Source organism: Dermacentor variabilis, chromosome 7 (genome assembly GCF_050947875.1).
Source record: "Dermacentor variabilis isolate Ectoservices chromosome 7, ASM5094787v1, whole genome shotgun sequence".
In the NCBI taxonomy this organism is placed as follows: domain Eukaryota; kingdom Metazoa; phylum Arthropoda; class Arachnida; order Ixodida; family Ixodidae; genus Dermacentor; species Dermacentor variabilis.
The window spans coordinates 112,413,282-112,557,460 of NC_134574.1; the positions used below are offsets into that span (position 1 = coordinate 112,413,282).

The 144,179-nt window shown below is 44.0% G+C and overlaps 1 protein-coding gene and 1 long non-coding RNA gene across 5 annotated transcripts; one reads left to right on the top strand and one right to left on the bottom strand.

The window, feature by feature from the left end:
- Positions 1–11,923: 11,923 nt before the first annotated feature.
- LOC142587024 (uncharacterized) lies at positions 11,924–51,894 on the bottom strand. The gene is made up of 3 exons (XR_012829333.1): positions 51,800–51,894; positions 20,423–20,464; positions 11,924–12,065 (listed from the first exon to the last, which is right to left on the bottom strand). It is a non-coding gene; the product is annotated as an uncharacterized LOC142587024 (long non-coding RNA).
- Positions 51,895–52,104: 210 nt separating this feature from the next.
- Positions 52,105–85,625, top strand: LOC142587025 (uncharacterized). 4 transcript variants are annotated; one of them, XM_075697908.1, is made up of 5 exons: positions 52,105–52,272; positions 66,582–66,724; positions 66,790–66,873; positions 82,127–82,168; positions 85,420–85,625. In XM_075697908.1, exons 1-5 carry the CDS (start codon positions 52,205–52,207, stop codon positions 85,578–85,580), a joined length of 498 nt encoding a protein of 165 aa, XP_075554023.1. In that variant the 5' UTR covers positions 52,105–52,204; the 3' UTR covers positions 85,581–85,625. The 4 variants fall into 4 exon arrangements, with proteins under 4 accessions (XP_075554023.1, XP_075554024.1, XP_075554025.1 ...); XM_075697910.1 differs by lacking the exon at positions 52,105–52,272 and adding an exon at positions 62,218–62,255; XM_075697911.1 differs by lacking the exon at positions 52,105–52,272 and adding an exon at positions 62,218–62,255 and having other exon boundaries at positions 66,582–66,602.
- Positions 85,626–144,179: the final 58,554 nt, after the last annotated feature.

Here is a 144,179-nt window from a genome sequence, read left to right on the forward strand (position 1 = left end):
GTAGTGCAACACGATAAACGAGCTAGGCCTCAAAACGAAATCGAGGTATGAAATGTTCGACAAAGTTTAAGCGCTACAGGGATCAAGTAATATGTTACTCATAAATAACCATCCAAAGTTCCCTAAAGCGTCAATGAGAAAAGAAAACACATAGTTCAAAAAATTATGCAGACCCCACGCACTGGCGGGGTTTAGGTGAAGGAAGCTTCCCGTGCTGGATGCTTTGGTTGACGATAATTAGTGGTGATGAAATAGACTTCTTACTCTGCGCTAACCCTGACATCATACACGATGTGGGCGTGCTTGGCCAGGTGCGCTGCAGTGACCACAGGATGGTAAGAACTCGAATTAGCCTAGACCTGAGGAGCGAACGGAAGAAACTGGTACATAAGAAGCCGATCGATGAGTTAGCGGTAAGAGAGAAAATAAAGGAATTCCATCCAGATCAAGCTACAGAACAGGTATTCGGCTTTAACTCAGGGAGAGGACCTTAGTGTTGAAGCAATGAACGACAAATTTATGGGCATCATTAGGAGTGTGCAATGGAAGTCGGTGGTAACTCCGTTAGGCAGGATACCAGGAAACTATCGCAAGAGACGAAAGATGTGATCAAGAAATGCCAATGTATGAAAGCCTCTAACCCCACAGCTAGAATAGAACTGACAGAACTTTTGAAGTTAATCAACAAGCGTAAGACATCTGACATAAGGAAGTATAATATGGATAGAATTGAACATGCTCTCAGGAACGGAGGAAGCCTAAAAGGAGTGAAGAAGAAACTAAGAATTGGCAAGAATCAGATGTATGCTTTAAAAGACAAAGCCCACAATATGATTACTAATTTGGATGAGATGATGATGGATGGATGGATGAAGTGGCTGACGTGTTCTATAGAAATTTATACAGTACCAGTGGCATCCACGACGATAATGGAAGAGTAAATAGTCTAGAGGAATTCGAAATTCCACAGGTAACGGCGGAAGAAGTAAAGAAAGCCTTGGGAGATATGCAAAGGGGGAAGGCAGCTGGGGAGGATCAGGTAACAGCAGATTTGTTGAAGGATGGTAGGCAGATTGTTTTAGGGAAACTGGCCGCCCTGTACACGCAATGCCTCATGACCTCGAGTGTACCGGAATCTTGGAAGAACGCTAACATAATCTTTATCCATAAGAAAGGGGACGCCAACGACTTGCAAAATTATAGACCAATCACCTTACTGTCAGTTGCCTACAAACTATTTACTAAGGTAATCGCAAATAAAATCAGGGACACCTTAGACTTCTGTCAAGCAAAGGACTAGGCAGGATTCCATAAAGGCTACTCAACAATAGACCGTATTCACACTATCAATCAGGTGATAGAGAAATATGCGGAATATAACGAACCCTTATATATAGCTTTCACTGATTACGATAAAGCGTTTGATGCTGTCGAAACCTCAGCAGTCATGGATGGATTACTTAATTAGGGTGTAGGCAAGCCGTATGTAAAAATACTGAAAGATATATATAGCGGCTCCACAGCCACCGTAGTCCTCCATAAATAAAGCAACAAAACCCCAAAAAAGAAAGGCGTGAGGCAGGGATATACGATCTCTCCAATGCTATTCACAGCCTGTTTACAGGAGGTATTCAGAGACCTGGATTGGGAAGAATTGGGGATAAAAGGTAATGAATACCTTAGCAACTTGCGATTCGCTGGTGATATTGCCTTGCTAAGTAACTCTGGTGACAAATTGCCATGCATGCTCACTGACCTGGAGACGCAAAGCAGAAGAGTAGGTCTAAAATTTATTCTGCAGAAAACTAAAGTAATGTTTAACAGACTCGGAAGACAGCAGCAATTTACAATAGGTAGCGGCGCACTCGATGTGGTAAGGGAATACTTCTACTTAGGGCAGGTAGTGTAGGCGGATCCGGTTCATGAGACGTAAATAATCAGAAGAATAAAATTGGTCTGGGGTACGTTTGGCAGGCATTCTAAGATCATGAACAGCAGGTTGACATTATCCCTCAAGAGAAAATTGTATACTAGCTGTGTCTTATCAGTGCTCACCTACGGGGTAGAAACCTGGAGGCTCACGAAAAGGGTTCTACTCAAATTGAGGACGACGCAACGAGCTATGGAAAGAAGAATGATAGGTGTAACGTTAAGAGATAAGAAAAGAGCAGATTGGATGAGGGAACAAACGCGAGTAAATGACATCTTAGTTGAAATCAAGAACAAGAATTGGGCATGGGCAGGACATGTAAAGAGGAGGCAAGATAACCGATGGTCATTAAGGGTTACGGACTGGATTCCAAGGGAAGGGAAGCCTAGCAGGGGGCGGCAGAAACTTAGGTGGCCGGATGAGATGAAGAAGTTTGCAGGGACGACATGGTCACAATTAGTACATGACCGGGGTTGTTGGAGAAGTATGGGAGAGGCCTTTGTCCTGCAGTGGGCGTAACCAGGCTGATGATGATGATGATGATGAGGATGAGTGGTTATGTTTACGGTTAAAGCTTAATTTCTTCAACGTTTAGGCTAACACGAGAGTTGTGAGTAGGTGTCAAACGTTACCTTGCGTACACCACCGCTTTTGTCTGTGTTGTACTCAGAACACGTGGGGAGAGGTGTTTCCTTGAGCCGCTGTTCTTGACCATATTTTATAACCTCTGGGAGGGTTCAGCGTTGTCAGTGCCTCACCTGGCGCATTGCATTTTGGCAGAAGTGTTAAACTTGAATTGGATTATTGGGCTGTACCTTCCAAAACCACACTAGGGTTATGAGGCATGCCATAGCGGCGGACTCCGGAATAATTTTTACACCCTGATGTCCGTTAACGTGTCCCAAAACCTAGGTGCACGCGCATTTCCTATTTCGAACCCGTCGAAATGCGGCTGTCGCCATTGGAACCACGATCTCTAGCAATGCCATAGGTGCAAAGCTCGTGCGGCGGGCACAGAAGTGTTGATTTGATGGTCTACCGTTTCCCTAGTGTCTTCGGGAAGCTGCGGTACGCTTTAATTATTGCGGCTCTGCTTCTGCTCGCCCTGCATAACTTGACCGCTTGACATATTTCCGTGGCGTCTGTTTCTCAGAAAGAGCATCAACGAACTGTACCGTACCTTGAACTTAAGCTTATCCTAAGTCCCCGCAACCGGTGTCATATAGTGGTGGGGTTAACTTGCTTTCTCACGTCGCCTTCGCCCTCTCTTGTATGGGGAGTGCCTCTTTTGCTTTCCTCTCCCTTTAATCTTCTACTCTCTATAGTACTATCTGCGTCCCCTCTTGCCTCGCATGCATCATAGTAGAAAGTGAAGCACCTGCAGTTTCTGCAATGCTTCTGAGGGGAGTCACGGATAATTACAACTGTGAAGCAGCTAATATGGTGACGGCCAGGGAGCTCCAGAGTGTGTTGTGCACGTTCGACGCCGTGAGGTGAAAACGAGCTTCTCCCGTTACCCTTGCTCGCATAGTCGCGCGTGTCGTCTATATGCACGCTCTGAATTATGCCCGCTGCAGGACAAAGGCCTCCTGAAGAACTCTTAAAGACGGGGCAAAGGTGGCGTAAACATTGCAGATTGCTCGCCTGTGATGTAGACCAGTACGTCTACTGGATACTTCTACGGCTTTGCGCACAACGTTCAAACCATTGTTTTCACTTCGGTCAATGACTACGTAATTACGATGAAGTTTCGTGTGGCACTTAAGAACGAACGACGCCGTTCATCGAACATTAGGGGGTAACCCCCGTATTAAGAAATGCAACTTAAGTCAAAGCCCATGCTTGACTTGATTTAGACGACACCTGGCGTTAACGTGCCCAAAGACACACACTGCGTTTCCTTCGGTGCGTTCACGATAGGAGTCTCTTAGATCAAATCAAGCATGGGCTTTAACTGAAGTTGCATTTCTAAATACGGGGGTCAATCACTCAAATACAAGCTTGCGCGTACACTTACTAGTAATTGCCGTTTTTGCCTTGCCATATTTAGATATCCTCAGGGAACAGGAAACCTATAGTAAAACGTGTAAACTAGAGGCGGAGGAAGCACACGTAAAGCCCTGTAGTTGGCTCCTGCTCACCGCTATATAAAAAACGAAAGCTTATAATGTCTCTTAGACATTTCTCCTAACGTTGCTGTCTTTTTAGAGGCGGTTGAGATGGTGAACCTATGGTGGAACTAGCAAATCCTTTATTTATTATTTATTATTCGCATATTATTTGTCGGAAGCATGTTGGAAGTTATGTTACCACAACACTTTGACTGTGTTTCGCAATAAAACTTTTGTTAAAACTTACGGCTATATTAAAAAAAAATTATAGGTTAGTCTCATGGATAGACGACTTTCTCTACTCCCGGAAACAGTGTGCATCAATAGAAGATGTCTGCTCGGCACCTGTAACAGTGGGGTCAGGCGTTCCACAAGGGTAGACCCTGGGTCGCTATTTTTCTTGGCATTTGTTAATGACACAGTTAATGAAGCATCCATCTAAATTCAGGTATCTGCAGGTAACTGCTTAATTTATGACAGGATTGATAACTGTCACGATCAGCTCCAATTCAATCAAGCTCTTCATCTCATAGAAGAATGATGAGAGACCTTGCAAGTGTGAATTACCCCGGAAAACATTTCTTGTGAGAATCACTAGAAAGTTCTTACAATTATATTTTACCTACTGTTTAAATTGTAATTTATTATCTGAAGTAAAACATTATAACTATTCGGATGTCACATTTACCTGGGATTTTCGGTGCAATGAGCGTATTTGTTACATCAACAAAAAAGCAATAACCATACTTGGGGAGTTAAGAGGAACACTGCGACAGGCGCCACAAGTCATTAAACTGATGGCAAATAAAACATTTATCCGACCAATCATAGAATATGCGTCATTAGTCTGGGACCCGCACACGCAATAAATCGGTCATATTTGGTTCCATTAACTACCGCAGCCATGCCTCTGCCAGTCCTTTGGTGAAAAATGCTGAACTGGATTCGTCACAGTCTCGGCGCCTTGCTGATCGGTTACAGTTCCTGTATCTAGTCAATAACAATAATATAGGAATGATAAAGGATGATTTTATTAAATCCGTGACTAAACGAACGACGCCCTCTAACCACTCCAAGAAACTGTTAGAATTTCATTGTCGAACCGATATATTAAAATTCATTCTTTCCGCGAACGGTGCCAGAATGGAACATGCTTCCAGATTAGGTTCTGGAACGCTCGTCTTCGGCTGCTTTCGTTTCAGCCCTGATGGCTCATCTATCAACAACTTATTTAGACAGAAGACACTAGTTCGTTTCTTTTTTTCTTTTCGTCTATATCTAAACATTACGTGTGCTGCCTTGCATGCGTATGGTTTACCTTTTGTGTTTTTCGATGTGACTTAAGGCCTGTATTTGTACACGAAACCAGGCCTGGCCCACACACACACACACTCACACACACACACACACACGCACATAAATATATAGATAGATAGATAGATAGATAGATAGATAGATAGATAGATAGATAGATAGATAGATAGATAGATAGATAGATAGATAGATAGATAGATAGATAGATAGATAGTGTTTAATTTGGCTCCTACGACAACGCTCTGGGTCACCGCCCGATGCTTGCGTCAACGGTAACGTAAATTTAAGGCCAGAAGGTCAGAATCAAACAGATTGGAACTGCTTTACGTTACGAGGTCCCAGTGGATAACGTTGTTTATATATGTATCCAAACAAATATATCTGGCAGGCAAACCCGACCAGTGCCAAAGCCAAGGGAAGTGGCAAAGAAACATCGCATTGGCCCTAGCTGAACACCTTCGGTTTGAATGTGTTACAAACATAATGGCTACGAAAAAATTTAAAGCTCGCACCAAACTGTGTACTGTCAACTTCAGTATCGCTAAGCAGCCTGTGTAATAGTGTTCGTTAGAGTGACTTTATCTGTCGGAGGTTCAGGCGCTCAGAAATGCAAGCCGAGAGAGGCATGCTGTAAGTGTTGTAGTGGACAAAGTGCCTCGAGAAGCCAGTCGCGCGCAGACTTCGCATAGATTTGCGGGCTTCTTTGAAGCTCGAAAAAACACTTTAATGTAGCACTTATTGAGCAACAGAAAGCTGTATCGGGGGCTTTTCACGTGGCTATACAGTTTTCTCCAGGACACTTTTCTTCTTGTTATAATATTTTAGAAGTTGAATAATTATTTAGAAGTAATTAACCAATTAGGCAGAATGAAAAATAGCTTGAGTATCTCCAAGCGATGGCAAACACGCTTAACTAAGTTCTGTTAAGCTGCGTTGTATTTGCATATTTTTAAACTGTGGCTAAACTTACCCGAGACATCCTGTATATATGTTGCAGTGACAAATACGGGCACCAGCAGAAGACAAAGAAGAAGACCTTGGTCGTTGCTAGTGCTCGCGCTAGGTCCGCGCGGCCATTGGCTGTTTTGAACATTCATACAAAACGCAGAACGCATCTGACCCTAAACGTGTACTACCAATTGGTGGAGCGTGTTGGTTTCATTTTTCATCCTGCACCTCCGTACCTGGACTATAGCACCAGCCTCGGCAATGCCTGCCGACGAGCCACAGCAACGTGTTACCGCACCACCACTGGTCGCCTGCTCCGGTGTGCTAAGACAGAGAGACCCTGTTATTTTCAACGGCACCGGATAGAGTGACGCCGAGGACTGGATCAATTCGTATGAGCGGGTAAGCGCCCACAATTGTGTGCAATGACGGCGAGGAACTCAGCAGCGTCAAGATTTACGTGGCGGGTGGGGCTCAGCTGTGGTTCTGCTACCACGAAGCTCATATTGCCAACTGGTCATCGTTTAAAACGAGCCGAGCGGAAGTCTACGGCCTAACCGCTGTTCTCAACCTCTGCGCTGAACACGGCCCTTGCGCGCCCAGCAACCCGCCGAGAAATTTGCGTACTACATTGAGGATATAGCCGGCCTCTGCCGTCACATCAACCCTGCTTTGCCCGAAGCTGATAAAATTAGACACATCGTGAAGGGGATCGAGGACGATGCCATCCAGGTGCTCATTGCCAAAAATTCGCGAACAATCACGGACGTCGTTCAGAGCTGGCAGAGCTACGACGACTTGCGCAAACAGCGCATTTCTACATGCCTTCCGAGCTCTGAGGTGGCCGACATGTGAGCAGTAAATGGAGGCGCCGTTCGTGCTGACACCACAATGCTAATGCAGCATATACAACAGTTTGTCCGATGAGTGACACGACAAGGGGCCCTCGCTCTCTACGTAAATAACAGCGAATATCAAAGGTGCTTCTTTGCAAGCTCTCAATAGATGTGCCGCTGTGTCTGTTCTTAGTGAATAACGGTGCCGCCAGATAAAAAAAAATAACGATTTCAATTTGCGAAGTCTCCCTGCACACCGCAACCACGCACCGCATCAAGCTCTAGTGGGATGTACAGCTCGCCTTGTCATTCAGGAGATTTTGTACGTAGTCGAACAAGTCGTTTTTCCACCACGTTGATATGACGTTATTTTGGGTTGGTAGTTTCTTGCTAGTAACTACGCTGTTGTTGACTGTGCGCTTGCCGAACTTCATCTTCGCCGATGTGTAACGCCTCGTCTGACAACCCACCTTATACTCGAGTGGTCATCGCCAAGGACACTGAAATACCTCCTTTGTCTTCTGTTTTTGTGGCACTTGCATGTGGCTATGCTCCCCCTTCCACAGCCTCTCGCAAACATTCACCTCTCGCAAAAACTTCCTCCTCCGTTTTGCAGTTTTCCCAGTCGAAAACGCGTGCAGCAAGATTTGTCCCAAATCGGCTTTCTTGACCAGCCACCCTATCCGTGGTGAATGTATATGTCTACCTGACGATATTTATTCCGTCTGCTCTGCTCAACTGCCTGACGACGCGTCAATGCTTCTCGCCAACAGCATTACTCCTGTTACTACAACCAGTTGGTCGTCCTAAGAGGCCTTCATTCCGTCAATTGATTCCAAACTCCTGCCTGCCCCGTATACCCGAATTTGTAGCTCCTCAACCAGTTTCGGATGTCGTTAATCATAAGCAATCTTTCTTGCGTCGTACATCCGCCATCGTTCACCACATTGACGCCAGCATCCATGAGCCCCGACGCCATTGTCCATACCGAATTTCTCACGCTAAACACCGGGCCGTTGACGAACAAGTGAACGACATGCTTCATCGTGGGGCTACGAAGCCCTCAAACAGCCCTTGGGCCTCGCCAGTTGTGATTGTGAAGAAAAAGGATGGTAGAATGATATTTGGCGTTGATTATAGGCGCCTTTACGTGATCCAGCGAAAAGATGTTTATCCGCTCCCCACAATCGGTGACAATCTCGACTGCTTGCAAGGAGCACAGTTCGTTTCCTTTTTGGACCTTCGATCTGGGTACTGACCGGTCCTTATCAATGAAACTCACCGTCCCAAGGCTACGTTTGTAACTCTCGACGGTCTATATGAGCTTAACGTCATACCATTTGGTCTTTCTAATGCGCCTGCCACCTTCCAGCATCTCATGGACAATTTTCTTAGAGGCCTCAACTGACACACGTGTCTTTGAAACCTGGACGACGTAGACATGTTTTCGAAGGGCTTTGTCTCTTATCTGACCCGCCTCACAAGCGTGCTGCCTTGCCTTTCGGACGCTGGACTGCCAGTTAATTTGAAAAAGTACCCCTTTGCTGCCCCTGGGCTTAGCCTTTTAGGCCATGTTGTCAGCAAGGACGGCGTCCTTCCTGACCCTGCAGAGCTTCGTGCCGTTGGCGAGTTCCCTATGCCGTTTACGCAGAGAGAACTCCGCAGCTTTATGGACCTGTGTTCATAATTTCACCGATTCGTGCGTATTTTTGAGTCCATAATTGCCCCCTTAACGCATCTGCCTGCCCACAGCCAAAGCATCTCGGCATGGCCTACCACTTGCCGAAGACCCGTTCCCCACAATACGCCATCTTCTGATATCCCCACCTATTCTACGCCGGTTTGACCTGGACGTTCTTACAGAAATTTACACTGACGCCAGTGGAGTAGGCTTCGGCGCTTTTCTCGCCCAGCGTAAATCCCGCTTCGAAGAGTACTTCGTCTCTTACGCCAGCCGCACTCCCATCAAAGGGGAAAACTATTCGTTCCCGGAAAAATAATGTCTTACAATAGTTTCGCAATCACCAAACTACGACCTTAGGTATACGGCTGTCCAGTAGACGTCGTGACTGATCGCTATAACAAAGAAAGCATGTTTTAGATAAGTTGTAGATTTTGATTATTCGCGATTCCCTTCAAATACATCTTAAGTGTTCTCGCGCGTGCGCATTGACATAATCAGTGTCTCTTTTTTCGTGCCACTCTCCCCATGGCTATATATTCAGCCACCTTCGACTTCAATCAACAGTTGCAAGTAGCTCCTTGTCCTGTCTTTTTTTTTCCTTATTTGTGTGTCCTTACCGTTGGCGCTTCAATTTTTGAAAGCTATGCACCAACTAGCCCCACAACGTGTTTTAATGAATGTGGTGCTCTGTCTGTCCCCAGGTACGATTCTTCATCTGTTACATTCGCCGACATGCCAGCAGAGCAACTCCGGGTTCCTCGGATAGCCTCTCTTCTAGGTTATTTATCTCAACCATCACCACGCAGCAGCGACCATTTGCTTCGAGTCACTGCTTGCCATTTTGCCAGCGGTGAAAGGCTGCTGTACCGCTGCTTCTACCAACGACATGGCCGTAAATGGTTGCTAGTGATTTCTCGCCATCTACGTACCGACATATGTACCTCTTTTCATGCGGAAGCACAATGCGTCCATGCCGACGTAGATACTACTGATAAGGAATGTACCACTTCGTTCGACACTACGTCCACTCGCGCTTCAAGTGCCAACGCCGCAAGAACCCACCTCAGAAGATAACTAGGCCGCTTTAACCGCCGCCTTATCGCTGCTGGCCTTTGAACAGTATGGGTATTAATTTGTGCGGCCCTCTACCGTACACTCCAGATGGCTACCGCTGGGTAATTGGTGATATAAATAAATAAATAAATATATATATATATATATATATATATATATATATATATATATATAGCATTTCTTTAGTTCAACTAACAAGTGCAATTATTATCCTTATGCTGTTCTTGGCGTATTTCATTTTTGGCGCCTTATGCATATGCCTAATCGAAGTTGGCCTCTCGGTTTCCCATATTCTCGTTCATTACATACTGATGGTCTCGAATACGGCGGCATTGATGGCTTCAGGTAGCATTTTTGGGTTGATTGACCAGCTGCATTCACCCAAAAAGTTCATGTACACGTGACGGGTGCCACGAAAGGAGGTTGCATCCACGCCGTCAAGGCATTGTGAGTGGTGCCACTGGCTAACAATTCCAGGGTTATTTCTTGTAGCGAAATATATTCAGCACAAAATGGATTAGAAAACGGTGGCGCGGTAGCTCAATTGGTAACAGCATCACACTGGTAATCCGAAGACGTGGATTTGTATCCCACCAGCGGCCAGTTGTTTCTCCATCAACTTCGGTTTTCATTAATTTATCATTTACTTAACAGAATAAGTACAATTTTCCCAATGATGTCCTGTGTTTATGTTTGCTGAGTTCTTATAATTGTGTGTGTATATATATATATATATATATATATATATATATATATATATATATATATATATATATATATATATATATATATATATATAGTGTGCAAATAAAGAGCGAAAGCATAGATGCTAAGCAGATCACTCTAAACCATATCAAATTCAGAAACTATGAATGAACTGCAGAGTTACGGTGCGGACTATCATGGTCCCTGAAATGCGCTTTAACCCAGAAAAGACAGCGAGTGGCATCGTGAACATTTCTTCACTACGACTGAAGTAACTGTGCCGTCATCATTGTGTTCTGTGATAAAAAATCAGGCATCGGCGAAATTAAATGTTTCATCAACGAATCGAAGGCGATGCGCATGATAAAAGCTGTGTGTTCGCATTACTGCAAAAAAAATATTTTCTATTTTTGTTGATTCATAATTTCTTCTGCTAAGATCTATGCGTAGACTAACCTACACCGGATAAAAGAGAAACACATCGACACACACAAATCAGCACACACGCTGCTTCGCGCTGTTCTGTGTGCGCTATTTCCAAGGTCCTTAATATAACCTACGAAAAAGCCTGAAGTAATGTCATGCTTTACTACGTTCTTGGAGCGTATTTACTGATTTAATCATTGTATGAAAAACATCTGGATAAGCAACCGAAGAACTCTAGTTAAGAGCTCCATGGGTGGTGCAAAGTTCTCAGTCCAACGTTCTACGGTAACTGGGAAAAAAACATAACTTAGGGAGAGGAGTATGATACATCCGTCTACCGTAATTGATTAGATTTCACCGTGATCTCTTCTTACAATGAATGGAAGCAGCAATGACTTCAATCCCGCCAGGTGCCATTTCCAAGGGCACTATGATGCATCATAGGTACTATTTCTGTTTGAAAGTCGCTCGTATACATATTTGAATGATCGCCAAGAATCATAAGGATATTATAGAAGGTTGTCTGTTGATGATTTCGAATCACCATCGAGTATTTCGTTCAGATTGATGGATTGTGTAATGTGTTTTTCCTATGCGTAAACGATACTATTTGTGCAACGTGTGTGGCGAAATGGTTTCTTGGGTGACATTTTAACAAGAGAACATGATAACTATTTTGCTTGCTGAATACTGTTCAAGTTTATTTTCGTCTAGTACAATGTTATTAAAATATTTTCATTTTTCTTGTGGAGTCATGAATTTTGTGTAAGGAATTTACAGTAATTGACAAAGAGATCCAGGAGAAACATGCAAAAATATTTTGCAGAGATAAAAGACTGTAACAGAACTTCATTTCTTTAAATTTCCATATGCTCTTTTTAAAGGGCCACGGTTTTTCAGCTATTACATTTCACAAAGTGTTATTCTCTGTCCCGTTTGCTTGCTTATCTCTTGCATTTTCTGCCAGCATATACTCGAGTTGACTGTCCTGTCCGTCCAAGACCGGAGCTCTAAGAATGAGGTCTGTTCACGTCTCTCTGGAAATAAAGTACAACGCAGCGAAAATTACGCATATTAACAATTAAAAGAACGTCTCTCAATCCAATAAGTTGGTACTGGTAATATATTTTTAGTTAAAGCGCATAATAATTGTACAGGCTGTATAAAACGAAAAAAAATTTATGGGGTTTTACGTGCCAAAATCACTTTCTGATTATGAGGCATGCCGTAGTGGAGGGCTCCGGAAATTTCGACCACCTGTCGTTCTTTAACGTGCACCTAAATTTAAGTAGACGGGTGTTTTCGCATTTCGCCCCCACCGAAATCTGTATAAAAAATTGAAATATTCAAGTTGCACAAGTGTCTAGCCAAAGTGCATATTGCTTGAGCAAAAATGCGAAGAATTTGATCAGTGATTCATAATACTTCTACCACTATTATTTACAGCAAAGAACTTTCTTTGTGCTCACGGGTTCTTCGATTGCAATAGGCAAACGTACGAGTGTCCAAAACTGAAATAAATTAAGGAAACTCGCATCTCGAGTTTGGAGTTGTTTTCACAGGTTTTATTTTGTGTGCGAGTGTTGGAGAAGCCGTAACGACCGAACTAGAAAAGTCATAAGCTGGTGATCAATTGGCGCGTTGTAATGGGTAAAAATTGTATATGCAGTTTTTGCCAGGCATTGAATCTTCTGGCCATTTTCAAAGCACTGCCAGTCCAGAAATTTTGTGTATGTGAACATTTTCTAAAGCGTAAGAGTTTTCTTGCATATCTCCATGTGTTTGTGAATTTCGCACAAAAACCGGCAAAAACATATAGTTCTTAATGTAAATGAGAAGTGTGCTTTTGAGAGCTCAACGAGCCAAGTGCTAAATTTAGAATTTTTATGACATCGTGCAGCGACTTATTCTTTCATTACGAAATGTGGATATACGCCTGGTACCGTAAGTATTATGCAACAAATCATTTCCTACAAAGTACTGTTTGCTGGGCATTGCATTGTCTGAATGTAGAGAAGGAAAAAAAAACAGCATGACCAGTTTTCATACACGCATCTTTTTTTTTTGTCAAACGCCTTGTGTTTACGTATTTCGTGAATACGAAGCAGCTGCTTCGTTTACTTCACGAAAATTGCTTAAAAGTGGCTGTGCTGGCCCGGAAGAAAAATAAAACACGGGGTTGAATTTGCATGATCTATTATTTTTTTTATTTTGTACTACAGTTGCGCTACTCCTTTGTATGCTTTGATTCCCTGTTTTCACTGCAAATGTGCGAAGACCAATATTCAGATCAGTTCACGTTGGTGTGTTTCTGTCATTCGTGTGCAACCTCGGATGTATTTAATAACCTCGCCTCTTTGGACGTTAATTGCGCGAGGAATACCGTTGTGAGCTGTTTGCGTTGCAGTATTTCTCTCATTCATTTGGCCCACTCGATGGAATGGGATGATCCGACTGAATTCGACTTCGAGTGCGCGTGGCATAGCCTTGTCACACGTTCACATTGTCCTACGTTAGGAACACAAATCTGAAAAAATTCCTTCCGTAATATTGTTTACCTTACCCGTTTGCATGCCTAGATTGTAAGTGATAACTGCACTTCCCTCGATGCCTACAGTATGAGAAATACCGATTTGTCTTTTTTATGTAGTGTGGTTTCTATGTTTCCCTTAAATCGGACAAATAAATTGTAGGTGATGTTTGCACAATAGTCACGGTTAGAATATAAGTAAGATCGCTCTGACGTGTTGATAGCGCAATGCTGTTGCTTTCTTTTCTCACAGAAATGATGGATTCAATATATCATTGCAAAATTACGCGTACAAACCCTTCCCCCTCCACTCATTGTAAAAATGCCCAAAAAAGCAAAACACAAGGCTCGTCGCACGGGTAATGGCATAAATTGCGTCTTCCGTTTCTGTGCGCAGTCGAGTGCGAAATTCTAGAGACCACGGCAGCGACGACTAAACTGTATCGCTGTGCCTTCTGGCGGCGGCACGGCCAAGTTCAAAAGCGCGCACGGCCGACGCACGCCCTTTTTTACCTCCCAGGCTGCTTGCTCGCTCGCTTCAACGGCACGCGCACCGACACGCGCGAGAGAGTGCAAGGTGCCGCTTCTGCAGTCGCCGTGGAAGCGTCCGAGCGATGATATTGTGACGAAAATACTTAATGTGTATTAGCAGGGCTCTGAGCGTGCTGCATTCTACGCCTTTCTTCTAGACGGTCCTCAGGGCAAAAAACCATGCTTCGCCTCAGTTGCTTTCAAACGCAATTATGTGATCCTTCGGAGAATTCACGCACGATGGAATTATATGGGATACTCAGGTCAAATGCAATGCGCCTAGACAAATGCGTGAAACCACCGGATATGGAGTAGCTGTAGTGCAGATCCAGTAAACAGAACTCTTAATAAACGCCGTGTATTGATTCTTGGAATGAAAAAAAAAGATCACAAAGATGAGAGGTAGGTGAAAGTTTTGAATACCTGATCAGGCTTCCATGTGCCGCAATTACTTGCCGCACTCAGTCGCAAAAGTTGCCACTAAGACATCTTTCTTGGCAATACCGTGCTTTTCGCTGACGTTGTTATGTAAAATAGTCTAGCGAATTCTCTATAAGCACATTTGACTTAAAAATGCTTGAATAATTTGAAATTCTATGTGAAAACAGAAATAAACTTTAGGACTTCCTCGTTCGACTCAATAGCTTGGGGCCTTCCGGGTTGCGGCAAACAGCGTGTCTAGCGTTGCCCAGCTCGGTAGCTGAGTCGGACGGTGGCCCTTAATTCTTGCAAATAAACGATGCATTGCATTGAAGTCAGCCAGGTAGATCGCACATTCCGTAGAAACGCGTGTGCTTTCAAAGCAAGCGCCGCAGAAATGGATTTTCGGCACTGATTTGTTTGGTTTCGTTGTCTTTTGTACGGAGTTATGATAAACGCTAGCTCTGAACAGATGTTGCTATGGCAGAGCTTAACACCTGCACAGGCTAGCTATAGCTATTTGGCGATTTCGTTTGACGAAACGGTAGAAGAATCAGACCTTCAAAAACCGTTTCACCTTCTTCCAGATATATTGCCACGCACTCGAATCAACGAAACTAGAGCCATACTTGATTTAACCATCCAAAGCGTTTCGCAAAGCGTCATCTGCTGGATGCTAGAAAGGTCAAGAAATGCGGTGAGCCGTGGTATTCAAGCACGCCAAAAAAAAAGGTGAATCGCAGATGACGTAGCGGAAGGCCTACGTGTACGGAAGGCCAGGACGACAGACAAATTATTGACACCGTACTAGCTGAAGCATGTATATCAGCAAAATGCATGAGTCACCCTGCAGCTGAACATATCTCTTTGACCATTTGGAGAAGCCTTTCTGAAGCAGAGTTTATGAACTGCGTCGAAGACCAGATGGGACACCGCAGGATAGGAAAAGTAGTCTGAGACTATACATTGAGCGGCCTGTAAAAACATGAACCTGAGCTCAATGACAAATAGTCGCGTTCACGGATGAGTTGGCATGCTCTAGCCGCTGGGACCGAAAACGGCGAGTTTGGCATTCGATTAAGAATAGGTGAAAAAATTTCCGGTTTCTTTCTTTTTTTAGAGTGCTCGTCTTATCGAAATTTTCGCTCTTGAACGTGTAGGTATATTTACAGGTATATTTACGTGCACGTTAATAAAGTGCAGGTTGTTAAAAGTTGTCGCGAGTGGCCAACTAAGGCGTGACTCATTATCACATTGTGTTTGGGCTGGAGAAACACGAGCGTTTAATAATTTTATATGTTATCTGCACCGCTGCGGTCTTTCATGCGCGCCGGAAAAGTCGGAGCTCCTGATCCTCAAAAAGAGGACAAGAGGGCGGCCTCCGCAGGAGACACCTGACCCAACGTTGACACTAAATGGAGTCAACATACCCAAGGTGGACACACTCTGTATTCTGGGCCTCACTCTCCAGAAGGACGGTGCCGGTCTCGCCGCCATTAAAAAACTGCAAGCGACAGTTACCCAAGTCGCGAACTTGGTGCGAAGAGTGACAAACAGAAAGCACGGCCTGAAAGAGCAGGACACAATCAGATTAATACAAGCCCTGGTAATCAGCAGAGTCACTTACGGCACCCGTACCTGGGTCTCAAGAACAGCGAGAGAGACAAATTGAACACCCTAATACGAAAGACCTACAAGCTGGCACTGGGGCTTCCACCGACGACGTCGACGGAGAAGCTACTCAGCCTGGGCATCCACAATACTTGGGAGGAACTAGTAGAGGCCCACTAGACGAGCCAGATAGAGCGACTCAAGCTCACCAGCACGGGTAGGGACACGCTAATAAGACTGGGCGACCCAGTAGAATATGAGTCCAGAAAACAGCGGGTTCCTCTACCCCTGAGGGAGAAGATCACGGTGGCCAGCATCCCGAGAAACATGCACCCTGAATACCACCGAGAAAGGAGGCGAGCGAGAGTGAAAGCTCTCCGTAAGGCCTACGAAGGACCAAAACAAGGAGAAGTCCGATACACTGACGCGGCGAAGTACAAGAACAGAGCGGCCCACGCTATCAGCGTGATCAACGGCCAAGGACAAGAGGTAGCAGCGGCCAGACATCAAGCACTCCAGACATCGACTGCACGGAAGAAACGGCGATAGCCCTGGCGGCCACTACGGGCCAGCGAGAGGAAGATATAATCACGATCATCACCGACTCACAAACGGCATGTAGAAATTACCAAAAGGGCCGCATTTCCAAACAAGCCCTGAGCATCCTCGAAAAGCGAGACAATTTTCCAGAGGTGTACATTGTCTGGGCCCCGGGACACGAGTCCCTGGCGGGTAATGTAGCGGCTAATGCCGCTGCCCGAGATCACATTCTCCGGGCTATCCCACCAGGTTCACGAGCACCGGTAGACCAAGATAGCGTCCCGAAAAGATACGCCGATATCCTGAGCCACTACAGACTGGGTAGAAGGATCTATCCACCCCCGCATCCCCAGCTGACAAGAGAAGCGGCGGTGATCTTCCGAAAACTACCGACCGGCACATTCCCGCACGGCGCCCTGCTACACGCAATGTACCCTACAACCTATACTCACAAATGCGCCTTCTGCTCTACGCTTAATACCCTCTACCACATCGTATGGGAATGTGAACAAAATCCATCGACACCGCACATCACCGGACCAACCGTCGAGCAGTGGGAGGCCCAACTGATAAGCTCGAGCCCTGAAGACCAGCATCGCCTGGTGAGCAGGGCCAAGCTATCAGCTCAAGCCCACGGCATCTTGCACTAGGGACGCCGCCCACCTCGGACGATTTTACCGTCGGCTCATTTCAACTAATAAAGCTTATTCCTCCTCCTTATATAACATACGTTAACTGCACTTCCTTATGCCCTCGGTCAAAATTTGAGCCTTGAGACACCTTTGTCTAAGTTATTCTCGTATATCGCTCCAATTATTCAGCAGGAATAACAGTTTATTTGGATAGGTTTTTTATGAACTGAATCGAAGACGCGTCATCGAGTTTTAGAACTTTTCAGACTGTCCGTGGTGACCTCGAATTACTCACCATTACTCTATGCAGCTTCAAGGGAACAGGAATCCATTTGAACTGGTTTGTTTATAAAAGCTGTCCTTGGTCTGTGACTTTCTTCCCTCGTCAGGTTTTCACCTCTGATCACGCAGAGGATCAGTGACAGCGGAGGAAGCACGTCATTGTACGGGCCGTAATATACTCAGATGAACTGGGTCCACTGTTCCTCATCTACGGGAAGTTCACAGCGTCGACTCGCTCCTGCACTATACAGTAGGAATTGCTTCCATATGTACTTAATGGTGTATTCAACGATGGGTGTTGCCTGTTTCAATATAACAAGAGTACTACTTATCCTGATCGCTGTTTAAGTTCCCAGCTCGATGACCAGGCAGTTCGCATGCCGGAGCGGCCACCTGTCGGAACGGACCTTATTTGCACCGAAAATGTCTGGGATTTCTCCAAACGCCTACTTGCGTCTCGCAACCTAAGAAGTGCGGAAAAAGACACCTTGTGATCAGCCGTGTGTGTGGAGTGAGAAGTGCTTTCTTCCGATGCCCCCATCTATGGTGGAAGTAACTGCATCAGGTGGGTATCCAATCAAATACTGAAAGCACTGACCCACCTAACACCTTCGTCAACTATCTCTTTTTCTTGTTCTGAGAGAAAAATTTACTGCGCTTATTGTGAGTTCTCTTCACTAGATCTTCAATCCAGCTACTGGATATTCGGTGTTTTCCTGCATGTGTCTGGGCAAATTATATTTGGACCCAGTATCACAAATAACTGCATCACGCGTAAGCTTCACGATGTATCACATATTTTAATTTCAGAGAAAGTGACGCAAAACAAGTTTTTGGCTCTGCTAATGGGCTAGAAAGAAGGCCAAGAGAGCAGCGCGCTGAGAGCCCTGCAAGTAAAGGTGAAGTACTTTCGTCACAACATCATCGCTAGGGAGCTTCCACGGCTACAGCAGAAGTGGCACCTTGCACTCTCTGCCGCTTTGTGGTGGACGCGTGGTTGAAGAAATCGACCGCGCAGGCTGGTAAGTAAAATAGAACGTGCGTGCGCAATACGCGATCTCGAACTTAGGCGCGCAGCCGTCAGAAGGCACAGCGATGCAGTGTAGTCGCTGCTTGCGTGGTGCCTAGAATTTTGCGTTCGACTGTAGATACTTCATTACCCTTGATGGTATCACTTAGTGACCATCAAATCCAGGATGGATGATACCGTATAAAAAGGCGAATACATACTTCGAGCTTGGGGATGTGACATTCCCATTTACTTCTGTTGGAGAATAGTGACACTCTTCTAGAGTAAATCACCTCGAAAATGTTCCCATTAAGAATGCCAGAACCCCTCCTCCGCTGTACGTGTACTGCGGTAAAACACGCGCATCATCCGCTGTGTACCGAGAGCATGACAGAACAATGTGTAAGACAATTTTCAGACACCTCCCTACGGATTCTTTTGGGGAAGCGTCTCTTCAGCTGGAATTTAATGATCACCTCATGCCACCTTCATTGATGAGAGACTCGCAAGGCCAGAGTGCGCCACCCAAATAGCCGCGAGATGTCCTGATTTCGACGTCTGGCCCAATCTTCTTCAAATTCAAATCCGTGCAATCTCACACAGTTACGATTTAGAAGGGCGCAAAACGGGTTTTGTTGCCCGGAGAATATTTCAGAAGCGTCCACACTGTCCACTAAAAGTAGTTATCGATTTCATGACATGAGCGGGCCGCTGGTGCCCACCCCGTGGTCCTCGTAGTTGTCTTCCTCATCTGTTATTTAACACACTCCGCTGGGCCAGAGGAGGAAAGTAAGTTTTAAAGGGTATTGTTTCTGCAAAGGGCGGAGGCAGCTCTATGGTGCTGGGTATTCTGACGTTAAAAACACGCACGATGAGATCTGTACAATTTATTCAGTTACTCGCCACACCAATTTTCTATGTTTGCGAAGCGTTATCTTCCTGAATACGCACAACGTCGCCTTTGCTTCTTCAAAGTTTTTTATGCTTCTCATGAGTGAACGCTTCCAAGTGTGAGGAAATTTTCACGAAGTCATTGCTTAGAAGATAGTGTCACTATAAGCTTCATCTTGACGTAAAAACTGAGAAGGTCAATATATTTCTGCTCTTCATGTAGAGCTTTATCTTTAGACAGGGGACGACAAACTAACAAAAATATGGCGTTGTTAAAATGTCTCGCTCTTTAGAACAGTTAATCACAGGCTCGCTTGTTTTCTCAGCGGTCACCTATAAATAAGATAAGGGCTCAGTTGCTGCACGTCTATGTCTACTTTACAAATCATTACCCAAGTGAATCATTAGCTAATCTTCAAACTGATAAGAAGCCGCTCCCTTAAGCCACATAACAACGAAGATCTCTCGTCAAAAATATTTCCGAATGATGCCGGGGCTCGAGCAATAGATGAACAAACTTTTTCAGCGCAAATAATGAAGAAAGAATTTTGGTATTCAAAACTGAACATGCACGAAAACACAAATGCACAACAATTCAGACTAGCTTGCGATAAAGTGACAGCGGTCAGTCGAGTAAGGAGAAAGAAAAGTATAGCAACTCATTACTTAAACATTCGGGTAACAGTAGAGTAACATTATGTATTATAAACTTATTTCTTAAGCCCCCTTAAAATTTTACACCATACCAGATCGTTAGACGCCCTCGTTCTGACGTTTATTAGCTCTTTTTGGACAGCAGGTTCTCGGCTACTGGTCTGAACGAACAATACATTACATATCCTCCTCGCAATCCTAGTATATTTAAATTTAAAGACGTAAGAGGTCGTCAAGTTCTAAATCTTGACAGCGCTATGGCAGTCCAATGTGCATTAGGTTGTGACAACATACCTTCTTTGGGTAGCCTGTAGTCCGGAACTAATCTGGCCTCCCCTTTGGAAAAAATATAAAGAGTTATCGGTTTAAACATGTACGTATCGAGACCTTCTTAAATCATCAAATATAATCCAGCTTCACAAGGCTGGTGATAAACACTACAGTTTCATCTCCATCGTAGGTATAAAAAATATCTATTAGGAATGTATTAGTACAACAAATAACGTATTTCCTACAACACCAAAGTAACCTCAAACCCTGTGAGCATGGTTATAGACAGGTCAGTACAACTGACACAGCCGACCTTTCCCTATCTGAACTGGACTACCACTTAAATGAATTTAGAAGAGTTGTTGCCATATTCTCTCAGATAAAAAAAGCCTTTGACATTGTAAACCACAGCATATTATTGAATAAACTAGAATGCTGCGGCCTTCCTGGAATATGCCCAGAATTCTTTAAAAATTATCTTGAAAATCGTAAACAGACTGTGGAAATAGCTGTCACTCAATACAACTTTTTTTTTTAAACAACAGTAGGTATACCTCAAAGCTCAGTTCATCGACAAATATATTTGTCACAGTATATTAAGGAGCTTTCTTGCGTCGTAAAAATACTTTTTAATATTTGTTTATGTTGACGAGACAGCTTTCATATGACACTAAGAATCTCCGAACGAAACATTTATTTTTAGGAATTCAAAGCTTGATGTCCACAAGTTGTTCTCTTCAAGCGAACTAACGTTAAACAGACGGAAAGCAAGTAGGTTGTTTTAAATTCACCGTGAAAAATTATGGGTCGACACTCGTGGACAGTTACAATCAGTGAATGAGCACTAGAACGAGCAAATTTTAGAAAATGGCTTGGTGTTCTACTTGACAAAACTTTGAACTGGAAATCTCATTTTGACGAAGCTTGCGAGGAACTTAGTGCAGCTTGTTTTTTCTTGTACGAATGCCGAGACACATTTGGCATGCCGACATTACGAATAACTTATTGCAGTATATTTTATAGATATTTAAATTACTGTTAAGTTACCTTGGGTCGCACATACCGCGGCTATATATAAACAGTTATACTGCTCGAAAAAATAGCGATACACTTTATGACTAATTCAGACTATACTGCACATACTGTACCACTCTTCCGAAGCCTAAATAACATGACGTTCACCACTCTGATTAAAAAACTGCACTAAGGGCTCATTCTGCAATTAGCACCAACTATCCAGTCTCCACATGAATTTTTTATGCTTCCGCTACGAAAGTTGTAACAAAGTAAAAGGTAACTACCTCCCCAAGCAAAAAAAAAATATATGGTGAGAGAAAAGTTAACCTAATGCCATCGCCGTATGGAACAACCTTCCATTAGAACTAGAAATCGTACCAATCTCTCCGTAATATATTAACTGCCAAAAAACATTTTTTCAATGCAAGTAACCATTTTGAAATGACTACCATGTATAGTTAAAATAAATAAATAATGAGATTTGCAGCGACACGCCTATGAAAAGGAGTTGCCCTGGCAGCTCCTTTTCTGTGTATCCTCTGCAATCCTCTGTCACCGAAGTTCGTATTTCCCACATCGTCGAAGCCACATGCCGGGCCAGGTTTTACGACGTCTGTGTCCGGAAAGGGTCATACCCTCGAGATGTTTGTGTGCTGTTTGGTTTGGTGAAGCCGTCCTGGTGACACCTCAAGAGGCTTTGCAAACTCTTGAAGTCGGACCTTTGGGGCCATGTCCGACTGCTGCAAGACTGGCTGCGTGTGGTATGCCACCACCGTGATCCGGAATGGCTAGCGAGCAGTAAGTTGCGTGAGTAGCGCTTGTCCTTGTCCGTCTTCCTTGTGTCCGTGGTTTTATTCGCGGTAAGCTACTACTTCAAATATGGACGACCAACTAGCCCAACAGTCAACTCTTATACGAATCCCGATGCTGCTCGTCTTGCACATAGTCGCCTAAAAGTACTATTTGAAGGCTTCGGAAGTAATGTCAACCACATTATCAATGAGAAATACTCGAACTACTTCACACGTAAACATCACACCGTGCACTTTAACACAACTCCATCGTTTCGGAAAAACTGGTCAGCAATATCAATGCCCGTAACCTAGAAGCGGTGGAAGTCACCCGCATGGTCCCTGGTCGCCTAGCCGCAGCTTTGAGGCTGAAACATGCCCGAATCCGGCATTTTCACTGCTTGTCCGTCACCGCTTGTCGTGCCCTTGAGATGGAGAACATGGCGCGAAGCTGCGTTAAGCTGTAATCAGCATCACCATGCTGAATCGCTCGATGCGCTAGCAAAATGCTCAGTGAATGCCGTGCAGTAGCAAAATCCAGTCTGAATGATGCAGTACACTTACATTTTGTGTAGGTAACGTTGAATAAAGCGCAGAATCCAGAATCCTTCCATCCGAAAACACCAAACTCTCCTAGGCGCGCTTTAACAAGGATCTACTCGTGTGTTGTCGTAGGCTCCCAACGGCCATAGATGTCTATTCGGAAAACTAATAAACATTCACGAGTAGTTAGGAGACGAATGAATAAATAAGGCAATGCCAGATAATTCTTAACACTAAAGGAAGCCGTGTGGACAGGAAGTGTCATTGTCACAGTGTATACAAAGCTAACGAAATTTGACGGGGATGCTGATTTATTTATTTGCGCTGGTGGTTACAATAATACGGAGTCTTCCACTACGGTGCGCCTTGTGTTCCGAGCTCGTGAATTCACGGAAGTATGTTTAAATATACACGTATTTATTATTGTATAAACACAGCACCACAACAAATACCAATAGGCTGTGTTCGCACAAATATAAAACAGTACAACGCAGCGGGTATATATCGGAAAGAGAATTAGGCACTATTAAATACGTAGATTCCAGCAAGTACAAATCACTACCTAACGTGTAGTACCAACTGATACAACAAAAACAAACACTTCTGCACTTTCGAAAAAAAATGACACCCGACCGTCGCGAGCCTAGACACCATTACATGTACAGAAGCCAGAGAAAATATCAATACCTCATAGAAATCACAATTGGACCTGCAGTATTGAACATTTCGCAACCTTCAAAAAGGAGGAATGAAAACAAGAACCTAGAGAAATGTTGACAATGAAGTGTGATTCCTCGCCGGCGCGTTCAGATTAAGAAACAGCTAGCAACGGCTTCTATGTGATTTCGTGTTGAACGAGGCCTTGTTTGAAGCCCCGTTCATGAATAATATGTGTTGCATTTATTCGTTATGTAGTTGAAATAAATCATCAGAGAGGTACCAAATTAAGCTGCTGAACGTTCATTCCGTCTTAAGGATCGACATTTTTTACGCCATGTAATTATTCTCGCATGCTACAGATTCTGAGAAACAATAGAATGGGAGAAATGGCGACTACAGGTGTAGGTGAGACCGGATTATTTCGGAAAAAAGATATGGATTTTCGTTAATTTGCATGTCCCGCATACTTCTTCCTTGAATTCATGTTCGTGATCGATACGTGTCGATAGGTAACAGAACAACACATATAGTTGACACCGGTAAATCAAAGCATCGTTATGCGCAGCTTCAATGTTTCGAAATGTAACCTTGTTCTGGCCAGTCTTGACCTTAACTTGACATTATTTTCGGATTATTTAGAACATGTCGTACTACCATATATTTTACGTTTTTAATTTTAACTTTATTGACAGTGGAGAAGGGGTCCCATATCGGCAAGGCATAACGTAAATTAGACCTAACCGGTGATTTTTATAGCAGGGTTTCTGTAACTTGTAATAACGCACGCGTATTACGTGTTACAAAACATCAAGTTTTATAAAGTTTAGCTAATATTCGCACAGTGTAACAATGAGTCGATAAGAAGGGGTCTAAGAACAAAGCTTAGATGAGTTAATTAAAGACATTCTTGATCATAGTAAAGCTGTATTTATACTCAAACATACGCAGCCCCTTTTGCTTTAACGCTATCATACAAACAGGTCCTTCGGATATGATTAATTTGCAATTTAAACACTATGTAATTATTATCGGGGAATGTCTTTGTCATTCACTACAAAAATTGAAGCAGTATTTCTCCAGGCAAAGAATTTCGTAAAACTGATATTTCCTGCCGCGACTCCGCGTAGCGCATGAGAAGTGAGGGAGTGGCGTTTACACTGAAAGTTAGGAAGCTTGAAAGCACCACCAACAGTAACGTCACCATCGTCATTATCAGCAGCCTATTTTCATGCCACTGCAGGACAAAGGCCTCCTAGAGAACTTTTTGGATGGAAAAAAGGTGGCGTAAGTGTATGCGGTTAGCTCGCCCATTATGTAGAGTAGCAGATCGATTTTATGCTTCTCCAACTTTACGCACAATGTTCAAACCGCTGTGTTCACTTCGTCCAACGACAAAAAATTACCACGAAGTTTCGTGCGGCGACGAAAAGTTGAACTCGTGCGCCACTTGAAGAATGAACTACGCCATGTCTTCGAACATTAGGGGTCCCGCTGCTTGAACTGGGAGGTATCTATATAAGGAGCAGGTTATCGGCGTTTCCTTGCTGACGTGGTTCTTCGCATGGTTGTCGACTACTAGCTGATATCCGCTGATAGCATGCGTTCTTTTGACAACATGTCCTAGCAAGCAGGATATAGCAGGACGGCCACACAAGGATTCAGAAAACTCCACTTTTCAATACTGTCCTCCCAGTCTGCTCTACCTGAAGACGAAAGTCACGTGTTGCCATTTAAACGACCCCGCACCGTAACCGGTAGCTATATCGTCGTGCTTTCACTAGATGGCAGCGTCAGCAACGCGTCGCTTGCATGAATGGGCAATACAGAGAACAAAACTATTCCCCAAGCCAAGCGACAGTTGTTTTTTTTTACATTATCTAAGTTAACATAGTGTGTATACTGCCTACAATATACACGTTAATTCGAAGAGCTTATGTCTCTTGGGGCAACGTAAATTTGCAAGGAATATGACTGCTGCCTTTCCCACCAATAAAAGTAGATGTAAGCATAAAATGGCAGCCGCAATGCAAATTGGTTGGAGATGATACCAGCCCCAATATATTAAAATGGGTGTAGTACGTGTTTGCAACGGCACACCCTACCACAGTACACCGCACCACGTCATACTGTGCACTGGTCCGTGATAGCCGATCTAGAAGAAGAAAACCGGCTGAATGCCCCACGACATATACCAAAAGATGCCAGGGAGAATGAGCGCACTGCCCCACTAGAAGAATAATAAATTGACTCCTGGGGTTTTACGTGCCAAACCCAAAAATTGAATACAGGGCACAACTTACTTGGCGACCCCAGATAAATTATAATGACCAGGAGATCTTTATTCTGCCCTGAACGCACGGGACACTGCCGTTTTGCATTACGCCTCCATCGAAACGCGGCCGCCGCGGTCGGCATTTGACCCCACGACCTCATGCTCAGTAGCGCAGCACAATAACTGCTAAGCTACTACAGCACGCAGAAGTTCCTGAAAGAGGCGCCACGTAGCGTGTCGCCATCTCTCGAGGCGACACGAAACCCGCGCCGTGAAACTCACGGACTGCAGGCCTTCAGGTCGCAGTACAAGAAGGTGACGATGAAGTGTATAGGTGCCCTGTATCTGCCTTTTGAACGGAGCCATCAGAAATGACAAGTGCAACTTCAGTGAACTTAAAGAGACAGCTTCAATGGTATTGTGAACAAACATTAGGAAGAGCTAGGAAGCAATATTTTTTAACTTGTGTGGACAACAAACAGAGTATCTAATGCGGGCCATTACAATGGGTTGGAGGCCAGAGACCGCATTTTCTTAAGTTTTGACTGGTAGCCCGAATGTTCGCATTTGAGTGCCTCGATAATGGCCTGGACTATTGGCTCAAGGTCGCTTGAAGGTCATCGACAATGGAAGTTTAAAGCTTTTCGTGCTTAAAGATTTTGCAGTGAAGAGTAGCAGAATCGAAAATTTCTGCATGGCACACGAGTGGTCTCGCTGCAGTCTTACCAAATGTTGCGTACAACTATAAATAACATAAACCTGAAATGTTTCCCACTCACGCACTTTATTATGCCTCCGGTTATACATAACATGTAATCTGAACCAATCACTCGTATTATTTTTTATGACACGTCAGATTATTGATTGTGTACCGTAAAAGGCTCCGACACCGCTCGCACAGCCAGAAAAAGGACTTTCTTTTCATGTTCGGCTTCCATTCCCCTAAAAGGGTTCAGTAGAAAATTATGGTGCAAGAATGTTCACTTCATAGGTTGTAAACTTTTACAAGAAATGATTTCGTCCTTTAATGTTTCATCTTTTTAGTATAAGTCAACTTCAGGCGGTTGTTAGTATCTGTGAAGCCATTCGAGCGGCCTCGTTCATTTTCTTGATGCGATGGGACACACCATGTATATATGGGATCGCAATGGTCTTGATTAAGTAATCAACCGCTTTGCGCTGTTTCTCGGAGGAACGAACCTCTTCCAATAAAACTTCTGTCAAGGATGACAGCAGTGGTTCAGGGTAGCCACTAGCTTTAGGCCACTGGACTTGATTGGAGAAGCTGCAGGATATCCAGTGGTGCAAGAGCGAGCGCTGGCATTTATTAGGGCACCTAGGGTGATGGGGTGCTTTCCTACTCTTGAATGATTGGATATGTAGGCGAGAAAATGTTTTTTGGAAAGCGGGGCATACATACGACATGCGTGCCCCTCCTGGACGTGTAGTTTAAGGTCAAGGAAGCGGATATGGCCTTTTTCAGGCCATTCTCTTGTGGACGTCACACCTAGATAGTTGCTCCTGAATTTTTAAAACACCTGGTCGAACAAGGTTGTTGCTTCATTAGGGTGGACAGAATAGATCAGCAGAAAATTGTCAACGTAGTGAAGTACCTTCACGGGAATTGTTGTGCTAAGTTGTTCCTGGAGGAGTGCACCAACAATAAATGCACATTGCACCAACAATAAATAACTTATTTTGGGCGCAATGCGAGAGCCTATGCATATCCCGTTCTTTTGCACATAGAACGTTTCATTATGCAGGGTGACAGTGAATCTGAGGTAAACGTGCAGTAGGTCCAGGACATTGGCGACGTTGGTGCCAACTGCGTTCTGGAACCCGAACTTCCCCCGTCATTTCTATGCCTTCCTGCACAACGGCGAACAGGTCATGCTGAGGCAGGGAATAGTATAGGTCCTTGATGTCTACCGATAAAGCCTGTGCTAATTTGATGCTTGACTCTTTTAGGAACTTTCTACCTCTGTCGAGTTGCATACTAAAAACGGGTCATCTATGGGAACCTTCCTGAGACCTTCCAAAAGGGGCCAAAAGGGTAGGGGCCAGCAAGCTACGCTAATTGTAGGACTATGTGTTTGCATAAGGCTTTACCGCAGCTTAGGAAGATACCATGGTGTTCACGCTCCCGAATTACATGAATACTCAAGTGTGGGTCCTTCTAGATTTCCTCATGACTGACTCTGAGGCCCGCTGCTCCTTCGAAGCAGTCAAAGAGGCGCTCATTGGGCACTTCATGCATTCGGTCAACAAAGTATACCAGTCTAGCCGGCCCCAGCACCACACGCATAATGGCCAGTGAACGCTGCTAACCTTCCGCAAATCACTGCAAAATATAGCAAAAAAGTGCAAATAATGATCACTAGCAGTCGTTCCACATCTCATACGCGACCAGATGATTACGGGTTTGCTGGACACTCGCTGGTCGGACCAGCTTTGTTATAACAGAAAACTGATGCTTCAAGTGGCGCTGGCTAAAGCTACTCAGTACGGGCCCGCAGGAAACGAGTAAAATATGCAGAACGGAAACTGGCAGCCGGGCTTCCTCTATGTCGACGCCATGGCGTATAAAAGCGAAATGATAGCGGCCTTGCAGTTTCGGGTAGCTTCTGGATACAGTGAGAGCAAGCACCGCGAGTAGCCTTGAAACAGACTGCAAGGTTCGTGCGGTTGCTACAGTTACGAACATAAGTCATGCTGCATGCGATCCGATTGAAGAGCGACCTCTAACCTAAGTGTAAAGCGGTAACATCACGCATCATCGGCCAGTTTCTTGGTAGTTGTTGTCAACTCCATTGGCATCGGATCTGATACTGTCAAGGTCACTGCTATCTCAAATATTGAACCTCCAGGAGATGTTACAGATGTGAAACGTTTCTTGGGGAAGTTTAACCATGCTGGACGGTTTTTGCCAAATTGTTCCGCCACCACCGTGCATCTATAATTCTTTTCAACGGGGATACCCTTTGGACATGGGATGCTGCTCGAGCAAGGGTTATTTCTCAGAGAAAAGTGGTTGCCTGAAGCTCATGCATGGCCAGCTGCAACCGAGAATCTCGACGTTCCTTTATTTCATTTCTTAAGCACAAGTAATTTCTTCTATGCTGTTCTTGGTGTCAGAGCTTGTTGGCTTTATATGATGTGACTAATAAAAATCCGGCCTCTAGTTTAACTCCCTATATTCTCGCTTATCACATAACGAGAGTCTTGAATCCGGCAATATTAATGCACTCAGGTATCATGTGTGGATGAATTGACTGGTTGCCTTCACCCAAAAAGTTCATGTTCTCGTGACGCCTGTGGTAGAAAGGATGTTGCACATCCGCCGCCAGGGTCTGTGAGTGGAGGCACTGGCTAACGCTCCCAGGGTTCCACAATTAAACATGAATACCCAAGAAAGTGGTCTGTCAATTTATAAAGCATTACACGCGAAATGCGAAGGTTGTGTGATCGTTCCCCACCTGCACCAAGTTGCTTTCTCATCCATTTTCATTTCCATCACGTTATCATTTCTTTATTTCGTTTAATAGGCACAAGTAATTTCCCTTATGTTGTCCTTGGCCTCAGGGTTTGTTGGCTTCTTATGATATGAGTAATAAAATTCGGGCCACTCGGTTAATCCGCTTTCCTCTGGTTTAGCGGAATACCAAGCGACACTTCATGGTTGGTGATGACATTGACCTTATGGATAGCTTCTAGGACGCTATTCCGAATGTTCATTAGCATGATATAAAACACAACCACGTCCTTCAATGTTATTAGTCACGTTTGGCCCTTCAGCTCTGGGAGCACATGATCTATCATTCGCTGAACTCTAGAGGGAGTTGAACAGATGTGGAATGACAGCAATTTCATTTCGTATACTCCGTTAGCAGTCACGAGTGTAGCTTTGACACCCTAGCGGAAGTCCATTTCGAAAAACTATTGGAACGTTCATCCTCGCCCGCCTATGGTTCCAGTAATAGACACTATTTTATAATATTAATTTTGCTTTCACCGCCAAGTCATTGTGAAGATATCGATTTCAAGTATAATAAATATTGTGAGTGGCAAAAGATGTTGTTCACATTTTCGTACAGGTGGCACATAAACGGGTATACTGATTTGTTTGCTTTCCCACGCACCGAATTGACGATATCATGAATAAAACTGGAGGATCAATCTTTTTCTCTCTGATCAATCTCTGTAAAGGATAGTGGTAGGTGCCACTTCAAGAATACTACAAGCAGTGCATTTCTTTATAGCACTTTTCAATGTGTACGGTTACCACCGCTTGCCGTTCGGTTCGAGGAATTCTGGACCTTGGTATCAAAAGATATTGAATGGCATTCTCGTTGAGTTACTAGGAAAGTTTCTGAACGTATACATTGACGACATAATCATATACCGACCTACGCGAGAAGAACATCAAAAACGCCTGTAAAGCGTGTTAGAAACCCGCATCAAGACAAACAAGGAAATTAAAGAAAAGAATAGGCAATTTTTTCATAAGTATGTTGTTTCTGGTTAAGGGAGTTTTACAATAAAACTCAAACTCACTCTCCATAGGACCTAATATCGGTCCGTGTTTTCCTTTGACTCGTTGGTCATATCCATGCGTTTATTAGGGGATTACGCTGTAAAGACGCGACGCCTGAATAAGCTGACGAAAGAGGATATGCTCTTTGGGTTGAGTGCAGGCTCCCGCAAGCCGTATGTGTACATTCACGCATTTTTAGAGAGATCCATCTTAACCGCTTCCTTCCATATTTTTCTATTCCTGTTCTTGTCTTTTCCCTCCTCTTCTTCTTCACCGGAACATCACGAGGCTTAGTGCTAGCAGAGATACGCAATAATTTTAAAGTAGTCGTGATAACTATAATTTTCATTTTTTACAGGGTGGAACAAAGTCAAGATTTTCTGGTATCTACACAATGATAAAGGCCAGCAAACAGCAAGAACTTCTAAAATCACTACGTCACCTGGCACTGAAAGGAAAAACTGAAGTAGCAACAGTGAGACGCGTCGTACCCTATCATTTCAGGAAGGAAGAGAACCTAAGTCCGCGAGGATGTAATGTTTAGGCGAATGAGAAGAGGACCAAAGAGACAAGAACAATAAAGGGAGGAAGAGAAGGAAGCAGTCAAGATGGATCCCTGCCGATAAATGAGTGCATTTGAACTCGTACTTTGGAGGAATATCTACATCCAGACTTGGGCGTCTGATCAAATAGTATGACACTTAGGATAACACATTGCATTATTGTGCCGCCGTCAATCTTTCACATGTGCATCGTTAGCCGCTGACGTCACAATCCCCATGGAATCACAGATGTGAGGAACCACATATATCCCTCCCAATTTCCTTTCGTGCCATCAAGTGAACTTTCTGAAGAACAAGCTGTCTGTTTTTCATTCTATAATTAATACCTATCCCTAGTTGTTTGCTTACATATTCCATTTTGCTGCCTTTGACGAGGGCGAAAAAATAACAACTGTAGAAAAGCTGTTATGCGGATTATGTTGTCACAGGAAGTGTAGTGAATGATGACAATTCAAGGCTTAAGACCAACATAAGCACCTCATGCACCGTAATATTTTGCGGACCGGTGTATATTGTGTTTCCTCGATAGAAATGTAAGAACGTCACACATTCCATTACTCGTGTACTTCATGCGAGAATGATCAGCACCTCGCGAAGGCTAAGCTGAAGGCTCCAGTCATATATTCAATATATATTTACCATACGACATTTTCTGGACACACATTAGCAGGGTGAAACTACAGATAGATATTGCTTCTACATGGTATCTGCTGCCGCTTTTGCAGGGCAGCTAAATACATTAATCTACTATTCTGCCTTTAAAACGATACATTAGACAGCATGAATGTGCGCTCGACGTCAACGCACTGCTCTACACGTGGCGACATCGGCTGTGACAAAATTCATATGCGTCTTTGTACATCGCCTCCTACGGCAACCAATTCAGCGCCAGCAGTTTAAAAGAGCTTAATGCGTAGGCATCCTTTGACATGGTCCCCAACCCTGCCACGCGAAAGCTGTAAGGCCTCGTGTATAGATCAATGCACACCGCAGCTTCGCGCGAAACACGAAGCAAATCGTTAGATAGGTATATGAAGTAAGGATAGCAGTTTTATCAGCTCACTGTAATCGTATGATTATTCGTATAATCGTATGTTTACTCACTGTAATAATTTACTCACTGTAATCGTATAATGCGTCAGCACAACTGAACGAAGACGAAGAAAGATACAGGCTCACAGAGACAACAATGTCTCTGTGTATCACTTTCTACGCTGTCGGTCAGTCTCCCGCAAATATTCTAGAATGGCGTCAAACCAACTATCCCACCAACGTGTTTTATCTAAATTAACGTATACGATGTCATGCGCACCCAGATAAAAACACATCTCGCTCTATGAGCGCGGAACCTCGCTGTCGACAATCTGCTATGACGAATTCCGGCAGCAGTAGCAATCCATTGACCTTCGTGCATTTGTCGCTGATATGTTATGATAGTGCACACGTAGATGATGGAAGGTTTTAAACCATAATTTACCGTTTAAATAAAAAAAATAAAGATAACGAATACCCATACACATACAGAAGGCTCCTCATAAATGCATTTCAAAGCTTATCATAGGAGGCCGCCAATTTGAAGTTTGGAGATGGGAGAAGTTGAAATCTTGTAGTGGGCAAGTTTACTTTGTGAGTGGTCCAACTCAAATGTGGAGTTGGGCAAACTCGAATTTGGTAGTCGGCCAACTTGAAATTTGGGGTGAGCGTACATAAATTTGCAGGAGAGCCAACTTAAATTTGGCTGTGAGCCAATTTGATGTATTGGGGAAGCCCACTTTTTACCTTTACGTTACTGAATGTCCTTCGAGTTGTGAACATCTCGCGGGAAAGCGAGCACGATGACAAATTTTACGCGCTTTCATTGGCCCTCAACGAGGCACAGTCCGTTTGCCTTCGAGAGCTTGTGTTGACAAAGAACCGGCACATAACACAGGCTCGCGAGAGCGAGAGCGGTGCTTACATGGCATCGCAGTGATGCACTCTCCCCTCATCCAACACCTCATTCGTTACTGGGCACCTGGAGTTTCCTTTCTACAACTCTGCTCCACCGAGGCGCACTCACAATGGACGTTCAAGCTCAATCGGTAAGTTTCCATTGAAAGGGACGGATGCAGCGAGAAAATCTGGCAACTATTTACTAAGTTATAACCCTTCTTTTCCGACTGAAAGGTCATGGGTAGGAGCGAATAAGCGAAGAAAAGTAAGTAACCAAAAGAAAGCGAAACCGAAGTCACAGCCAAGCCAAAGAATGCAGGTGCATAGCTAGGCGATTCTCGGAATTGCTGTCGTTTTTTGTCGTGACAGGGTCTCTGCATTCTTGACAGCTTTCTAACACTTCGACATTTCGGGCCCGACACAGTAGCACAGCCAGGCAGCAATCGTCATACACGTGCGTACTTAAATAAAACGAGGCACCCAAACGAATGCACTATTTTAATACAATCTTTCTGCCACAGAGCTTTATTTAAATGCAAATAAAGATTCTCAAATGCTCAAACACAAATTTTTCACGGAGCTGTATGACTCAGTTAACGATTACTTGACAAATGTTCCACAATACTATTGAAAATTGCTTAATACAATGGAATATCTCTCGAAAGTACAAAATACGTGGCTAAAGTGACCTGATGGCGTGGGCCTGAGATTGTATGTATTGTGTGGTAAAAGGTAAAGCCTAAGCAAAAGTAAACACTTCAACTAACAGCGAAAACGTGGTGCCGTCGCTCTTTTTAGGGCAGTACAGGCTTGCTTGACCCTTGTGCATACAAAACCATTCATTCTGGCGCAATTGGGATGGTGTCGGAGTGTGGAGAACTAAGCTGACCTCTAATCTGTCGGAAAGCGCAAACATCACTCTCTTATGCCCTTCACGCTCCAAGGGCCAAGTTAGTGGCCAGCAAGCTACGCCAATTGAGGAATATGTGTTTGTTTAGGGCGTTACCGCAGCTTACTAAGATACTATGGTCTGCACGCTCCCGTATTACATGAATACTCAAGCGTGCGCCATTCTTGCTTCCCGCATGATCGACACCGAGGCCTGCTACCCCTTCGAAGCAGTCGAAGAGGTGCTTACGGGCCAATTCATATATCCGGCCGACTAAGTATACGAGTCTAGCCGGTCCCAATATGATACGCAGATTACTTTTGAACAAGAATACCTTCCAGACATGGGATACTGCTCGAGCAAGGGTTATCTCACAGAAGAAAGTGGTTGCGTCAAGCTCATGCTGCTGGTTATGAAGGGCAGCTAAATATATTTATCTAATATTCTTCCTTTCAAGAAGATGCATTAGATAGCAAGAATGTGCGCTCGACGTCAACGACCGTGGGCGATTCATGTGGACGTCAGCAGCAGTGACAAAATTCCCATGCGTCTTTGTACATCACCTCCTACTGCAAAGAAATCAGCTGCAGAATTTGAAATAGCTTAATGCGTAAGCACCCTTCAACAAGCTCCGCAGCCTTACGAGACGAAAGCTCTGAGGCCTTGTATCTAGACAAATAAACATTGCAGTTTCGCCTGAAAGGCGAAGCACCGATTGTGATAGCAAAGTATTAGCTATACGAAGTAAGTATAGCAGTTTTATCAGCTGTATGCACTGGTAAACATTTGCTTACTAACTAAAATCCTGTAGTGGGCCAGTTTAATATTTGAGGGGACCAACCTAAATATGGAGTTCGGCAAACTTCAATATCGGAATCGGCCAACATGATATTCCGGGGGAACCTACACATTTTGGAGCTGGGCCAACCTGAAATTTGGGTGCGGGCCAACTTGAGCGTTTGGTGTGGCCAAGTGTTTACTTTTACATTGCGAAGTGTCCTTTCCTTTATGAACACCACACGGGAATAGGAGCACGTTGACACACTTGACGCATTTTCATTGGGCCTTAGCAAGGCAGCATAAAAATGTGCCTGCATGAATAGAGCTCAAAGCATCATATGAATAAAACTAAAAGAAACTGCCAATTTCAGCTTTTTCTATAGATCTGAAGTAATCGACTGCGTTGTCAGGATTATTTAATTGTGGTCGTCACCATCTTGTTTCCTTGTTGGTACATCGAATATTTACTGTCAAATATAGTCCGACCACTAAGAAAACAACGGTAATAGGTGGCTGAAACATGAGGTGATCTATGGAGAGCTACATGATCCCAGTAAGTAAAAATAGGAAAAAATATATCATTCCGCTCAGTATCGCGAAAGCCTATAATTTTGACAGCAATATATTTGCTTTAAAACATACGTGCTGCTGTTATTTTTTTACGCGCTACCACGTTCATTTCCGCATGAAATAATATCCAGCATTTAAATAAGAGTGACCTTATGAAATAGGATGATATTTATGATTAAGACAGAAAAGACAAATATACATGCAATAAGGCGCAGTTTAAAGCCTCGCTAAGCTGGCACGAAGAACTGTGTGGTTTAAAATATTGGGAATGCGCCGGCTTGTACAAGGTAGGTATGTAGCTCCATGCATCAGCTGGATGTTCTGTAAAGAAAAATTTTGTTTGTGTGCATATACAGCCCTGATCTGAAGGACACTTGAGCGCTATGATCGCGCAAGCTTCAAAGTTCACGTAAGGAAATCACGCTACAAAATCCCACAAGCTACAGGTTCTTCTTATCATTGGGTGTTCCCAGAAGAAACGATTTTCAAGAAAGTATAGCATTTGTATTGAGTAGTATTCAGATCTTCATTCAGGGTAGCAAAGTAAGCAAATACACTATTTGTTGATAACTTACAATGTCTTATACAGAAAAAATCAGTTCAACAGAACAAATATCGCTTTAATTACTGCCAATCCGAAGTTTAGAGCTGTGATCCTCTATTGGTAATCTAAATGTGTGCTTTTTGTGGAAACAGATATCCACTGCCATGTTCATCCACAAGTAGTAAATATGTAGAACAAATGTGAGGTTCTAGCTGATACTACTTGCGATATACAAAAATGAACCAAGCCCAACCCCCAAAGAGGGACAGGGGTCCCGATAACGTAAAACTATACCAATATGTTCTTATTCCAATCTCCTGACGTCAAATTTGCGTAACCACGGACGCAAGCACCGGGTGGTCACCCGCAGGTTTGTCTCAACAGACCAATCAAAAGCTCTCCTCGTTCATAGGAGGCCAATTTTGTTATCATGAAAAACGAATAACATTGCCTACAATGAGCGGCTTGTCTTATCTAATTGGCTGACGAGAGGCGAGGAGCACGCTCAAGTGGAGGGAGATTCAATGGGGCCGAGCCACTGCACTGAAAATCAATAACCGGGTGAAGAGGGTACTTCCGACGTCTGCAGTTCGTCCGCTATCCCTTACTCAGCTTGCGGTGGCAGGTCGAAAATCGTGGTGGCATGCAACGGAAGCTTAAGAATGACGCGAGAACAGATCCTCGGCAAGTAATAGTTGGCAGAATGAGGTCGCAAACGTGCCGAAAGGGCTCGAAAACGTTACGCGGCCGCGCAGAAAGCTTCATTATACGCAAATAAACCCATGCTGTCCGGTAGGTGCGAGTAGCCAGTGCGTGAACGAGCGGCGGCAGCCATCTTCTATTCCTTTCGAAATGGGGCAGCCTGCGGTTATTCAGAAGAAAATTCTGTTTTGTTCAGTATATTAATGCATCTTTAACGGGCACACGTCACTTTGGCGCGGTGACTTTTTGCGGCTCTGTGACGTCGAGAGACAGACAGATGAATTAGGTGCAGCCGCAGATGTTTAGACCAATAGCCGAGGTCTAATGGCGAAAAGGCTTCGAATCAGAAATAACTATTATTTTGTTCAGTCAAATCATGCATAATTAGTGCGTACACGTCATATCAGATGGGGAGCTATTACGTCGCGGCACGGACACGGGGGTTGTCAAAAAAAGCTTTGACCAATCGTGGAGGGCTGATTGCAGAATTTGAATAGAAAAGTTTGGAATAGTTTTATGTTGTATCGCCCCAGGTTATCACATTACCTGTTGTATGACACTAAGTGGTAGTAACAAAACGAAGTCTGTTTATTTTTGTGATAAATATACGCAGAAAGATGAGGTACAACCAGTGGCAAAAGTGTGGGCGCTGCAGAGAAAATTCTATGGCTGACCATTGTGTGAAAGTAATCTTCAATGTGAATACAAACACACATAGCATGTTCCAGTGAGCCCAAGTAGAGTATTTCAGCTTTGTGAAATGCAGAAAGAAGTAAACGTTGTGCCAGCGAACCAGAAGAGCTCCTAATACCCACCTCTGATCACCTTCTAAGCAATTGGTGCAAGCCAACATACAGCTTGTATCTCTACAACTCTTTGCTTGTGCAATGGGGCTATCATTACATCAACCATATTTGCAAAAGCGCCAACATATTAGCATGCTTTATGAGATGGCAGAGGAGCAGTACTATGCTTACTGGAAGTGACATAAATGGCAAAAATGTTCCAGCTCAAAAAAAAATTTTAATTTTATCAACACTGACTGATAAGTAACTCAGAAAGTTGGTGTGTTTTCATGTTTACCGTTTGAGTATTAGACAAGGGACAGAACAGAGACCACAGGACACAAAAGCTAGCTATATAAGATTTAGGTTGCTGCAAGGATTTAAAAATATCTTTACACTGCATGTGTACTTTTACCGCATAGTTCTTTCAATAAGACAGCGCAAGTTGCAGCACAAATGCGCAAAAGCATAACAGTATTTGCATAAAAATTGAATAAATATGCACGGAGTAATTTATATTCTACGTCATCTAGAGAGTATTCCTCTTTGCCGTACAGTCTTGGTGTGGTACTCGTCATTGATTTTGTTGGTCAATCAGTTGCCGCAGGTGAATAAAACAGATGAAGCATCTAAATCCGGCGTGCAGCATCAGTCTTGTCAATGCATCATCAAGTGGGACAAGTATACTTGTCCCTTGAGTGAATTATGGTGCTACATGTTGGGGCATCAGCCAGTCTGGTCCATGCACATTTGATCAACTATGCATATGATCAAATGAATAGAATGGACAGAGAGAAATTGATTGGTACCTATAACTAAGCAAGCCTCCCTTGCCGGTGTGCCTTTCTCAAGTCACTTGTGGACTGTTATGCACACATATTACCAGCAAAACATATTGCAGGCAAAGTTTGCTTCGGTACAGATATCAGCAAATTGGTCTAGTGTTTGTCAGAGACAGTTTACTGTATTCCTTTCACACGTGGTGTAATGCACACTGGGCAGATTGACCGGTAACTAAATATGTGCCAAAGAAATCGCTATACTACATTAGAAAGACCAGTAAGCTCACCTGACTTGGTTGTGTATTGGCACAATGAGACTTCAGGGCGGATAAACATTTTCCATCTGTTTTCACCCAAGGTGAAAAATTTACGAGAGAAATCAGTGAGGCGTACCAGATAAATAATATGTAGGAGTCAGCCCCATTATCAATACATGAAGAAAGGCATATTTTCGAGATGAATAAAAACAAATTAGTCTGCACCTTTTTACTACTTTTACAATAGATACCGTTTTTCGTGACTTCAGAGAATGCGGTACAAATATTGCGGGTGTATAACGCGGTATAATCCGACATCTTGACACAAAAGTTTTACATTGGTTTGTGATGAAAAGTTTGTTGTGCTGCAAGAATCAATACTGGATGAAGGGGAATGCGGCATCGTTGTGCTAGAAGAAAGTGATTTTTCGCTCACTTTCTATTCCGCGAAACTCCTACAAGACATGGTGGACGGTCAGCCGCTCAGCACAGCTACGTCATTTCTCAATTAAAGTTCTGCGGTTCTGCAATTGTAAATGTGAATTACAAAAAACCGTGAATGTGCTAAAGCAAATATGTGAATAATTTGTTCCCTGCTAAATTTTTGTCACGAGAATTTCGCTATAAATTTATTTGTTGCTTTGTTTACGAGAATTATACTTTTGTTAATCAGCTGCTTGTGCTTTATCATATACAATTTATAACGGTTCCAAAGCTAGTTCTTCTGATTGTTCAGTCTTATTTATGAGACGGAGTATCCACGAGCCACAATTGCAATTTTGTTTGTGTACGTGTATATTATTTATCTAAAATTTAAATATTTATATTAATTTATATTTTATATGAATATTGCCATTTACAATATACTTATATATATATATATATATATATATATATATTGTTACGCCCACAAAAGGCGTTACTTGAAGCCGGGAAGAGTTAGAAGCGATGACCTTGATCAGCTGAGCGCCTGTCGAGATTCAGCCAGGCAGCCACACGTCGTCTTCTTCGTTCACCACTCTTCGGTGCCCCCGCATACTGTTTGTTGAGGCGTGAACCCACTATGCACCTAAGAGCGTCACATTTCCCTCCGCGCAGACGAAGCCCGCCGGGCAAGTCAAACAGGCTGTCGAGAAATAAAGGGCTTTAAACGGGCGACATGCGAAAGTTCAGTCTTTGCTGACCGTCGGCCATTTGATGTGAGACGTGCTATGCGGTAGGTTAATTCGCTGATGCGCTCCGTAATAACATAGGGTCCAACATAGTGGGCCAGCAGTTTTTCACATAGTCCACGTTTCCTGGTTGGTTTCCAGAGCAACACTAAATCCCCAGGGTCATATATCACGTGTCGGCGTCGGCGGTCGCAGCGTGCCTTCGAGCGGTCTTGTGAAACAAGAGTGCGTAAAGAAGCAAGTCGTCGGGCTTCTTCAGCAAGACAGACTGTCTCTGATATACAAAGATTATCGTGGCTGGAAAACGGGAAGATAGTGTCTAGTGTATAACGAGGCGGACGAGCGTAAAGAAGAAAGAAGGGACTGTTGCCCGTAACTTCATGCTTTGAGGTGTTAAATGCGTACGTAATGAAAGGGAGCACGCTGTCCCAGTTCTTGTGATCTGACTCGACATACATGGACAGCATGTTAGTAAGAGTTCTGTTCGTGCGTTCCGTAAGGCCATTTGTTTGGGGATGATACGGGGTGGAATGGCGAAACCTTGAAGCACATAGACGAAGCATCTCTTCGACCACGTCTGCAGTGAACTGCCGCCCACGATCGCTGATGATGACTCTGGGAGGTCCATGTCGGAGAATGACAAAACGCAGTAGAAAAATACACACTTCGGTTGCAGTAGCCGATGGTATTGCAGCTGTCTCACAGTAGCGTGTCAAGTGATCGGCACACACGATAATCCAGCGATTCCCATCGGATGAACGCGGGAAAGGACCGAGGAGGTCGATGCCAACTTGCTCAAAGGGAGTGCTGGGGCGTGGCACTGGATGGAGTTGACCAGGAGGAGCACTCGTCGGACGCTTATAACGTTGACACTCGCTGCAGCTGGACACATACTGGGCGGCCGTCTGGCGCATTTTAGGCCAGTAGAACCTTTCTTGAAGGCGGTAGAGAGTTCGCGCAGAACCCGAATGTCCAGATGTTGGATCGTCATGCATAGCGCGCAAGACGGAGACACGGAGACTCTCCGGGACCACCAGAAGATACCGTGGGCCTGTAGTAGAATAGTTCTTTTTGTAAAGAACCCCATCACGAACACAGAAACGAGTGGATGGTGCTGATTGCCTTGCAGTAATGAGCAGTGGTTCTAAAGTTCTGTCTTTTTGTTGCTCGACCTTGAAGATATTTATATCAGGAAATCCCGGCTCCAGTGATGCGATATAGCAGTCGAAGTTGTCCGCGTCGCAGTCCGTCGTTGGAAGCGGCATGCGCGAGAGGCAGTCAGCGTCGGCGTGTCGGTGGCCGCTTTTATAAGAAACGGTAAAGTTATATTCCTGTAAACGGAGTGTCCAACGCGCAAGCCGGCCCGACGGATCACGGAGATTAACCAGCCAGCAGAGAGAATGATGGTCTGTCACCACAGTGAAGGGGCGCCCTTCACTGTGGGGAAGGGCGCCCCTTCAAATTCAAGCTGAGTGACAGAATCCCAACGGTTGTAGCGGCTCACCCTTGCGTAGTGCATCAGCCACTCGTCGACGTCTTCGCCCACTTTTCCCGCCAACGAGCGTGGTTCCCTGTAGTGCCGCAAAAGTCCAACTGGCGCTGACCTTTGAGACGGTGAAACTAGAGCTGGCATTTGTCCACCTCCGTCCTGAGCCATAGGGAAGGTCGTTGGCAAGAGACCGGCAAGACGACGGCTCCGGCGAAGTTCTGGATGTTGCGACTCCGTGGTCCGTTCTGTCGTACCCCGCAACTCCACCACTCTGTTACGCCCACAACAGGCGTTACTTTGAAGCCGGGAAGAGTTAGAAGCGATGACCTTGATCAGCTGAGCGCCTGTAGAGATTCAGCCAGGCAGCCACACGTCGTCTTCTTCGTTCACCACTCTTCGGTACCCCCGCATACTGTTTGTTGAGGCGTGAGCCCACTCTGCTCCTAAGAGCGTCACATTATATATATATATATATATATATATATATATATATATATATATATATATATATATCCTTCATATAATATCATACTGTTATTCTTTAGTGCTATGCTGCCTTGTGTTTAGTGCTGTTGCAATTTTAAGTGTCAGCGGCCTTGTGTTTGCTTCACCGAAGAAAAGCAACTCTACGAGTTCAGAGACCTTTCATCGACGTGGTCTGTGAGGCTGTGGCGCTTACCTTATTTGTGGAAAGGGACGGCGATTTTTTAGATATCATTTGTTGAAAATAGTTCATCTCTCAGGAGTGCTGTGACGTACCTATTCTTCGTGCGTCTCTTCTGGTTATATTATTTAGACATGGTAAAATCGTTTACTGACGTTCAGAATTGAGATTCCGCTGTTACAACAGTAAAGAATGGTCGAGGAGAAAGGTTAAATTAGATAATCATTGGTAGCACTCCTAGCAGGCATCGGCTACAGACGCCTTGACGAGTGAACGCTGACGCCAAATTTGTGATAGAAGTATTTGATACGTCCGAACTTCTTATCAAAATTTTGGACTTGCGTTCGTAAATGTTTTGAGTGCAACTTTGCTGCTGTAACAAATTCCCATAAACATATCAAGGTATACATCTCATCGCTAACACTTTGGAAAAACAGAGAAAGGAACAAGCTGAATTACTTGTTTTATTAGCAAACTAACAATTCCCAAATTGTTTCGCATGCAAAATATCCGTTTCCTTGTAACGATGAAATAGGGCGTTGTTATAGGGTCCTATAGATTGGTTGATAAATATGATGATTCCCTTAGCTCCTGATACAGCACTGGTTTCTTCATTTAGATGCGATACGTACAATGCAATACAATATGCGATGCAATGTATATGCAATGCAGTACAATACAATTCACAATAATATGCAATATAATGTAACTGCTCTTAGATCACACCTATTGTTGCACACTTACACAGAAATCCACATATTTATGCCACATAGCTGCTTGTTCGAACGCAATGTCTGCTCTCATACTGCCCTCACACAACATCCTGAACCATATAGGCGAAAAATAAGACTCCGTCGAACGACCACGAATTGAACGGAATGCAACTGATTATTTAAAGCAAGAAATCACAAACGTGGGGAGACACATTCGAACCCGTGCTCGTGACACTACTCAGGAATAGTGGGCATATTTCGATTGAATTATTGACCCAACCAAGGTCGATGCAACCTAAAAACATAAGGAGAAGATGGATTTTGCTCTCCTTACTAGGCTTAGCGTGCCCAATGATGATGATCCGAGTTTACTGCCGGAAGGACCAGAAGTGTGCAAAGAGTGCCAAGGCTCTGATAATAGACTGTCATCGTTACAGTATGATTGTACAACAAGTGTTTGAAACACGGCTGTATAGATGTCTCAATATTCTTTGGAATGTACGCAAATGTATTCGTAATAAAACTAGGCAAGGACACAATACATATATTATGCAGAAACAATGTACCACGAAAACGTTATGTACTAAAATATGTCGCTACAAGTATACTTACTGCTTCACCAGGGCCCTTGAGCACAATAGGTGCCATGCAGGTCGCTATCTTCGCCGCATCAGCATCTCTTGAGAAAAATTTGTATAAATATCTGTTTATATAAATATTTGTTTAGTTTTCCCTCAAGCTCTTTAATTGAGTCATGTGCAAACTCGAGGCTTTTAACTAAGCCTTGCTTTTCACTCTTTAGTTCTCGAATTTCATTTCGCATTTCCCGCTCTATCCTTTCATGTAATAGCTTGATTTCAGCTTTGGTTTCTTCTTTGAACTTTGCGAAATCAGCTTTGAAATCCTCTTTCATTTTTGCCACTTCCTTGCCAGTCATTTTAGAACTTGTGTCCCCTCCCCCTACAGCCAAAGAAACACACTCAATAAGTTGGCGAACAAAATAGCAAAAGTTGGCGAAAACATTTGGCAGCAGCGACAAGCGACTAATAGCAACGCGTATAATGAAATGGGTTCTTTGCACTAACCTGCGATGAAGGCAAGACGAGATTAGGGTGCTTCCGACGCGCTCGTCGCTACTGCCAAATGCCACAAAAGTCGACGAAGGTGCCTCTTTTGTAAGTGTGAAAGGTCACGTGGGAGCCAAAGTAGCAGGTCACTGCGCAGCCGACGGTGGCGCCTTCCTGAACCAGGTGGGTCCAGCGTAGTCCGTGTTTTCACAGCGGAAGGCTACAGGATGAATCAAGGCTGGCGCCCAGTGCGGCTGCGTGGGTGTTCCCTGCGATGAAGGCAAGACGAGATTAGGGTGCTTCCGACGCGCTCGTCGCTACTGCCAAAATCGCATGTGACGAGCGAAGATTTGTTGTGCTGCAAGAAACAATGTTGGATGAGAGGATGAAGTGCTTTTTTCGTTTAGTTTCTGTTTCGTTTACATATATATATATATATATATATATATATATATATATATATATATATATATATATATATAATCACAATTTTAAGCTTGAGTGCTATGGTGCCTTGTGTTTAGTGCTCTTGAAATGTTAAGTGTCAGTGGCCATCTGTTTGCTTCACCGAGGCAATGCAACTCTATGAGTGTCGGCACCTTTCATCGATGTTGCTTGTAAAGCTGTGGCACTTAAGTTATTGGTGGGAAGTGACAACGGCTTTTCAGATATCATTCGTTGAAGATTTTTCAAATCTCAGAGTTGTCGTGACGTACGTTTTCTTCTCGCGTGTGTTTCGGTTCTTTCATTTCGACACGGGAAAATGAGTTGCCGACGTTCAAAGTTGCGATTCTGCCGTTCCAACAGCAAAAAACGGTCGAGAAGGAGTGATGTCATGGCGAATCGTTGGTATCACTGCTAGCAGGCATCGGCATTTTCAAACCCTTCGATTACAAGAGCTTCTAATGTTTGGATGACAAGTATTAACATTCCCGTAGCTCCTCATAAATCACTGGCTGCTTTAATCAGTTGTGATACATACCATGCGGTACATTCACAGAAAGTGACTGCTCCCAGATCAAACCTATTGCTGCACGAGAACACAGAAATACACAAACCTATGTCACATACCAGCATGTCCGAAGGCAATATCTACGCTCATAAAACGTCCTCAAGTATTTAGGCGGAGTATCTCTGTCCAACTTCGAGTAATTGATCGGAATGCAACTAAATAATTTAAAGCAAGGAATCACAGAAGTGGGGAGACACATTCAAACCCCTGCTCCTGACACTACTCAAGAAACAGTGTGGAGGCATGTGCTATAGAGGCCGCTACATTCGCCGCATCAGCCTGAGGAAATGTGGTGCAGATGTTGTGGGCTTATAACGCAGAATAAATTGACATCTTGAAAAATAGGTATAACACTGGTTTGTGATAAAAATTGGTTCTAATCCAAGAGACAATACCGGAAGAAGGGAAAAGCGCCATTGGTATGCTATAGGTGTGTGCTTTTTTCCGTTCAGCTTCTGCTCGCCAACACTCAGTTGTCACCTCTCACCACACCTATAAGATTTCTACATTAGAGTTCTAAAGTTCTACTTTTGTATATATGTATACGAACAGTGTAAATATGCTAATACATATATGTGAATAATCTGTTTTATAAGGAATCTTTTTCACGATAATTTTACTATGGATTTATTTATTTCTGTAATCGTTAGCATTATACAATTGTTAATCTAGTGCCTCTACTTTAACATGCGCAATTTATAAGTGTTCTAACTGAAGTGCTAACTGTAGCCCAAATTCGGATTTGGTTTCGTTAAGTAAAACTTTTATTTCATGACATTATATAGGTAATATTATTGATATATTGCATAAAATTAGTTTATATATATATATATATATATATATATATATATATATATATATATATATATATATATATATATATATATATATATATATATATATTAGTTATGCCAATTTTACCTTCATTCCTATGCTGCCTTGTATTTAGTGCCCTTTAAATGTTAAGTATCATTGGACATGCGCTTGATTCAGCGAGGGGAAGGAACTCTATCAGATTACAGACTTACAAATATAGCTGTCGTCAATGTTGTTTTCAATGGTCTGGCTCTTACATAGTTGGTAGAAAATGACAGCAATTTTTGAGATATCGTTTATTCAATATATTCCGATTCTCAGCGGTGTTCTGACATACTTTTTCTTCGTGCGTTCTTTATTTCGACATGAAAAAATAAACAACTCACGTTCAAAGTTTACATTCTGCTGTTCCAACAGCAAAGGAAGGTCAAGAAGGAATGTTGTCATGACGATTCGTCGGTAGCCCTGCTGCGAAGCTTCGGCCATAGACGCCTTGATGAGTCAACACTTGCGACAGATATATGATAGAAATATTTGATACTTCTGAACTTGTGATCAAATTTCAGACTTGCGTTCGTAAAAACTTTGAATGAATTTTTTGTGCTGTAATACATTAGAGGTAATGACGTATTTTCTTGGGAGCATAATCAGTTCAAGGTACTCATCGCATGGCTACCGCTTTGGATAAGGAGAGAAAAAACGAGCAGAAATATTTTTTAATAACAAACGCAGAATGTGCAAGCTTTCCGCTTAGAAAATTTCTTCCGTTTCACTGGAAAGATGAAGCTAGTGTACTTTGCCAATATTCTAATATTTGGTTGATAAATATCAATGTGTCCTTGGCTCCTGATACAGCACTGGCTTTTAAGGTAGCTGATATACGTTACAAGCAGTATATGCAATAAAACTCGCTGCACCCAGGGCAAAGCTATTGCTACACAAGGACACAGACATCCACAAACTTATGCCGCATAGCAGTATGTCGGAACGTAGTATCTATCTACCGAAACACCCTCAGCTATAAATTTACAAGATATGACGCGGTCGAAAGGCATCTAATTGACCAGAAACCAACTAAATAATTTAAAGCAAGGTATCGCACAAGTGGAAAGACACATTCCCATCCCTGCTCCTGACAGTACTAATGAAAGTGTGCGCATATTTCTACTGGCTTACTGACCCAACAAAATGTATACAACCTAAAAACAATAGCGCAAGACGGATTTTCTCTCCTTACCAGACTTAGTGTGCCCTGAAAGTATCACTGCAGTTTATTGGGGGAAGGACCAGAAGAGGCCAAGGAGTGCCAAGGCTACGAGTATAGACTGCCATTGGCAAATGAATAATTATCAGCAAGACGTGGATAAAACACGCCTGTATAGGGACCTAAGCATATTATTTGGAAAGTGTGTAAGTGTATTCGTAATAAAGATATACGATGACACTTGACATAAGCTAAAGAGAAACGATGTACTACGAAGAGGTCATCTGCTAAAATAGGTCGTTAGGTGTGTCACCACTGCCTCAACAAGGCCCTTACGCGGTACAAGGGCCCGGATGCATGTGCCATATAGTTTGCAACTGTAGCAGTATCAGCATCTGGTGAGAAGATAAGTTTAAAATATCGTGGGCTTATAACGCGCAATAAATGGACGTCTTAGAAAATGTAACAGTTATTTGTGATCGAAAATTGGTTCTGCTCTAAGAAACAATACAGAATGAAAGGGATAGTGGCATCAGTGTGCTAGAAGAAAGTTGCTTTGATTCGTTCAGCTTCTGCTTCCCGACACTCCACTACGACGTGGAGAACGGTCAGCTTCTCACCACACCTACATTTCTACATTAAAGTTCTAAATTTGTAAGTTTTAATATGGATTTTACAACATTGTAAAGTGGGTAAAGCAAATATGTGGATAATTTTTTCAATGCTGAATTTTACTTACGAAAATTCATTGCAGATTTATTTAGTGCTGCAATTACAAGCATTATACTTTCGTTAGCTCTCACAGTCTATCCCCTATCAATGTCTTAGTTGCCATTCTGAGAATATACTGATATTTTGAAGCTTCAAAATATTTTCACCATCTGGTAACGTCTTCACCAAAACAACCACACTACTTCATCAGAGGGCGCCGCTATACTGTGTTAATAGGAAAAAATTGACTCATCATCGCGGCCCTACGAAAGCGGATGTCCAACTAAGCTGTTGAAAGCATCACTACAACTCCTGAAGCGGTGCATGGATTGCTTAATTGCTCAATTGCTCCTGTAGCGCATTATCCAGCCAGATGAGAATGTGAAAGTGCGGATTTCGGCTTCGCTGGAATTCCACGGCAACACGACCAGCGGCAGCACTCCGCCGCTGGTCGTGTTTTCCCTTTACCGCTTCCTGTATTCGTGCTGCTCTGGGAGTCCTAACCATGCGCTGCCTAACCACAGCAGGACTGCAACAGCGCTCAAATGGGTTGCTAGGCTAGGTTTTTTGTATGTGAAAGGCTAGTGACGTCACTGTCCGCATTACGAGGTGCCGTGGCCGCGGCAAGTTCAGCAAGTAATGTTTACATGGAATCGTATGCGGGAAGGGCTAGGTGCTTGGCATTGTTGGCAAGAACACCTGATTGACAAATATGTGGCTTAGATGCTTGTTTTGTTGTTGTTTATTATTTAAAAAATGCTCTGCTTTGTGTTGTATACGTGATAGGGAAGAATGCAGGCACTTTTCGGAAAAGTCTCATCAACTAGAGGTTCAGATCTACACTGTAAAATAATTATTGGAGGAGGTGCGGCTTGTTCTATATCGTGTTTCAGATCTTACAATTGAAGGCTATTGAACCAAGTGACAGTGTCCTGTTCAGTGACCTGTGCGTGCGCTCGATGCATATGCCATCGTCATCATCTGTCTATTTTATGTCCTCTGCAGGACGAAGGCCTCTACCTGCTATCTCCAATTATCCTTCCCTGCGCCAACAGATTCCAACTACCTCCGACGAATTTCCTACTTTCAGCGCTCCACATAGTGTTCTGCCGTTTTTGACTGCGTTTCCCTTCTCTTGGCACCCATTGTGTGACCCTTATGGTCCACCGGTTATCTAACCTGCGCATTACATGACCTGCACAGCTCCAATTTTTTCTCTTGATATCAATTAGAATATCGGCTATACCGGTTTGCTCTCTGATTTAAAGCACTCTCTCTTTCTCTCTTGGCGTTATGCCTAGCATTCTTTGTTCCATCACTCTTTGCGCGGTCCTTCCCTTGATCTCAAGCTTCTTTGTCAATCTCCAAGTATCTGCCCCTCATGTCAGCATTGGTAAAATGCACTGATTGTACACCTTCCTTTTCAATGATAACGGTCCGCTTCCAGTCTGGACCTGATAATGTCTGCCGTATGGGATCCAACCCATTTTTATTCTTCTATAAATTTCCTTCTCAGGATCAGGATCTTGAGCATAGAGAACATCATGATCATGGTATTTGCCATGCTGTACCCCTCTTTCTAGAAAACAAGAATATGCTATTCGCGCAGTCACAGAAAGTAATTGTAAGTAATTTTAACACGAGGTATAGAAAGTTATACTCCTTTATTCTAACACGATACGAGATAGAAAATATGTATTCCAAATTTATAACCTGTCTCAGAAATGCGCTTGCTAATCTTTACATTTTCGTTAAGCAGAATAAACCAACATTAAATCTGCGAATATGCGCACGAATGATGCCCTTTGGGTTAATGGTAGGGCAAAGACTCAAGCACATACACGTGTTTACCTATTACGAATTTTCGCAACGACAAAACAAATAAAAAAAGCAATAAGACTGTTGAAGCTCCCGAAATGATAACTGAAGACGTCTTATTGCTAGCGAAAGCAAAAATGAACAACAAATGCATCGAAAAATGATGAAGCACTTGACCTCCATGGCGTTCGAAAATCGTTTCTTAGCCTTCGGAACATTTGTGCGCTTGTAGCGATTCACGAAAGGGACAATAAATACGCTCTGTAAAGCTAGTGGAAAAAGCACAGTCAGGTTTACAGGCTTAAGTCATGGCGCATTATCTGAAAACTTTAGTGCTTGCGCTGAGCCTTATTGGTCTGTCTATGGGACGAGGTACTCGTCAAACGGTAAGGCCACATAATCTTAGGAACTCTTGCATGCTCGCGATGGATCATCAATAAACTTTAAATCATTTAACTTTATAATGCTAAAGGCCAATGTGCATAATTTGGTAGCAACGACAGTTTCTATCAAAATTACCAGCATAGGTTACCGCAGAACTTCCATTTATATTGTCAAAATATGGGTAATAACCCCGGCTTATTTTCTAGCCACGTCCGTGGATCATCGAATGAGTTTATCTACATTGTATACGATGTGATGATTGCGTTAAGCAATAATTACCACAGAATTACTTTCATGTCTGCGTGATGTCCCGAAAATGCTCATTGCCTTCTTCCAATCAGTGATTGACTGTTCTTTCCAAGAGTTAACGCAAACGTTGAACTATGGAATTCGCAAATTGCGAGTAATCCGTGGTTTTATTAACGAAAGCATGATGCATAAATGGAAACGTAGTCACGGGATGACACAATAGTGGTGATATGTCTTCAGAGATTCACGGTAACGTCTATGACAATTTTAGGTTCTCCCATTTAACTAAACGGACTCATGCATGCGATACTGGCTTTAAATAAATGAGTACCAAAGCCACTGCATTTCATCACACACAAGACGCATGAAATTTACATGGGCAAACGATGCTCTTACTTTTTGTCTTAATAAATGTAGGTAATTTTCCCAAGATTTACTCTTATTACTCTTATAACTACTATTATAAGTAGGTTTTCTGCTCCTGAGGCGAACATCCCTAAAATAACGTATTTGTTGACAATAAAAACAGGAAACCGTAAGAGTGCGCAGAAAAGTGCAACGTTTAAAAGGAACGCTGTTTTATATGTGCTACCAATCATTTCTATGTATAACATGCACGAAATAACGTAGACAGTTATTCACGCTACCAAACTTTTGTAATGCATTAAATAGACAAAGTGACGGCGCATCTGGTTTACTGTGCAAGTAGCCAAATATTTAGTAAGCAAATATTATTTTCTTATGTGGCTCTGGTACCGAGGCTTACTTTTGTACAACTGGTTAATTGCGTCTTGAACGTCTTCGAAACGTCAATTTGTTATTTTGAAATTCAGAAGACAAGCGCAAATTTACCCATATATGCCACTTGTACTAGACGCTCCTTGCATTTATGAGTGCAATATGCACCTTTTTTTATAGGTATGGACGAAATTTAGTCGGTCACTCAGTTACGCTGATGTTTAGTTTTTATAGCTGCAAGCACAAAAATTTAAACCAGACTGCACTGTTTTGGTGCGATGCTCATTGTCATTAGTCAGACTCGCGTAATTGAGACGTGCCAATATTTTTTTTGATTAGCCTTTGCCTATAATGTCGGTGGCGCAAAAGCAAAACGAAAAAACGTAGCCGCAATTGCTACTATGAAGGTACAACACCGCAGAGCATAAAAAAATAACAAATGCCAAGTGCTTGAGGTAGCGTTAGCAAGCCTGTGAGAAAATGACGATTCCAGCTATGCGCATAAAGTTGTGCAACAGTCTCGAAGAACAGTCCCGTAGAATACGTCATGTTTTCTACAATATATAGTTATATAGCAAAATTTTCTTACCACCTTGTGAATTTTAGTACTGTCGGAGCGTAAAACCGTTAGATAAAAAGAATCTAGTTGTTAAGCCGCACTGTATTTTATGACGTCTGTTCCCTCTAACAAGGAAGTCAACAAGAGCGAAAAGTTCTACCTTGCTTCCATGAAACTGCGATGCAGACGTACCAGCAAAGCCGAAATACACAATTTCGACAGTAAGAATACAATTTTCTGCCATAGCAGTCTATACAGGTGTACGTTTATTCCAATCTTATTGCGGCGGAAATGCAAATTCAAAGTGCTGGTCGAGGCTTCTGCAACCTATTGCACTGCTTGCTGGAATGAAGGCTTCAGCAGAGTGGGAGCCCCTGCAACTGGTTACCAGTTTACTAGAAAACAGCGCTTCCCGCGACTTCACCTTAGAAAGAGTGCCGCGCCTGCTGGAGCGTGTTTATAACCGAAGCTTTGTTTGACTCATATATATGTATGGAAATTAGAAATTAAATGATGAACAATTCATTCGTCAAAATATTGCTATAATGAATTAGCGATGTTATAGTACTTTTGGCACATTCCAGGAGACGAGTATCTATGTGTCTAAGAATTTTTGTGTCGGTTTTCCCGTCCACCTCGGCTATGGGTTAGTGGTTGAATTGGAAGTGCATCTGGCTGCTGCACCGAGGGAAGATTTTAAATCAGTCGTCCACCAAATACAATTTGAGACAATTTTGGAAAATATCTACGCACATGCGGCTCTTCAAGGAACCTCTTTGATGTCTAGGTTGGCCACTGTAGATGTCAGACTGGGGAGGAGCCGCTTTTCGAAGCAACTCCTTGATGCCTACTTAGGTCACCGCCAGTGGCGTGCATTCCGCACGAGAAAAACGCAGACGCGTACGCCCCAGAGATGCAAATCAGTCTCGGCGAAGGCACGCTTAGCGTGGCGGCGTACCTTGCCCCACCCGAGAATTTCTGTAATGGAGTCATAAGAGCAGTCGACGCAGAAATCAGCAAGGCTGAACTTAGAGCGATAATTGTAAATCAACGGAATCCAGGTTCTTTGGAGGGCAGGCGGATCAAGAACAACACCACAGTGGTGGTGCTGCTTTTCGAGGGCATAAGGGTGCCCAACCACGTGGCATGCGGAGCGATCATATTTCGGTACATGCTCTACATACGCCATACGGAAGTCTGCTATGGGTGTAGAGGACTGGGAGATCGGGTTGACGTGTGTCCCAACACGGGAAGCAAGTGGTGTCGCAGCTGCGGGAAACTATCGCCGGCGAAAGATCACCAGTGCTATCAGAAATACATGTTGTGCCGTGGCCGCACCCAACAGCGGCGAAGGAGCGCAGGGACAAATTTCAAGTTCCCTATATCGTAGCAGCGGAGCCGACGCGCCGAGCAGCTGCAGCTGGCGACCGACGTCAACACGGTGGGTGGCAGGAGACGCTCGCGTACGCCAGTTCTGCGGGAGCGCAGCACCGAGAGAAGCCGCTCTTGCACGCCAGCTGCGCGGAAGCGCGGCCCAATCAGCCGCCGCTCTCGATGAAGAGGGCGCTTGGTGTCCAACGTGGGGATCCATGAGGAGACTACCTGGGCGGATCGTCTCAAAGGGAAGCGGATGGAGGAGCTACAGAGACCCACGGAGGTAACGCGGCCGGCTTCGCCAGAGCCCGGTAGTGGGTCGCACGTGGGCGAATTACTTAAGAAAGTTACGCAGCTTAGAGAGAAGCTACCCCGACTCAAAGCCTTCAAGGCAAAGCTAAGCCCAGGGAAATAGAGGCGAGCGACCAGACACCACAGGTAGTCGAACATATACACCGCGTGGGACTCACTAAAGCAAACCGTAAGGCCCTCTGTGTAACGACGAGAGCGTATCGGAAACGTCTCAGGGAGAGGCTCAACAAAGAAGACATTAGAGGAACTACTCAGGATAAGTAAATAAAATCAGGAAAGTATCAACTTTTTCTACAAAGAGTAACGGTACTGAAAGAAAAGCCGGCGATTAGGGCCATAGCCAATGTCCGAGGGCAAAGCAAGGCAGTCTTTCACTCCGACATTGCTTCGGGTGTGGAGCAAAACATGTTAATGTAGCATGATGGCGGGCGATCATAAACAGCTGGAAATATGGCAGTGGAACTGCGCTAGTTTTCAAAGGCTCCGCTACGGCAATTTTTGGCGAATGAGGCTGAAAAATCCCAGATTTCAGGTATTACAGGAGACATTATTTAACGACCCTACACTCTGGGGCTTTAACAGTGTGTCGATCAGGAACGAGTTAAGCAGAGGACTAGCCCCGATGATAAAAAAATTCCAGCCTTTATTGAACATCTAATCCTATCTGGACGGGGTGAAATGGAGACCCTTTTCGTGGAGGTTATGCCGCACGGGCGTCTTAAGCAGAGCGTCTTTGTGCTTAGTGTTTATAGCCCACCGTCAGACCAGAGACAGACGTTTAACTCCCTGCTTAGAAAGGTGACGTCGATTGCCAAACACTCTCTCCTCATAGTTGCCGGGGGCTTTAACGCCCCTCATACTCCATGGGGCTACGTCAGAGGGACTGTAAAAGGAGAGAACCTGGCGAGGATCTTGGATGATCTCGCGTTTACGGCAATCACAAACCCAGGCTTCCCCACTACGCAGGGCACGTCAGTGGCGCGAACACAGCGCCTGATTCGGCGTGTGTAAGGAACGTAGGTCACGTCATCATCATCATCACCATCATCAGCCTGGTTACACCCACTGCAGGGCAAAGGCCTCTTCCATACTTCTCCAACTACCCTGGTCATGTACTGATTGTGGCCGTGTTGTCCCTGCAAGCTTTTGAATCTCATCCACCCACCTAACTTTCTGCCACCCCCTGCTATATACGCTTCCCTTCCCTTGGAATCCAGTCCGTAACCCTTAATGACCGTCAGTTATCTACCGTCCTCATTGTATTTCCTGCCCATGCCCATTTCTTTTTCTTGATTTCAACTCAGATGTCATCAACTCTTGTTTGTTCCCTCCCCCAATCTGCTCTTTTCTTATCCCTTAAGGTTACACCCATCATTATTCTTTCCATAGCTCGTTGCGTCGTTCTCAATTCAAGTATAACCCTTTTCGTAAGCCTCCAGGCTTCTGCTCTATACGTGAGTACTGGTAATACATAGCTTTTATACCTTTTCTCTTGAGGGACAATGACAACCTGCTGTTCATGATCTGAGAATGCCTGTCAAAGGCACCCCAGCCCATTTTTATTCTTCTGATTATTACAATCTCATGATCTGGATCCGCAGTCACTAACCGTCCTAAGTGGCTGTATTTCCTTACAACTTCCAGTGCCTCGCTACCTATTCTAAACTGTTGTTCTCTTCCGAGACTGATAAACACTGATTTAATTTTCTGCAGATTAATATTTAGAGCCCCCCTCTGCTTTGCTTCTCAAGGTCCGTGAACATGCATTGCAATTGGCCCCTGAGTTACTAAGCAATACCATATCATCAGCAAATCGTACGCTACGAAGGTATTCTCCATTAACTGTTATCCCCAATTCTTCCCAATCCAGGTCTCATAATACCTTCTGTAAACACGCTGAGGGTAGCATTGGAGCGATCGTATCTCCTTGCCTGACGCCTTTTTTTATTGGGATGTTGTTGCTTTCTTTATGGACGACTACGGTGGCTGTGGAGCCGGTATAGATATCTTTCAGTATTTTAACATACGGCTCGTCTGCACCCTGATTCCGTAATGCCTCCATGACTGCCTAGGTTTCGCCTGAATCAAACGCGTTCTCGTAATCAATGAAAGCTATATATATGGGTTGGTTATATTCCCCACATTTCTCTATCACATGCATGATTGTGGGAATATGGTCTATTGTTGAGTAGCCTTTACGGAATCCTACCTGGTCCTTTGGTTGACAGAAGTCTAAGGCGTTCCTGATTCTATTTTCGATTACCTTAGCAAATACTTTGTGGGCAGCGGACAATAAGCTCACCGGTTTATAATTTTTCAAGTCTTTGGCATCCCCTTTCTTATGGATTAGGATTATGTTAGTGTTCTTCCAAGATTCTGGTACGCTCGACGTCATGAAGCATTGCGTATACAGGGTGGCCAGTTTTTCGAGACCAATCTGCCCACCAATCTTCAACAAATCTGCTGTTACCTGATCCTCCCCAAGTGCCTTCCTCCTTTGCATATCTCCCAAGGCTTTCTTTTACTTCTTCCGGCGTAACTTGTGGGATTTCAAATTCCTCTAGACTATTCTCTCTTCCATTATCGTCGTGGGTGCCACTGGTACTGTATAAATCTCTATAGAACTCCTCAGCCACTTGAACTATCCCATCCGTATTAGTAATGATATTTCCGGCTTTTTCTCTTTACGCATACATCTGATTCTTGCCTATTCCTAGTTAGTAGGAAACGTAATGTGCCCAATAAGCAGGAGAAACTCGGCAGTGACCACTTCGTAGCGGCTGTAACATTAAGGGTGGACGCCCGACCGGCCAGGGTATTTAGGGTCATGGACAGGTAGGAGTTGAAGAAACTTTGGAAGGGGCGAGCGAGTACGTTTTCCTCGTATGGCGAGGCTATCGACTCCCTTATGCAGGACGTATTGAGGGCTCCTAAGGTGGTACAAACGGAAGCGGAAGTCCTAAAAATAGACCCGCACATAGCGCACCTGTTTTAGGCCAAATCCTCAATTATGATGAGGCGCAAAACAAAAATGCTAAATAGCCGGCCTAATAGAGAGATCGAGAGATATTGCGCGGAGCTCAATGGGCTACAATGGGACGAAGTCTGCGCGGCAGTAGACGGGCTCATGCGCTTAGGAGGGAAGTGGAACCTCCTCAAGCACCTCCTGGTTGACGCGCAGACTAAGTGGAATCAAAGGCAAAAACTTAGTAAAGTCATACGAAGGCACAAACAGGAGGGAGGTACTGAACAGTCGCTTTTGAATGTGGTCGTGGATATATACCTTCCCATGGGGCCAACGAAGGCAGAGGATTGTCCGCCGATAAGATTTCAAGCAGGCTATTACGAAACCTGGAGGCTAAGGCAGTGGAAACTGGATGATAAGGCAGGAGGTCAACAGGGTATGGCAGATAGGACAGGTGCCCGACGGATGGAGGCCGGCTAAGTGATACCCATTCCTAAAGCTCGAAAACCCCTTCCTTTCGATAACATGAGACCAATGTCACTAAAATCGTACACAGGCAAGGTAGCGGAGCGCGCGATTTCGAACAAGGTTTCCGGGTACGTAGAGCGCAGGCACCTCTTCCCACATACTATAGTTGGCTTTCGGTCCGGCCTATCGACGCAGGAGGTTGTGCTAATGTTGAAGAAGCAAATCTTCGATAGCAGCACCCGGTACGTGAGAGGGATTGTCGGTCTGGATATAACTAAAGCGTTCGATACTTCGTTACCTCGATACATACTGTAGGCCACGGCAGGGATAGGCCTGGGAGTCAAATTCGAGGTCTATGTCAGGTCCTTTCTCATGGAACCGCTACTATTCAGGCGGGGCCGATTAGGTCGAGCGTGTAGGAACTGGGGGCTCGGTGTACCACGCAGGGATCAGTCATCTCACGAATGCTCTCCAATATAGTCATGGAGGGTTTTCAGACAGGCTTTTCAGAAGAGCTTCGGCAAGCAATATCGACTCGGAATGCGCAATTGCATAGACGAGATCATAAAGGCGCCGGTCACTGCCCAGGTGATTGGGCTATCGTCGCCCAAAGCTGGCAGGCGAATTGTTGACGAGGTTTACATGGCTCTTAGGATACTGGAGGACCGGCGCATAACAATCACACTGGAACGAGGGCGACGTACCTAGTGAAGCCCTTTCCGCGAAACGTCCATCCACAAAATAACGAGGGTAGACGTAAAGCACGTGCAAGAGCCACATTGAAGAAAGTTAGGGACGACAGAGGCTCTGCGTTCTTTGTCGATGCGGTGTAGTACGGGAACAGGAAAATGTTCGCGTTGTCGGTTGCAGACGGGAGCGAGGTTGCTTCGCTCCTCCGCCTCGGTAAGAGCGGCCTCCCGAGTATAGCAGAGCAAATTGTTGTTGCACGGCCTTGTGTGAGCCAGAGCGTTCCCAGATTTATACCAACTCGAGAGACGCAATCAGAGCCTCCAAATCGGGTAATCTCGCTCGAGAGGCGGCCTCTATTCTAGAGAGAAGGGCTTGCCCCGGTTTTCTTTGAAGCAGATGGCTCCCCGCACACATGGGGACGAACGTTCTCGAGGGCTTCCCAAACGTCAACAAGCTGGCCCACGACCATGCACGAGAACTCACGCGCCGCAACGGTCTGGAGGCACCGGTTGGGAAGGAAGGGACTATGAAGAACGATCCATTTCTCATATTTAATGAAATTACTTAACATTACCAACTTGGTAGGAGAGTTTATCCTCTTCCTCACCCGAAGCTCAGTACAGGTCAGTCAGCTACTCTCAGAATGTGGCCCACGGGATCTTTCCCGTCGTGGGGATTACTCAGTAGGATATACTCGGATGTGGATCCTAGTTGCCCGACTGCAGTGAAACCTTTTGCTCTATTGCTCACATGCTCTGGCGATGTCCCGCGTTGCCTAACATCCTTCTCTCGAGCGAAACCGAATGGGAGGAGGCCAACAAAAGCACAGTATTCCGAAAGCAAGCCCAGGCTATACAAAGGGCCCGAGAAAAGGGCGGATCGTCACGGCGTTCTGTCCTCTACGTTGGCGCAGCCAGCGGCTACCATGGCCTCCTGTTTGGGGTCCTGACAGTAGCTCCTCCAGATCAAATAAAGCATGTTGTCTGTCTATTCTTTTCTGTGACATGACGGCACCAATGAACCACCACATTGCTTCGTCTTATCGGACCTCGCTGCATGCTTTGCCAACTTATGTTCGTCAACTTGTCTGACAGTGTGTTGATTTAGCTTGTCTCGTTGTATGGTCCGATGTACGACTTTGAAAAAGTCAGTGCACTTTTGGCGCCATTGCTTCATACCAAAGAGACGTTCATTTGAGGGATCGCCAGCGGTTTGTGTCCTCGCGAATAAAAGTCACAGCAAAAATATAAATAAAAACGTAGTTACCTTTGCTGGCTTTAGTATCTTGACGTGGATGTTAGACACTACGGAGGAGGTTTTGAGCAGCTGTTGTAGGCGTTAGTCCCTTGTAGCCCGTCCCCTGCCCCCTGGCTACGCCTCTGGTCACCGGATATGCTCCAGTAGGTGGGGGCAACTGTAAATGAACGTCTTAATGCCATCTCTGGTAGTTAGGTATATGCCTGTGGAAATGTGCCGTTCTACTATGGCGAAAATGAATCTTTCAATTCCTCCAATGCTGTTGGCATCAAACCTACGTCACAAGCGTAGCTCAAGCAAAGCAATACGGCGCATTAGTGGACTGTGCCAGAAATGCAATAGCTATGTGCTGCTTCGCAAAGAACGTCTTTCACGGCAACGCTTTAGCGAGCTGCGCATTGAATGCACTATGTGCCGCCCTTCAATGAATCTTTCGCCAAATCGGGTCATTGAGCATGTGTCACAGAGTGTGCCGCGAGTGAGGGCACAATGCTCAGTGTTTGCAGCCACCGGCCTCGAACCCTTCTCCTTTTGCACGCCACGCACGAGCTTCCCGCCAGTGCTACCTCATGGCGCACCGTATCCAATGAGAAGTGCGAGAGAGGACCCCGGTTAGCATATGACGCATCTCTCAACATTCGCATGCACCTGCGCGCCATACCTTTCGGACGCCACGTGCATGCTGCGTGGCAGTAATGCTAGATGGCCTCAACAGCGTTTGCGGAATCCTTCTGCGCTCCAGCCCTCAAAGGAAAATGGGTATGACAGTTGCCATACGATCTGCGGCTATATTGATCAAACACTAAACGCATCACTGTTGACAGCCATCATCAGATTAATTCGGTCCATTTTTTTTTATTTCGCACAAAATTTTCGTCGACTACCTTAACGTTTACTTCTGAAACCAATTACAATAAGACATACTTGGGTACGGAATTCAAGCGTTCAGTTGCCCAATTTAGGCAGGAAGTGATAAAAAAGCACCTCCTATTCTGCTTCCTTCCCTGATGTTTTTTGGTGCCCGGAGTAGAATAGCGGTGGTGGCGTAGTTTATTGTTCAAGGCATAATTTATATTCCAGAAGGTTTTCTTTAAAAAAACACCTTGTCTGGTATAGGCATAACATAGTCCCAGTAGCGTAGGCAATTTTTTTTGCGTAGAAAGAAGGCGCCCTTTTGGTAATGCACCAGGCCCGTATATATGAATATCTGAGAGTCTTATCGATAATCACCATTATGATAGATGTCGTTAGCGATATATGGGTGATTCATGCAAGACATAATAGAATTAAGTAGCTCGCTAGTACATGCAACAAATAAAAGTCTAAGCAGAAAAAAATGAAAGGCAGTGGAGTGAGTTCAATACACTACAATACTTCCAGTATTAGCTATGGTGTCATTCCAATAGTCGCTTTCCAGCGTCGGTAGCAGCTGTCGCCCGGAATGACCATAGATAGGCCCAGTTTCTGCGGGGATCAAACCTGTGACCACAACATGCGAGCCAGCTACTCTGCCACTGACCAGCCAACGCTGTTTTATCAACATGGTGTTTATTACAATGAATGAAATCATTTATGTACACAAACCATTTACAGTAATATGAGCACCAGGTGGTCGTAAGCAATCACGCCTGCGCTAGCTGGGAAAACAGTGCCCTATAAACACGTCCTAGCGGGCGAGGAAATACGCGACGGGACATGCGCGTCGGGTAGAGTTGACACGTGCACATTTTTCATTGTAGTTGCCGTGTCTGTGCGTGACCAGCGTATGAAAGAATGGTTATTGTCGGATACGGTCCTGTTTATAAAGGGGCTATACAAAGCGCGACATGAGCAGTAGGTGCCATCAAGGGGCATGTGTGCATGATGAAGCACCTAGTTGCATCTTCCTTACTTCCTTTTTGTCGAAGAGAAATTAATATTTACAAAACACAAAAGAATGTTAGAAGTTGTATTCAAGTATCCAGGCACTATCACTGCTTTCTTTGTGGCAGAGGATAGCGGTGTGGTGCTTTTTCGACGCGGTTACTCCTAGTAAGGGCGTCTGGTTGTAGCAGCGCCGTGTCTGGGTCAGACTGCGAAAGCGGTTCAGCAGAATCAGTCGTAGGGTCGACCACCAGTCACATTTCTGTGGAATTCAGGTGCTCCCTGGTGCGCCTCAGCTGTTGTCCGCTCTCTGTGAGTGGACTGTACGACCATGGTGGGCCTGTAGGGCCAATGACCACAGCTGCGGTCCATGTTCTGCGTGTGGTGTCGCATACAGACAATGGAGAACCACTGCCAAGCGCTGGCTCAGGCTTGGCAGTCCGGTTGTAACAGATTCGTTGCTATTCCTTTATATCTCAAAGACAGTTGGGAAGGGACTCAGGTGGCGCATTCGGATGCTCAAGGTGCTGAGGGAGCACTGGCAGTGGAGTTCGGGTTTGACGTCCCATCAAGCCCTGAGCAGGCGACTTTAGTTCTACACCCCTTGGCATATTTCTCCATTCAAGTAGAGCTTTGTAGAAATGAAACGTTGCAAAAGGGGCATTATTTCGCAACTTTTTCACCTCTTGAACTACACGCTCCACCATGCCGTTACGGCGAGGACAATATGGGCTTGATGTTATGCGGACGATTTCTAGCTGGGCCGCAAAAGAGCGGAAGGAAGCACTGTTGAAAGGCGGTCCATTATCACCGCACAGATTTGTCGGAATCCCATGAGTAGCGAAAACAAGCAAGCCGGCGTTGTTTACGGCTTCTGCGGTTGATTGACGTAACTTTTGAATCTCGAAAAAGAACGAGTAGAAATCAACGAGGATTAGGTACGTCTGAACATCGCGGTAAAATATATCAAGCCCCAGGACTTGCAATGGCAGACTTGGTATCTCGTGGCTCCGCATAGGCAGCCTAGTGTTTCTACGCTAGTACTTTCGGCAGGCTGTACATGACTGGACTAGAGCTGTAATGTCCGCGTTCATTCCGGGCCAGAACGTTACCTCTCTCTGGATCTCTCTGTGGGCGGCGTGTAGCAAACGGATAACCTCCGGTCGCTTGGCTGTATCAATGACAATCTTGTTGCTCCTGATAGTACAAAGGCGGGCTCCAATAAAAATTACTGAATTTGCATTTGCGGATACTCACAAAACCGAGCAAGATGATGCGCTTTTATTCGAGCCGAAGGATTAGTTAGTTAGGACATTTTGCTTGCGGATTTAAAAAAATAAGCATAACTGGGACTTTCAGTGCGGTCACACAACATTTAAGAGAACGGTAAGTATTTCTGCGCTTGCTGTAACGCAGGATATCAACTGTAAATACGGTCCGCAATGCTTGGGAACAACGCACAGTAAAGTTTAAAGTGTGATTATGGCTCATTTTATGAACACTAGCGATTGTGCTGAACCTCATTGTTCTTTGTATTGGGGGCGGACATAACAAGACCAGGCCCACTACGACAACGATGGTAAGGCCATGGCCATATTAGAGCCTTGAATCAGCAGCAATGCTGAAACTACAACAGGGTAATATATACCACCCATTTATATATTTGCGTTTCGTTGACGCTCATGGCAGGTTTTAGCGACGTAACACAATGTAGCCTATATTTTAACACAAACCATCATTTTAGAATATCAATCATTGAATAACTTTTGTGTTGGTTGACTGGCCACCTTCCTTAAGCCACTCGGATCTTTTGCAGGACGCGCACTATTAGGTGAGCGTTGCGTTTTGCATAATATATAGCGTAATTTCTTTTCTCTGCCCGTCATGTACACACAATGCGCATTCTGGTCGCCACTTTACACTTGGCTATAAAATTTACACAAAAACGCTACCTATTTTCGCCGCATAATGTTGCCTAACATTCCGCTTATAATCGAAGGTGTTAGACCCTACTTACGAACAAAAAACGGGATCGTTCAATATTCTGCACAGCGCATACTGATTTCTAATATAATAATAATAATATAATATAATATATAATAATTTCTGTCAAGAATATAATATTGTATTTCCTTGCAACCAAGCATGCAGATGTGATAAATGACTTTCTGTAATTCGTACTTCTATCCCAACTTCGAAACATTTACGCAAGATACACGGGAAGAAAATATCAAATAGCTCACAGAAAAATCTGTCGATAGCGTACCACTCTCATTTGCGCAAGTTGGAAAAATGTTTATTGGACGAAACGTTTAAAATCTAAACATCAATTTATTTTACGCGAGACTAATTTGCATGAGCTGGCGCGGGGAAGCGGAGTACTCGATGGTATGTACTGTACATGCTAGAACACCAAAAGAAGCAGCCGTACTCTAATTTCGATGTTCTCTCTATGTCGAACCACAAGAACTGAATGTGGCGAGAGATTCAAATGATATCAGCAACTTTCGGGTATGTGTGATCTTCGAGAAATTAACTGCAAGTCATATCGTGGAAGGTAAAATTGCCGCAAACGGACCGTTTTTCGGAAATATACACACTAAATGTGCTATTAAAGAACTGGTGGGTGAAGTTATCATTTATCAAGTCTTGTCATTTGTCATTTCTATATCCAGGCAAAACCGAAGCAACCGCTCCCTGATATTACCCTGGTAAGTCCATTAAAGCTAGTCATCTGGAGCTATCAGTTTATATTAATTGAGTTGAAGTAGGCAATGTCTTGGAATACATGCTCCCTAATAACGCAATGATAGACAACGAGAAAGCCAATAAAGACCAGCAAATAATGTCTAAACTACAAATGATGCCCTGCGATTATCTTCATTTGCTTACTCCTTCCAATATCACGTTTTCTTGGCGTTCCTTCCTAATACCGCCTGTGAAGCGCACATTGAAATTGACATTGCTGTGATTCCTTTGAAAACCAGCAGATAATGGGCACACGTGAAATGCCATATGTGCTGTCATAAGTACTTAGGGGCACTTATTACACTGATGTTAATATCCCTTCGCCTCATATGAAGATTCTGACGGTAAAGTAAAAATTTGGTACCACAAAACTGCATCAGAATGTAGCGTTTAAATTCCATAGGAGACTGTCTTTGATGACGCTTTCACAACTCTGGATCGCCAATTCAGTCCTCATATTAACAAGAAAATCAGCGTGGTTGTCTCCTCTCACGTTAATGAACCGTTTTGTTAATGTGCGAATGTTCTCCACGATCTTACCTTCAGCGATAATGAAAGTGATATCGCGGTGCTGTAAAGGCTCGTTTCTCAGTTTATGGCATTTCTAAGTTTTAGGCTTGCCTTCCTAACACGTGGTAAATACAGCAAGAAGGAATTTGGCATTTCATGGACCATATATTAGAAACAAATTGCGACTGTGTTGATCCAAGTGTCGTCGTAGTATAACTTGCGACGTGCGTCCCGCACATAATGGTACCACTAAATAATGCAAACGCACGGCCCTATTGCATAAAGAAAATATTTCCTAATTATTCGCCATAGCACATCTTCCCTCAAACGCCTCTAGCAGACACAGCAATATTGGGTGTAATGGCTAAAACAGATTATGAGCTTTCGTTTTTATATGGCTACAAGCAGGACCCAACTACAGGGCTTCACATATTCCTGATCCACCTCTTGTTCTCACGTTTTCCTATAGGTCGCCTGTTCTCTGAGGACTGCTAAATATTGCAAGGTAAAAAACGGGAATAAGCAGTAAGCGCTTACGCTAGTTCTTTTCTGTGGTACTTGGAAGGCGTGAAGCCAAAATTAATCCTCCCACAATATGCAGTGGTCATTATTTCAGGATTGTACAGTCCTCTGCTATGACACGCTTTGATTATTTTATGCTGCTTGCTCATTTGAATTGCACTCTAAAAGTGACCCGTCGTGGCTCGGAGACGTCAGTAGTAAAGGTATCTTTCAGCGCAACATTTCCTTAAAACGGAACTTATGTCACCTTTGCCGTCAACGGGACACTGTTCAACATGCGCTGTATTCTGAATAGATGAAGATATGAATATGATGAATAGATGTATTCAGCGTTGCTCTGTATAGACCTTCCTTTATGGGCATATCACAGAAATATAAAGTGCAGATAGAAAATGTACGAAAACGCTGACATGTATTCCAAGAAGGTCTCTAAATTTTTGTTGATTAGCTATTATTTATTCATTGTTTTGGCTTTATTTGAATTATTGTTTTCGTTATACGGTTTTTCATCGAAGAATTGATTAATCGAAATTTTTGTCGCGTAGTTTATAAAGGTTGCAGCACATGCGTCTACATTTGTAGAAAGCTATTTTAATGTTTGGAAGGTGGAACCAAGCTAGAAATGCAATCTTAGAGCACGGTGAGGGAGCGTAGACGTTCAAAGGCACAGAAGGTGTTCACAGGCGTTTCGTCTTTTCCGCTATTTTTATCAATATCTTTATTTTTATGCTGACGAAGCGATGTCTTCCGAGTGGTCTCCGGTAGTGCAAAAGTGCGTTGATCAGAAATAGTCCTGAGCTAATTTCAAGAAACCATAATTTTGCATTAGAAAGCGGTAATGAGATTTACTAGCAAGAAAATGGCCTGAAACATTTTTGGCGATTGCCAAGCATGATAGGGCAAGGTTCAACCTATGTTCGAGATAAACTCTTGTCGCTGAAAAAAAAACACAGACTTTTCTCATCGGAAAAAGCCTTACGCGTATAAGCATCATCGAGTGACAAGGATTAGGAGCGAGAAGAGAGGGGGTTAACCGCTTCGCGAAATGCGAAGGTTATGGGTTCGGTTCCCACCTGCGGCAAGTTGGTTTTTCATCCACTTTAATTTCCATTAATTTATCGTTTCTTTATTTCATTTATTAAGCACAAGTAATTTCCCCTATGTTGTCCTTGGTGTCAGTGTTTGTTGGTTTCTTATGACATGACTAATCAAAATCGGGACCCTCGGTTAAACCCCTCTCTTCTCGTTTATTACTTAACGAGGGTCTCGAATCCGGCAACATTGATGCCTGCAGGTAGCATGTGTGGGTTTATTGACCAGTTGCCTTCACCCATAAAGATCACGTTCTCGTGACGCCTGCGGCAAAAAGGGCGTTCCACGTCCGCCACCAAGGTCTGTGAGTGGTGGCGCTGGCTAACACTCCCAGGGTTCTACTAGTACACATAAATGCCCAAGAAAGTGGATGGGGAAACAGCGCCGTGGTAGCTCAATTGGTAGAGCATCGAACGCGAAGTGCGAAGGTTGTGGGTTCGGTTCCCACCTGCGGCAAGTTGTTTTTTCATCCACTTTAATTGCCATTAATTTATCGTTTCTTTAATTCATTTATTAAGCACAAGTAATTTCCCCTGTGTTGTCCTTGGTGTCAGTGTTTGTTGGCTTGTTATGGAAGGATTAGGAGGGAAATTTAATATTTGTATTCAACTACAATGCAACTTAGTCGCCGCGAACGCTTGTGATGAAGTCTGATGATCATGCTTCATTTGAAAACCTACGTAGACCCATTTACTCGCTAGGCTCGATGTTTTGTGACTGACTCAAGTGATCTTGTCTTTGCCCGCGACTGCTGTTATCTATATTAAAATTTTGTAGTTACAATGAAATCCTGCAATTTTACGTGCCAAAACCATCAAGCGACAATGAGGCACGCCGTAATGGAGGACTCCCCATTCAATTTTACCACCTCTTGTTCTTTAGCGCGCACTTAAATTTCAGTATACGCGAGCGTTTTCGCATTTCGCCCCCATCGAAATGCGGCCGCCGCAGCAGGAATTGAACCAGCGACCTCGAACATAGCAGCGCAATGCCATGGCCGCTGGGCTACCCCATCGGGTGGTGATATAGCGGATACGCTAAATACGCTACGAGTGTTGTCTTGCTAATGTCACGTTCCGATGGCGTCGGAATGCAAAAAAAAAACACGCGTTTCTTGTGCACTGTGAGCCCGTTAAAGGTCTCCTAGGGGTGAAAATAATCCGGAGTCCCCCACTACGGCGTGCCTCGTAATAAAATTGTGGTTTTGGCACGCAAAACCCCAGTATTTCATTTTCAGTTATCTTCCTCACGCATTCATTCATAGAAACTAAATTTAGAAAAAAACGACAAAGTAATTAGAGACTGCCGTGTTACGCGAGAGGCGGTTAGAGCATCAGAAAATGCGTGAAAATGAAGCTGTTCCGCAGGGGGAGCGCAGCGGAACACAGAGGCGGGTCTTTTTAGTTATGTCATTGGAGCAGTGCTCACAGGGCCACCATTGCTCGGATACTAGGCTAATAAAGTTTGATAAGGAATAATCTTTAATTTGTGAAAGACTAAACAGAGTTGGCACTAGTCATCTTGGAAAAGATAAACAATATGTGCTATCAAGTGACAATTAGAGGAGAACTACAGAAGTTGCATCGCACTAGAGCAGCCTGTCCTATAAAGTTAAAGAAGAAATAAGGAGAATGGCAAAAGTGAAAGGCGAAGTCCAAATAAAATATACAAGAAATTGCAATATGCACAGGCAATAAAAAGTTCCCGGTTTAGGATTTTAAGCCACACGCTGTTTCCTACAGAGTGGATGAATTTCAAATTGGCTGGGATGCTTGGGTGAAACTCACACCTTCTCTGAATTGCCGCACAACCAGCATGCGAGAATAGACGCACGGAAGCTATAGGTTTGCTGCAATCGACGTGGACTGCATCTCTATGTCAAACACATGCTGCGAACCCCGGCGTGGAAGCTTGTCTTTGTCACTCTAGCATAAATTAAATAACGTTTGTTTTTCCCACGCGCACTCACTCAAACGCGCAGATGTATAAAACTATATAGGAACAAATAGGGCGGAGAAATTTTATGTTGTATTGCGTTGAAAACTGTTCTGTTGTGCACCATATGCCGCTTATATCAGACAGCGAAATGAAGAGCGCTAAAATGACGGCGAGCTTTATTGGTTCCTTTTGAACATGATATCTTCGACGCTTTAATTTATTCACAGATGTACAAGAACGACGAATGGGTACGTCTCCATGCAACTACCTCCAACAACACGCATAAACATCCCGATTTTTACTTCGAAGAAAGGTGTTATTCTGATTATGTGTACCGATCAAGCAAAGACGGTTGTACCTTTAACCGACCGTAAGGCTGTTGCACATCGTTAATCGTGCTTTCTCTTTTAACAAATCATGTTTTTATTATTTCAGGGCACATTGGGAACCATTGCAATGCAACGTTAACCCGTGATGGAGACAGTGCAAATTACAACGCTACGAATGTGAGTTGCATAGGTAAGTAAATGGCCGGTGGCAAATATTTTTACTGCCTGGGAACAAACACTATACACCAACTGAAAAGAAAGCATTTTTTTTACAACCAGTTCCACGAGAAAATACACAAGGTGTCGCAAACTTTGTAAAGGAAGGTTGAACATTCCGATTCCTGGCAACAGTATGAGAAACCTATGATGTAGGATTATTGTTCAGTTTATTATACGAAGCAGGGAGCCTCCTGCTCCCTGCTTCGTATGCTGCAGTAAAGTTGGCGTCGCCATGGCAGTTTTCGCCACAGTAATCTTTACGGCTAGCATGGACTGCGTTGTCATCAATTACGCGGTTCGGATGCTTCTTTTGAGCTTGCTCTTTATTGAAACATATGCTGCCCTGTATGTTGTATGCGTGATTGCCAGGAACGCATGCACTGTTCGCGTAACTTTCCCGAACGCTTCTAGCCATTGCTTTAAGGGGTGTTTAGCCATTGGTGACGATAGTTTTCTATCGACGTTACGCCACGAAGAAATCCCGTGATCTTAGCTATAGGCAGCTTCGCTGTAATATTAGGCACGTATTCTGCAATTTTTTAGTGCGCTTGCGAGTCGAAAAATCAGAATTAGCGGCAGCTCTTGCTTGAAGTCTACAAAGAATATGCGTTTAAATCGTGGATTGGGGCCTTGGAATAAGCATTCGGTATCTGGGAGCAGTAATGGAATTTGGTGTGCATTCGACATGACACCTTATTAATTTGTATGCAGCTTTAGATAATGTTGTTGCTAGCGGTGTTACATCATTTCGAGAAAGTTTTCCGAAAAGGCGGAAAATATAGGGATACAAAATAAGACGCACTGGTAGCTAAGCAACAACAATAAGCAAATTTCCTTTACGCACTTTACCGTACATTTCACTCTTCAGAATTTAAGCCACGCAATATTGAAGCGTTTCCTGCTTGGCAGAAATACTAACTCTAGCACAATTGTCGAGATAACCCGCTACAAAACGTTTTAGAAGATGCGTCGATGTTTGAGAAAATGTTTAAAGAGTCATTCTTAAAACTGCAAAGTGAAATCATTTCATGAGATTTTTGGAATTGTTGCCTAAAAATTGGTGCTTGGCTCGATTGTTTTTATACCGAACCTTGACGGCAATATAGTCGAATTGAGATTTTAACAACTTCTTTCAAAGTTATTCAGTCAACATTCACAATTCTGCGCTTTCTTAATACGTTTTCCTGTGCAGATTATTTCCAGCTTTCCACAAACCCGCATTAAATAGTGATTTGTCCCATGTGGTAGGGGGCCATTAGCGTATTGTGGAACTAAAAAAGCCAGTGCATTCCACTCTGTTAAGGTGGAAGACCGGCATAGTTTAGTAAGTGGGACTGTTAATGTCGAACTGTGCATTGCATTGCCTCAAGGGCCGCATGCGCAGAAATCGAAGGCTAGGTGCGACGTCACTCTTCCACGTTGTTGAGCCTCGGAAGATGGTGAGTCATCGCAGTGTAGACGTACCCATGCATTTTTGTAAAACGTGGCACGCCACATTTTACTAAGGAACTCCGGCGCGTGGAACAGACATGCACGTGATCGCACTCCCAGGGCACACATTCCTTCACCGTAGCCAAAGCGATCGTGCGTTGGTCGACGCCTCACCGTGGACGTCGTGGCGGTGGGACGTAGCAGTGGTGAAACGTTCCAAGTTTGTGGAATCTGGGCGACATCGACGGTTCACGTTTATTTTCCCTTCGCGGTACTGGCGGGCCGCCCGCTTACGAAACCGCCACCACGGGAGAGCGGAAGAAGAGGAAAGGGGACACGCAAGCGCTTTGAACGCCGACAAAGAGAGGGAGGGCGGGGCGATCGCTGACGCGGGTCGAAGCGTACTATGCGTACTTATCAGCCTAATATTTGGACCAAAAAGTATTAAACTTATTTTTTGCAAGCAGGCGGAGCGCTTAAAGCCGGCTTCACCGCCGTCGCGGGTCGGCCCGGTACAGCTCTTCCTTCTGGATCAGCCCACACGACTCTACAGAAGCACGCAATAGGAGCACCCGACTCATACCAAGGCACACTATAAATTATGAAGAAAACAGCTGATTTCGAAGCATTCCCTCCTTCCCGGGCGTTATTTTCTGCACTTTAGGAGCGCAAATTCAAGGGTGACAGCTTGTTTCCAACAGAACTTGCAGAACTTGGCCTCATAATGACGCGAAGTATGCCACATGCACAAAGGTAGCCACAATACAGGCTCTCAGCCAGACCATGCTAGACGCTCGCAGAATGCCTTCTACTCGCACTCAAGAGAAATGCTTGGCTGCAAATCCTGTTTTCAGTCTTTCAGAAGACAGAATTTTTGAGTTCTTGGTTTTTGAGATCCTCGGCGTTATCTTTTGCCATTCTGCCGGCGCTAGCAGCACAATCCAGTTGTAGCACTCCTTGCAATCGCTCGTCGTGTCTTCGACAAGTGTTAGTACGGAACGAGGATATATGTTGCGGGGCCATAGAAAGCGTCCCACAAGCTTGTCCCACTGAGATTCAGTACACGCCAAATTTACTGTCATCACGGCCGGTTTGCCTTCTTGCTAACTGCGTCACAACTCCAGGCGCGGCGAGCTTGCCTCAATATTATCCCAGAAAGTAAAGAAAGTAATTAAAATAATTTTCTGGATACAGAGAATGCGTCACTAACTTGTCCTACTAATATTTAGTACACGCGAAACTAACTGCAGCAAAAACCCGACATGCTTATACCTTGACCGCGTCACAACGCCGCGCGCGGCCAGTGCGCATGAAAAGCACCGCAGGAAGTAACGAAATCAGTCGCAACAATGTTCGGACCAAGAAAAAGTGTCAAAACTTGTCCCGGTAATATTGAGTACTCGCGAAGCTGCGTCAGACGACCGAGGTGGTTTTCGCTAACTGCGTCACAAAGCGGGATGCGGCGAGCATGGCCTAAACACTACCGGAATAAGTTATAATAACGTTGGGGCTCATAGAAAACGTCGCACACATATATCCTAGTACCAGTCATTAAGACAATATAACTACGCCAGGACGGCCGAGCTGTTTATCGCTGTGTCACAAATCTCGGTTCCGTGCCGTAAAAGCAAAATTCCTTGTAATGTGTCGCAGGCTGTCAAACAACATTTCTCACCTTGCCTTAGTGCAATAGTGCAGTGGTGTCGCGTCGAAGTGCAGATGGAACGCAAGAATGCACCGGGAGCCCAAGAAACACGCTACATTCAAAAGAGACGGGTCGCCGAACGGGCAAACTTCACAAGCGCAACCGGCCTCGCTTGCTTTGGTGGCCTGTTTGGCGCGTGACGCATGCATCTGTCGCGCCTTGCATGCCGGTAGCTTGCTGCTGGATAACACAAGAAAAAAGAGGCGCAAAATATAAATTCATTTCTACGCATTTTTTTTTGTTTTAGCGGGAAAGAATAAAAAGAAGCGTTGTCTGTAAGCTCATTTCACATTCTTTTATTCTGATGCTCTCGTAAACTTACGGATGGGATTAACACCAGGCGTGACGTGTTTCCTGTTGGCAGTTTTCGCCGAGCGTCCCCTCTCGTTGAACATTTTTCTACGTGGCGCGCGCGCGAAGCTGCGGCAAACGCCAGAAGCGAAGCCTCACATCGAAAATCATGGATTTAGATCGCGAAAGACTGGAACTCAATAGCGAACGCCAGGCGTGTCTGCCGCGAAAAGCGGAAGCTAAGCGACTTAGGCGTCAATAAGACCCTGCACTGCGAGAGCGAGAGGTGGCGGTCAAGCGGCTTTGCGCCAAGGGGGCCCTCCGTTGCAAAAACAAGCGAAGGCTATGCGGCTGAGGCGGCAAGCTGAAACTGAACAACGACACTGTAGAAGCTTGGGCAAGCTGGTGCGACATTCCTTTTTCGACAGCGCAAAGGACAAGGACAAGACGAGCGCACGTACACAGCGCTGTGTATGTGCCCTCACCTTGTCTTTGTCTATTGCACTGTTGAAGAAGACTGAACAATGAGCTTGGGACAGGGCCACTGTAATGTAGTAAAACACGTTGTGGGGCTAGTTGCTGCATAGCTTTCAATAGATGAAGCGCCAATAGGGACGGCACACAAGAAGAAATACAGACTGGACTAGCGCCTTGTCCAGTCTGTATTTCTTCTTGTGTGCCGTCACTATTGGCGCTTCACCTATTGAAAACCACTGTAATGTAGCAGCATACAAGACGGTGTGCAGCTGCAAACGTGTTCGAGAAACGTTTCGACAAGAACCCGTTCGGTATTTAGTGCTCTGTGTGCGACCGGATGTGTCGCAAGAACGGCCTAAAGCGCCTTCTGGAAACGCCGTCTAGTGTTGTGACAGAAGCGTTTCAAGCGGACGCGTCTGCATTCGTCGTGTGTCGGACCTGTATGCAGCCTATGCGGCGGGATGGCATCCCAAACTTCGCAACCGCGAATGTATTGCCGCCCAAAGACCAGAATACATGGAGCGAATATGCGACGAATAGTCGGCGTTCGACGCCCGGCGGCGTACGCGCGACGCGCGGCGGCGGAGAAAACGCCGTTCGCCGCCGATCCAGCCAGCGCAGGAAAGTTCGTCGGGCTGCGACGATACCGGAAGCGGCAAACGAACGGCGCCCCAAAGCGAGCCAATCAGGCCTCACTATCCGCCCCGACTTCCGGCTAGGCTTCCCCGCTTGTCCGTGTATCCCGATCCCGCTGTATCGTTCACGCCGGTCTCCCGCTTTTTGTATTCATGGCATCCAAAGTGGCGCGGCTGGAATTTAACAAGTTAATAACAGCCATGGTTAGACAAGCTCACGTGCGCTACTTTCGGGTCTGCTTGCTTCGGCCGCGCGCGCGTTGAGCCACAGAACAGAGCCGCGGAGTTGGAGGAGCCGAAAGTTGTTTACCCGCCCAGTGTTGCCACAACGCATAGCATCGCCGCTTTCTTTAAACTACACCGGCACATGAATGTCTCAAACACATAAAAAAGACTAGAAATCATTTCTAAACAAAATTTTACGCGTTTTTAGAGTGTTCCGTAATTCAAAAGCAATAATAATTGTCGGTAAAGTTTTTTTTTGTCATGTGTTTCACGACAGCGCATTTGCCTCGTCTAGCCACACTGGTAACAAAGCGACTCGCCGGCGGCGGCCGGCCTGTCTTCGCTCCTTGTAGCGCAGCCCGGCGAACATACGGCGTCGCGCCGCGACAGATTTTATGCCGCCCGAACTTCGTCGTGAAAGTTCGCTCCATGTATTCTGGCCTTAAACCTCCCCACTTACCTAAGCTCGATCTGGTCGCTGTGCGGCTAGTGCCACCAGGGCAGCCCTTCCTACTGATACGTCGCCTCCTCTACGGCGACACTGGGCAGTTTGGCATCAAAGGCCTCATCGAGGACGCGCCAATTGATGTGGATACTACCGAGCAGATGTTGCCACGTGATGCGGAACAGGACCACGCCCTCTGTGTACTCATAAAACGCAAGTTCATTTACAACAGCGTGTACACAAGGGGCATGGTCAAGAAATCGAACCTTCTGCCCTTGTGAACGTTCCTATAAAGGTCCTCCCCTTATGGTTTTACCGGATAAAACCACTGAAGGGAACAATTAAGCTATCGTGTCATACCCTTAAAGGCGCAGCCTTAAGCGCCTCCCTATCTTTTCTCGCCCTCCTATAGATTTGTAAGTATTGATCGCGAATATGAAATTAGGGAAGAAGCAGAACGCACGGTGGAGTAAAAACAATGCATGATTTTTTTTATAAAATCGAAATTTTCTAAAATTTTCTAAATATGCAGGCCAGCAATGGAATTGCTTGTCTGCACCTGTAGTTGTCATTTTTCCTAATGACGCCACTTTAGTCTGTCTGAAAAAATACAAAAAATAAAGAATTGTCAAACTTCATGGGGTATGAACGTCCGGCAGCATAAGGTTTGTTAGGGCGTTTCGTCTTGTGGGTAAGTACCTCTGTGATCACTTATTACATTTAAATAACGAATAACTGTGTACCGCGTTATTCTTGAATGGGGTTCCAAACAACGTCTCTTTCTCCGCGCCACCTTTTACGAGCCGTTCTTAGCTCTTTTTTTTTTCTGAACGCGCCGGCGAGGGATCTCACCACATTGTAAACCTTTCTCTGGGCTCCTCTTTCATTTTGTTCTTTTTCTAGGTTGCTAGATGATCTACATTGTAATTTTAATTCTGACTTCATTTCAGGTAATGATATTTTCTCTGGTTTCTGCGCATGTAACCGTGTCTACGCTTCGAACTGTCGGGTCTCTGTTTTCGAGACTGCAGAAATGTTTCTTTTTGTAGTGTGAGTTGTAAATATATATCACTTATCGATATGTTCTTTGCAATCGACCTATATAAAGGTGCCTACCCCGCAGGGGCGTCTGCGTGAGCAGGCGTTTGGTGTGTTGCGACACCACGGACCCGAGCACACGAGGGTTGGACCCTCCCGCGTGTAGCCGTGCGCGGCTCAGCCGTGTCTGGGGAAAAGGGGATCCTGGGGGTTGAGCCGATGCTGGGTGTCTGGACCTTTAAGGCCCCCCGGCGGAGGCAACACACCTCTTCGGCCTCGGCTTCACATAGACGCCACCTCCAGGCTGACCCACCTGGAGGACATCGGCAGTCGCCTTTTCCTGTCTCTCCCTCCTCGAATCTTCGTCTTTATCTCTCACTTTTTGACCTTTCCTGTCTCCTTCTCTCTTCTTTTTACTTCCTTTCTCCTGGCGGCAAGGGTTAACCCTGTGTGGCTATCCAACCTTGGGTACACCATATTCGGTTATAGTGACGGCGTACGACTGGCGTCGTGCAGACTTGTACGCAAGCTCTGCCGCGTCCCCTCGTTGGGCTCCGTGGTGGGCGGTCGGCGCTGTTGCCGAATGCATACATTTTTTCATGGAAACTTCTTTCCCCTCCCTTACTGATCGCCCTCAGAAACGAGGGCGCACCGAAGATGTGTTCAAGTTTTTTGGACGCGAAACCCAGAACTTTCCCCACTTCCATGTTATTCATTCCGAAAAGCCAAACAAAGCAGTGCGAAACATCTCACCATTCCTTGTTTCAAAGTCCCTAACTGATATTTTTGGTCCAGGTTACAAGGTGTCGAGGATGGCAAGCGGCGACCTTCTCTTGGAGCTCCGTGATGTAAAACAGTATGAGAAACTACCGCAACTAGTGTCATTTGGAGAGACCCCCATAACAGTAACCCCGCACCGTACAATGAATACCACCCGCGGCGTTGTGTCAGACGATGACTTGCTTGAGCTGACTGAAGCAGAACTCCTGGAGGGCTTCAGTGAGCAAAATGTTATCAATGTTAGAAGAATAAAGATCAGGCGAGATGGTAAAGAGATTCAGACGAAGCACTTAATAATCACCTTTGGTTCAAGTTTCTTGCCCGAGTCAATCGAGGTAGGGTATATCAAGCTCCGTGTCCGGCCGTACGTGCCAAACCCACTCCGTTGTTTCAAATGCCAGCGCTTCGGCCACAGCTCGCAGAGCTGCCGAGGTCGCCAAACTTTTGCTAAATGCAGTGCCCAAGAACACACCACTGAAACTTGTGAGAACGCTCTCCACTGTGTAAACTGTGATGGGGAGCACGCCGCGTACTCGCGGTCGTGCCCATCCTGGAAAAAAGAAAAGGAAATAGTAACAGTTAAAGTAAAAGAAAATATAAGTTTCAAAGAGGCACGCAGGCGGGTATCTTACCTGCCCAAGAAAACATTTGCCGATGTGGCGCGTAAGGGGGCAGCGTCACAACGGCCTCCGGCGGCTGTCCGACCCACAGACAGTGAGTTGGCAGTTACGCCATCTGCCCCCGCGGCGGTTGCAGCTAGCGCTGCTCCGTCAACCGAGGAGAAGGGACCATCGACCCCGAAGGTGGGCGCAGCCGAGGCTGCCTCAACCTCCCAGGTCCCTTCCAGCGCTGGCAACGGCCGGCGCAGCCAAATTCCCCAGGGAGCCCCATCGACCTCCGGGCTGGTGGGCGCAGGGGTCTTGCCCTCCAAGGCGGGACCCTCGCTGGTAACTTCTCGCTCGCAAGAGCACGTGTCCGGCGCCTCACAAGAGGCAATGGACACTACACCTATTCCCAAGGCGCACCAAGCGCCTAAGGAGCGGCGAGGCTCACTCGAACGCTCCAGAAAGGGCAGAACCCCTGTTACAGGGCCTCAAAAGAGCTCTGTAACCTAAGGCATCACCTGTTTCCATACACACAGCACTTATTAACCTTCAATATGGATACACAAATTATTCAATGGAACGTTAGAGGTCTTCTTAGGAACCTTGATGACGTACAAGAACTCATACACAAACACAATCCAAAAGTGCTGTGTTTACAGGAAACACACCTAAAATCAAAACATACAAACTTTCTCTGACAGTACATAACTTATCGCAAAGATCGCGATGATGCTGTCGCATCATCGGGCGGTGTTGCCATTGTTATTCAGAAAGGCATAGCGTGTCAACGTTTGCAGCTACAAACGCCCCTTGAAGCAGTGGCGGTTCGTGCTGTTCTCCAAAACAATCTTATCACTGTGTGCTCGCTCTATATACCCCCACATTACAAATTAACTAAGTATGAATTTCAGTCCTTCATAGATGAATTGTCAGAACCTTATATTGTTCTTGGCGATTTCAATGCACACAACTACCTGTGGGGCGACCCTCGTATAGATGCGCGAGGAAGACTTGTTGAACAGTTCCTTCTCTCTTCTGGTGCGTGCCTGTTGAATAAGAAGGAACACACATATTACTCTCTTGCAAACAGAACATATTCTTCAATAGATCTTAGCCTAGTTTCCCCGTCACTACTGTCTGAATTTGAATGGGAAGTTAACAACAATCCTTACGGAAGTGACCACTTCCCCATACTACTAAGATCACCTAAAGATATCGAATATCCACCACAGGCTCCTAGGTGGAAGGTTGACACAGCTGACTGGGAGAAATTCCGCACCATCATGGGATGACATGTCCTCGTTAGAAATTGATGCTGCTGTTGAATATTTTACAGCCTTTATAATAGATGCCGCATCAAAATGCATATCAGAAATAAATGGCCTGGCATGCAAACGGCGTGTCCCGTGGTGGAACGACGATTGTAGAATCGCTCGTAAAAAACAGAACAAAGCGTGGGGGTTGCTACGCGCGTCTCCCACTGCGGAGAATCTTATTAACTTTAAGAAAGTAAAGTCCCAGGGCAGGAGAACCCGCCGACAGGCTAAAAGAGAAAGTTGGGAAAAGTTCTTATCAAGTATAAATTCCTATACAGATGAGGCCAAAGTATGGAACAAAGTTAATAGGATAAAAGGGCGACAAACATATTCACTTCCTCTGATAAACACACAAGGTGAAACACTGAAAGATCAGGCCGACTCACTTGGGGAGCATTTCGAGAGCGTGTCGAGCTCAACCCATTATTCTCAGTCCTTTCTCAAATATAAACAGATAGAAGAATGTAAGCCAATAATTAGGAACTCCAGACAGAATGAACCCTATAACCGGCCTTTCAGTATTGCCGAGTTGAGAGCTGCCTTGAACACATGCAAAAGCACTGCACCGGGACCTGACAGAGTCATGTATGATATGATCAGAAACTTACATGCTGACCCACAAGTTACACTACTCACACTTTACAACACTATTTTAGCTGCGGGATACCTCCCATCTACATGGAAAGAGGCGATTGTCGTTCCTGTGCTGAAGCACGGAAAAGACCCCTCCTTGACAGCAAGTTATCGTCCAATAGCTCTTACGAATTGTTTGTGTAAGCTCTTTGAAAAAATGATTAATCACAGACTCATACACTTCCTTGAATTCAACAATATACTCGATCCCTATCAGTGTGGCTTCAGACAAGGGCGGTCAACAACAGATCATCTTGTGCGCATTGAAGGACATATTCGCGATGCCTTTGTACACAAACAGTATTTCCTCTCCATATTCCTCGATATGGAGAAGGCATATGATACAACATGGCGCTACGGGATCTTGCGAGATTTGTCGGGAATGGGCATCTGTGGAAATATGTTGAAAATAATTGAAAGCTATTTGTCCAATCGTACCTTCCGTGTAAAAGTCGGCAATGCACTGTCACGTCCCTTTACCCAGGAAACTGGTGTACCCCAGGGAGGCGTGCTCAGCTGCACTCTCTTTATTGTTAAGATGAACAAACTACGTGCTTCACTACCACCTGCCATCTTTTATTCCGTATACGTAGACGATATACAAATAGGCTTCAAATCCTGCAACCTCACAGTATGCGAAAGACAGGTACAGCAGGGCTTAAACAAAGTGTCCAAATGGGCAGACCAAAACGGATTTAAGGTCAACCCCCACAAAAGTTCTTGTGTTCTCTTCACAAGAAAGAGAGGCCTGGTCGCAGATCCTTGTGTAGAACTGGGCGGACAACAAATTCCTGTCAACAAAGAACACAAATTCCTAGGTGTTATTCTTGACTCCAGGCTCACTTTCATTCCTCACTTAAAACATGTTAAAGAAAAATGCCTTAGAACAATGAACATACTTAAAGTACTATCCCACACAACGTGGGGGAGCGACAGACAGTGTTTACTGAATATTTACTGGAGCCTAGTTCGATCACGGTTAGATTATGGTGCCGTAGTATACCACTCTGCCGCATCGAGCGCGCTTAAGATGTTAGATCCCGTACACCATCTGGGTATCCGTCTGGCCACTGGCGCATTTAGGACAAGCCCTGTTGAAAGTTTATATGTAGAGTCAAATGAGTGGCCACTCCATCTTCAGCGAACCAACATCAGCTTAACGTATTTTCTCAAGGTTCGCTCTAATAAGGAACATCCGTGTTTTACAACCATTAACGACTTCACGTGTGAAACACTTTTTAATAACAGACCCTCTATGAGACTTCCTTTCTCACTGCGTGCAAGAGAACTTAGCAAGGAAATGGATGTCCCAATTCTCGAACAACGCCTAATGCCTCCAGCTAAGCTAGTACCGCCCTGGGAGTGGCAGCTGATAGAGTGTGACACATCCTTTGTAGAGGTCACTAAACATGCGCCAGAGACACATATCAAAATGCATTTCTTGGAGCTCCAGTACAAGTACTCGTGCACAGAGTTTTACACAGACGCTTCTAAGTCGCATGCCGGGGTGTCCTACGCAGCCATTGGTCCATCCTTCTCGGAATCCGGTGTACTGCACCCTGAAACAAGTATATTTACGGCTGAGGCCCATGCACTATTGTCGGCTGTGAAACATATTAGAAAATCAAATATTCAAAAAACAATTTTATTTACAGACTCCCTAAGCGTCGTGAAAGCCTTGAAGTCACACTGTAAACAAAGAAACCCCGTAATTACTGAGCTCTATTCCATTCTCTGTAGAGCGTATATGTCTAACCAGCATGTCATTGTATGCTGGGTGCCTGGACATAGAGGCATTGAGGGTAACGTTCTAGCAGACCAGATGGCCACATCAATTTCATTGCATACAGTTAATCCTACCGCTTCGCTCCCTGTCACAGACCTGAAGCCTTTTTTAAGAAGGAAACTGCGAAACCACTGGCAACGTAAGTGGGACGCAGAAGTAAACAACAAACTGCACGTGATAAAGCCACAATTAGGTTCTTGGCCCTCCGTAACAAAATCACGCCGGACAGATGTCCTATTCTGTCGTCTAAGAATAGGACACACATTTGGCACACATAATTTTTTACTCACTGAAAATGATCCTCCAACCTGCGGTAGATGCGGGGAGAGGCTGACCGTCCTCCACGTCCTCCTGGAGTGTCGGGCAGCCGAATCTGAAAGAAGGAAACATTTTTCCCTAGCATACCGGCAGCACATCCCCCTACATCCTGTAATGCTACTCGGCCCAGAACCTTTATTTGACACCAACAGAGTACTAAATTTCCTGAAAGATGTTGTCCTGCATGTTTTTAGCCCCACATGTTCGTAGCGGGTCCTCTCTTCAGAGGATGCCGCTACGATATCTCTTTCGTATAGCACGCGCCTCTAGGCCCTTGTGTTCCAAGGGCTCCGGTGAGGCAGCAGTGCTCCAGGTAATTTTACTATCTCTTATATCTTTTATTCTGCATCATTCATTTACGATGGATTTTAATGTTCATAGTAATCGTCATTAGTCATCGCCATAATTTTATAGCACATAGATTTTACGCACTTTACAGCGACAATTTTTAGGCCACTTTACAGCCAAGTCACATCTCCATAATACATCGTCAACATCACCACTTGTCATGGCGCTCTTTGGCCAAACCTGGCCCTTGCGCCATTAAACACTACATATCATCATCATCATCAAAGGTGCCTAATTATGTCTTCTATACACACCCACACAATTTCACAATGTTATATTTGTGCGAAGCCAGCCCATTGTATTTCGTTTTGGGGCTGTGGCTACGTAACAAATAAATATTCTATAGATTTAAAAATATTTCTGTGGTTTCACGTGCTAGGGTCACAATTTAGTTACGAGGTACGACGTGATGGGAGACTCCTACGTATTGGGACCAGTTGCGAAAATAAATAAATCAACATCCCGGTCCAATTTTTTATTTTCATCTAAAAATGGCACTGAGAAAGTTTTGCGCACACTGAACGAAGACAAAATTTCACACAATGAAGTCGAACCAACCAGCCCGTCATTCAGTCTTAATGACACTGACGCTACATATACGCAAGGCTCTCTTGTGCGTTTATCATTACCTGCATTTATTTATTTATTCCTTCCTCTCTTCACTACTTATGTACTCTTATGATCCTTTCCGATTAGATCAAGATGATAACCCACCGGTAACTAGGAGAACGCAAGAGAAAATCGTTTTTCAAGCCTACGAAGCACACCAACCTGATCACTCCGAATTCGCAGTCCGTTATCCTAAAGATTTTCTTTTCATCTGCGCTCTCTTTAAAATTACCTACTTGGAAGTTAAGTGTACTAGAGCATTCGGATTCTATATTGGAGACACCTGTTTTCCTGTCATGTGCCCACCTGGTCGCGTGCGGGATCATTTTGCAAGCGCATCGACCGATTTAGCCTGGCGAGGTTGTTGACACTTTGACGGAACTTCGCACCATGTTCTGGGACTCACGCGCCCGACACGCGGTGATCGAGTGCTTAGACAATGCGTGATACGTGCATGGTTCAACCTCAAGGCTTCGGGTGCGCAGGCACGGATCATGCGGGTAAGTCCCACCGTCTCTAGATTAATGGCGTTGACTTTGCCTGACCAGGTTGTGCGACAAGATGCAGTAGAGTTAATGTGCAGGAGGTGCTGCTCACGTGTGCACCAGTTATGGCAATTCTCCTCGAAGATGTGGTTGGCATTACTTCAAAAGCTTTTCATTAGGGCCTTTAAGCGATTCTGTGCAAGACGTGCATAACATAACGATTCATGGGCTCAGACAGCTCTACTACATTTAGCAAAGCTGCACGTGTGTAGGTGTCCAGACTCCAGTAGCTAAAGGCCGACGAAGTGAAGCAGTATGCAGTATTGAACTCAGTTTTATCGACATAACTCAATTTACAAATAAATGGAATTGCGAAAATGCACCCGAACTCCTACTCCGTGGCTAGTTGAAATTCATTTAACTTTAATTATCAAGGAACAGCACGTCTGACAACAACACACTAATGATAGAAACAACAATATTTTCACTGGCATTATAACATTTGAAAAGAAATTATAACACGCTTTTACTACGGAATCCTATTTCAAACTTTTTCTGCATTTATACAAGTGGGTTTCACAAAATTAGCACTGATATTCTTGCAATTGTACCAGCAACACTTTCATGTATGTACCGAGCTTAGCGTACAACAAGATTATACATGGTAATCAATTCGAAATGGTTAGTTGTGATGAAAAATGTTTTTAGCAGTTAATATATTCGGTAGTTCTATATTGCTTGAGAAATGTATTTTCATTGCTAAGAAGAAATTCGTACGCTTTCTACTTCTAGTGAATGGTTGTTTCATACGGCGACGATATTAGCTTAAGCTTTCTCTTCCCAGAGATATTCTTTATTTGCTGAGTGAAGTAGTTACGACATTTGCAGTGGGAACATAAAAATGTGTAAGCAGACTGATTAGTTGGCGCTAATATTAGGATAGACCATTAGTTCAGTTTTATAATCATTTATTGTGGTGAACGGCATAATATTTAGACTTCGGAAGAGTTTTGGCATATGTGCAGCATAGTTTGAATTTGTCATAAAGCATACTGCTGCTTTTTCAAGTATTATCACTCGTTCTAGATATGTGCGGTTTGTGCGACACCACGTAACTGAGCAGTAACTTAAGTTCTTTTGAAATATGCTCAAACTAATTATTCGTAATGTAGGTATGCAAAATATGTCATGGCATTTGAACAGGAGAAAACAAGCTTTACTAAGTTTTTGCAGATTTTGCCTTCATGAAACTTCCCGAAAAAAATTCGTAAAATATAACGCGAAAGTATTTTATAAAATTCACTCGTTATAGTGCTGAATTATTTATTATAAGCGCACATGAGTCTTCATTCATAATTTTGTGTGGTGAGTTAAAAACAACATACTTGCTTTCTGTCTGTTTAGCGTTAGTTTGCTTGACGAGAACCATTTGTGGATTACATGAAACTTCGAATTCCCACAAATAAATGTGTAGTCCAGAGAGTCATGGGCACATGTGAGAACTGTATTGTGAGCATTTATAGATATTGAAAAGTTTTTTACAAGGCAAGGAAGATCCCTAATATATTTTGAGAAAAACGTTGGTCAAAGAACTGAGTGTTAGGTATACCTACAATTGTTTCAAGAAACTCGGACTGGGTGTAAGCTATTCCCACTGTCTGCTTACTGTTTTGGAGATTATTTTATAGAAATCTAGGCACATTCTAGGAAAACCACAGCATTCTAGTTTTTTTTAATATTATGCTGTCGTTCACATTGGTAAATGCTTTTTTTATGTCATGATATATACGCGCAACCGTTCTATTGTCAATTAAGTGGTTGTTATGTTCAGATAAGGAAAAGACGGCTGTGTCAGTAGACCTACCTTTTCTAAACCCATGCTAACAGGGTGCAACAGTACTTTAGTGTTCTAGGAAATACATAATTTGTTGGACTATTAGTTGTCCACTACTAAATTTCTTGTACTTAGGATTGAGATGGAACCGTAGTTTTCTGGGATTTTTTTAAAACCAGCCTTGAGTGTACGGATTCTTTGATAATTCCAGAAGGTCCTGATACGTACATGTGTAAAATGATAACGGAATTATTTTTTTAAAGGTACGCAAAGGCATTTCTCTCAATCCTCGACTCCCCAAAAAGGTATGTTGTCACAACCAATTGAACATTTGGCTGGCATAGCGTTGTCTAGAGTTACAATTTCACTAGGTCCTATGTCAGTAAATTTAAATGTATTAGTATTGCGAGGAGGGTATGTAATGTATTGTTCGCTCACAGCTGTATCCATTAAGGGAAAACGTACTATGCAAATACAGGTATTATTGGTCAAAACGAGGGTGTTTATTCATACTTCGAGGCATTTGAAGTCATGGTGTAAGGGTGTGCAGGGGGGTTAAGATTGTAGATCATAACACGCCACGTTATCCTGGAATTACCCGAATTTTAATAGGTTGGTACAGTATTCTTTTTCCTTAATCGATTGAGCATTGTTACTTAATAACGAGCCAGTCTGAATGACTGTAGGAAATAATCATTGATTTTGTGCATATTTACTATCGAATGCCAAAAGCATTGCTTCTTAATTTGTTCGAAAATTTGTTTGTTCGACAACTGCTCGAGCCACGGCACAATTTGGAAAGCAATTGCCGAGAGGTTATTGTCGTGTGTGGCTTTCGGTGGTGACTCCTTAAGATTGTGAAGATGTACCTTCGCTAATTATTCCGAAAGTTGTATTAAACCAGCAGCAATTGACCCTTTCCTTACTGAAAGTGGCGCACTAGTACACTCAAAGCAAACATGACATTAACTCTTCTTCAAAAAAGGCGTAAATTCTGACACCGTCTTATCTTTTGTCAGTTTCACGTCTGGTGTCTACAACTGAGGCGGTATAATAAACAAGCAGAAAGGAAATTGAACTTCTCAATTTTCGGATCCAAGGGCAGCTTATAACTGAACTAACGTGAAAGCGATGGCTTCGTGAATATATCCTGAAACTTGGGAGCTTTCACTCCCAAGAAGTATCAAAACATCTCGGAAGAAGGAAACGCCACGTTGTGATTATTCTAAAAGATAAGTATATCAAAATATAAAAGAACTCGTATAGTGAGCAACCGCATAAATTGTACGGATGCCATCGTACGTGCATGCAAGGTCAGAATACCCAGTGGCTTAAAGGTAGTTCGCCTTTTGCAGAGACTGTACGCTTTAGAACTTTCCTCCTCTGTTCCTGGAGCGTGTTAAAACAAAGATGAAGACCACCACAGGGACTACGTTCTCAGCACAAGAAGCCTACTCATGTCACGCGACTAGTGACTAGTTCCAACGCACAGCATGGACTGTTCTTCGCTATTCTTTGGGCAACAAATCCCGTTTTTGCCCTTCTAACGCGAAGCTGTGTGAGGCTGCACAGACGTCAAACTTGAAGCAGACTGGGCCAGACGCAAAACTTAGGACATCTCGCGGCTATTTAGGTGACGCGCACTGCCTTTGCGAGTCTCTCATCAATCAAGGTGGCGTTAAGTCATCATTCAATTGCAGCTACAGCATCGTTTCGAGAAAACGAGTCAAAGCCAGCTGTCTGAAAAGGCCCTTACACGTTATCCTGTCATCCTCTCTCTACACAGCTCATGATGCGCGTGTTTTACCGCAGTACGCGTAAGCGGGAGGAGGAGTTCTTTCGTCCAAATGTTGACACTGTCGAGGCGTTTTACTCACGAAGAGCAGCACCATTCTGCCACACAAGTAAATGGGAATGTCACTGCCGCAAACGCTATGTATGTTTTCGGCTTCTTACACGGTATACTGCATCTTGCATTTGATAGTCGCTAAGTGATCCCAGCAAGGGTAATGAAGTATCTACAGCCGAAGACAAAATTCTACAGACCACGGGAGCGTCCACTACACTGCCTCGCTACGCCTTCTGACCGCTGCGCGCCTAAGTTCGAGAGCGCGTACTGCGCACGCGCGTCCCATTTTACCTGCCAGCCTGCTCGTTCGATTGCTTCAACCGCGCGGGCACCGGAACTCGGGAGAGAGCGCAAGGTGCAACTTCTACAGTCACCGTGGAAGAGCCCGAGAGATGATGACGGGACGAAAATACTTTACGTGTACTGGCAGTGCTCGGAGCGCACTGCTCTCTACGCCTTGCTGCCAGACGCTTTGCGGTGCGGAAAACATGGTTTGCGTCAATTTTTCGGAAATTTTTTAACATCGTTTACAGCCGTCTCTGAACGACGTCACAGGTTGTTGTCTCATTCTCTCCCTACACGCCTGATGATGCGCGTTTTTTACCGCAGTATGTGTACGCGTGTTCGGGGGGTGGAGTTGGGTGAGGGGGTGGTAGAGAGGTTCTACGCGTAACTTTGGAAGTGTTCACTTGAAGCCGTCATTTCTGTGAAAAAAAAAACATCATAGCGATGTTTCTTCTACGCTTGCCGTGAAAATTGTGCAAACAGCACGCACAATTTAAATATCCAATTCAACGGCAAGACAGAAACCATGCGACATAATCTAGACAGATGGGTGTTTCTCACACTCGAGCAGTCATTTTTACTTAGGCTAGTCGCGCAACCGGATAAGGCCAAGAGTTCGGCCTCAATTTTTCATATTTGTGTTGCTCACACAGAGCAATAAAAACTTGCGAGAACTGAATTTCACGCACATTTAACGTCAAATTGTGTGCGATGATCGCATTCACAAAATGTGTAAGTGAAAGACACGGCTTTTTGAGATCTCTAGAGCACGCATTTCCTTTTACAGAAAAATATAGGTTTTGCTGTTTTTTCTTTCATACGAACTTCGCAAGCTCGTAAAGATATACAACTAATCCTTTAAGCATTTTCAAATATTCACAAGCACAAAATTGCAAGAATGACAGTGCTTTTCAAATGGAGAGATAATGCAATGGCTGGCAAGAATGACAGTCAACAATTTTTCCGCATTTCGTGGCGCCAGCTACCATCTAGCTTATGGCATTTATAGTTCGCTTGTAATGGCTTTTGCTTCATTCGCACAGAAAAAAAAGCTGATGAAAACAACTTAGCTCCCTCCCTGAGATGGCAGTTTGCTTGATTTATCTCAGTTTCGGGCTCACGATGACCCTGTGCTCCAATTCAATGCGTTAGCAATAAGAAAATGTCTTATAATAACAAGAATGGCTCGAATAATTTGAATGATTGATAAATATAGTTTTTCACGTGTGTTGTCAATCAGTATCTAGTTCAGCCTGAAATATGTTCATCTTGAACATTTTAAAGATCTTTACATGTGATACAAATTATTAAATTGGTGTAACTGAATATAGATTGCAAGTACCAACTGAAAGGAATTCGAGACAACCTTATCTTTGAACTGTTAATGAGCATAATTTTCGCTGTATTCTACTCTGTTTCCAGATAAGCCTGAAGCTCCTGCAGATTTCGTGCTCCGGATGTGGATTGATGGTGATCACAAAAGTACATCTTGCTTGAAGGAAATGGAAAAGAAAAGCAAGGAAGCAGGGAAGAATATAAACGAGTGTCCCCTCACTGGTAGTAGTCGAGGAAAGAAATCATAAACAAAAACTTCAAACGATTTCAAATAAAGTGAACTCCAATGACAATTATCTTATAGTCTCCAGTTTGTGCAAAACATTTTACCGTGCTTGTCGTGACCTTTTTTCTATATATTGAAAATTACTCAATATTCATGACTCCGTAGGAAATACGAAAATACTTTCGGAACATTGTCCTGAACGAAAAAGAATCTCTAACAGTATTAAGTAAGCAAAAAAGCCATCATGTTCTCTAGTTGAAATGCCAACTTTTTGAAAAGTTAGGCAAGAAACCATTTGCGTACGCACGTTGCACAAATTGTATCCTTTAGTCAGAAAAAAATATATATTCGAGAACCTACCTATATGACTGTAATACATGAAGGTGATTACAAATCATTTACAATCTTTTAACATATCCTTAGGATTCTAGGCGATCATTGAAGTTTTTATACGGGTGACTTTAAAACACGAGAAGTACCCATAATGCATCGAACTGTCCTTGATATTGGAACCTAGTCTGATTGCAATCATGGCTGATTATTGCTTGTAAGATTACAGTCTTTGGGAGAAGAGGTCGCGCATAAATGTAGTCAATAGCTTTCGTCGCGTGTTTTATTCTACTCTGCATTCAATATTTTTTGCTCTTCCCCAGTTACCATAAAATGTCGGGGAGGGAGCTCTTCTTGAGGCGTGGAACGCTTAACTAGAGTTCTTCGGTTGTCTATCCAGATATCTCTTCGCATTTTACCAGTCAAAAGAGTAAAGCCGCTCCACGAATAGACTAAACTATGGTATTACTGAAGGCCTTTCTGTCCGTTGTATGAAAGTCTTCAGAAGCAGCTGACGCAGAATAGGGCGAACCAGCGCGCGTGTTTACGTATGTGTGTGCGTTTATCGGTGTGTCCCCGTTTTCTCCAGTGGTGGTTACCCTACGCCAATATCTTTTAGTAGAACAAATTATGAAACAACAAAAAGGCAAAATAAGTTTTTCTGTTCAACTACGAACACAAAAAAGTTTCATTTACATCCCCTCTGATTCGTTGATCAAAATTTAATTGGGCCGATTCCTGATTTTTCACAGAATCTCTCAACACTCTGACGACTGCAGAGTTACTTCCGTCGTGTTCACGAAAAATTTAGGATATTTTTGCTCAGAAAACGACATTTTGAAGAGCATGATAGCCTGCTTCTGAACAGCACAGTACATTGTTTGTGAATTTGATATGGTTTAAGGTGATCTGGTTAGCCTCTATGCTTTCTTTCTGTAATTGCGAACGGGATTTGTTGCCCAAAGAACAGCGAAGAACAGTCCTTGCTGTGCGTTGGAACTAGTCACTAGTCGCGTGACATGAGTGGGCTGCTTGTGCTGAGACCATCGTCCCTGTGGTTGTCTTCATCTTTGTTTTAACACGCTCCGGGAACAGAGAAGGAGAGCTCTAAAGCGTACTGTCTCTGCAAAAAGCGAACTACCTTTAAGCCACTGGGTATTCTCACTTTGCATGCACGTACCATGCCAGCTGTACAATTTATGCGGTTGCGCACAACACCAGTTTTTTATATATTTTGGTACCCTTATCTTTTTGAATAATCACAACGTGGCGTTTCCTTCTTCCGAGATTTTTTTATACTTCTTGGGAGTGAAAGCTCCCAAGTTTCAGGAGATATTCACGAAGCCATCGCTTTCACGTTAGTTCTGTTATAAGCTGCCTTTGGATCCAAAAACCGAGAAGTTCAGTTTCGTTTCTGCTTGTTTCTCATACCACCTCAGTTGTAGACACTAGACGTCAAACTGACAAAAGATAAGACGGTGTCAGAATGTACGCTTTTTTTGAAGGAGAGTTAACGTCAGGTTTGCTTTGACTGTAATAGCGCGCTACTTTCAGTGAGGAAATGGATCATTGCTGCTGGTTTATTACAACTTTAGGAATAATTGGCGAAGGTGCATCTTCACAATCTTAAAGAGCCACCCCCGAAAGCAACATACGACGGCAACCTCTCGGCAATTGCTTTCAAATTATGCCGTGGCTCGAGCAGTTGTCGAACAAACACATTTTAGAACAAATTAAGAAGCAATGCTTTTGGCATTCAAAAGTAAAAATGCAGGAAATCAATGATTATTTCCTACAGTCATTCAGACTAGCTCGTTATTAAGTAACAACGCTCAATCGAGTAAAAAAATAATACTGTACCAACCTATTAAAATTCGGGTAACTCCAGAATAACGTGGCGTGTTATAAACTCCATTCTTAACCCCGCAGCAAACCCTTACACCATGACTTCAAGCGTCTCGAAGTATCATCAAACACCCTCGTTTTTAACTTTAATACCTCTTTTTGCACAGTACGTTTTCCGTTAATGGATACGGCTGTGAACGAACAATACATTACATACTCTCCTGGCAATACTAATGCATTTAAATTTACCGACATAACAGCTAGTGAAATTGTAACTCTAGACAACGCTGTGCCAGCCAAATGTTCAGTTGGTTGTGACAACATACCTTTGTGGGTGGTCGAGGACACAGAGAAATGCCTTTGGATACCTTTAAAAAATATTTCCGCTATATTTTTACATATGTAGGTATCAGGGCCTTCTGAAATTATCAAAGAATCCGTACACACAAGACTGGTGTTAAAAACATCTCAGAAAACTACTCTTCCATCTTCATCCTAAGTAGAACAAATTTAGTATTGGACAACTAATAGTCAAACAAATTATGTATTTCCTAGAACACCAAAGTATTGTTGCACCCTGCTAGCATGTGTTTAGAAATTGTAGATCTATTGACACAGCCGTCTTTTCCTTATCTTAACTTAACAACCACTTAAATGACAATAGAACGGTTGTGGGTATATATCATGACATAAAAAGCTTCTAACATTGTGAACGACAGCATATTATTAAAAAACTACAATGCTATGGTTTTCCTGGAAAGTGCCTAGATTTCTATAAATTAATCTCCAAAACAGTAAACAGACAGTGTGAATAGCTTACACCCAGTCCGAGTTTCTTGAAACAACTGTAGGTATACCTCAACACTCAGTTCTTTGACCAATGTTTTTTTGTTTCAAAATATATTAGGGGCCTTGCTTGCGCAGTAAAAAAGCTTTTCAATATTTATGAATGTTGACGATACAGTTCTCATATGTGCCCAAGACTCTCTGGACTACACATTGATTTGTGGGAATTCAGAGCTTCATGTTATTCACAAGTGGTTCTTTTCAAGAAAACTAAAGCTATACAGACAGAAAGCAAGTACGTTGTTTTTAATTCACCACACAAAATTGTGAATAAACACTCATGCACGCCTATGATAAATAATTCAGCACTATAACGAGTGAATTTTATAAAATACCTTGGCGTTCTACTTTACGAATCTTTTTACTGGAAGTCTCACATTGACGAAATCTGCAAAAAACTTAGTAAAGCTTGTTTTCTCCTGGGCAAATGCCATGACATATTTGGCATATCTACGCTACGAATAATTCGTTTGAGCATATTTCATAACGACTTAAGTTACTGTTCAGTTACCTGGGGTCGCACATACCGCACATGTCTAGAACGAGTGATAATACTCGAAAAAGGAGCAATACGCTTTATGACCAATTCAAACTATGCTGCAGATACACCAACACTCTTCCGAAGCCTAAACATCACACCGTTCACCACAATAAATTATTATAAAACTGCACTAATGGTGTATCCTAATATTAGCACCAACTAATCAGTCTGCTTACACATTTTTATGTACCCATTGCGAATGTCGTAACTGCTTCACTCAGCAAGTAAAAAATATCTCTGGTAAGAGAAAGCTTCAGCTAATATCGTCGCCGTATGGAACAACCATTCACTAGAAGTAGAAAGCGTACGAAGTTCTTAGCACTGAAAATACATTTCTCAGGCAATATAGAACTGCCGAATATATTAACTGCTAAAAACATTTTTCATCACAACAAACCATTTCGTATTGATTACCATGTATAATCGTGTTATACCCTAAGCTCGGTACATACCTGAAAGTGTTGTTTGTACAATTGCAAGAATATCAGTGCTAATGTTGTGAAACTCACCTGTATAAATGCAGGATACGTTTCATATAGAATTCCGTCGTAATAAGCGTGTTATAATTTCTATTCAAGTGTTATAATGCCAGTGAAAATATTGTTTTTTCTATCATTAGTCTGTTGTTGTCTGGCATGCTGTTCTTTGATAGTTAAAGTTAAATGAATTTCAATTAGCCTCAGCCTAGGAATTCATGTGCATTTTCGGAATTCCATTTATTTGTAAATTGAGCTATGTAAATAAAATTGAATTCAATACTGCCTCACTTCGTCGCTCTTTAGCTACTAAAGCTTGGACATTGCACACGTGCATCTTTGCTCAATGTAGTAGAGCTGTTTGAGGCCACTAATCGTGATGTTGCGCACGTCTTGCACAGAATCGCTGAAAGGTCCCAATGAAAAGCTTTCGAAGTGATGCCAACCACATTTTCGAGGAGAATTGCCATAACTAGTTCTCACGCGAAGAGCACCTCCTGCACATTAACACTACTGCATCTTGTCGCACAACCTGGTCAGGCAAAGTCAACGCCAGTAATTTAGAGACGGTAGGACTTGCCCGCATGATCCGGGCCTGCGCACCCGAAGCCTTGAGGTTGAACCATGCACGTATCACGCATTGTCTAAGCACTCGTTGACCGCGTGTCGGGTGCGTGAGACCCAGAACTAGGTGTGAAGTTCCGTCAAGGTGTCAAAGACCCCGCCACGACAAATCTCTCGATGCGCTAGGAAAATGATTACGCGCGCGACCAGGTGGCCACATGACAGTGAAACAGGTGTCTCCAATATGCAATCCGAATGCTCTAGTACACTTACCCTCCAAGTAGGTAACTTTGAAGACAGAGCACATGAAAAGAAAATCTTTAGGATAACGGACTGCGAATTCGGAGTGATCAGGTTGGTGTGCTTCGTAGGCTTTAAAAACCATTTTCTCCTGCGTTCTCCTAGTTACCGGTGGGTTATCATCTTGATCTAATCGGAAAGGATCATAAGAGTACATAAGTAGTGAAGAGAGGAAGGAATAAATAAATAAATGCAGGTAATGATAAACGCACAAGAGAGCCTTGCGTATATGTAGCGTCAGTCTCATTAATACTGAAAGACGGGCTAGTTGGTTCGACTTCATTCCGTAAAATTTTGTTTTCGTTCAGTGTGCGCAAAACATTCTCAGTGTCATTTTTTAGATTAAAATAACAGATTGGATCGAGATGTTGATTTATTTATTTTCGCAAGTGGTCCCAATAATTGGGAGTCTCCCATCACGTCGTACCTCGTAATTAAGTTGTGACCCTAGCACGTGAAACCACAGTAATATTTTTAAATCTATACATTATTTATTTGTTACATTGCCACAGTCCCTCAAATGATTTGACATGGGGTGAGTTCGCACAAATATAACATTGTGAAATTCTGTGGGTGTGTATAGAAGAGGTAATTAGGCACCTTTATATAGGTCGTTTCCAGAGAACATATCAATAAGTGTTATATATTTCCAACTCACACTACAAAAAGAAACATTTCTGCAGTTTCGAAAAAAAAGAGACCCGACCGTTCGAAGCGTAGACACGGTTACATGGGCAGTAACCAGAGAAAATATTATTACCTGAAATGAAGTCAAAATTAAAATTACAGTGTAGATCATCTCGCAACCTAGAAAAAGAACAAAATAAAAGAGAAGCCCAGAGAAAGGTTTACAATACGGTGAGCTCCCTCGCCGGCGCGTTCAGAAAAAAAAAGAGCTAAGAGCAGCTCGTAAAAGATGGCTCAGAGAAAGAGACGTTGTTTGGAACCCCATTCAAGTGTAACGTAGTATACGTTTATTCGTTATTTAAACGCGTTAAATGGTGACACAGGTACTTACCCACAAGACGAAACGCCCTAACAAACCGTATGCTGCCGGACGTTCATACCCCATGAAGTTGGATAATTCATTATTATTTGTATTTTTTTCAGGCAGACTAAAGTGGCGTCATTAGGAGAAATGAGAACTACAGGTGCAGGCAAGCAATTCCACTGCTTGCCTGCATATTTAGAAAAATTTAGAAAATTTTGACTTTTATAAAAAAACATGGATTGTTCTTACTCCGCCGTGCGGTATGCTTCTTCCTTAATTTCATATTCGTGATCAGTAGGTACAAATCTATAGGAGGGCAAGAAAAGATAGGGAGACACTTAAGGCTTCGCCTTTAAGGGTATGACACGATACCTTAATTGTTCCCTTCAGTGGTTTTGATCCGGTAAAACCATAGGGGGAGGACTTTTATAGGAACGTTCACCAAGGCAGAAGGTTCGATTTCTTGATCATGCCCCTAATGTACACGCTGTTGTAAATGAACTTGCGTTTTATGAGTACACAGATGACATGGTCCTGTTCCGCATCACGTGGAAACATCGGCTCGGTAGCATCCACGTCAATTGGCGCGTTCTCGATAAGACCTTTGATGCCAAACTGCCCAGTGTCACCGTAGAGGAGGCGACGTATCAGTAGGAAGGGCTGCCCTGGTGGCACTAGCCGCTCAGCGACCAGATCGAGCTTAAGTAACTGGGGAGGTTTAGGCGGCAATACATTCGCGGTTGCGAAGTTTGGGATGCCATCCCGCCGCATAGGCTGCATACAGGTCCGACACACGACGAATGTAGACACGTCCGCTTGAAACGCTTCTGTCACAACACGAGAGTGCGTTTCCAGAAGGGGCTTTAGGCCGTTCTTGTGCCACAACCGGCCGCACAGAGAACACTAAATGCCGAAGGGGTTCTTGACGAAACGTTTATCGAACATGTTTGCAGCTGCACACCGTCTTGTATGCTGCTACATTACATTGGTTTTCAATAGGTGAAGCGCCAATAGTGACGGCACACAAGAAGAAATACAGAGAGGACAAGGCGCTAGTCCTGTCTGTATTGAGTCCTGTCTGTATTTCTTCTTGTGTGCCGTCACTATTGGCGAGTTCTAATGTAACGAGTTCTACATTGTGGTGCAGTAATGAATATGGGCACTTATGTAGGCAGTGTTGAAATGGTGAGGTAAGAGGCAGTCAGCAAAAATTCGGTTGAATATTGATCAGAAACCGATATTGACGTATAATTAGTCGTCTGTTACGTCAAACTGTTGCGTTTGCTTTGAGTTGTTAACAAATTCGATTCGCCCTGCCATCTGCTAGCCGCCAGGTTAGCGCAGATGGTAGAGCGGCTGCCCCGGAAAGGCGGTGGTTCCGGGTTCGGATCCCGAACCAGGAGGAATTTTTCTTCAGCTCCGACGCTTTTCTTTCGGGGACCCCGTATGAATTTCCTGTGTACCAACTGCTGCGAACGGGTGGATGTCTGATTTTCGCTTCATTAGAAACTGATATTGCGTTTTTGTGCAAAAGAAAACACCTCCCCATTGGAAGGAATACATGTGTTGTGGAAGCACTGATGGACAAAAGCAACCAAGTTTGAAGGAAATGAATTTCCCTTTTATATTAGACACAATAATGAAAATACCTCGCACTTCTGAGCCTTTGTTTGCGACAGCGTTAAAGCAGACTATGCATCGGACTGGAAAAGTGACAAAACGGTAGAGACTTCCGTGTCTTTACTGCTGCTGCCATTTAAATGGTAATTTGCCTAGTCGTCAAAAGCGCAAATTTTTGACTTTTTGTTCAATAAGTCCGCAACGCCGATTTCGACGATACAACCAGTCAAACCTTCATGCCTCCAAGGCCTCCTATCCGTGAAAAATTGTCAAATATTTCAATAGCTATAGCTCAGTCGTCATTTGAGACGGTACCTAATGTTGATCGTATAAGAATTGTAAGGGAAACGTTTTTCAATGCAATTCAATGCTGTCGATCAAATTACTCAAATTTCACAGGCGCCATTACGAAACATTCTATAAAGCCCACCTAGCTGCGGCAGCAAATTGCATTTAGATTTCCATTTAACAATTGTTGTGTTCACCAGTGCGCATCCATTAGGGAAATAAATTGATGTGATGACCTAAAAATAATTTTTTGGCTTAGGTAATAACTATCTATACCTGCTTTTAGTGCCTTTAACACAAAAGGAAAGAATTACCGACAATTACAACGCACCAGAATGCGGAATTTGAGCGTAGCTTGATAGATTTTTTTCATTTCGTGATACATTGAGACGTCACACCGATCAGCGCACCGACTGGCCAAACCACGACGGGCGGCGCTGCATATATACCGGTCACAAATTTGCTGCTTCCCGGGAAATGCACCTTATGCAGTCGAAGTTGTTTCCGGGAAACGCTTGCGGCGAACGCTATGCGCGAAGCTGAGCTTTCTGGTTCTTTCTTTTCTTTCCCTCCAATGGCCGGTGGAGCCGCTGCCACTGATGCGTGGACGTGAGTTCCACGTGGTCGTGCTTCAATGTGGCTTGCTCCGCTTTCCGCCTAGCGTCGTTTGCTCTCGCCATATTTAAGCCGCCGCTACGCTCCACGTTCGCAACTGCATCGTTCGCTGCGGTCGTTCTCTCGGCTACGCCGAGGGAGGACGAGGCACACCAGGGCTCATCGTAGGTAAGGGCTCTAAGATTTTAGCTCTAAAAAGTGCCTCCTTTATAAGCGCAAAAATTCAGTGCGTTTCGCGCATTATGTGTACCAGCATGACAAAGATATGGCGTTTTGTTTTGCCTTAATAAGAAAATGGTTTCAAACCAAATAGCCGCAGGTCAGTACAGTTGATTACGAAATCGATAAAACTGCATCATTCATGTAACCTGTGGTTTAAACAGCAAATCCTGCCGAAAAACCGGTGCTGGCTGTGAATGCATTGCCCTATCAAACCTTCTATTGTGACCTTTTGTCAAGCAGTCTTGAATAATAGGTTTGAAAAAGCTGCAGATTTTCACTAAACAATCTTGCCTACTACGACATGGGAAGTCTCAAAGTATTAAGTTGGTGCATGCACGTAGTTGCAATTCTACGGGCTGCATAAAGGTGCAATGCGGAAAAAAAATTGGTACATCAAAAAAAGAAAAACCCCAAGAAATAATTAATCTACCACACAAGTGTTTCTGTACTGTGAAAAAATTAAATTTACATCGTAAATGAATAATTAAGTAGTTTACCCTTCTTACTAAAGTTATCGAATTTCTTAACAGGCGAAATCCCATCAATCCGCCCCCCCCCCCTGCGGCCACCCTTGCAAACCACCTGATTACTGCTGTTCTTTCTGGTAAGTTCCCCGTATTAAGGAAAGCACAATACCTTGAAAGAAACACGGAAGAGGAAATCGCTTCGTAGTCTTAACGGCGCATTGTTGAAGCAGAATCAATTTCACTGTGGAAGGTTGCCGCTGTTTCACTGAATGAGTCCGGAGCCGTATAGGAATCGCAGAATGCTGTGGTCTATTTCGATTTCGCAGGACATTTCGGCACGCACTGAAGATACCTACACGTGGGAATACAATTTGCACTTATGCTTCAAAGGTAGTCACGTTATATGTTCCATAAGGTATTTTACGCCTTACAACTTATTTTCACTAAGAATTTTCAGAATAACTTGCTTTTGCGCTGCCGAATTGTATTTCACAAAACATTTAGTGTTTTGAATTTATTTTCCTTTATGTGACAAATGAGAAAAGGTAAAGGAAATTGAGCTGTAATAGACGCAGAAAAGCTGCACTCAAAGTTTACGCTAAGCCTCGCCTGTCAAAAACACGTTCCACAACAGAAATACAAGTAGCATTTTCATTTATTGGGAAAAGCAATCAGAAGATATATTTTTCAAACTGGAGTCATCATTGAAAATTCTGGCGTCCATGTTTATTCTATGGATTCGAAACCATCTGCTTATCGGAATAAAACCACGAAAGTTTCGACCTCACGCGGATCATTAGAAAATTATTTAGAAGGTAACAGAAAGGCAGAAGTCTATATATACAGCGTTGTGCCTAATTGGCGAAGCAGAACTTCGTGCATGTAATGTCTAAGTAGTATTCGTCTTCTTTCAAGCGAACACTCGTAGCAATACCAGAGGTGTTATAAAGATATTTAGTGTCGAAACTAACCCAATCACAGCGTACTTGCGCGCAACCCAACCTTTTTTCTGGAAAAGCACTTTATTCCGGGTAAGTACTCCTCACCATATTTCTCATCTTTCTTGCCCCTTCTTTATAACTGTAGAGTAGCGTAGTCAAAATATTTGAGCTTTGGCAACTATTAAATTTCCGAGCCATGGTGCCAATTAATATGATGTTGCACTTTGTCTTGAATCAAGTATGCCCAAGATCACTTAAGGCAGGAATATAGTTTTACCGTTTCTTGATTGGAAGATACCGTTTGTTGTTTGGGCCAACTTGAAATTTGCATGTGGGCCAAGTTTAGATTTCGGGGTGGGACAATGTTTAATATTGCGTTGCTGAGTGCCCTTCGCATTGTGAACATTTCGCGTGAAAGCGAGGATGTTGACACACTTGACACGGTTTCATTGGGCTTTACCAAGGCACAGTGCGAACGCATTCGAGAGCTTGTGTGGACAAGGAAGACGCATGCTTACGAGTGCAAAAGGGGGATGACGTGGCATAGCGGTAATGTGCTCTCCCCTCATGCATCGCCTCATGCGTTACATGGCAGCTGGTGTTTGCTTTCGACCGCTCTGCTCCGTCGTGGCGCGCTGGCATTTGACGTTCAAGCACAGTTGGTATGTTTACATTGAAAGGGTTGGATGCAGCGAGAAACTCTGACGATTCCCCTAAGAACCTTAAGCATTCTTGGCCGCCTGAAAGGCCATGGGTAGGAGTGCATATGTGAGGCAGCATAAGTAAGGAAAAGTAAGGAAAAACGAAGTCACAGCCGAGCCACAATTGCTGACGCCTTAGCAGACAATTCTCAGAATTTCTGTAGTCTTCTGTCGTGGAAAGGTCGTCTAGTTCATAACAGCTTTCTAACTCTTTGACATTTCAAGCCAGTCGAAATAGCACAGCCTTGCTGGAACTGAGATGCACATGCATACTTAAATCAACCGAGGCGACCAAACGAATGCCGCAATTAAAAAAAAAATCTTTCTTCCACTGAGCTATAACGAAATTAAAATCACCATTCCTCAATGCACAAACGCGAAGTTTCCGCGCAGCTGTATGACTCAGTTAACAATAACATGACAAATATTCCAACGAAGCAATTCAGGTGAGACTAATTCACTCGTATACCTCTAGAAGGCACAAAATGCATGGCGAAAATGACAAATATTCCAACGAAGCAATTCAGGTGAGACTAATTCACTCGGATACCTCTAGAAGGCACAAAATGCATGGCGAAAATGACCTGATCGGGGCGGCGTGCAAATTGTATGCATTGCGCGGTCAAAAGTAAAGCCTAAGTAAACACTTCAACCAACAGCGATAACTTTGTGATGTCCCTCATTGCAGGCCAGCTAAGGCTAGCTCGATCCTCGTGCACACAAAACCCATTGGTTGCGTCACAAGTGGGATGGTGTCGGAGAGTTGAGCACCGAGCTGACCGCAACTCTGTCGGAAAGCGCAAACTTCACTCTCCTATGCCCTTCACGCTCGAAGAGGCGAGGTAGGAGCCAGCATGCTATGCTAATTGTTGGACTATGTGTTTGCATAGGGCTTTACCGCAGCTTACGGCAATACGATGGTCTGCACGCTCCCGTTTTATATGAATACTCAAGTGTGGGTCATTCTAACTTTCCCCATGACTGACACCGAGGCCCGATACTCCTTCGAAGCAGTCAAAGAGGCGTTCATGGGGTACATCATGCATCCGCTCAAATAAGTGCACCAGTCTAGTCGGTCCCAGCGCCATAAGCGCAATGGCCAGTGCAGCGCTGCTAACGTTCCGCAAATCACTACAAAATATAGCGAAAAAGTACAAGTAATGGTCAGTAGCAGTCGTTCCTTATCTCATACGCGACCAGATGATCACGGGTTCGCTGGACGCTCGCTCATCGCACCAGCTTTGTCGCAACCCAAAACTGACGCTTGTGGTGCCGCTGACTCAAGCTACACAGAACAAGGCCGAAGGAAACGAGTAAAAATTGCAGAATGGAAACTCGCAGCCGGCTTCCTCAATGTCGACGCCATGGCATACAAAACAGAAATGATAGCGGCCTGCCTGTTTCAGGTAGCTTCCGGATACAGCGAGAACAAGCACCGCGAGCAGCCTTGAAACAGACTACAAGGTTCGTGCTGTTGCTACAGTTAAGAACATGACTCACGCTGCATGTGTTCCGATTGAAGAGCGACCTGTAACCTATGTGTAAAGCGGTAGCATCACGAATCGTCGGTCAATTTCTTGGTAGTTGTCGTCAACTACATGGCATCGCATCTGACACTGTCAAAGTCACTAGTCACTGCTATCGCAAATATTGAACCTCCAGGAGATGGTACAGGTGTGGAAGATTTCTTGCGGTAGCTCAACAATGTTGGACACTTTTCGCCAAAGTGTTCGGCCACCACGGTGCCTATAAGATTCATTTTCAATAGGGACACCGTTTAGACGTGGGATACTGCTCGAGCAAGGGAAATCTCTGAGAAGAAAGTGCTTGCCTGACGCTCATGCATGGCCAGGTACAAACGAGAATTCCAACCATCAGTGTCCGCTAATGTCAGCTCCCATGGGCGGAGTTTTGTCCTTTAGCTGAAACAACCGACTCTGGAACGAGGAGTGGTAGCGTGCAGCCCGCTATCAATCGAAGAAGAGGCGCTGGTCATTGCATGGGCTGTCCAGAAGTTTGATAAGTTCAAGGTTTAGACCGACCTCCTGCGATTAGCCAAGCAGCTTCCCTCGACTGGACCTAGACATCATGTCCCCTCGAGTGGAAAAAATTCGCGTTGAGCTCGGGCGCTGTCAGTTCACGGTCAAATGTACCCCGCACAAACTCCCAGCCAAGGCCAAAACCCTGTCAAGAGATCCCGAGCGCTCCACCAGTCTAGATTGTGTGGACAGCGCTGAACATTTTTTTCTGCAAGGGATTAAGTCTCGTTATTCATCTTCGGCAGTACGCCTTCAAGCCTTCCGCGCTCCCAAGAAATTTCATCGGGGATGCTGAGTGATGAGGAACTGCTACAAAGGTTGGCCTACACGTGACTGGTTGTCACGAAACATGAGTCGCTATTGCGAACACGGAGGCAACCTCTCTATCTTCTAGTGCCACTTCTACTGCGCCACATTTACCGGAAGCAATGTGGACATTGTCGAACCTTACCTACCTGCGTGCCGACACGTTTTAAAGAAAATTGCTTATACAGACATCATCAACGTCTTCAGAAGCAACTGCTAACGTCCAAATCTATGCTACCTTTCAGGCTCTGTCTCGTATTAAATTCGCATCAAACGCTCCGGCATCGGAAATATAAAAAAACTAGTGTTTCAACAAAATTTATGCGCATTTTCTTTCGAAAACAACCTTATACAACCTGGATAAATGTAATCTCTTCGCAAAGAGGAAAACAACAATTTATTATCTTGGTACAAATGATGTTATCTTCCAAACAAGAAACGGTAAAACTATATTCCTGCCTTAAGTGATCTTGGGCATACTTGATTCAAGACAAAGTGCAACATCATAGTAATTGGCACCATGGCTCGGAAATTTAATAGTTGTCAAAGCTCAAAGATTTTGACTACGCTACTCTACAGTTATCAAGAAGGGGCAAGAAAGATGAGAAATATGGGGAGGAGTACTTACCCGGAATAAAGTGCTTTTCCAGAAAAAAGGTTGGGTTGCGCGCAAGTACGCTGTGAGTGGGTTAGTTTCGACACCAAATATCTTTATAACACCTCTGGTATTGCTACGAGTGTTCGCTTGTAAGAAGATGAATACTACTTAGACATTACATGCACGAAGTTCTGCTTCGCCAATTAGGCACAACACTGTATATATAGACTTCTGCCTTTCTGTTACCTTCTAAATTATTTTCTAATGATCCGCGTGAGGTCGAAACTTTCGTGGTTTTATTCCGATAAGCAGATGGTTTCGAATCCATAAAATAAACATGGACGCCAGAATTTTCAATGATGACTCCAGTTTGAAAAGTATATCTTCTGATTGCTTTTCCCAATAAATGAAAATGCTACTTGTATTTCTGATGTGGAACGTGTTTTTGACAGGCGAGGCTTAGCGTAAACTTTGAGTGCAGCTTTTCTGCGTCTATTACAACTCAATTTCCTTTACCTTTTCTCATTTGTCACATAAAGGAAAATAAATTCAAAACACTAAATGTTTTGTGAAATACAATTCGGCAGCGCAAAAGCAAGTTATTCTGAAAATTCTTAGTGAAAATAAGTTGTAAGGCGTAAAATACCTTATGGAACATATAACGTGACTACCTTTGAAGCATAAGTGCAAATTGTATTCCCACGTGTAGGTATCTTCAGTGCGTGCCGAAATGTCCTGCGAAATCGAAATAAACCACAGCATTCTGCGATTCCTATACGGCTCCGGACTCATTCAGTGAAACAGCGGCAACCTTCCACAGTGAAATTGATTCTGCTTCAACAATGCGCCGTTCAACAATGCGACTACGAAGCGATTTCCTCTTCCGTGTTTCTTTCAAGGTATTGTGCTTCCCTTAATGCGGGGAACTTACCAGAAAGAACAGCAGTAATCAGGTGGTTTGCAAGGGTGGCCGCAGGGAGGGGGGCGGATTGATGGGATTTCGTCTGTTAAGAAATTCGATAACTTTAGTAAGAAGGGTAAACTACTTAATTATTCATTGACGATGTAAATTTAATTTTTTCACAGTACAGAAACACTTGTGTGGTAGATTAATTATTTCTTGGGGTTTTTCTTTTTTTGATGTACCAATTTTTTTTCCGCATTGCACCTTTATGCAGCCCGTAGAATTGCAACTACGTGCATGCACCAACCTAATACTTTGAGACTTGCCATGTCGTAGTAGGCAAGATTGTTTAGTGAAAATCTGCAGCTTTTTCAAACCTATTATTCAAGACTGCTCGACAAAAGGTCACAATAGAAGGTTTGATAGGGGAATGCATTCACCGCCAGCACCGGTTTTTCGGCAGGATTTGCTGTTTAAACCACAGGTTACATGAATGATGCAGTTTTAGCGATTTCGTAATCAACTGTACGCACCTGCGGCTATTTGGTTTGAAACCATTTATTTATTAAGGCAAAACAAAACGCCATATCTTTTTCATGCTGGTACACATATGGCGCGAAACGCACTGAATTTTTGCGCTTATAAAGGAGGCACTTTTTAGAGCTAAAATCTTAGAGCCCTTACCTACGATGAGCCCTGGTGTGCCTCGTCCTCCCACGGCGTAGCCGAGAGAACGACCGCAGCGAACGATGCAGTTGCGAACGTGGAGCGTAGCGGCGGCTTAAATATGGCGAGAGCAAACGACGCTAGGCGGAAAGCGGAGCAAGCCACATTGAAGCACGACCACGTGGAACTCACGTCCACGCATCAGTGGCAGCGGCTCCACCGGCCATTGGAGAGAAAGAAAAGAAAGAACCAGAATGCTCAGCTTCGCGCATAGCGTTCGCCGCAAGCGTTTCCTGGAAACAACTTCGACTGCATAAGGTGCATTTCCCGGGAAGCGGCAAATTTGTGACCGGTATATGTGCAGCGCCGCCCGTCGTGGTTTGGCCAGTCGGTGCGCTGATCGGTGTGACGTCTCAATGTATCACGAAATGAAACAAATCTATCAAGATACGCTCAAATTCCGCATTCTGGTGCGTCGTAATTGTCGGTAATTCTTTCCTTTTGTCTTAAAGGCACTAAAAGCAGGTATAGATAGTTATTACCTCAGCCAAAAAATTATTTTTAGGTCATCACATCAATTTATTTCCCTAATGGATGCGCACTGGTGAACACAACAATTGTTAAATGGAAATCTAAATGCAATTTGCTGCTGCAGCTAGGTGGGCTTTATAGACTGTTTCGTAACGGCGCCTATGAAATTTGAGTAATTTGATCAACAGCATTGAAATGCATTGAAAAACGTTTTCCTTACATTTCTTATACAATCAACATTAGGTACCGTCTCAAATGACGATTGAGCTACAGCTATTGAAATATTTGACATTTTTTCACGGATAGGAGGCCTTGGAGGCATAAAGGTTTGACTGGTTGTATCGTCGAAATCGGCGTTGCGGACTTCTTGAACAAAAAGTAAAAAATTTGCGCTTTTGACGACTAGGCAAATTACCATTTAAATGGCAGCAGCAGTAAAGACACGGAAGTCTCTACCGTTTTGTCACTTTTCTAGTCCGATGCATAGTCTGCTTTAACGCTGTCGCAAACAAAGGCTCAGAAGTGCGAGGTATTTTCTTTATTGTGTCTAATATAAAAGGGAAATTCATTTCCTTCAAACTTGGTTGCTTTTGTCCATCAGTGCTTCCACAACACATGTATTCCTTCCTATGGGGAGGTGTTTTCTTTTGCACAAAAACGCAATATCAGTTTCTAATGAAGCGAAAATCAGACATCCACCCGTTCGCAGCAGTTGCTACACAGGAAATTCATACGAGGTCCCCGAAAGAAAAGCGTTGGAGCTGAAGAAAAATTCCTCCTGGTTCGGGATCCGAACCCGGGACCACCGCCTTTCCGGGGCAGCCGCTCTACCATCTGCGCTAACCTGGCGGCTAGCAGATGGCAGGGCGAATCGAATTTGTTAACAACTCAAAGCAAACGCAACAGTTTGACGTAACAGACGACTAATTATACGTCAATATCGGTTTCTGATCAATATTCAACCGAATTTTTGCTGGCTACCTATTACCTCACCATTTCAACACTGCCTACATAAGTGCCCATATTCATTACTGCACCACAATGTAGAACTCGTTACATTACAGGATGGTGCAGGATTTTTGGCTGCAGCGGTGGAACGCATCGTGCAAGAAAGCTTGTACACTCCTGTGTTTTACAGGAAAACCTGGTGTTGATCTGTGCGCGTCAAGACTACCTGGCTGCCTGTGCACGGATTTAGATCGCGACTGACGAGCTCAATAGCGAACGCCAGGCGTGTCTAGCGCCAAAAGCGGAAGCTAAGCGACTTAGGCGTCAATGAGACCCTGCACTGCGAGAGCGAGAGGCGGCGGTCAAGCGGCTTTGCGTCCAAGGGGGCCCTCCGTTGCAAAAACAAGCGAAGGCTATGCGGCTGAGGCGGCAAGCTGAAACTGAACAACGACACTGTAGAAGCTTGGGCAAGCTGGTGCGACATTCCTTTTTTGACAGCGCAAAGGACAAGGACGAGACGAGTGCACATACACAGCTCTGTGTATGTGCCCTTGCCTTCTCTTTGCCCTTTGCACTGTTGAAGAAGACTGAACAACGAGCTTGGGACAGGGCCACTGTAATGTAGTAAAACACGTTGTAGGGCTAGTTGCTTCCTAGCTTTCAGTAGGTGAAGCGCCAATAGTGACGGCACACAAGAAGAAATACAGACAGGACTCAATACAGACAGGACTAGCGCCTTGTCGTCTTTGTATTTCTTCTTGTGTGCCGTCACTATTGGCGCTTCACCTATTGAAAACCAATGTAATGTAGCAGCACACAAGACGGTGTGCAGCTGCAAACATGTTCGATAAACGTTTCGTCAAGAACCCCTTCGATGTTTAGTGTTCTCTGTGCGGCCGGTTGTGGCACAAGAACGGCCTAAAGCCCCTTCTGGAAACGCACTCTCGTGTTGTGACAGAAGCGTTTCAAGCGGACGTGTCTACATTCGTCGTGTGTCGGACCTGTATGCAGCCTATGCGGCGGGATGGCATCCCAAACTTCGCAACCGCGAATGCATTGCCGCCTAAACATCCCCAGTTACCTAAGCTCGATCAGGTCGCTGAGCGGCTAGTGCCACCAGGGCAGCCCTTCCTACTTATACGTCGCCTCCTCTACGGCGACACTGGGCAGTTTGGCATCAAAGGTCTTATCGAGAACGCGCCAATTGATGTGGATGCTACCGAGCCGATGTTTCCACGTGATGCGGAACAGGACCATGTCATCTGTGTACTCATAAAACGCAAGTTCATTTACAACAGCGTGTACATTAGGGGCATGATCAAGAAATTGAACCTTCTGCCCTGGTGAACGTTCCTATAAAAGTCCCCCCCCTATGGTTTTACTGGATCAAAACCACTGAAGGGAACAATTAAGGTATCGTGTCATACCCTTAAAGGCGAAGCCTTAAGTGTCTCCCAATCTTTTCTTGCCCTCCTATAGATTTGTACCTACTGATCACGAATATGAAATTAAGGAAGAAGCATACCGCACGGCGGAGTAAGAACAATCCATGTTTTTTTATAAAAGTCAAAATTTTCTAAATTTTTCTAAATATGCAGGCAAGCAGTGGAATTGCTTGCCTGCACCTGTAGTTGTCATTTCTCCTAATGACGCCACTTTAGTATGCCTGAAAAAATACAAATAATAATGAATTGTCCAACTTCATGGGGTATGAACGTCCGGCAGCATAATGTTTTTTTAGGGCGTTTCGTCTTGTGGGTAAGTACCTGTGTCACCATTTATTGCGTTTAAATAACGAATAAACGTATACCACGTTACACTTGAATGGGGTTCCAAACAACGTCTCTTTCTCTGAGCCATCTTTTACGAGCCGCTCTTAGCTCTTTCTTTTTCTGAACGCGCCGGCGAGGGAGCTCACCGTATTGTAAACCTTTCTCTGGGCTCCTCTTTTATTTTGTTCTTTTTCTAGGTTGCGAGATGATCTACACTGTAATTTTAATTTTGACTTCATTTCAGGTAATTTTTTTCTCTGGTTTCTGCCCATGTAACCGTGTCTACGCTTCGAACGGTTGGGTCTCTTTTTTTCGAAACTGCAGAAATGTTTCTTTTTGTAGTGTGAGTTGGAAATATATAACACTTATTGATATGTTCTCTGGAAACGACCTATATAAAGGTGCCTAATTACCTCTTCTATACACACCCACAGAATTTCACAATGTTATATTTGTGCGAACCCACCCCATGGTAATTCGTTTGAGGGACTGTGGCTAAGTAACAAATAAATATTCTATAGATTTAAAAATATTACTGTAGTTTCACGTGCTAGGGTCACAACTTAATTACGAGGTACGACGTGATGGGAGACTCCCAATTATTGGGACCACTTGCGAAAATAAATAAATCAACATCTCGGTCCAATCTTTTATTTTAATCTAAAAAATGACACTGAGAAAGTTTTGCGCACACTGAACGAAAACAAAATTTTACGGAATGAAGTCGAACCAACTAGCCCGTCTTTCAGTATTAATGACACTGACGCTATATATACGCAAGACTCTCTTGTGCGTTTACCATTACCTGCATTTATTTATTTATTCGTTCCTCTCTTCACTACTTATGTACTCTTATGATCCTTTCCGATTAGATCAAGATGATAACCCACAGGTAACTAGGAGAACGCAGCAGAAAATCGTTTTTCAAGCCTACGAAGCTCACCAACCTGATCACTCCGTATTCGCAGTCCGTTATCCTAAAGATTTTCATTTCATGTGCTCTGTCTTCAAAGTTACCTACTTGGAGGGTAAGTGTACTAGAGCATTCGGATTGCATATTGGAGACACCTGTTTCACTGTCATGTGGCCACCTGGTCGCGCGCGTGATCATTTTGCTAGCGCATCGAGAGATTTGTTGTGGCGGGGTCTTTGACGCCTTGACGGAACTTCATACCTAGTTCTGGGTCTCACGCACCCGACACGCGGTCAATGAGTGCTTAGACAATGCGTGATACGTGCATGGTTCAACCTCAAGGCTTCGGGTGCGCAGGCCCGGATCATGCGGGCAAGTCCTACCGTCTCTAAATTACTGGCGTTGACATTGCCTGACCAGGTTGTGCAACAAGATGCAGTAGTGTTAATGTGCAGGAGGTGCAATTCCCCTCGAAAATATGGTTGGCATCACTTCGAAAGCTTTTCATTGGGATCTTTCAGCGATTCTGTGCAAGACGTGCGCAACATCACGATTAGTGGGCTCAAACAGCTCTACTACATTGAGCAAAGCTGCACGTGTGCAGATGTCCAAGCTTCAGTAGCTAAAGAGCGACGAAGTGAGGCAGTATTGAATTCAATTTTATTTACATAGCTCAATTTACAAATAAATGAAATTGCGAAAATGCACCTGAATTCCTAGGCTGAGGCTAATTGAAATTCATTTAACTTTAGTTATCAAAGAACAGCATGCCAGACAACAACAGACTAATGATAGAAAAAACAATATTTTCACTGGCATTATAACACTTGAAAATAAATTATAACACGCTTATTACGACGGAATTCTATATAAAACGTATCCTGCATTTATACAGGTGAGTTTCACAACATTAGCACTGATATTCTTGCAATTGTACAAACAACACTTTCACGTATGTACCGAGCTTAGTGTATAACACGATTATACATGGTAATCAATTCGAAATGGTTTGTTGTGATGAAAAATGTTTTTAGCAGTTAATATATTCGGCAGTTCTATATTGCCTGAGAAATGTATTTTCAGTGCTAAGAACTTCGTACGCTTTCTACTTCTAGTGAATGGTTGTTCAATACGGCGACGATATTAGCTGAAGCTTTCTCTTACCAGAGATATTTTTTATTTGCTGAGTGAAGCAGTTACGACATTCGCAATGGGTACATAAAAATGTGTAAGCAGACTGATTAGTTGGTGCTAATATTAGGACACACCATTAGTGCAGTTTTATAATCATTTATTGTGGTGAACGGCGTGATGTTTAGGCTTCGGAAGAGTGTTGGTGTATGTGCAGCATAGTTTGAATTGGTCATAAAGCGTATTGCTCCTTTTTCGAGTATTATCACTCGTTCTAGACATGTGCGGTATGTGCGACCCCAGGTAACTAAACAGTAACTTAAGTCGTTATGAAATATGCTCAAACGAATTATTCGTAGCGTAGATATGCCAAATATGTCATGGCATTTGCACAGGAGAAAACAAACTTTACTAAGTTTTTTGCAGATTTCGTCAATATGAGACTGCCAGTAAAAAGATTCGTAAAGTAGAACGCAAAGGTATTTTATAAAATTCACTCGTTATAGTGCTGAATTATTTATCATAGGCGTGCATGAGTGTTTATTCACAATTTTATGTGGTGAATTAAAAACAACGTACTTGCTTTCTGTCTGTTTAGGTTTAGTTTGCTTGAAAAGAACCACTTGTGAATAACATGAAGCTCTGAATTCCCAAAAATCAATCTGTAGTCCAGAGAGTCTTGGGCACATATGAGAACTGTATCGTCAACATTCATAAATATTGAAAAGTTTTTTACTGCGCAAGCAAGGCGCCTAATATATTTTGAAAAAAAAGATTGGTCAAAGAACTGAGTGTTGAGGTATACCTACAGTTGTTTCAAGAAACTCGGACTTGGTGTAAGCTATTCACACTGTATGTTTGCTGTTTTGGAGATTAATTTATAGAAATCTAGGCACGTTCCAGGAAAACCATAGCATTCTAGTTTTTTAATAATATGCTGTCGTTCACAATGTTAGAAGCTTTTTATGTCATGATATATACCCACAAGCTTTCTATTGTCATTTAAGTGGTTGTTAAGTTAAGATAAGGAAAAGACGGCTGTGTCAGTAGATCTACAATTTCTAAACTCATGCTAACAGGGTGCAACAATACTTTGGTGTTCTAGGAAATACATAATTTGTTTGACTATTAGTTGTCCAATACTAAATTTGTTCTACTTAGGATGAAGATGGAACAGTAGTTTTCTGTGATGTTTTTAACACCAGACTTGTGTGTACGGATTCTTTGATAATTTCAGAAGGCCCTGATACGTACATATGTAAAAAATATAGCGGAAATATTTTTTAAAGGTATCCAAAGGCATTTCTCTGTGTCCTCTACCACCCACAAAGGTATGTTGTCACAACCAACTGAACATTTGGCTGGCACAGCGTTGTCTAGAGTTACAATTTCACTAGCTGTTATGTCAGTAAATTTAAATGTATTAGTATTGCCAGGAGAGTATGTAATGTATTGTTCGTTCACAGCCGTATCCATTAACGGAAAACGTACTGTGCAAAAACAGGTATTAAAGTTAAAAACGAGGGTGTTTATGATACTTCGAGACGCTTGAAGTCATGGTGTAAGGGTTTGCTGGGGGGTTAAGAATGGAGTTTATAACACGCCACGTTATTCTGGAGTTACCCGAATTTGGATAGGTTGGTACAGTATTATTTTTTTACTCGATTGAGCATTGCTACTTAATAACGAGCTAGTCTGAATGACTGTAGGAAATAATCATTGATTTCCTGCATTTTTACTTTTGAATGCCAAAAGCATTGCTTCTTAATTTGTTCTAAAATGTGTTTGTTCGACAACTGCTCGAGCCACGGCATAATTTGAAAGCAATTGCCGAGAGGTTGCCGTCGTATGTTGCTTTCGGGGGTGACTCTTTAAGATTGTGAAGATGCACCTTCGCCAATTATTCCTAAAGTTGTAATAAACCAGCAGCAATGATCCATTTCCTCACTGAAAGTGGCGCGCTATTACACTCAAAGCAAACCTGACGTTAACTCTCCTTCTAAAAAGGCGTAAATTCTGACACCGTCTTATCTTTTGTCAGTTTGACGTCTAGTGTCTACAACTGAGGTGGTATTAGAAACAAGCAGAAACGAAACTGAACTTCTCAGTTTTTGGATCCAAAGGCAGCTTCTAACTGAACTAACGTGAAAGCGATGGCTTCGTGAATATCTCCTGAAACTTGGGAGCTTTCACTCCCAAGAAGTATAAAAAAATCTTGGAAGAAGAAAACGTCATGTTGTGATTATTCAAAAAGATAAGGGTACCAAAATATATAAAAAACTGGTGTTGTGAGCAACCGCATAAATTGTACAGCTGCCATGGTACGCGCATGCAAAGTGAGAATACCCAGTGGCTTAAAGCTGGTTCGCTTTTTGCAGAGACAGTACGCTTTAGAGCTCTCCTTCTCTGTTCCCGGAGCGTGTTAAAACAAAGATGAAGACAACCACAGGGACGATGGTCTCAGCACAAGCAGCCCACTCATGTCACGCGACTAGTGACTAGTTCCAACGCACAGCAAGGACTGTTCTTCGCTGTTCTTTGGGCAACAAATCCCGTTTTTGCCCTTCTAACGCGAAGCTGTGTGAGGCTGCACAGACGTCAAATTTGAAGCAGATTGAGCCAGACGCAAAACTTAGGACATATCGCGGCTATTTAGGTGACGCACACTGCCCTTGCGAGTCTCTCATCAATCAAGATGGCGTTAAGTCATCATTGCATTCCAGCTACAGCATCGCTTCGAGAAAACGAGTCAAAGCCAGCTGTCTGGAAAGGACCTTACACGTTATCCTGTCATCCTCTCTCTACACAGCTCATGATGCGCATGTTTTACCGCAGTACGCTTATGCGGGAGGAGGAGTTCTTTCGTTCAGATGTTGACAGTGTCGAGGCATTTTACTCACGAAGAGCAGCACTATTCTCCCACACAAGTAAATGGGCATGTCTCTGCCGCAAACGCTATGTATGTTTTCCGCTTCTTACACGGTATACTGCATCTTGCATTTGATAGTCGCTGAGGACGACGCAACGAGCTATGGAAAGAAGAATGATGGGTGTGACGTTAAGGGATAAGAAAAGAGCAGATTGGGTGAGGCAACAAACGCGGGTAAACGACATCTTAGTTGAAATCAAGAAAAAGAAATGGGCATGGGCCGGACATGTAATGAGGAGGGAAGATAACCGATGGTCACTCAGGGTTACGGACTGGATTCCAAGGGAAGGGATGCGTAGCAGGGGGCGGCAGAAAGTTAGGTAGGCGGATGACATTAAGACGTTTGCAGGGACAACATGGCCACAATTAGTACATGACCGGGGTAGTTGGAGAAGTATGGGAGAGGCCTTTGCCCTGCAGTGGGCGTAACTAGGCTGATGATGATGATGATGATGAAGTGATCCCAGCAAGGGTAATGAAGTATCTACAGCCGAAGACAAAATTCTACAGACCACGGGAGCGTCGACTACACTGCCTCGCTACGCCTTCTGACCGCTGCGCGCCTAAGTTCGAGAGCGCGTACTGCGCACGCGCGTCCCATTTTACCTGCCAGCCTGCTCGTTCGATCGCTTCAACCGCGCGCGCACCGGAACTCGGGAGAGAGCGCAAGGTGCAACTTCTGCAGTCACCGTGGAAGAGCCCGAGCGATGATGACGGGACGAAAATACTTTACGTGTACTGGCAGGGCTCGGAGCGCACTGCTCTCTACGCCTTGCTGCTAGACGCTTTGCGGTGCGGAAAACATGGTTTGCGTCAATTTTTCTGAATTTTTCTAACATCGTTTACAGCCGTCTCTGAACGACGTCACTGGTTATTGTCTCATTCTCTCCCTACACGCCTGATGATGCGCGTTTTTTACCGCAGTACGCGTACGTGTGTTCGCGGGGTGGAGTGGGGTGAGGGGGTGGTAGAGGGGTTCTACGCGTAACTTTGGAAGTGTTCACTTGAAGCCGTCATTTCTGTGAAAAAAAAACATCATAGCGATGTTTCTTCCACGCTTGCCGTGAAAATTGTGCAAACAGCACGCACAATTTAAATATCCAATTCAACGGCAAGACAGAAACCATGCGATATAATCTAGACAGATGGGTGTTTCTCACACTCGAGCAGTCATTTTTACTTAGGCTAGTCGCGCAACCGGATAAGGCCAAGAGTTCGGCCTCAATTTTTCATATTTGTGTTGCTCACACAGACCAATAAAAACTTGCGAGAACTGAATTTCACGCACATTTAACGTCAAATTGTGTGCGATGATCGCATTCACAAAATGTGTAAGTGAAAGACACGGCTTTTTGAGATCTCTAGAGCACGCTTGTCCTTTTACAAAAAAATATAGGTTTTGCTGTTTTTTTTTTTCATACGAACTTCGCAAGCTCGTAAAGATATACAACTAATCCTTTAAGTATTTTCAAATATTCACAAGCACAAAATTGCAAGAATGACAGTGCTTTTCAAATGGAGAGATAGTGCAATGGCTGGCAAGAATGACAGTCAACAATTTTTCCGCATTTCGTGGTGCCAGCTACCGTCTAGATTATGGCATTTATAGTTCGCTTGTAATGGCTTTTGCTTCATTCGCACAGAAAAAAAAGCTGATGAAAACAACTTAGCTCCCTCCCTGAGATGGCAGTTTGCTTGATTTATCTCTGTTTCGGACTCACGATGACCCTGTGCACCAATTCAATGCGTTAGCAATAAGAAAATGTCCTATAATAACAAGAGTGGCTCGAATAATTTGAATGATTGATAAATATAGTTTTTCACGTGTGTTGTCAATCAGTATCTAGTTCAGCCTGAAGTATGTTCATCTTGAACATTTTAAAGTTCTTTACATGTGATACAAATGATTAAATTGGTGTAACTGAATATAGATTGCAAGTACCAACTGAAAGGAATTCGAGACAACCTTATCTTTGAACTGTTAATGAGCATAATTTTCGCTGTACTCTACCCTGTTTCCAGATAAGCCTGAAGCTCCTGCAGATTACGTGCTCCGGATGTGGATTGATGGTGATCACAAAAGTACATCTTGCTTGAAGGAAATGGAAAAGAAAAGCAAGGAAGCCGGGAAGAATATAAACGAGTGTCCCCTCACTGGTAGTAGTCGAGGAAAGAAATCAAACAAAAAATTCAAACGATTTCAAATAATGTGAACTCCAATGACAATTATCTTATAGTTCCAGTTTGTGCAAAATATTTTACCGTGCTTGTCATGACCTTTTTTCTATATATTGAAAATTACTCAATATTCATGACTCCGTAGGAAATACGAAAATACTTTCGGAACATTGTACTAAACGAAAAAGAATCTCTAACAGTATTAGGTAAGCAAAAAAGCCATCATGTTCTCTAGTTGAAATGCCAACTTTTTGAAAAGTTAGGCAAGAAACCATTTGCATACGCACGTTGCACAAATTGTATCGTTTAGTCAGAAAAAAATATATATTCGAGAACCTACCTATATGACTGAAATACATGAAGGTGATTAAAAATCATTTACAATCTTTTAACATATCCTTAGGATTCTAGGCGATCGTTGACGTTTTTATACGGGTGACTTTAAAACACGAAAAGTACCCATAATGCATCGAACTGTCCTTGAAATTGGAACCTAGTCTGATCGCAATCATGGCTGATTATTGCTTGTAAGATTACAGTCTTTGGGAGAAGAGGTCGCGCATAAATGTAATCAATAGCTTTCGTCGCGTGTTTTATTCTACTCTGCATTCAATATTTGTTGCTCTTCCCCAGTTACCATAAAATGTCGGGGAGGGAGCTCTTCTTGAGGCGTGGAACGCTTAACTAGAGTTCTTCGGTTGTCTATCCAGATATCTCTTCGCATTTTACCAGTCAAAAGAGTAAAGCCGCTCCACGAATGGACTAAACTATGGTATTACTGAAGGCCTTTCTGTCCGTTGTATGAAAGTCTTTAGAAGCAGCTGACGCAGAATAGGGCGAACCAGCGCGCGTGTTTACGTGTGTGTGTGCGTTTATCGGTGTGTCCCCGTTTTATCCAGTGGTGGTTACCCTACGCCAATATGGTTTAGTAGAACAAATTATGAAACAACAAAAAGGCAAAATAAATTTTTCTGTTCAACTACGAACACAAAAAAGTTTCATTTACATCCCCTCTGATTCGTTCATCAAAATTTAATTGGGCCGATTCCTGATTTTTCACAGAATCTCTCAACACTCTGACGACTGCAGAGTTACTTCCGTCGTGTTCAGGAAAAATTTAGGATATTTTTGCTCAGAAAACGACATTTTGAAGAGCATGATAGCCTGCATCTAAACAGCACAGTACATTGTTTGTGAATTTGAATGGTTTAAGGTGATCTGGTTAGCCTCTATGCTTTCTTTCTGTAATTGCACGTCACACACACACACACACACACACACACACATATATTATATATATATATATATATATATATATATATATATATAGATGTGATAGAGAGAGAGAATCTTCCAGCGAACTTGGACCAAATACTAAAAAAAACATAGGTGTTACGCGTGTCGACTTGCCGCAGTATTCTCCCGAGCCCTATTGAGGACATCATGCTGTATTTTTCAAAAAGCCAAGCTGGGTAATTAGCAAGGCTGGCTTATTTAACTTCTAAAATAATAAGTGTAGCTAAAGATCTTCAATAGAAAAGCTGCAACGCTTCTTCTGAAAAATCCGATAATTTGTTCTATGCCAAAATAAGTGGCCTGCCTAATTTTTTTTCTAGCCTTTGTTTAATGTGTGCGCCAAATTAAAGAAAAATATGCCACGTGACTATCCGCTAACGCGCCGCGCTTTTAGTGCCCTCAAATGTAAGTTGAGCGAATAGGAAAAGTCTGGTGCGCGTACAGAGGTCGATTGAACAGGCTGCAGGAACAGGCTGTGATAGACTGTGATGGACATGAGGCAGCATTGTTTTTATCTCCGTCTTGCATCACACTGTCAGCCTCACCCCCTCCACGGTGCATGTTCATTGGCCCGAAAAATGAAAGAAAAAATGGCTGCGCTGCATGAATGCTGCCTATAGTCAAATATTGCATTCACACTTGGCAGCCGATTTTTCGTTGAAGAATTTCTTTCTGAACACGCTACGCCCCTTTTGTGACTTCACGTCCATCGCCGTCACCGACGTCCTGTTCAACGAAACTCTGTGAGCCGAGCATCCTTTGCTAATTCGTTCACCTTACAGTTGAGGGCACTAAAACCGCGGCGCGTTCATTAGGTATTATTTACTTTTTCGCGCACTTTAGGTAAATGGTGGAAAAAAATTAAACAGGGCAGACAGTTATTGTGGTATATATGAAACAATCGGATGTCCCCCAACAAGCGCTACAGAGGCAGCGCGAATTCACAGTTATCTTTCGTAGATCAATCAAAGATAACCGTCAAGTCGCGCTTCGCAGCTTATATATATATATGGTGTTCCAGCTAATTTGGACGAAGATTTTGAAAAAACCAAGGCGAACTTCAGAACAGAAATCACGTGGATGTTGTTAGCGTTTATCTAAACTTACTGTACTATTTTTCCCCTCATACGTTTTTTAGTAATTCGCCGACATAAATTAACTTGTCAAATGCAGCTTGAAACGTTCAGGCGTCAATAGGAAAGTTGTGGAGCTTCACAAATATTGACCAACCCAGTTACTTCGAACGAGGTAGACTTAGCGTGGCCGCTGTTATTTGGTGAAAACGAAAGCCAGCGGAGTTTAAAAAATACCACGTGACAGCGCGCTCTCTGCGTCCGAATGCGCCGCGATTACAGCGCTCTCATGATTGATTTGTAAAAACATCTCCAGTGCCGCGCCTTCCCTTCATTTACGAGAAAGCGCTTCAACCTTTGCTCGGCTCTGAAGTTACTAGCAGCGGCTGGCGATGGCGCTTCGAAAAAGCGCTTCGTCAGCAGCTGCTCGCGCCTGTCGCCGAAGAACGCGCCGTCATCAGCCGTTCCTTTCGATATGAGGAGAACAGCAACTTTTTTCCACCATACAAGTGGATGCTGAATAGAAAAAAATACACACGGAACATGCATCATACATCATACATATGGAACCTGCGCGAGAGAGAGCCGCATTTGTTACTACGCCGTTTTTCTTACAAGCTGCAGTGCCAACGGCTAGATGTATGTGAGCTCCGCTGTTTATTTCTGTGGTGGCGCGCAACCGTTTCGAAGAATTTGTTTGCAGTACCTCAAACATGCCGTAGTGAAGCGCGCAGAAGGCTAACATGGTCTTAGTCTTCGGAGCGGCACGGGGCGACAAGTGGAAAGCTACCAAGGTACACCAAAATATGCAATGTGGAGGAAGGCGTAGCGCGAACACAAATATGAGGACTTAAAAAATGAAATTATGGGGTTTAACGAGCCAAAACCACTTCCTGATTATGAGGCACGCCCTAGTGGAGGACTCCGGAAATTTCAACCACCCGGGGTTTTTTAACGTGCACCTAAATCTAAGTACCACGGGTGTTTTCGCATTTCGCCCCCATCGAGATGCGGCCGCCGTGGCCGGGATTCGATTCCGCGACCTCGTGCTCAGCAGCCCAACACCATAGCCACTGAGAAACCACGGCGGATAAATATGAGGGCTTACTTGAGGCTGAAAGGACCGGGTAGCTTCAAAAAGACGCGGCACAGAAAGGCGACCATCAGTGAAGAGGGCGAAGTAGACATTTTGGCTTTCAAGTCTGCAATTCCTCTTTCCAGAGTGCGTGATGTGAGGGGTGAGGTCGGCATTTCAGTCTAGTGTCAAGAGTTCTTAAGAAAGCCGAAATTCATTCTTATCACCTCCAACTGCATCAAAAGCTGCAAGAGACTTTCAATTGCGGCTTGATTTCTCAAATTAGATCCTTGTGAACAGAGACGAAATACAGGACTTTGTTGACAAAGTGCTCTGGACAGATGAGGCAACCTCATTGCGCCACCCAATGCGATACGAACCCGCATTGGGTGGAGCAGACCAGACACCAGTACCAATGGTCATTCAGTGTGTGGTGCGGTATGTTTTACGGAAAAATAATTTGCCTCATATTTTTTTACCGCATGCTCACTGCTGAGCGGTACGTGAACGACATCTTGGAAGGCCCAGTGGAAGAGATTCACTGTGATCGTTCTCTTGCGTTTTTCTAGCTAACTTTGTATCAGCACGACGGTGCACCACCTCACAGAAGCAGTCTTGCCCGAGCCTGGCTTGACGAAGCCTACAAATGACAGTGGGTCGGGCGGCATGGACCAGTGGCATGGCCTGCAAGGTCACCCGACTTGACATCTCTTGATTTCTTCTTGTGGGGACATGTGAGAGACTGAGTGTACTGCAAACCTACAACCACATCGAAAGCGCTAAAGGCAGGCATTGCTCAGGCCTGCAGCCCAATACCGTCTTGCGTCATCAAAAAGGCTACATCGAACGCGCTGAAAAGGTGCCAATACTGCATTATGGCAAAGGGCGACTGGTTTGAACACATTCTTTAGACAGACATCACAGCAAATAAATCTCTGAAACCATTATCCATGAAAATTGCCTTCTGTGTGAAACTTTTGTACGACGTGGAAAAGGCACGTAAGTAATATGAAATTACAAATTTTCTGTCGACAAGGAATGGATAGGAAGCTAAAAAGTAACCTTCCGTGTCAGTTTACAATTCTCCCTTTTGTGACAACCAGCGTAATTCACACGACGTTATCAAGCTTGTTATAATGTGTGTTTGCTTGTTGGGGTCTTGCTCCCAAATTCGAACTCATGAGCTTATCATTTTTCTTCCGAATGCATTCGGCTAGCCTGAGAGTGCAATTATCGCCGCGGAAACGCAAGCCGCGCTGTATTTCAACTACGGCCCGAACCCACTGGCGTTTATTTCGGAACCAAGAACAACGCGTGGCTCTTTCTTGGGCGGCACGAAAGGCGAGAAGCGAGCGATGTTTTTTACAATGCACGGTTGAGAGCGCTGTAATCGTGGCGCATTCGGGCGCACAGAGCGCGCTGTCACGTTGTATTTCTTAAACTCCGCGGGCTTTCGTTTTTTCCGAATAAAAACGGCCATGCTAAGTTCATCTCGTTGTAAGCGCATCAGCTGGGCAATATTTGTGTAGGTCCGCAACTTTCATTTTGATGCATGAACGTTTCCAACCATATTCCAGGCTGATTCCAGGCAACTATAATATCCCGGCTGATTTCTACCGTCGGCGTTACCGTGGCGGTTTGGTGAAAATTCTGACAGTCTCGATGAAGACACCGAGCGTTTGGGCAACGTGCCGAGAATTCACGCCTACTGTCTCGAGTGGACATCAAGAAATAACAGCGTATCGACGAGTGAAACTGCAACCTCGGTCGCCGACATGCTTACTCCGAACTAGTGTGACCAAGGGTTAGTTTGGACCTGCGTCCGATGTAAAGAACTTTAGGAAAAACTTCTTAGTCGGTACTTTGGCCCTTGCAACGTACTTCGGCGAGTAAGTGCCATCTATTTAGTTCTTACAGAATGCAGCTACAACCACTGCCAGAGATCGTGCACGTCGTCCAGTTAAAACCATATCACACGCAATAATAGTGATGGATTTCGGACCACTGGAATTATCCTCGGAGAAGTGTCTCTGCCCGCCAACGGCTTGTTTAGCATCGAGTGGATGCTGTTCTGGGAGAAGGGGTAGTGCCACGTGATTGGGACATTTGCTCCCACAAGACGAGGACATGCTCGCTTACCAGCTCGCACATTGGTGTTTCGTTGGTGCTGAGCTGCACCCTTCGACGACTCGGCTTTCGGAGCATCTTTTAGAAGTCGCCTGTCAAATAAACATGACAATAATACGCATGCCATCAGCGCCAGCATGAGTGAACCACATTCAAAGGAAAATGGCGGAACACGTAGATTAGGTGATCCATTGTTATATCAATTAACCTGTTTTATTTACAACGTAGGGATACATGCTACGATTCGCCTCTAATGGCTGTTGCTGTTGGCATATGACAATTTTGGACAAATTGGACGGCAGTGTAAACGAAGATGCAGCCCAAAGGCTCCCCCAAAATCGGTGATGTCTCAGCATGTATGCTCCGAAGGTCGCCTCACGACTCCTTTATCCTTTATGCTTCCAGTAAACAAGGGCCTCGCGAAAATAAGCGGTGCTGATATCTTCAAAATGAAAGAAAGCCGATGAAGCTTGCTATCTTGCTCGGAACTGCATCCGCGACCAACAGAGTGCCAAAGCAATTCTTTATAACCAGGTCTGACGGGATGTCCAGTATAATCCCAGAAAATATGTGTGGGCATTCTCATCTGTACGCTGCTTTGGAGCCTCAGAGTAATTTTTGCGACGATGCGTCGGCCCGCACAATATGGCGCGCAGATATTTCTAAGTGAAGTGGTCCTGCCGAAAGTCTTACGCTTCCTTGCTCCCCGACCTATTGTGACACATGCAGTATGAATAAAGCAATTATCAAACCCATGAGTGTATTGCACCATTATAACACTTCGCCATCCTCCAAAGTGTTGTTTTATGTTTTTGCCAAGCTTCGCTACTAGCACTGTTGAGTCACTTTATAATCTTTACCTTACCCATCTTGTCCGGACGACTGCAATGGTCGAGGAGTGGTTACATGAGATCCTGAACGAAGAAATGCACAGTGTTAAGGCACACTCTCGTAGTGCCAGCCTTTGTCTAATGACCGTCTCGCCAAGATGCCACTTCGTGCCAATTCTTCGTGGCGATATAATTATCAAGATCTCAGATTTTTTAACGGTGTTTTCTGCCACTTCGCCCAGTATAAGCATTCGGTCTGCCTCAGTGCTTGAACCAATAATTGTGCAACAAAATATGTCGCCGTGTGCGCGTAAGCTTGTCTCCAATGCTAAACCGTGGCCACCATGTTGCAAACAAGTCACCACTCTCATAATTTATATATATATATATATATATATATATATATATATATATATATATATATATATATATATATATATATATAGGGTTTTTCAACAAACACTTTCAAAATCTTTTAGAGTTCAGCTATCTGCTACAGGCACCCTAATAAATTTTGAAAATGTTCGCTGAAAGAGCCTGTATATATTTAGTTGAGTGCTACGCTCACTCTTTGAGGTTCTTGAAGTGTAATGTCATATTGCCCATGCTCATTCTTCATAGCATAACAATAACTCTACCAATTGACATATTTACAAATCAACCTTTCAATGATGTTGTTTATAGGGCTACGGCTCATTTCAGAGCAATTTTGCTACTGAAATAAATTACTTTTTTCGTAGCATAATGATTTCAAAGTGTGCATACTATGGCTAACAACTTTAGAGGAACGGAGATAAGACAATCTGGAATTCTTTCTTTTTTGTACGAAACGTGGCATTTCCAAACTGTGTACCTGCGAAAGTTATTCTGTACCGATGGAACTATGATAATGGGCTACATTTCTAAGATTCTAGTACTTCATTCAAAAATATCCGTGTTTTCTTGGCTCCTCGTACAGCACTGTCTTCTTTATTTAGTTGTGATGCGTAAAAGTAGTATATATAAAGAAATCACTGCACCCAGATCAAAGGAATTGTTGCACATGGATAAAGAACTGCGCCAGTACATGCAGCAAAGCTGTATGTCGGTACGCAATGTCTACCCGCATAAAATATGGCTCTATCAAACGCCGTCCTATTGATCCGAACCCAAATAAATAATTTATAGGAGGGATCACACAACCTGGCAGACACATTCCATCTCCTGCTGCTGAAAATGCTGAACAAGGACTCCGCATATTTCGATTGGCTGACTGACCCAACAAAGGGTCGGTAACAAAGTGTCACAATCCGCCCGGGTTCGTGAATGACGGAAGGCTTGAGGCACCCTCCCTAAGACCCACGGTCCGCAGCGTGGTGGTGATGAACGATGACTGACCGCCGAGCAGCTGTACTCGTCAGTGTTTATTGGTGAGGTGACCAATGCTGCCTACCGATCCTGGTAGGCCAACGAAGATTATCCCTGAGCGGGCGTCATATGCTTGTTACGTCCGCTTACCCCCAGTTTGTTTGTTAAATAAGAGAAACAAACGTCGATGCTCCGAACAGAGGGCTCTGCTACCGTCCTGGCCAAGTCGGCGGTACTGGCTATCCTGGCGAGTAGCGGTCTGGCGGCCGCCACAGTCGAGTACTCCGCCCGGGCACCGGTGCTGATGGCCCTGGTGTGCCAACGCCAAGTGCTGCCTGAGACAGCCGCGCTCCATACGGAGGGTCCGCAGTGGTCAGCCTTGTGAGTGGTGCCAGGCTCGACACCGACTAAACGGGCGCCGCACCACTGGCGACGCTTGCCGCCTCCGAGGTGGGTGGGGATTCGCCAGAAGCAACTGATGTTGCCAGCAGTCCTCCTCCGGTCTGGAACTCTGAAGTGGCAGTAGATGATGCTAACCAGGTCCCGAAGCAAAGCCTAACATGGTGGGCGTGTCTGTGCCACGTTGCCCCTCTTGGCATGCGGACGAACAGCGATGATGCGCTGGCAAGAGGCACACCTGTCCGGTGGTCGAGGACGCGCCAGGTCGGAACTTCCTGGCGAAAACTGGAGCTCCCAATTCCGGCAAAGGCCTGGCACGGCAACCTTGGTCAGCAGCCAACTTCTGCTTCAGCTGTTTTCACGAGCACTGTGAATCGGAGGTCCCGATGCAAGACGTCCGAGGGTATCTTGACCATTGGACCCAGCAGGAGCTCTCAGGGGGCACGGCCAGTGACATCGTGGGGTGCGGTCCGGTACTGAAACAGTATCTTGGCTATCTGCATCCGGAAATCCCCAGTCTGGCTTTACCTGAGCTTGTCCTTGATGGTTTAAACCACCCGCTCGGCTGCACCGTTGGAAGCAGGGTGGTATGGCGGCACCATAATCTGGCGGTTTTCATTCTTTGTTAGCCAGGTCAGGTACTCTATCCTGGCAAAAGCAGGACCATTCTCGTACACGATGACGTGCGGCAACCCCTGAGTGGAGAAGAACTTTTGTCGGGCTGCAGTGATCGTGCCTGCTGATGCAGTGGGCACAGGCAGAACCGCTGCCCACTTCGAAAAGCCATCCACCACCACCAAGAAGGAATGGCCCTTCAAGGGCCCCCAAAATCCACATGGAGGCTGGACCAGGGCGTTATTTCAACATTACGTGAGATCCCCTGATGCATCTGACCGATTTAGCAGCTCTGCGCCGCATGAGTGATGTCGTGTTCCAGACTATCAAACATGGGACCGGGCCCCCAACTTGGTCTTTTCTACGCCAGGATGACCCGCGTGCAGCAACTACAGGACCCTGCACTGGAGACTGTGAGATCACCACTTTCGATCCCCACAGTAGGCAGCGTTGCTGCAAGCTCAGGTCGGCTACCTCTTGGCTGTAAGCTTGCTGAACCAATTCCTGTCCATGCGACACTGCCTTGACCACCTGAGACTGGACAGGGTCTTGGCTGGTAGCTAGCGACACCGAAGATCTGGAGAGTACCTCCGGGTACGTGTGCTCCAGCATGTACACTTCACCAGGTTCTGTAGCAGCATCATGCACCTTAAGCAGGGGATGGCAGATCAGGGCAGCAGCAGGTCCCAGGTCCCTTCCCTGACGGTAAACAAGCTGGTAACTGGAAGCTACCAGACTCACGGTCTAGTGTACCACTCGAGGTGATACCTGCATGGGCACTGCCTTCTCAGTTCCGAGCAGCCACAAAAGTGGCTTGTGGTCCATGACCGCCTCAAAATTCCACACAATACTGGTGGAAGCGTTTGACACAGAACATGAGGGACATGGCTTCCTTGTCCAGCTGGTTGTGGTGTTGCTCTGCAGCATGCAGCCGACGAGAAGCCAACGACACAGGGCGTCGCTGGCCATCCTTGTCCCGGTGCGCCAGGATGGCTCGCACACCGTACGGCGACGCATCTGTGATAAGGACGACAGGCTTGGCGGGATCGAAGTGCACCAGCACTGCAGCCTTGATGATTATCTCCTTGCTGCGCTGGAAGTTCCGGTCCTGTTGCGTCTTCCAGACCCCTTGCTGACCATCTCCAAGCAGCAGATCGAGCACCTGTAGATGATCCAGCAGGTTCAGCAGGGAACTCCTGTAGAAGTTGGCGAGGCCGAGCTAGCTCTGGAAGGTGCTTCTTGTTATGGGGCTCAGGCGCCTTGAGAACAGCATCAACATTGCCGGGAGCCGTAGCTGGGCCAACCTGTGGAATGGCATGTCCCAGGTACTCAAAACTGGGGGCCGAGAAAATTCACTTTATCAGCTTCAGCTTGAGACCGCCATCCTGCAGTCGTGCCAGGACAGTCTCCGCGTTCTGCAGGTGGTCCCCGTAGTCGCTGCCAGTAACTGGATGTCATCCAAGTACACTGTCATGCACCTCATGCCCCTGAAGAGGCTGTCCATCGCCCTCTTAAGAATGGCTGGGCTGAGGCCACGCCAAAAGGTAAGCGCGTGTACTGGAAGAACCCCAAAAGTGTCGATATTGTCGCATATTTCCGGGAGGAATCATGGAGCACCAGCTTCTGGTAAGCACCCCTGAGGTTGGTAAGCATACCTGAGCAGCCCAGCTGGTCCCCGAAAGTGTAGGCACTCGCTAAACTTCGTAGCGCTCCAACGAAGTAGACCCGACGCACAGGGTCTACCCTGTGCGTCGGCTCCAGTTGTTTAAGCGGAAACGCTCCATTAGCGTGGAGGGGCTTGGGTTGGTATGCGAGCACAGTATGGTGAGCAGCTCACCCAGCGTCTTAACATGCGGCATGGCGGGCTTAAGAATATCGAGCAGGAGACTGAAGATGCGGGTCCTGCAGCTGGCCAGGAAAATGCCCCGCTGTTTGGCATCGGGCGTGTTGTTTGCCCGGAGGAAAACGCGGACTTGCTCCTCGCAATCTTGCCAGGCAGACACATCTCTCTGGAACGGCTAGAGCCTTGCGTACAGCGGCATGGCGGCAGCAGCGGGGGGCGGTATTTCACCGTCGAGGCAGCGTGGGAAAGTCCGTTGGTACTCGTCCTCATTGTCATGATCCGTCCGGGTTCGTGAACCAGGGAGCGCTCGAGGCACCCTGCGTTGCACGGACGCTCCGCAGCATGGTGGTGATGAACAATGACTGACCGCCGAGCAGCTTTACTCGCCTGTGTTTTTTGGTGCGGTAACCAATGTTGCCTATTGAACCTGGCAGGCCACCGAACCTGGTGGGTCAACAAAGATTATGCGCGAGGGGGCGTCATATAGACTAACAGTCCAACATAGACTAACAGTCCGAAGGGGCGCAGAAAATCCGCACCGAGAATGACGAAACTCACATCGGCTACATTGAATATCCGTCGTAGCGTTCTCTGCAGGCTCAGAAGGACGGTTAGGGAGTGGTTTCCAAACGTGAGGCGATGTCTTCGGGTGCTTGCGGTCCGCGGACGATGCTGGGAGTACACTCACTTCGGCGCCTGTGTCTACAAAGAAACGGAGCCGCTGTTGCGGTCGGTTAGGAAGACGTTTCGTGAGCGACGTTCTTGTATGGCAGAAGCGCTGTTCAGCCTCAGTGCCTGTCCGAGGCGTTTTCCGAGAGCTCGCAGGCTGGTACGCATTTGCGTGCAGCCTTTCCGAACTTGCGATGGAACCAAAGCAGTTTTTTGGCGTTTCATTGGCGACTGCGGAACACTCAGCGATTGACCGTGGCATGGTATGGAAAGTGGCCACACAATCCAGGAGACGCGAGATTTCGTACTTCATCTCTTGAAGCCGCTCATGTGGAGATGGTTTGCTTGTGACGGCCGCGGCAGATGTCGGAACTACTGCCATGAGCTTGTCGGCTAACTCGGCCACTTCGAATTGATCGCTCTCATTTGAGGCAGTCAAGACCATTCTGAGGTTGGGGGGGATTTTCTGTAGAAATATTTCTCGGAGCATCAGGTTGTCAAGACCACCCACTTTGCTACCCTATAATAGCTGCATTTGACGCAGCAGCTGTCTTGGCGTTCTGTCGTCGAAGTTTGCTTCATGGAGAAGCTCTTGCAGCCGTTGCGTTTCAAATGGCGTGATCCCGCGAATGAGTGTTCCCGGCAACGGCTCGTAAACGTTGTCTACTGGTGCGGAAAGGAACAAGTCTCGAAATTCGCTAGCGGTTGATGAGGGCAGACTGCTCACCACATAATTGTATTTCGTGGATTCTGCTGCGATGCGCCGTGCAGGAAATTGTGATTCTAACTGAATGAACCACAATGCTGGATCCGCAGTCCGAAATGGAGGCAGTTTGACGTCGACGCCGAAAGTGTCGGAATCGCCGGTGCCTTGATGTGTGCCCATAGAAATTGCTGCTCGTCTGGGTCACCAATGTTCTGCGGAACGCGAGCGCGGCGGGAAATCCGCATATAGAAGCGAGTGGGGCGTTCCTGAAGAACAAGGGAAAACTAAGTTTATTTAGTGATCGTCCAGCTTCTAGGGTTCGGCTGCGCACCCTCGCACCACTTCCCTTTAAAAATGCCATCGATGACGGTATTTTGCCTACCATGAATGATTATGCGGACAGACTTCCTATTCAGAATATCAAGATTACGGAAGAGGGCGTTTTCAATCTCTTACTTCTCGTTAATATAAAAAAAAGTCCCGGTCCTGATGAAATCCCCAATGAATTCCTTTATAGATATGCCGAATGGACATCCAAGTTTTTAACACTAATTTTTCAATCATCCATTTCCAGTGGCTCGTTTCCCACTGTCTGGAAGCGCGCAAAAATTGTGCCCATACATAAAGGTGGCCCAACCTCTGGCACTACCAACTACCGACCGATATCGCTCACGAGCACCTGTTCTAAAATGCTAGAACAGATTGTGTCAAAGCATCTGCTCACCTATTTAGATGAACATAAATTACTTTTTCCAGGTCAACATGGCTTTCGCAAAGGTTTGTCCACCGTCACTCAGCTTATTGAGCTTGTGCATGACCTTTCTAGCACAATTAATGCCCGCGGCCAAACTGATATAATATTCTTAGACTTTGCAAAGGCCTTCGACAAGGTGTCCTACAAAAAGCTTTTACTTAAAATCAGTGTTACTTTCAAAAATTCTTCTCTTACGCGGTGGTTCACTTCCTACATTGAACATAGAGAACAATATGTTCAATTGGGACATCAGCAATCTAGTTTATCTCCCGTGGTATCTGGGGTACCCCAGGGTAGTGTCTTAGGGCCCCTTTTATTCTTAGTTTTTATAAATGATCTGCCAAATGACATCACTACCCAAATAAGAATGTTTGCCGACGACTGCATATTGTACAAGAGAATAGAGTCACCAGGTGATCAGGCCGACCTTAAGCTTAACTTACAGAAAATTAAGGACTGGTGTGATCGGTGGCAAATGCAGCTTAACCCAACTAAATCGGTTTTTATGTCCATCTCTAGAAAAAAGAATATCTTAAATTTCTCATACAGTATCAGCGGTCATGAGCTTGCTCGAGTTAAACAACATAAATACCTAGGTCTTATATTTACACCCGACTTGCGTTGGAATCTTCATGTATATGAGCTTTGCGCGAAAGCTAACAAAGTATTGTGGGGGCCGAGACGTAACCTGCACTGTGCCTCCCCTGAAATTAAAATTATAGCTTACGAAACCTTGCTAAGGCCTATAATTGAATACGCAAAAATAGTATGGGATCCCTACACCCAAAGTAACTGTCTAAAACTAGAGAAGGTCCAGCGTCTTACTTCTAGGTTTATATTTAATAAATACCGCCGTTTTCACTCTCCGACTGAATTGTGTAAACTTGCAAAGCTTCCACCTCTGCAAAAACGTACGGAGTATGAAAGGCTTAAATTCCTGTTCTTAGTAATTCATAACCATGTCAAAATAAGATACGACGAGTACTTCCAGATCAACACACAGGAAACATCACGGCACAGACACAGCATGTATATACCTCCTCCCACAGTGCACAATGACTGCTTCAGGTATAGTTTTTTCCCAGGGCAAATCAGCAGTGGAACTCTTTGCCTGACTCAATTGTCCAAATAAAATCACTTAATACATTCTTGGAAGCAATACATTGTCTTATGTACCCTGATACACCCTGATGTTCTGTAGTAATATTGTGACATAAGTCAAAATGTGCTCTGTATTTATATTGTTAATGTGTTTCATATCAGCAGGGCTACTTCATTTTTTAAATTTTTTTAGTGCATTGTTCAATCGCACTAATGCACTTCTGTTTATGTATGTTACATCCACTCCTGTAATAGCCCGTTATGGGCTGACAGTATCAATAAATAAATAAAATAAATAAATAAAAATAATATGCATATCGCTGAAAGTATGGTACGCTTAGCTTTGCTGTTTTTCAATATACGTTGCTCGGTGCGTTATCTCCATGGGTTCTCGATCGTTGGCCTCACTGTGCTGGTCAAGCATTCCTGTCCCTGCTTCTAAAAGTGGAAGGAGGGCCGAGTTAGGCTTCTTCGGCTACTGGTGGCTGGAAAATGGTTCATTCATTGACACTGACCCGCAATAGATTGGCCAGGACGCCATTGAAAGGATGGGACCCTTACCGTTGCTATTTTTCAATGTTGTTTATTTCTATGAGGCATCCTGTCTAAAATTCAGCCATTACTGACTTCTTGCGGTGTCGTGCCCCTCCGAATTTCATGATAAGTTGCAGCGTATATTGTTTATCTTTTTTTGTATCGCAAAAAATCTGCACGTTTGTTGTTGGTTTCGGGTGATATTGAATCAAATCCTGGCGCTAACGCAGAAGAAACCGCTAAAATTGTCCTTGAAATTGTGCGTAGGCTAGAAGTGGGTCAAAATGCATTAATCGCTGAAATTACGGAGCTGAGTGATCAACAAGATGCTACCGATAAAGAAATAAAAACCATGACTCAAAGAGAGGGGTCATATTTGCGGTAAAGTTTGTTCCTCATACCCCCACACTGTCCAACTTTTCTCACCATGCTACTGGTTCATTTGGCAATACACTACTGGGAGTAGTACCAAGGTTTGACGAAGCTGAAAACTGAATCCGACGGTGCAATATGTCTTTCTTTCAAATTCCAGATAAGGATAAAGAGAGCTGCTCAATTACAGAAAAAGAAAAGTTATTGCCCTGTGGTCAATTAAGTTGCGAATCACAATTGCTAGTTCTGAGTTTGAACATGCGCAACGGCTGGGAAGATTCGCTTCAAATAAATGTAAACCAGTAATTGCTCAGTTCAGGTTTTTTCAAGGATAATCAGGGAATTCTCACTAGTACACATAAGTTTAAAAATTACGGGGGTCTATTAGAGAAGATTTTTCGGTTACTACACCCCAGGCACGTAAGAAATTGCTTCAGTTTGCCAGAGAACGGAATTGTCCTTACAAAGTGAATGTCGACAATCTTCGTACCGATAATACCACTTACATCTACGACACTTGTTCTGATTCCGTAGTACCTCCTCGATAGCTAGTTTGAGGTTTGCACAGTGGTAAAGTGCAGCGACCATCAACTTCAGGGCACCTGTTGCCAAAACGTGCTACTGCTTGAATCATATCCTGAAGATATCATGTATCACGTTCTATTGCTAATGAGGCCTGCCTTCACGGAGATGTATGTGATTCCGAGTTATGTCATATTTCAAATCAGTACGCTATTCATCCCCATGATCGTTCACATAAGAACGATGGCGGCGTGTTCAAGGCCATCAATAAGAATATACCTTCTTTCCTTGCTGACACTGACACTGCTCTGGAGGTAATTTGAGTGGCTTTTGCTACATTATACGGGAAGTTACTCATGGGTGTTTGTTATTGCCCACCTGCTTCTGACTGCCTGTTCGTGACTGATCTTGATAAAAGTATTTCTAGGCCCATTGAACAGTTCCCTACTAACAAAATCTACCTAAGGGCGGATTTTAATTTCCCTTATAATAGGTTGAGTCGCTTTCCTTCATCGAGCACTCATTCAGGTGAGTTTATTCAGCTGTGTTTAGACCTCCATCTTACGCAGATTGTCTCGATCCCAGTCGCGGCACTAATATATTAGACCTTATTCTCACAACAGAGCCACAAGCATCAGTTCTGACATGCAGCTTCGCGGCTTTAGTGTTCATAACCTACTGCAGTTCTCAATAATATTCCACTGAAATTTGCTGGTGCTGAAAGTAAGGTTATCAGAGATTATAACCAGGCATATTACGAACAAATGAACAATGAACTTGAGGTCTTTTTCCAGAAGACGCTTCATCCGTCATTCACAAACCATTCTGTTTATGTAAATTATAATTCATTTAGAAATAATATGTCACTTTTATTAGATAAATGTGTGTCACTAGTTACTTTATTTAATAAAAATCTTAACCCATGGTTTAGGAAATCGCTTCCGTCACTCAGAAAAAAAAAGGTGATAAGCTTCCGCTAACCGGCTTGCGTGTCCCTCGTCAAGCTCTAACGAGAAAGGTTGTTTAAAACTTTACTGTCTAGGAATATCTGAAGCGAAAACGAAGTATTTTTTGTCGATATTCCCTCACTTTTACACACTAACCCTAGAAGGTTTTGGAGAGCTATCTCTTCTGATCGTGACAGTAATACTGTTACGCTACATAACGCTGACAATGTTCCTGTCTCTGCATCTGATTGATCATTAAAATTTAATTCGGTTTTATGCTCTGTGTTCATTAATGAAGACTGCTCCTCCGTTCTTAGAGTCTGCAACTTTGATCATCACTTCATCTCCCCTATAAATATTAGTGTTGAAGGCATTGCGAAACGAATACGTGATGTAAAGGTGTCTACATCGTGTGTATTGACAATACTATTTCTAAAATTGTAAAAAAAGCACTTCAGCTATGTCAAGTCAGGTTTTTTACATTATTCAGCATGCTTTATCAACAGTACTTCTTCCTACTGAGCAGAAGATAGACAAAGTTATTCCGATATTCCAAGAAGGACACAGACACTCACCTGGTAGCTAGCACCCCGTTTCGCTAACATGCATTTGTTGCAAGCTTCTCGAGCACATCATGGCCTCCCATATATCCAACCACCTTGACCCTAATAACTTTCTTCTTTCAAATTGAACATGTTTTCTTCAAAGGATTGTGTTGTGACACTAAACTATTAAAATTTTACGTCAGATTTACATTAAGGCATGAATTATAGCAAAATTATTCTTTACTTCTTTCTCGACTATGCAAAATCATTTGACAGAGCTGCACACTGTCGTCTAATAGCTTAATTAGCTGCTATTACGAGTGGCTCAATAACATTATCCTGGCTTCGCAATTTCTTATTTAATCAGCAACAGTGCGTATCTGTGAATAATTTTAGCTCCTCCCTATCAGTTGTGAAGACAGGTGCAACCAAGTGTGGCGTATTGGGCCCTCTTCTTTTCCTTATTTTTATCAATAATTTGCCCAGCAATATTTCCTCCTGCATACAACTGATCGCGGATGATTTACATATCGATTAAATGTCATGATGACCCTCTAACTTTACAAACTGACCTTCACCATGGTAATGAAATGAGCGACCATTGGCAAATGACACTTAACTCAAATGAGTGATGCGTCCTATCCTTAACCCATATGAAATCATATCCTTAGTGTCCTTGCAAAATTTGCTCGGCTGAAGTTCCTCGTGACTCTAGTTACAAATATCTTCGTGTTTATTTTTGTATTAATGTTGCCTAGAGCACTCCCATAAAGAAGATATGCGCCAAAGCTAACAGAACTTTCGGGTTCCTACGTCGTCATCTGCACTTTCCCCATCTACCGTCCATCAACAAGCCTACCGAACTTTTGTACGCCCTTAGCTGGAATATGTTTCATCGATCTGGCTTCCTCATCAACAATAACTGATAGATAATTTGGAATCAATCCTAAATAGTGCTGCCCACTTTATAACTTCTAATTATAGCCGTCAATCTAGTATTACCTAACTTAAAGGCGATGTTACCCTTCCTGACTTGTATTGCAGCCGCTATGTTGCCCTTCTACACATCTATCATAAGTACTATATAAATCATGGTCCAGCCGTTTATCGCTCGAAATTTCTTCTGGAATATCTCCTCGACATCCCATTCGTCTCCGTTTAAGAAGAATTTTTCCTTTGCCCATCCATTCAACAACTCTGCATTACCGCACGCCATCGTACTACGGAATAGCCTTCCAAATGATATTGTTTCATTAAAACATCCTGGCAAGTTTCATGAACGTTTGGAACTTCACATGTTCGCTTGACTAAGTTTTACAGCTTGTTATTGTATTCGCCTATGTATCGTTTTTTCAACTTTGTTTTGTATTGCATTCCCTTTACTTTGTATACCTTTGTCAATATTTAGCAGTGTTCCTTTTTTGATATGTACACATTTGTTTGTTTCGCCTACTATGCGGTTTTGCCTTAATTATTGTCATTCTTTTGCAGCCCCGCTACGCTATTTTCTTTCGAGCCTGTAGGGTAAATTGAATAAATAAATAACAGTGATTCAGTCCCTTAGCCCCTTTATTGAACACTATCGAGAATGTGAAATAAAGATAAATCCTCCGACAAAAATAATTTTTCTCCAATTGCCGGAGAGAGCTATCCACATGCCAGTTACAAGCACTCTGGTGCGGTACCCTTCGAAGCACCCCATTGCTAAACCCCCTAGGCATTAATCCTAGCGTCGCCATCAGAAGAACGCAAGCAATGCATCGCGCTTGGCGATACAGCGCGCGTCTCCCGTGCACGCGCACACGGCAGCGCCCGAGTCCCCCGTCCAATAAGAAGTGACGGCGTGGCTCCTGGCCTTCGGGGTGTGTGAAAAGTGTAGAGACGCGGTTCACTGCTTTGTAGGCAAAGGACAGTAAGCTGATCGGTTGCTAATTTTTCAAGTCCTTGGCGTCCCCTTTCTTGTGGATTAGGATTATGTTACCGTTCTTCGAAGATTCCGGTACGCTCGAAGTCATCATGCATTGCGGATACAGGGTGGACAGGTTTTCTACAACAAACTGCGCACCATCCTTCAACAAATCTGCTTTACCTGATCCTCCCCAGCTTCCTTCTCCCTTTGTATAGCTCCCGAGGCTTTCTTTACTTGTTCCGACGCTTCTTGTGGGATTTCAAATTCCTCTATAGTATTCTCTATTCCATTATTGTCGTATGTGCCACTGGTAAAGTATATATCTCTGTAGAACTCCTCAGCGACTTGAGCGATCTCATCTATACTAGTTATGGTATTGCCGGCATTGTCCCTTAACGCATACATCTGATTCTTGCCGATTCCTAGTTTATTCTTCACTGCTTTTAGGCTTCCTCCGTTCCTGAGAGCATGCTCAATTCTATCCATATTATACTTCTTTATGTCAGCTATCTTACATTTGTTGATTAACTAGGAAAGTTCTGCCAGTTCATTTCTAGCTGTAGGGTTAGAGGCTTTCATACATTGGCGTTTCTTGATCAGATCTTTTGTCTCCTGCGGTAGTTAAGTGGCATCATGTCTAATGGAATTACCACCGACTTCTACTGCACATTCCTCACTGATGCCCATAGGATTGTCGATCATATCTTCAACACTATGGTCCCTCTTCCTAAGTTAAGGCCGAATGCCTGTTCTGTAGCTTGGCCCGGAACTCCTCTATTTTCCCTCTTACCGCTAACTCTTTTGATCGTCTTCTTATATAGCAGTTTCTTCCATTCCCTCCTCAAGTCTAGGCTAATTCGAGTTCTTACCATCCTATGGTTACTGCAGCGCACCTTGCCGAGCGCGTCCACATCTTGTATGATGCCAGGGTTAGCGCAGAGTATAAAGTCTATTTCATTTCTCGTCTCGACATTCGGGCTCCTGAACGTCTACTTTGGGCTATCCCACTTGCAGATGAAGGTATTCACTGTCCGCATATTATTCTGTTCTGCAAACTCTACTATCTCTCGCTTGCTATTCCTAGAGCATATGCGATATTCCCCCACTGTCTCCAGCCTTGTCTCCAGACTTGTCTCCAGCCCGTTCTTGCCTACCATGGTGTTGAAGTCGCCCATCAGTATAGAGTATTTTGTTTTGACTTTACCCATCGGAGTTTCCACGCCTTCATAGAAGCCCTCGAATTCCTGGTCATCATGGCTGGATGTGGGGGTGCAGACCTGCGCAACCTTCAATTTGTACCTCTTATTAGATTTCACAAAAAGACCTGGCACTCTCGTTAATGCTATAGAATTCCTGTATGTTACCGGCTATATCCTTATTATTCCGAAATCCGACCCCTAGTTATCTTCTCTCCGCTATGCCCCGGTAGCAAAAGACGTACCCGCTTTTTTTCGTCCTCCTAACTTCACTGTGCCCTATTATATCCCATTTTCTGCACCCTAATTCCTCCAATAGCACTGCTAGACTCGCGTCACTCGATAAGGTTCTAGATTTAAACGTTGCCAGGTTCAGATTCCAATGGCGACCTGTCCGGCAGCCATGGCCTTCTTCGATTTGACATAAGTCAATGCTTGTGAGCTGAATGCTACCGCTCCTCGTTCTCTAGTTGGTTCGTTCACGAAAACGACAGAACCACACCTATTAGAGCTGACATTGGCGGACACTGATGGTGGGAATTTTCGGTTGCACCTGGCTATGCATGAGCTTGACTCAATCACTTTCTTCTGATAGATAACCCTTGCGCGAGCAGTAGCCCATGTCTAAACCGTATCCCTGTTCGAAAGGAATTTTATAGGCACCGTGGTGGCCGAACACTTGAGCGAAAAGTGTGCAGCATTGTTAAGCTACTACAAGAAACGTTTCATACCTGTAACACCTTCTGGAGTTGAACATTTGTGATAGGAGTGACCTTCACAGTGTCAAATACGATTCCGATGGAGCTGATGACAACTACCAAGGACTTGACCAATGACGCGCGATATTACCGTTTCACACATAGGTTGAAGGTCGCTTTTATATCGCGACGGATGCAGCGTCAATTATGTTCGTGACCTCAGCAACAGCACAAACTTTGCAGCCTGCTTCAAGGCTGCTCGCGGTGTTTCTTCTCTCTGTATCCTGAAGCTACCCGAACCCACAAGGCCGCCACTATTACGGTTTTGACGCCACGGCGGCGTCAGCATTCAGGAAGCCCGCCTGCGAGTTTCCGTTCTTCATATTTTACTCGGTTTTTGCGGCTTCATACTGTGTAGCTTGACGAGCGTCAGTTTAGGGTTTCGACAAAGCTGGTAACACGAGCGAGTGTCATGCGAACCCGTAAAGAACTGCTTACGTATGAGAATTGGAACTATAGCTGCTGACAATTATTTGCACTGTTTCGCTATATATTCTAGTGGTTTGCGAAAGGCTGGCGGTTCTTCTCTGGCCATCTGCGTATGGCGCTGGAAAGGTTAGACTTGTATACAGTCGACCGGATGCATGAAGTACCCCATGAGCGCCTTTTTGACTGCTTAGAAGGCGTAACGGGCCTCGGTGTCCATTACGAGGGAAGCTAGTATCACCCACGCTTGAGCATTCATGTAATACGGGAGCGCGCAGACCGTGGTATCTTCGTAAGCTGCGGTAAAGCACCATGAAAACACCTAGTCCTCCAATTGGCGTAGTTTCCTCGCCACTATCTTGGCCCTTTGAGAGTTATGGGCATAGGAGAGTGATATTTCTGCTTTCCGACTTAGTTGTTGTCAACTCGGTGCTCAACCCTCGGACACCATCCCACTTGTGACACAATGAATGGGCTTCGTATGCACAGGATTCGAGATAGCCTGAGCTGGCCTGGAAAGAGCGACGGCACAACGTTATCGCTGTTAGTCGAAGTGTTTACTTTGGCTTTACTTTTCATCGTGCCCTACCTACAATCGCAGGCCGCCACCATCAGTTCATTTTGGCCATATAATTTGTGCCTTATAGAAGTATCCGGTTGAATTAGGCTATCTTAAATAGCGTTGTGGAATATCCCACATGGAATCATTAACTGGGTCTTATAGCTGCGCGGCAAGTTTGTGCTTGTGTATTTAAGAATATTCATATTTATTTGATTATAGCTATGTGGCAGACAGATTATGTTAAAAAGCTGCCTTCGTTTGGGTACCTTGGTTCATTTATTTACGCGTGTAGATGTCTATTGCTGCCTGGCTGTGCTACTTCGTCTGCTTCTAAGTGTGGAACAGTTAGAAAGCTGTGATGAATTAGAAGACCTTTCCACTACAAAAAAACAAACCACAGAAATTCGGAGAATTGCCTGCTAAGGCATCAGCATTCTTTGGCTCAGCTGTGACTTTGTTTTTTCTTACTTTTGTTAACTTATATTCCTCACATATGCGCTTACTTTTGCTTATTTACTTTTCGTCACTAATTCGCTCCTACCATGACCTTTCAGGCGGTGAAGAATGCTTAAGGTTTAGAAGAAAATCGTCAGATTCCCTTTCTGCATCCGACCCCTTCTATGCAAACATACCAATTGAGCTTGAACGTCGATTTCGAGCGCCGCGGCGGAGCAGACCGGTCGAAAGAAAACAAGACATGCCGTGCAACGCATGAGGGGTTGCCTGAGGGGAGAGCACATTACCGCTATGCCACATCACCCCCTTTTTGCACTCGTAGGCTTGTGTTCTGTGCGTGTTCCTTGACCACACAAGCTCTCGAATGCGTTCGCACTCTGCCATCGTAAGGCCAAATGAAACCGATTCAAGGGTGTCAACTTCCACGCATTCCCCCGAGGTGTTCACTATTCGAAGGCACTCAGCAATGTAATATTAAACATTGGGCCAGACGGCAATCTAAACTGGGCATACAGCCAAATTTCAAGTCGGGCCAACTCCAAATTCATGTAGGCTCACCCCAAATTTCAAGTTGTCCGTTAACAACATTGAGGTTTGCCCATCTCCGCATTTAAGCTGGTTCACTAACAAATTAAACTGGCCCTCTACAAATTTTCAACTTCACCCAACCCAATATTAAAGATCGCACACCCTAAATTTTAAATTGACCCACTCCTATTATGAGCTTCATCATAAAATTTGTAAGGAGCCTTATGTATGTACATGGCTATTCTCCTTATTTTATTGTTTTGCTTTAGAATGCTGCTCATGGCTTAGAATCTTCCAGTCTTCTACGTGTGAAATATTTTTACATTGTATTGCTATAGCAATTAAACGCAATATCCAGGCTGATTTCTACCGCCGGCGTTACCATCGCCGTTAGGTTCCGTATTAAATACAAGGTCGAATAAATGGTCGCAGTGCGCTATATGTTGTATGTGCCAGTGAAAGCGTGCCATGCTGAACTTCTTACACGTAGTGCGTTTGACATTTCGCTTGCGCTGAATCGAGAGATGCACGATGGTGAACACGATTGCTACTCCTGCCGCGATTCCACACTCCAGTTTTTCGACAGCGAGTTTCCACGCTCACCGAGCGAGATATGTTTTGTTTACCTGGGCGAGCACGATACCGCGTTTGTTAGGTTAGATAAAAAGCAATGACGGGCTACATGGTTTTAAATCATTTTTAATACGTGCGCGGAACTGACCGAGACCGTAGAAACAGACACAAGGGCATCGCAGTTTCTGTGTGTCTGTTTCTTTCTACGTCTTCGTTCTGTCGCGCTCACTCTTTATATCATAGTTAGTTAGTAAGCAAATGTTTACCAGTGTATATGGCCGATACAACTGCTATCCTTACTTCGTATAGCTATCTATTAATTTGCCATCACAACTAGGGCTTCCCCTTTGGCGCGAAACTGCTAGGTTTATTTGCCTAGATACAAGGCCTTTAATCTTTCGCGTGCTATGGCTGGGGAGCTTGTGAAACGATGTTTGCGCATTAAGCTCTTCAAAATGCTGGCGCTAAATTGTTTGCAGAAGGAGGCGATGTACCAACACGCACAGGAATATTGTTCCTGCGTATGTCGTCCACTTAACGAGAATTTCGTTGACGTCAAGCGCATATTCTTGTTGTCTAAAGCATCTAGTGGAAATGCAGAATAGTGCATAAATGTATTTAACTTCCCTTAATACACAGCAGCAGATAACTTTTAAAAACAATATCTAGCAGTAATTTCACCCTGGGAACATGTATCCTCAAAACGTCGTATTCTAATATATAGGATAAATGATTGGTGCTTTAAACTCAGTCTTGGCGAGATGCCGATCATTCTTGGATGAAGTACACGAGCATTGGAATGCGTGAAATTCTGATGTTTTCATAGAGGAAACACAACATACAACCGTCCACAAAATATTACGGAGAACGAAATCTCACCAAAAGCATATCTCAGGAAGGTCACAACGCAGCCTGGTATTAGCATTTCGGTCTTTGATTACGATATTCTTCCAACATTGTCGCATACATTGTCGCATACTGCCTTCTTGCATAGGTATCTCGTTAATTGAAATTTCCTAGATATTCCGTGGTCTGTAAACACACATATAGAAGACGGAGCAAACGAAAGTTACTGCAATAAATAGGCTGTGCCTGATCAGCGAGGATCTACCAGAGAGAAAGGGTGTATAGCTCTACTGTACATATTAGGGACGCTTCTTTAGTGAGCCATGTATTCTACAACCAGGTACCTCACACTACTACGAAGGAAAAGGAAGGGAGTCATTGTCCTTTAAGATACTCCTAGTGGCAGAGAATAGGGGTCCCTGAACGCAGCTTCAACTGTGGGTGCAAGGACGAGAAAACGGGTTGCTGACCTTTCGTAAAAGAAACGATGCAAAGATGCAAAAAGGCGAAGTGTGATGAACAATATTTTTGTTTTATTTATAGAAGAAGGAATTCTTTAAATTGAACCACCAGTTTGGCCAGCAAGACCGAAATCAAAGTATTCATGAAGCAAAGAATTATTCAGAGGACGACATTTGAAGCCTGTCCAACAGCTTCAATTTTCCCCATAGCCGAGAAAGGCAAATTGTACAGCCCTGAAAATTAGTGGTGTGCCAATATTAACAATGAACTGTCTCAATTTTTTTACTACACATGCTATGGTTATAATAACAAGACCGAATTTTACTTGCAATTCAGAGAACAACAAGGAAATAAAGGAATAGGTCTGAATAAAACTGAACCTCTGTCATTCTTGGGGCTGTTCGGCTTACGGCTTGATTTTTGTATATCGCAAGTAGCATCAGCTAGAAGTTCACATTAGTTCTATATATTTACTGCTTGTGGATAAATATGGCAGTTGATATCTCATTCCACAAAAACCACAAATCAAGATTGTCATGAGATAGTCACAGCTCTAAACATTGGATTGGCAGTAATGAAAGCGATATTTGCTCTGTTTAAATGATTTTGTAGTTTTTCTATGTGAAACATTGTGTGTTATCAACGAATAGTGTGCTTACTTACTTTGTCAAATAGAATAAAGAGCAGAGGGTTACTCAAAATGAAATGGTATACTTTCTTGCCAATAATTTCTTCTACAAACGGCCAATGATAAGAAGCACCTGTAGCATTAACGACTTTCTATCTTGATTTTCTAGCTTCAACTTTGTAGGCTGCACGATTCACAGCGATAAATTGTCCCTTAGATCAGCACACTTAAAAAAAACAAAAAACTTTTTTTCTACAGAACATGGGCTTGTTGCGCGGAGCAAGATTACTTGTCTACCTTGTAAACGTCGGCTTATCCCCATTACATAAACCAGGCAGTTCTTGGTAGCGTCTCAGCCAGGCTGCAAACTGCGTGTTACGTATGTGTAATTATCTGTTCTTTCATAATCAGATATGTCATCCTATATCATTTTGACCCATTAAAATACCATCTGAATATGCTTTCATTCAGAAGCGAATGTGGGAGCACGTTGTAAGAAGACGACAGCGCGTATGTTTTAAAGTCACCAATGGCTATCAAAATTGTAGACTTTCGCTATGCAGAATGGAGTGATATATTTTCAGCATGTTTCATTGCTGCGAGCATGTGGCTCTTCATGGATGCCCTCATGTTTGAGCCATCTCATAACCGTTCTCTTCTTCGTAGTTGGACTATACTTGCCGGTAACTATTCGAGGTAAAAACAAGGAAACACGACGGTGACGCCCATAATAAATACTGCTGATTATGCAGTCAATTAGTTCAGATGTAAAAGAAAAAGTGAAATTGGACGTTTCTTTTATTTTATTCATATGATGCTTTGAAGTCAATACATGAAAACAAATTTTTTTCTTCCTGGAAGGTATATTTGTAGACAGTATTTGCGGCATGCCCAGTAATGCATGAGGCCTTGCATGAGGGGAGAGTGGATCACCGTGATGCCACGTCAGCCCCGCTGTTGTTCGCGAAACCGTTGTTTGTGCGTGATCCTTGTCCACACAAGCATTCGAACGTGTTCGCACTGTGCCTTGGTAAGGCCCAATGACACCGCGTTAAGTGTGTCAACGTGCTCGCTTTCCCGCAAGGTGCTCATAACGCGAAGGACACTCAGCAACGTCAAATTAAACCATTGGCCACCCCACATACTCAAGTTGGTCCACACACAAATTTCATGGGGCCCGCCTAAAAATTGTGTAGGTTCACCCCGAATATCAAGTTGGCCGATTCCCATATTGAAGTTTGCCTAATTCCACATTTAAGTTGGTCCCCTTACAAATTAAACTGGCCCCCTAAAAGAGTTCAACTTCGCCCATCACCAAATTTTGGTTTGCGCACAAGAAATTTCAAGTTGGCTGTCTCCTATTTAAAGGTGCGCCTTGAATTTTATAAGGAGCCTTATGTATGTGCACTAAGATTCTTTGTTTTATATTTTGCTTCATGTTGTTCCTTATGGCTTAAAATCTTCTAACCATTTATATGTACACTATCATAAGATTTTAATAATGCATTTGGACAAACCAAGTTCCCTTCTACCAGCACAGTTACCGGCGCCGTTAGGTTCCGCATAAAGTCCAAGGGCGAATAAATTGTCACAGCGCACTGCATGCTGTGTGTGCCGTTGAAAGCGTACCAGGGTGAGTTTCGTATGCCCAGTGCTTTTGACATTTCATTCGCGTTGAAGCGGGAGATGCACGATGGTCAATTCGACTGCTAATCCGGCCGCGATTCCCCACTTCAGTTTTCCGACAGCGAGTTTCCGCGCTCATAGTGCGAGATATGTATTTGTATACCTGAGCGCACGACACCGTGCTAATTATATTGAGATAAAAAGCATTGGCGGGCTAGTCGGTTGGAAACCATTCTCTAGTATGTGCGCGCGACCGACTGAGGACGTAGAAACCGACACACAGAGACCGAGCTGTCACTGTGCGTCTCTTTCTTTCTACATCTTTCTTCAGTCGCGGTTACGTATTATGTGGTTGTTAGTTACTAGGCAAATGTTTGCCAGTGGATGTCGCCCATAAAACTACAATCCTTATTTCGTATAGCTATCAAATAATTTGCTATCACAATTAGGGTTTCGCCTATCGCGCGAAACTGCGAGGTTTATTGGCCTATATACAAGGTCTTACAGCTTTCGCATGCTAGGCCAGGGTAGCTTGTCAAAGGATGCTTACGCGATAAGCTCTTGAAAGTGCTGGTGCTGAATTCCTTGATATAGGAGGCGATGTACAAACATTTATCGAAATTTTGTCACTGCTGATGTCGTCCACGTGTGGTGAAATTCGTTGACATCGAGCGCACACTCTTGCTATCTAACGCATCTTCTTGAAAGGAAGAATAGTAAATAAATGTATTTGGCTGCGCTTCATAACCACCAGCAGATAACCTGCAAAAGCAATATTCAATTTCACCCAGCGAGAATGTATCCTGAAAAAATATCGTAAGATAAAAGATATAATAAATGAATGATTGGGGCTTTGAACTCAGCCTTGGCGAGAATCAGAAAATTTTTGGATAAAGTACACCAGCAATGAAGTATGTGACGTTCTGCCATTATTATCTAGGAAAGACAACATGGACCCGTCCAGAATATATTGCAGAACATGATATCTGATCGAAAGATGAATATTTTAGCAGTGTCACGACGCAGCCTGGTATTTGCATTTCTTGCCTCTACTACAATATGTAACCGAATTTGTCGTGTACACATTTACTGGCTTCTTCCATAGGCTGCGCGTGAATTGAAAGTTTCCTGAGATCCCGTGGTCTGCAAACACCTAAATATAGCAGATGGACCAGAGGAAGAAATTATGTAATAATAAGGCTGTGCCAGAGCAGCGAGGATATAAAAAAAAGAGATAGGGCGTAGACCTCGACTGCGTGATTCAGCGGTTCTTTTGAGAGAGTCACGTGCTGCAGAATAAGCTACCTCACACTGCTCCAAAGCAAAAGGACAGGCAGTCATTGTGCTTTCAGATATCCCTAGGGGCAGAGATATAGGGATAGGGGTCGCTGAACGCAGCTTCACCTGCTGGTGTAAGGATAAGAGCACGTGTTGCTGACTTTCTGTAGAAGAAACGAGGCAGAGATACAAAGAGTCGAACTGGGGTAAACTATATTTTTAAAGGTATAACGTAAAGAAGAAGGACTTTGTTTAACTTGAACCGCCAGTTTGTGAAGCAAGAAAGAATTCAAAGCATTGTTGAAACAAAGAACGCTTCAGAAGACATATTTGATGCCTACCCAGCTGCTTTATATTTCAGCATAACCGAAGAAGGCAAATTATACAACCCTGAAAATTAGTAACACACCCATATAGCAATGAAGTGTCTTTTGTTTTCCACGTGCGATAGTCCAAATAACAAGTTCGAATTTTACTTGCAGTTGGGAGAACGTCTAGGAATAAAAGAAAAGGTCAGAATCAAACCGTATTCCTGTCACTCTTCGGGGGTTGTCTTTACAGGCTCGTTTAATTTGTCGCAAGTAGCATTAGCAGGAATTTCAGATTTGTTCTAGATATTTATTGCTGTTGGATAAATATGGCAGTTTATTTCTGATTCCACAGAAAGCGCAAATCAAGATTGCCATAAGGGAGTCACAGCTCTAAACATTGGATTGTCAGTATATGAAAGCGTTATTTGTTGTTTTTCAATGATTTTGTGATTTTGTAGTTTTTTACATGACGATTTATGAGTTATCAACAAATAGGGTGCTTGCTTATTTTGCTAAAATGAATGAAGACCAGAAGACCAGCTCAGCGATGCTTTACACTGCGTCTTATGCATGTATAATTATCCATTCTTTCAAAATCATAGATATCATCCTATATGCTAATGTCGCTTTTAGTTACCTGCTGAATCTTCTTTCATTCAGAAGCGAACGCGGTAGCGCATTATAAAAAACAACAAAACTTATGTTTTAAGCAATTACATTGGAATCAAAATTATAGACTTTCACTATGCAGGGTGGAATGATAAATTTTAGTATTTTTACTTACTGCGATCACGTAGCTCTTCAAAGATCCCCTAATATTTGAGCCACCTCATAACGATTGTCTTCTTCTTAGTTGGACTGTATTTGTCAGTAACTATTCGAAGGACAAACAAGCAAACAGGAATGTGACGACCACATTGAAATAATTCTGATAACGCAGTCGATTATTTCTGATCCAAAAGAAAAGCTGACATTGGCCGTTTCTTTTAGTTTTATTCGTATGACGATTTGAAGTCTATTCATATAGGGAAATTTTTTTCTTACTGCAACGTACATTTGTAGGCAGGATGTTATTAATTTTGTACTCAAGCCTCGAGTTATCATCGTTCACTACACCCACTGTAAGAAACACAAAAACTATTTCTACAGTTGTCATTTTTTTATGCGCATCATACGCAGCGAAATGCAATACGTAAGAGGATAATTTGTGATAGGTATTAATAATAGAATGCACAACTGGACACCCAGTTCAGAAGGTTCTCTTGATGGTACGAATTGAAAACTGGCAGCGATATACGTCGTTCCTCACATCTGTGGTTCTATGCGGATTGTGACGTTAGCGGCTAATGACGCAAATGTTAAAGATAGACGCAGGCACATTACTGGAATGTGTTCTCTTAATCACCATACAAGTCGATGAAACGCCCAAGTCTGCATGCAGTGATGCCTATAACATCCGAATTGACACGCAATAACTTATTTATAGAGATATGTCTTGACCCCTTCCTTCTCTTCCTCTGCTTGTTCGCCTTGTCTTTTGGGCCTCTTCATCTTCGCCTAAACATTACATTACATTACTTAGGTTTTCCTCCATCCTGAGGTAATAGGGTGCGACGTCTGTCACTTCTGCTACTTTAGGTTTTACTTTCAGTCCCAGGTAGTGTAGCGATGTTACGATTTCATGCTGTGTGAAGGCCTTTATCATTGTTTAGATATAGGAAAGTATTGACTGGTCCATCCTGTAAAAAATGGCAATTTCAATCTTACACGAATACTTTAAAGTTATTGTATTTGTATTCTAGCAGTAGGCGTTGTGAAGTTCCGGCGAAGAAGATGGGGACTCAAAAGGCAAGAAGAATATGAAGAGGAGAAAGAGAAGGAAGCGGTTAAGATAGATCCCTTAAAAAGATAGGTGGATTTTAACTCCTACGTTATATTTGGCGCAGCCGACACCATCCAACAAGTTAGGTTCAACAAGGTACCCATATGCTTTCTCGAGCACTTCGCAGGGTCCGAAGGGCCCATCCTTTTGCGTCACCTTAGTGAGGCGTCCTGTCTTTGCAGCGTAATCCTTAACGAACACACGGTAACAACCGACGATACAAAGGTAAACGCGGAGTGAGTGTAGGTCCTATGGATAGGAAAGTGTTTTCATCCTTTGCGCAGATTCTTGTTTTGTTGTTTTGGTTTTATATTAAAGCGCTCTTATCCGGAAGCAGTATTCTTCTGAAAAGATTGCTTATTCGTTTCTTTAATTTCTGTGTTCTCGAGGATGAGGGCTTCTAAAACGCCCGACAGGCGTTTCTAACTTCTTCACACAAACGTCTCTACATGATTATGTAGTCATTGTATACGTTAGAAAACTTTCCGAGCAACTCAACGAGAATACCGTTTAGCATTTTCTGACACGAAGCTCCAAAATTCCTCAAACGAAATTGAAAGCGGTGGTACCTGCACACTTCCAAACACGTTACAAGAGCAATATGCTGATTGTAGCATTCTTTAACTGGCAGCGGCCAGTATCCTTTACAGAGATTGGTCAGAGAGATAAAAATTCATGCTCCAGTTTAACTGATGATCAAGTTTAACGGCATGAGAATGGAAACAAATCAGAGTGCCTGCTTATCGGCGACCTGAAGGAAAGTGGGAACAACATCATTTGCCACCCATATTGTTTAATACATTTGATATCGATAAGTGCACTTAGACTTGGCGATGAAAGAGAATTTAAGATTATAAAACAGAGTCAAATACAGGGACCATAGCGCTTAACTTAGGCGGCTGAGTATGAGCGACCATCTTAGGATCTTGAAATCGACTTGCGCGACCACGGCAAGGATAGAGCCATGAGTACAGACGGAGCATAAGAATGCATATCGCTCTCGCTCCGCCTCTCTTCAGCTACCGCCAAATTTCAGCGAATGATAGATATTGTTCTCGAAGAGCTGAAATGGCAAATGTGACTGATCACTTTGAAGGACGTTCTAGCGTTGTAAAACGCGTTTGTGAACATCTGGAATAGTGGCAGAGCGTCCTAGAAGCTATGTAAAAGCTATGTCAACGTCACCATCAAGCTTGAAGCGTCATTTCATCTTCCAGGAACTCAAATTTCATGGACACGTGCTCAGCGCTCAGGGCCTTCGGCAACAGCCTGTGAAACTGTTTACGATCGCTAAGCTCTTTCATCCTAAAGACAAGAAGAAAACAAGCTCGGCATGTCACCAACACCTTTATTCCCGGTGACTATGTTTTGTTGTCAACACCTGTTACCAAAAAGGGATTGTACCGCAAGTTTCTCGCCACCTAAACTGAACCACTCGTTTACTCAGTAACTTGAGTGACGTGAACTATGTCGTCGCCAAGGCGACAGAAAATAATATGCTTTGACATGGGACCAAAGTCGTCTGTGTGGCCAAATTTAAGCACTACCATAAAAGCTTCCTATAGGTTGCTCAGCGAGCTTCGTCCGCGCCAGCGAAAATCTCGCAGCACGGCGCGACTGAGGCAGAGAAAGAAGTAGGGTGGGCGCGCTTTCACTTAGCTGTACTTCGCGCCGGCTGATTCTTCCTTGTGGCTTCACCCCGGACCTCGTTTCCGTCTTCTAATAAACATTATTCGTAAAAATATAATTGCCTGTCTACTTCATTGTGACATTGACGTCATGTACGAGATCGGTGAAAAAGTGCACGTTCACGTCGAATCATATTAGAATATTTCACCAGTACAGTCGTCAACACACGGCTTGTGTTTTTAGTCATGTGTCTTGCACTCCGTACGCCCAACAGAATGGGTACAATGAGCTGTTTTAGTGACAGGGTCCTGTGATTTAAGCTGACTTCTTCATATAGAGTGCACCGTTGTGAAGTCAAATTTCCACTCAGTAAACGATGCAGATTATATAGTAAAGCACCAAGTTCGTGCAATTTACGTAAGGAATTCATAATACTGCATGCATTTGTGCCACCCGCTTGGGCCACTTGCCCCCAGAAGAAGATGCTGCGTTGCCTTATTCGACGGCTCTGCTTTAAAGGCCTCTTTTAGGAGTTGTCTATCAATTAAATGTGACATTTTTCTGATGGAGGTGCCGGGTATCCTCGTCCTACGCAGAAGACTCCTTGCAACAGCAGGAACGCTAGTCCGATACCGTACCTCACTCCAGTACGCCGTGCCCACCGGAGAATGCAGTGATTGGCCCCTGACTTTATGCCTTTACCAGCGAGAACAACGACAACATTGGAAGGGAATCATCAAGTATTTCACTTGCGGAGAAAGCGGCAGCGATGAAGAATGCGTTACAAATTTTTACATCAACAACGAGCGGTCGCAGGACCATAAGAAGGCACTGCACGGAGTGTTGGCTGAATTCAAAGACTTCTTAACTCGATCGTCTAAAATCAGTCATATGGCAGGCGCGCCGCACGCGATATTTACTTACGACTGTGCACGTCTTACTCCCCAGCAGCCGTAAGGTGTCTCGCAGGAAGAACTCGAAGCAATTCAACAAGTCAAGGAGATCACTGACGATGGCATCATCATCACTTCAAACAGTCCGTGGTCGTCCCCGCTTGTCCTGCTAAAGAAGGACAACACTATCGGCTTGGTTATTGATTACAGAAAGCTAAGCATCCTCACAACGCAAAGACGT

Bases quoted from the DNA above. Each gene is read 5' to 3' on its own strand.
- LOC142587025 (XM_075697908.1), top strand. From the start codon at position 52,205: ATGAGGAGACTACCTGGGCGGATCGTCTCAAAGGGAAGCGGATGGAGG. The intron at 52,273-66,581 runs GTAACGCGGCCG...ATTTATTCACAG, and splicing joins AGCTACAGAGACCCACGGAG to ATGTACAAGAACGACGAATG. The intron at 82,169-85,419 runs GTATGTTGTCAC...CTCTGTTTCCAG, and splicing joins ATCCTCGACTCCCCAAAAAG to ATAAGCCTGAAGCTCCTGCA.